At 43.2% G+C, this 144179-nt stretch overlaps 1 protein-coding gene and 1 pseudogene across 1 annotated transcript; one reads left to right on the top strand and one right to left on the bottom strand.

Annotated features, from left to right (window-relative positions):
• Window positions 1-20495: 20495 nt before the first annotated feature.
• On the top strand, window positions 20496-20675 carry LOC126417536 (U2 spliceosomal RNA; annotated as a pseudogene).
• A 35878-nt stretch (window positions 20676-56553) lies between these two features.
• LOC126416975 (uncharacterized) lies at window positions 56554-142778 on the bottom strand. Its single transcript, XM_050084857.1, has 3 exons — window positions 142539-142778; window positions 69838-69999; window positions 56554-56625 (listed from the first exon to the last, which is right to left on the bottom strand). The coding sequence occupies exons 1-3, from the start codon at window positions 142776-142778 to the stop codon at window positions 56554-56556; spliced, it is 474 nt and encodes a 157-aa protein (XP_049940814.1).
• Between the last annotated feature and the right edge of the window lie 1401 nt (window positions 142779-144179).

The following is a 144179-nucleotide window of genomic DNA, read 5'->3' as shown; positions in this document are numbered from 1 at the left end:
TGTTGGTGAACAAGGTGGGCTTTGTGTCTGCTACTCCTAGACTGGGGATGGGATGACGCAGATGTTGATGGTACCACCAAGCAACTGTTAGGCCGGTGGCAGTAGCATGACAGTGAAGTGTGAGATGCTGTAGACCTTGACAGTACTGTGTTGCTACTGATAGATGGAGGCGATACAGATGTAGATAGCATCACCCTACTACCACTGACAACCCTAACGAAATGATGCAGACGTCGACGGCACCGCCCTGCCGCTGCTAGGCTGAGGTGACGCAAGAGTCGATGCCCATATCAATGAAGGGTCTGGTAATGGTGTTGAAAGACCACTCTCTGAAGCTTCCGATACGCCTTCTGCAATCGAAAGAGAAGTGATATTGATAAGTATCACGTACAGACACAAGCAACAGATATGTACGTTCAAGAATAATGTTTAATATCTGATACTTACGTCGAGATTCATCGACGATAAGTTCTTTCAGTCACTCATCATCACCATTGTAACGATAGCTGAGTGGTCAGCATGACGGATTGCTGTCCTACGGGCCCGGGTTCGATTCCCGGCTGGGTCGGGGCTTTTCTCCGCTCAGGGACTGGGTGTTGTGCTGTCTTTATCATCATTTCATCCCCATCTGGCGCGCAAGTGGCCCAGTGTGGCGTCGAACGTAATAAGACTTGCACCAAGGCAGCCGGGCCTGCAGCATGAGGGGCCTAATGGCTAATGACCCCAACGCTCCTTTCCATTTTACCACTGTAATTCACAATATTAGGTGAGGTATATTCCAAATGTTTCGAGTTCGCTCAGTTCCCACTTCCCTTCCAATATCTTTATCAGTTGCATCTAGAAAGAAAAACGAAAATGAAAATATTTTATCCAAACATAAACAAGATTACGATTATTGTTAGAAGAAGAAGTAAAATTATCACTTATGTATCTGCCTCTCATCGTCATGTCATCCTGCATGCGCTTTGAATAGAAGAGAAACATGTCGATACTTATGGTAGTAGATATTTTTGTTACTACTAGTCCTTGGATAACAGAAGATAGACAAGAAAGGGGGAAAGAAATGCAGTAGGAGAAGAATGGGTAGCTTTGAGAGATGAAATAGTGAAGGCAGCACCGGATCAAGTAGGTAAATAGCCGAGGGCTAGTAGAAATCCATGGGTAACAGAAGAGATATTGAATTTAACTGATGAAAGGAGAAAATATAAAAATGCAGTAAATGAAACAGGCAAAAAGAAATACAAACCGAAAAAATGAGATCGACAGGAAGTGGAAAATGGCTAAGCAGGGTTGGCTAGAGGACAAATGTAAGGATGTTGAGGCTTATCTGACTAGGGGTAAGATAGATACTGCCTACAGGAAAATTAAAGAGACCTTTGGAAAAAGAGAACATCTTGTATGAACATTAAGAGCTCAGGTGGAAAACCAGTCCTAAGCAAAGAACGGAAGGCAGAAAGGTGGAAGGAGTATATAGAGGGTCTATACAAGGGCGATGTACTTGACGGCAATATTACGGAAATGGAGGAGGATGTAGATGAAATGGCAGATATGATACTGCATGAAGGATTTGACAGAGCACTGAAAGACCTAAGTCGAAATAAGGCCACAGGAGTAGACAAGATTTCATTAGAACTACTCATAGCCTTGGGAGAGCCAGCCTTGCCAAAACTCTACCATCTGGTGAGCAAGATGTGTGAGACAGGCGAAATACCCTCAGACTTCAAGAAGAATATAATAATTCCAATCCCAAAGAAAGCAAGTGTTGACAGGTGTGAAAATTATGGAACTATCAGTTTAATAAGACACGACTGCTAAAAACTAACAAGAATTCTTTACAGACGATTAGAAAAACTGGTAGAAGACTTCCTTGGGGAAGAAACAGATTCAGAAGGATGTATCTTGCAGTAGTTACTCAGAGATGAAGAAGCTTGCATAGGACAGCAGTAGCATGAAGAGCTGCATCAAACCAGTCTTGGACTGAAGACCAACAACAACAACTTTTTGCAGAAATGCTGGAACATGTGAGGCAATACTGACGCTACGACTTATCTTAGAAGACAGATTAAGGAAAGGCAAACCTACGTTTCTAGCACTTGTAGACTTAGAGAAAGCTTTTGACGATGCTGACTGAAATACTCTCTTTCAAATTCTGAAGGTGACAGGGGTCAAATACAGGGAGCAAAAGGCTATTTACAATTTGTACAGAAACCAGAGGGCAGTTATGAGTTGAGGGCAGGAAAGAGAAGCAGTGATTTAGAATGGAATGAGACAGGATTGTAGCCTATCTCCGATGTTATTCAATCTGTATATTAAGCAAGCACTAAAGGAAAAAAAGAAAAATTAGGAGTATAAATCAAGACTTTGAGGATTGCCGACGACATTGTAATTCTGTCAGAGACAGCAACGCCCCTGGAAGAGCAGTTGAACGAAATGGACAGTGTCTTGAAAGGAGGATATAACATGAACATAAACAAAAGCAAAACGAGGATAATGGAATGTAGTCGAATTAAATCCGGTGATGCTGAGGAAATTAGATTAAGAAATGAGACATTTCAAGTAGTAGATGAGTTGTTCTATTTAGGGAGCAAAATAACTGATTATGGTCGAAGTAGATACGATATAAAATGTAGACTGTCAATGGATCGGATAGCGTTTCTGAAGAAGAGAAATTTGTTAACATCGAGTATAGAGTTCTTTTCTGAAAGTATTTGTATGGTATGTAGCTATATATGGAAGTGAAGCATTGGTGGTTCGCACTCTGGACTCACATATGAGAGGAAAACGAGTCAAATCCATGTCCAGCCCTCCTGATTTAGGGTATTGTGTGATTTCCCTAAATAACATGAGGCAAATGGCAAGATGATTCCATTGGAAGCGTATCGATGATTTCCTTCAACATCCTTCCCCATTTCGAGCTTGCGCTCCATCTAATGACCTAGTTGTTGATGGGATTTTAAACCCTAACCTTCCTTCTTCCTGCATTGTCTCATCATCAGAAAGTGGTGACACTGTGCTTGGAACCATGTTGTCAGCGCCTGACAAATGATCGCGCTTACCCGTGCCTTCATCATCAGCTTGTGCAGAACGTTTCGTGGCTCATCAGAAGCAAATGAGTAGCGGTCTTTGTGTTGATTATCTGTACAACGTACAGCCGGTACAAGTGCATCTGTTTCTATTGGTGATTGAACACAGTGCACTAAATAACATTATATCAGTATTTATGTCATTTACAAACAATTGTAGCTACTGCAAGTCATATGCTTCTGGTTTGGTTAGTACCTCCAAGTACCACGTCTGGTGTTGAAGTATGGATGCGTGCAAGCAAAACAGTTGCTCTATACAAATAGGCATAGTCCACTTACTGGTGAAGTTATAACTGTGCAGAAAACATCAGGTTGTACAGTTTAAAGGAAGACTGTTCAATGCAAAGAAAAAAACACACTGGTATGTTACGTTGTAAGGTGTCATGTACAATTATATTGCACTTACACCCCTTACAACATGTATACAGGCAGCACGCACATCTGGGTGTGGGTAAACATGTACTGAGAGATGCAGACATCTGCATTTGTGTGAATCTGCACAGCGCTGATATTAATGCTTTTCACCACATATATAGAACTCGTCTCATGTACTATTATGTTCATGCTCTTCGTAAGAGTGGGAGTTAGCTGCAGTCACATACCTTTGTGTGTGACATGCAACACTGCCAATTGCTACTACAGGTGCACTTGCAGTGTGTAATGGTTCTTTATTCACGTGACCATTACGGTACTCCAACCCTAGTTCTCGATACCAGTAATATTGTACTACTGTTATGCGAAGTAACAGACATATTTTTGTGACAATATTAACATTTGGTTTTATTAATGTATAGATACTCCGATGTATCGATGTATTGCAGTGATATGGTTCTTGTGTGTATTCATTTCTGTGAGACTGTCACAATCTTTGACTTACTTGTAACCGTTTTGGCGCGAATGTGCACAGAGCAGTCTTTTTTTCACTTTGCAGAAGTTAAGTTGTTATTTCGCTTTGCAAAGGAGCAGTCAAGATTGATAAAAAACTGTTTTCTTGATGATGTGACAATTAAGAAGAAGTATATGTGAATTTACAAGAAGTTTAATAAAAATGTGGATCGTGAACAACAAGTCAAAAATTATTTCTACCATACCATTGTTCTGATCTAGGATTCTTTGATCATTAAGAATTTCCTGGAAAACGCATTTGTTAGGTCTTCAAATATTGTTAAAATACAGATCTGGACCTTCTAGCAGTCAAAGTGGAATGACCCTAGGATCAACAAGATGAGCCATAACAACTTCGACGAAATCTACGTGGGAATCCATTCAAGATAAGTTCCAAGATTAATGGCTTTTTTGCAGTGACTTCATTATTTCCATTCTGATGATACCATCCACAGTCAATAACTTTGTTGCTGCCTGATAAAGCGAACATTTGCTGCGTGAGCAACATTATTAATCTGATTTCTAACCTACTTTGCAAGTGGTGGTATTGTTAGAAGTGCTTGTAATCAAATGTGGCTGCTCATGTTACTATATGTGCATACATGGAACTGCAATAATGTTCCAGACTAGCATGATCTAACCAAGGCCGTACTGCCTGCCTGCTTCTGCTGCTGATTGTCAATACCTGCTGGCATGATGTCTCCCGCTTAACGCCAAGTTTGCATGCGGTGTGGCCCTAGTACTTCAGTCATTGTATTTTTCATGAGCAATGCAGTAGAAATCGTAAGTTGAGGTAGTCACCTGAAGCCTGTAAGTAATGAGACAGAAAACTGAAGTGAGTAAATAAATACAAAGTTCTTTAAAGAGAAACAATTTATTTATTGGTAAGCCAATTGAATAGTAGTTATGGATTTCCAGAAGCGTTCATAAACCCATGTTATCCGAATCTCTATCTTGAGGGATAGGTAATCTTTCTGCTTCCCGATTCTGCAAAGATGTAAATTTATAAATTTCTTGAATCTTCTCACAACCTTCTGGGCAACAATACCACTTCGAGAATGCGACAAACTTGCCGTAGTCATCCACCAGTTGTCACGTTACACACTGATGAGCCAAAGAAACTGGTACAACTGCGTAATATAGTATAGAGCCCCCACACGAGCACACAGCAGTGCCGCAACACGACGTGGCACGGACTTGACTAATGTCTGTAGTGGTGCTGAAGGGAATTAACACAATTTATCCTGCAGGGCTTCCCATAAATCCGTAGGAATATGAGGGAGTGGAGATCTCTTCTGGGCAGCAGGTTGCAAGGCATCCCAGATATGCTCAATAATGTTCATGTCGGGGAAGTTTGGTAGCCTGAAGAATGTTCCTGGAGCCACTCTGTGGCAATTCTGGATATGTGGGGTGTCGTATTGTACTACTGGAATTGCCCAAATCCATCGTAATGCACAATGGACATTAATGCATGGAGGTGATCAGACAAGATGCTGCCTGTCAGAGTCGTATGTAGACGTATCAAGGGTCCCATATTGCTCCAACTGCAAATTACAGAGCCTCCACCAACTTGAACAGTCCCCAACTGATATACAGGGTCCATGGACTTATGAGGTTGTCTCTGTATCTATACACGTCCATCCTTTCGATACAGTTTGAAACGACACTCCTCCGAACAGGTAACATGTTTCTAGTCATCAACTGTTCAATGTTGGTGTTGACAGGCCCAAGTGAGGAGTAAAGTTTTATGTCGTGCATTCATCAAGGGTAGACGAGGTGACCTACGGCTCTGAAAGCCCTTATCGATGATGTTTTGTTGAATGGTTCGTGCGCTGACACTTGTTGATTGTCCATATCGGCAGCAATTTTTGTAACGGTTGCATTTCTGTCACGTTGAACGACTCTCTTCAGTCATCGTTGGCCCCATTCTTGCAGGATCTTTTTCCAGCTGCAGCGATGTCGGAGAGCTGATGTTTTACCTGATTCCTGATATTCACGGTACACTCATGAAATGGTTGTACAGCGAACTCTCCACTTCATCGCTGCCTCGGTGATGACGTGTCCCACCGCTCGTGCGCCGACTATAACACCACGTTCAGACTCATGTAAATTTTGATAACCCGCCATTGTAGCAGCAGTAACCTATCTAACAACTGCGCCAGACACTTGTTGTCTCAAACAGGTTGCCTCATATAGGCGTCACCGAGAGCAGTGCCGTATTCCGACTGTTCACATATCTCCACATATGAATACGCATGCCTATACCAGTTTCTCTGGCGCTTTAGTGTACTCATTAGAATTATCATTCCATTCAGCATATCGTGTAATACATCCTCATTTTCACTCAGCATAGCAATATCATGAGCGAATCATATCACTAATATCCTTTCACCTTGAATTTTTATTCCAATCCTGAACCTTCTATTTCATTTCGATGGACGGATTGAACTGTAGGGGCGAAAGACTACATTCTTGTCATACATCCTTTATAATCCAAGCACTTTGTTCTTGATTGCCCACTCTTATTATTCCCTCTTGGCTCTTGTGCATATTGTATATTACCTGTCTCTCCTTATAGCTTACCCCTATTTTCCTCAGAATTTTGTACATCTTGCAGCATTTTATATTGTCGAACGCTTTTTCCAGGTCTTATTTCCACTATAAACCACAAGGTCAGAATTGCCTCTGTGGTGTCTTTACGTTTCCTAAAGCCAAACTGATCGTCATCTAACACATCCTCAATTTCCTTTTTCATTCGTCTGTATATTTTTCTTGTCAATATCTTGAATGCATTAGCTGTTAACTGATTCTGCGATAATTCTCGCAGATGTCAACTTTTGCAGTCTTCATAATTTTGTAGATGATATTTTTCCGAATGTCAGATGGTGTGTTGCCAGACTCATACATTCAACACACCAACGTGAATAGTCGTTTTGTTGCCATTTCTGCCAATGATTTTAGAAACTCTGATGGAATGTCATCAATTCCTTCTGCTGTATTTGTCCTTTGTAACACGCCTGGGAGTACAAATGGGGGTGGGGAACCCTTAAAACTGATTGTCGTTTCGACCGTTCCTTAACCGTGCGCCCTGTCCACACCACGTACCTTATAATCCTGCAGTGATCGTACTGTTCTATTCCACACTGCTGCTGGCTTGCCTGAAATTATCTATCGAAATATGCAAGCGAGTAAAGGGAGCAACTCAACATTAAGCACAACACTGTTCTACATCTGATATAAACATCTATATTCTGAGGCGATATGGAAATCACAGGTTGCACTTTTTACACTCTAAGTCGTAAATGTTTATCCCAAGTGACAGTCTTGATGATTATCTGTCCACAATATCACTTGGACGAGCGTACGCGTACCAAACACGGCGCGGATGATTGTTGATGATGCGAAAGCCAAATAATCAAACGAAAGTTCTTATGCTCGCCACACATACACAGATTTCTTTTGGTACCAGCCCTCCTTGACACTAGTAATGATGTAACACTGTCGGTAAAGTTAATTTTTCAGTTCTCACTTGTACGAGCGTGCGCGTAACCCTCGCGGCGCGGCTGATTGTTGATAATGCGGAAACACGATCATCGAACGCACGTCCTCACGCTCGCTACAAGACACTGGCACTTGTTTGCACTCTTTTATGGTAACTAATTTTTGCTGATTCACATCAGTTCATTCTGGGAGACCGAACATGGCGTGGATGATTGATACTGTACAGTACGACACGTAACGAGAGGATACACAAATACGTTATCACCAGCACTGCTCATTTTAAATTTCTTCTTGACACACTTTCCTCTCAATCATTTGCTTATTTTATCACTTTCCTTTAATAGCACTTGTAGCAATACTTCAACTTCCATACTAACAATGCCTCTCACATGCAGAGCTACACACTACACAACATAACATTTCCGTGTCCCGTGCTTGACTCTCCACAGATGCGGCTGCCCGCAAAGATATTCCACAACTACGCCAGTGATATGACAATACGCTTACATTTCCGCATGACAAAGTTTTCGAATAGTCGAAGAGAAGATCGAAATCTAGATAATTCCCTCCTGAAGGGGGTAAAAGAGATGGCATATACCATTGCCACACTGTAGACCAGACATTAGTTACACATAATCATGGAAACATAACGAACAGAAGGTAAACAGTTGTCAATAAGAAAGAAAAAAATATACATAATAATAGAACCCTACCTGCAGTGCAACCTGTATAGCGAAACACATTTACAATACAGTGGACAAACAAAGAGCTCACACAGTAAAACACAAGAATATTAAGTCCCTGAAATAGAAAGTTTACAATTACAAATGCTATAAGATTAGATATGATAGGCAGGTACCTGAAACAAGTAGATAAAAAATAGTAGAAAAACACACGCGTTCACTGCTACTCCAAGCAGACAATATCACTGGTGACACTATTAGGCAAAACACTAAAGAAACTTCATCAGCACTAGGCCGTCAAAATGCAGCAAAAAAAAATTATTTCACTAGTCACAACGTTGCGTGACAGGGGAGTGTTCTTTGCATTAAAAGGGGTGGGGAGTGACTGTAACATCGATGCTGCTCCGACGAGCAAATGTGCAGTATTGTCGTCAGTTCGCCACTCTCGCCTCGCAGTAATCAGTCCATTGACGTACATGAAACAGGTTAATGGGGCTCTCACTGCTGCCCTAGGAATGCCTATTCAACTTACTCATAGTCCGTTACTACTACAGTAAACATTACAACGTTCTATATGAATATAACATAGTAATAAAAAAACATAGGCTAACAAGAAGAAAAATATATGCCTGTCCACTAAGTTAAATTTAGTTACAAAGTGAAAGGTACAGAAAATAATAGCAATCATTAAGCAGGAGTAGTAAAGAACTTTTAAATTAAAACTTTTGGATAGCACAACCTATCTACACTAGACACTAGTAATCACTCAAACCATGTCACTGTGTGGGCAAGAAGAAATGTAATATATATAATCTAGATTAAACAGATAGAAAGTGATAGAAAAAAAATGATGTTGTATGTGATGGGATCACATCCTAGTTAAATCTCAGTCGATTAGAGTGTCCTCATAAAACCTCATCATAATCAAAAATTAATGTCTGTACTCAAGGACAATAGCAGCTGACATATATACAGATTCAGACACATCACAATATATCAGTCGCTCATTAATCTTGCTCACTATAGTATAGTTTAATGTTTTCCACCTGGTGTTTGCCCTCATGGCATGAGGTATGACGTTAATTACATCCTCAAAATATGCTGTATACTCTTTCCACTTGCTATATTTCCAGTTTCGCACCTGCTCATCCAATGCATCATGCCTTGAGTTCTGATACCCGTAACCGCCATGGTCGCCTCTGTGACCACCATGGCCACAGAGAACACCATAATGTCTCCTGTCATTATTATTATTCCTCTGTCATCCATTATGTCTATTATTATCGTTTGAATGGTCATCTTTACTGGGTTCAGTGCCCCCTAATACTCTCCTGTCATCTACTCCTTCTCCCATTACACGTAAGTCATACAACGTGTCTAATTATCCTGAGGCTGACTTCATTGCTTCTACGTCATCTCTAGGGATGACTAGCAACTTATCCTGAACTCCAGTTGGTTGTTTGCTTATAATCAGAGACACTATTGCTTATGTCGTCATCGGTTCATCTAAATACAAATTCCTCTCACAATAATCTTGAAAAAATGTCTTTAATTTCTGGTCATGGCCTCTATCAAACCTTCTACCTTGGCATAGATTGTTGCATACTTCATTTTGCTTCCGTCGTGACCAATATTGTTGCAAAAATTCCCTTTCAAATTCAGCAAATGTTGTACACTTATATCCTATTCTCATGCCCTAGGTACCAGCTTCACCTTCCAGTCTTGCTGCAACGAAGCGTGCCTTTCCTTGCTCGTCCCATAATTCAGGTAACACGCCCTTAAATTGATCTAAGAAATTTCTGGGATGCCATCTCCCATTTGGTTCGAAGTTCTTAAAATTCCCTATTCCAAGAAAGACCTTATCATTTTGTATACCAATTAAGCTACCTCTGGCAGTGCTTCCATCAGTTAAAAGTGATTTCACTTCGCTTTTCACCTGCTGACCGACCTGTTTCTTTGTCGTTCCTACCTCACTGTACACCTCTTCTACTGGCCATGCATAAGCATCCTGGTTTAGCGCAACAGCTGATATCCTGTGTTTACAGTGTTTCTCTTCCTCATCCACTTGTTCAAAATGCTCATCGTAAGCCTCAACCTTTTTCGTAGTTTCTTGCTTCACTTCTTTGACACCTGACTCTACCTTCTCAAAACGTTTAATATTGCCTGCAACATTCTCCTCAAACCGAACGGTAAGTTCATCTATCCTCTGGTGACTTGACTCAGCCAGTTTCTTTAGAGCCTCATTAGTCTCGTCGATCGTTTTACTGAGTTGTTCGTTTATATGCTCTACCGATCCCTTAACATCTTCCCTTAATTGTTTATCTTGCTCCACTGATCGCTTAATATCTTCCCTTAATTGCTTGTTTTCTTCCTTTAATTGTTTATTATTATGATCTACTGATCGCTTAATATCTTCCCTTAATTGTTTGTTATCTTGCATGGATGTGTGTGATGTCCTTACATTAGATGGGTTTAACTAGTTCTACGTTCTAGGGGACTGATGACCTAAGATGTTAAGTCCCATAGTGCTCAGAGCCATTGCTTGTCCTGCAATAACGTTTTGAGCATGTCAAAGACGGACAGGTCTCCATGATAGGTGACGACACTGTATTAGGACCTCCCATCTCTGTTGATAGACTACTGTCCCCTATACTGGAATCCAACACTTCACTACTCCTTCCTTCTGTTTTCGTCTCCACCTGATTACTTTCGCCCAAAAAGTCTGCATTCACCTCCCTGTCTACTGCAGTTGCACCAACCTCATTATTTGCCATATTGAATCACAGATAAGTCACTCAAGCGAGCAATAAATCAAGTCACAACACTCATAGCACAGAATGGATGGCAATAACCACAACCAAACAACAGCGCCGTACACATTCAACGCTGTAATTCGTGATCAGAAGCACACATAACATACGAGATCACATAAAAGAAAAAAAGAATTAAATATAAGCTAACATAAATATAGTTCAAAAATGGTTCAAATGGCTCTGAGCACTATGGGACTTAACATCTTAGGTCATCAGTCCCCTAGAACGTAGAACTAGTTAAGCCTAACTAACGTAAGGACACCACACACATCCATGCCCGAGGCAGGATTCGAACCTGCGACCATAGCAGTCCCGCGGCTCCGGACTCATCGCCTAGAACCGCACGGCCACCGCGGCTGGCGTAAATATAGTTCTGCAATTGTATTAACTTTACTAAAAATTAGACCACTAAGTAAGCATGGTCTGACAGTGACATTTACTTTAATGTACGATCGGCAAAGTAATTATGGCTCGTAATTTTGTGAAAAAAAGTACTTCAACTGTTACTGTTTGTAAGTAGATAATTATAGAACGTAATATGCACTGCCAGTAAATTACTTTCGCTGCTTCAGTTGCTTGAGGTAACATTGTGATGCGCGACTTACTTTGCATTGTCTTCTGGCTCCGTAGTCGCGGCTGTTGCGTAGCGCCGACTCAGTTGACGCCATCCGGCTGTCAGCACTCAACTGCAAAGCGTGATAATATTTGCTGCGTCGCTCCTAGGCGCCGCTCACGTCGTACACGATTATGGCTGCCAAAAAGTTTTCAATTTTGCCCATAGGTGCCACTAGTGTCGTCTTCCGAAATGGCTGACAGATAACTATTCCCTTTCGCACATAGATGCCGCTATCGTCGCCAAAAGCGCACCACCGTAGAGTATGTTTACTTCGTAGCACTAGGTCTTTGCATTGTCACGAACTGGACGAGTATATACATTGTGTCACAAGTTCTTTGACGTACACAACCAGAGCTCGCGTGACGTCACTCAACAATAGAAAGTAATAGTCACTGTTTACACATAAACAGTTCACACTCCAAGTTAATTATGCGGCACTTCTTAACCGAAATTGCAGGTGCTGAATACACGTCGCCATGTAACACGCCCGGGAGTACAAATGGGGGTGGGGGATCTTTAAAACTTGTTGTGGTTTCGACCGTTTCTTGACCGTGCGCCCTGTCCACACCACATACCTGATAACCCTGCGGCGGTCATACTGCTCTGCTCCACACTGCTGATGGCTTGCCTGAAATTATCTATCGAAATATGCAAGCGAGTAAAGGGAGCCTCTCAACGTTAAGCACAACACTGTTCTACATCTGGAATGAACATCTACATTCTGAGGCGATATGGAAATTACAGGTTGCACTGTTTACACTCTAAGTCGTAAATGTTTATCCCAATTGACAGTCTTGATGATTATCAGTCCACAATATCACTTGGACGAGCGTACGCGTACCGAACACGGCGTGGGTGATTGTTGATGATGCGAAAGCCGAATAATCGAACGAAAGTTCTTACGCTCGCCAAGCATACACAGATTTCTTTTGGTACCAGCCCTCCTTGACACTAGTAATGATGTAACACTGTCGGTAAAGTTAATTTTTCAGTTCTCACTTGTACGAGCGTGCGCGTAACCGTCGCGGCGCGGCTGATTGTTGATAATGCGGAAACACGATCATCGAACGCACGTCCTCACGCTCGCTACAAGACACTGGCACTTGTTTGCACTCTTTTATGGTAACTAATTTTTGTTGATTCACGTTAGTTCGTTCTGGGAGACCGAACACGGCGCGAATGATTGATACTGTACGGTACGACACCCACATTCTTCTGAATCATTTGCTTATTTTATTACTTTACTGTAATAGCACTTGTAGCAATACTTCAACTTCCATACTAACAATGCCTCTCTCATGCAGAGCTACACACTACACAACATAACATTTCCGTGTCCGGCGCTTGACTCTCTACAGACGCAGCTGCCCGCAAAGATACTCCACAACTAAGCCAGCGATATGACAATACGCTTACACCTTAAGTCCTCCAAAGCTCTCTTAAATTCTGATTCTAATCCTGGATCACCTATCTCCTCTAAATCGACTCCTGTTCCTTCTTTTATCCATCAGACAAATCTTGCCCCTCACAGAGACCGTCAATGTACTCCTTCCACCTATCCGGTCTCTCCTCTACATTTACCAGTGGAATTCCCGTTCACTCTTAATGTTAACATCCCTGCTTTTAATTTCACCGAAGGTTGTTTTGACTTTCCTGTACGCTAAGCCAGTCCTTACGACCCTGCACTTCCTACTTATAAAATTCCTCAGTGACTTGCATTTCTCTATTCCTGAATTCCCTGAACATTTTTGTACCTCCTTCTTTCATCAATCATGTAAAGTATTCCTTTTATTACCCATGCTTTCTTCGCAATTACCTTCTTTGTATGTATGTTTCTCTTTCCAACTTCTGTGATTGCCCTTTCTAGAGATTTCCATTCCTCTTCAACTATACTGTCTACTGAGCTATTCCTTATTGCTTTATCTATAGCTTTAGAGGACTTCAAGCATATCTCATCATTCCTTAGGACTTCGATATTCCGCTTCTTGCCTACTGATTCTAACTGACTAGCCTGTTAAACTTCAGCCTATGCTTCATCACTACTACATTGTGATCTGAGTCTATATCTGCTCCTGGGTACACCTTACAATCCAGTCTCAGATTTCGGAGTCTCTGTCTCCATGATGTAGCCTAACAAAAATCTTCCCATATTACCCGGCCTTTCCAAGTATACGTTCTCGTCTTGTTGTTCTTGAACAGTGCATTCGTTATTACTACCTGAAATTTACTACAGAACTCAATTAGCCTTTCTCCTCCCTCATTCCTTCTCCCAGGCCCACATTGTCCTATAACGTTTTCTTCAACTCCTTTCCCTACAACTACATTCCAGTCCCCCCCCCCCCCCCCCCAGATGGTATGCCGCCAGACTCATTTATTCCACACACCAATGTGAATAGTCGTTTTGTTTACGTACTGTAATACCCTTTCAATATCCTCAGGTACTTTTTCTATCTCTTCAGCTTGCGACTTTGGCAATTATACCTGAACTATCGTTGTCGATGTTAGTTTTCTGTCGATTCTGATAAGAACAACCCTATCTCTCAACTGTTTACAGTAATACTAATACACTTTCTGCCCCAACTTCCTATTCGTAACGAACCCTCCTCCTGTTAACCCATTTTGTGCTGCTGTTAATACTATTCTATACCCATCTGATCAGATATCCTTGTCTTCTCTCCATTTCACTTCACTCACTCTCTCTGTACCAAGACTGAGCCTTTCCATTTTCCTTCTCAGATTTTATAGCTTCCCTGCCACGTTCAAGCTTCTGACATTCCACACCCCGACTCGTAAACGTTGTTCTTTCGTTGATTATTCAATCTTTTTCTCATGGTCAGTTCGCACTTGGCAGTCGTCTCCCGGAGATCCGAATGGGGGACTCTTCCCGAATCTATTGGCAATGGTGAGATAATCATGACACTTTTTTAAAAAAATTACAGACCATATGGCCAAGAGTGGCCACGCGGTTTTGAGGCGCCTTGTCACGGATTGCGCGGCCCCTCCCACCGGAGGTTCGAGTCCTCTCTCGGGCATGGGTGTGTGTGTTGTTCTTAGCATAAGTTAGTTTAAGTAGTGTGTAAGTCGAGGGACTGATGACCGTAGCAGTTTGGTCCCTTAGGAACTCACACACATTTGAACATTTGAACCACATGGCCATATGTTCTGTGGAGGCACGTTATGTGTCTTTAATTCAGTGGATTCCATTGCCTTTTGCATCTTCATGCCGTTGATCATTGCTGATTCTTCCGCCTTTATGGGCACTTTCCCACCACAGGGACAACAGAGTGTCCTGAGCCTTAGTCCGCTCGTCCGCCGTCTTTGACAAGGCCGTTGGCCGACTGAGGGTGACTTCTTGTGCCGGAAGTCTTCGGTGGGGGGTATCGAACCCGGGACCAAACACGTTTTGATTCGTAATCAAAAATGCTACTCCTAGACCACGGTTCTAAGCGTATAGATGTATTAATAATATCACAATGTCACTAACTTTCACCACAATTCTACCCATTATTACCATGGACGAGTGATACGATGGTAAGATCGTCACATCTCCTCTTGCCCACTTCTGACCCCTTCGTTTGACACATCTACGATGGAGGTCAGAAATTAAATAACTTAGTTTTTTGTGTGTGGCCGAAGAAAGCATTTCAGCCACATCGCCACTCGAAGTCTACACGAAAAGGTCTCAGGGGATATCATAAAGGTCGTCATTGAAACCACACTTTTCCTTGCAGCGTTAATGCCCTCACATTTCGCTGTCGGAAAAGACAGTTCGCAGTTTGATGAGCAAGAGAATGTACTTCTTGACAACCTTTGTATCTGCTGACACATCTCGGAAGGTTCAACCCTTCCCTAAGGAAATCGTGGAGCTGCAACCACCCTGAACATCAGCTGAGCCCTGTGGAGTGTAGTCCAGCTGCAGTTTTTGCTCTAGTATACAAAGTGGAACCACTGAGGTGTTTATGCGTCTTCAGCTCTCCTGTTTCACAGGCTCCTGTGGCGTTTTCACGAGGGAGAATGTCATTGACACAAGTATGAATAAACGGGCACACGGTCCCTCTAGGACACACAATTCGGCACCAGTGTCGGTGTCAGCCTCGCACTTAGGCACTTTGGGCACTTTCAGGATGTGCCGGCACACATCGGCAACACCTACATAAGACAACAAGTGTCTAGCGCATTTGTTAGATCGGTTACAGCTGCTACATTGGCAGGTTGTCAAAAGTTAAGTGAGTTTGAACGTGGTGTTATAGTGGGCGCACGAGAAATGGGACACAGCATCTCCGCAGTAGCGATGATATAGGGATTTTCCCCTACGAAAATCTCACGAGTGTATCGTGAATATCAGGAAATGGTAAAACATCAAATCTCCAACATCATTGAGGCCGGAAAAAAATTCTTCAAGAACGGGACCAACGACGACTGAAGAAAATCGTTAAACCTGACAGAAGTGCAACCCTTCCGCAAATTGCTGCAGATTTCAATGCTGGGCGGACAACTAGTGTCAGCGGACGAACCATTTAACGAAACGTCATCGATATGGGCTTTCGGAGACGAAGTCACCTCGCGTACCTTTATGAATGCACGGCATTCAATGCCTCACCTGGGCTCGTCAACACCGACTTTGGACTGTTGATGACTGGAAACTTGTTGCCGGGTCGGACGAGTCTCGTTTCAAATTGTATCGAAGGGAGACAACCTCATGAATCCATGGACCCCAGATGTCAGCAGCCGATTGTTCAAGCTGGTGGAAGCTATGTAATGATGTGGGGCATGTGCCGTTAAAGTGATATGGGCCTCTTTATACGTCTAGATACGTCTCTGACAGATGACACGTACTTAATCATCCTGTCTGATCACCGGCGTCGATTCATTTCTATTGCGCATTGCGACGGTCTCTGGCAATTTCAGCAGAACAATGCGACACCCCACACGTCCATCAGGAACACTCTTCCGGATCTAAACATTTCTGCTGGCCACCAAACTCCCCAGAAATGGACATTATTGAGCATATTTGGGGTGCCTTGCAACGTGCTTTTCAGAAGAGATATCCACCCCCTCACACTCTTACGGATTTATGGACAGCTCCGAAGGATTCATGGTGTCAGTTCCCTCCAGCACCACTTCAGGCATTAGTCGAGTCCATGCCAAGCCGTGTTGCGGTACTTCTGCGAGGTCGCAGATGCCCTATACGGCAGGTGTAGCAGATTCTTTGGCTCTTCAGTGTGAATAGGTGCTTGTTTGATTGGCAAACATTTCGATATACGTCAGTTGGATGTCGCTAGGTCGCTGAACTATCGCTTGCTTGTCGGAAGAATTATCTAAGGGATGCCGGAAGGGATGCCCGTCATTCCGATGCCTAGGAGTCAGAAAATGGCAAGTCTCTGTACAGGCGTATTTTCAGAGCGTCCAAGGAAAGTGCAAACGAGACACTGTGGGTGTTGCTGTTTTATTCAAAGCACCTGTCAGTGTTCCATCCCACTTGTGATCACGCCACAATATGGCACGAAACAGGAGGGCTGAAAAAGCGTAAACACACTCCCATTTTTGGTTTAATGGTTTTGAAAAATCGCTAGAGGCTATAGCCTTTACAAAAGAGCAAAAATTGCAGTTACACTATGCTCCAAAGGGACCAGGCCACGTTCAGTGACCTTCCGCCCAACGACGTCCTTAGAGAAGGGTTGAATTGTCTGAGGGTTTCAGAAGTTGTCAAGATATCGTCCTGTTGCTCTTCGTACTGATAGCTGCCGTTTTCGACTGTTAAATGTGGGGAAATCAATGTCCAAAAGGAAAGGATTGTTTGACTGACGTCCTTTTGCCATCCACTGCGGCTTTTCCTCGGAGCTTCTGAGCGGCGGCGTATCTGAAATTTTTTATTCACCCATCAACGTGTGAGTTCAACGCTGGCGTCGTATTCTGATCTCCATCACACAAGCTTGAAGAGGAGGGACGAAATGCGGATAAGTAGGAGTGTGACGATCTTACCACCATACGACACGTCCACTGTGGTGTTGGGCAGAACTGTGATCGGATTTGGTACTAATGTCACATTACTAGCCTATCTTAGACTTCACATGAAGTTTTGAACTGTGACCTTCTTTTCGCAGTATCGACACCGTGCTGTATGAAGAATCGCCGGACCCGTGGACAACATCACAGGGTATCACGTAATTGTGCCGTTACCGGCATCTTTGAGCCGAATTTCAAATTTCTCTCCCGCAACAGGAGACAATTATGTGGATTTCGAGAAAGTATACCTATAATTCCTTTATGCAGCTTACCTGGTTTTTTCAGAAACACTTTTTTGTGTATTGGAAGGAGGCCTTTTCTATCGTCCTTACTTCGATCATCGTCAGTTATTACGCCTCCAGAATAATTGACGGGAATAAACCGCAACTCCAAGATGGAGTGGTATGGTATGAACTACAGTTTGTGGGCGTGTTTCCATATCTGAAAGATGTCTATTCCAATTTCGCTCAAATCGCGTAATAGTGGCGCTAGTAGCGACACTATGTGGATGCAAATCAGGTTTACTTTAAACACATGCCGTAACGGCCGTGAGCGTTAGTTATCTTTGAGACTGGACGTGGTCAGTCGATGTTAGTCCGGAATGCCTTTACGGCGACAAAGACGCCAGTACCAACGCCTATGAGGTCGCGTAATAGGGCAATGAGAAGCTAATGTTCTCTTGCGACATCGCAGAAAACTTGCAGGAATGTAGCTACTGTACATTACTGCTGGCAGTGGTGGTCGCGAGAATATACGGTCCCAAGGAGAATCGGTTCCAGACGGCCACGTGGCACTACCGAGAAGGAAGACCATCATGTTCGGCATATGCCTCTGGCGCAACATACTGTATCCTCCGCTGCAATCTGAGGAGCAGTTGGCACCAAAATGACACAGTCAAGTTACAAATTGGTTACTTCATGGACATCTCCGATCCAGATGCCCTGTAGCGTTCTTTCCACTGACTCAAACATCACAATTTGCGACTTCAGCGTTGTCAAGCGAGAGCTCTCTGCAGAAGAAGGTGGAGGTCTGATGTATCCTCTGATGAAAGCTGGTTCTGCCTGGTGGTAGTGATGGCTATGTGTTGGTTAGAAGTTTAGGGCCTGTGACCACCTGTCTGTGTGCTAGACACACTGAGCCTAGACCTGGAAGTACTAGGGCAAATCCGGTTTTGCGCCACTTCGTTAGTGTGTGTTGCATACATTCAGGGGCAAGCATACATTCAGGTGCAAACCAGTTGTTCTGTAATTGATTTACACTGCTGTAGGTTGGAGGTATTGTTTTGGAAAAATTTACGTAGGTTTGTCACCTTGATGAGTAGGGATCGACTGTGCTAGTACACAATTCCTCCACCAGAGGATATCCCACCCTTCCCCCACCCATTGCCTGCTCCCTCCTTACCCCTCCCAGAAAAAAATGGTAGGAAAAGAGTCAGTTTGCGATGGGGATGAAGGATCTCACAAATATGAAATCAATGTCAATAATATAGTGAGGCATATTCTTTATTTAATCAGTTTGGAGGAGACAAGGATAACCCACCTTGAGCAGAGCTCATGTCTACACCCCCCAACCGCACTTCCCATGACGTAATAACCGTAAGTATCAAGGACTGGAAAGAAGTGTAGTGTAGCAGCTGTCGTTTCGGGTCGTCCACACATGTGTCTGTCGTCCAGGTGTTGGCAAAGCGGTCAAGAACCGTCGAAAGTCCTGATTACCGATCATGATACCATCGACAAGGGGCCGGATGTTGACCTCCTTTGTTCTCGTAACCGCAAACAATGCATCAAGTGGCGATATTCTGTTGCTCGTGATTTTTCAGACTCACTTCCTGTCTCTCTCAAGTGGATACTTTCTGTTTGTGTGTGAACCAATTTCACCTGAACCACATATGGACGTTTTAATCTCTCCTCAGACTACTGTGTTCCTATTGGCTGATGCTTGGGACAAAGAGAGAGCTGACGCAATTTCGATATCAAGAATTGAGGGACATAGTCCATTTGCACTACAATATCAAATCAATTCCTTAAAAGTTTACAGGAGTCAAACGGATCATCACCTTACGATGAGTATGCTTCTCAATGAAACATATTTTCAACGTTAGAGAATCAGATACAAGCGTTTTGCAAACGAAGAAATTAAATTTCCGCCACAAGTACATCGTATCGCTAAATATATCCAAGCGTTTCTATGCACCAACGTTTGACAACACAATCACCCTCCTCCAGAACAATTTTTCCACTAAACACATGTGGTGAAAAAATCCTTCCGATCACACACACACTCGCGATCACGGAGAGCACACTGTCCGTTGACTGCCGGGCGCCGGGCCCGCGCCGCCCTCAGGCACACCATGTCGTCACATGCACGCCAGTCAGGAGAGACCCACACATACAGGCACTCCAGCAGCTGCACGCCTATCCCCCAGCAGCCACACACCAAATGCTCAGAGGTTGGAGAAACTGTCACCAAGCAGTCAACTGATCAGTTTACATGGGGAGAAAAACGGCCCAGCGCAAACGTCCATCATATTGAATCTTCTAACGAAACACCCATGTCCGCTTCTGTCACTGCTCAACCAGCATACTGGCTACTTCGCTAGTCAGTAATCCAGAAAGTGCTGCCGCCAGGACTTGTCCCAGCGGCTGCAGACAAGAGCCGAGAGGTTGGAGGATTTTTTGGAACTAACCACCAGTAAAGCCTATAAGCTAAGCTGCGACTTCCAGTTGACTGGAACCTCCTGCCAACTCATGCTGCCAGCCACGGCGCTCCCCGAGACAAGCAGGCGCACCCTGGACGTATGGCTCTATTTGAAATTCCCCGTAGACTCCCCCCAGTTTAAAAAACCGGCTTTACCGAATTCAAGACAGAGATGATGTTGACCGTATATCTCGAATATAGCATAGGCTATATTTCTTCTAAGTATTCTATGACCACCTAAAAAAATCTGTTCTAATCAGCTTAATATCTGTTATGTCCTGCATCACAGGACTACAGTAAGAAACTCATTTTTGGCTCATAACGGAGTGCTTAGAGCACACTCTACCTCTGTCACAGGATGCTTCCTCACTTTCGAATTCTCTTAATGTAACCAAGTGCTTCGTCGCATACGAAGTTCTTAACGTAACAGCACAGAAAAGTTGTAAGTATCAGGTTTATACTACGTGTCTTTTTATAAATTCGATGATACAGCTGATCAAATTGACAGGCTAATTAATTAAATTGATCTTGAGAGTCACTTTGCAAGGTGAGTCATTTTTTCCAGCACCCGGAATACACTCGTCAGGTGGCTCAAATGGGGATTCCTGAACGGAATACGATGTTCTTTTCGAGGAAAGCTATTGAGAAACGACATCTGAAGCTGACTGGAGAAGGATTCTACCCTGGCCAACATACTTTTCACTTAAAGACAACGAAGACAAGATACTAGAAATTAGCGCTCATAAGAAAGCATGTAGGCAGTCTTTTCCCTCGCTTTATTTGCAAGTGGAATAAGAACTGGAATAATTAGTAGTGGTACAGGTACCCTCCGCCACACACGTACTATGGCTTGCGAAGTAATCATATTCATGTAAATGTAAATTTCGTGTCTATTAATATGTCAATCCATCCATTTACGGGCACACAAAACTCACTGCATAATGTTGTCTTATTTATCGAGCAAAAAAGATGGAACTTTTGCTCATGATTGTCTGTCGGTAAAAATCTTCCTATTAGCTCCTAATTTTCTCATTGGAGACACTTCATGAGGCGTATATGAGAGGTTGTAATATATTTGCCCACAACACTTAGAAGAAGCGATATAGAGCTCACATATCAACTACCCTTTTGTCATAGTACCGACTTTTTTTATTTATTTCATTAACAGTACAGAGTAACCCACCGTCTTGAAATTTAAGTTTGGTGGGATGCTTCTGAATCCAATAGCAAAGACTTCTCATTGTTACTATCTTATTGGTGTACAGTTGTTAATGTTTTTCTTTAATAACATAAAGAACATAATGTGTAAAGATTTCTCTGAGGTTACAGCTAACTGAATGCTTAACAATTGTCAAAATGGTTCCATATAATTTTTTACTGTCTAGTTGATGAGAATATAATTTATATAATGCAAATGTCAAAGAAAAATAAAAGAAGAAAGAAAATGTAACACAATGAGCTTGACGAAAATAATTTGTAGTATAATGTGTAATACAGTCTAAGTAGCATGTTGGTTAATAATGGCCTATTTCTACCTATTTCAGATGAGAAGGTCTCGGTACAACCTCGAGGTATTCTCATCTCCTCAAGAATCTTCCCGTCTTCGATATATAACATTTGAATCTACATGCTTTCCATAAGTGAGACTTGTCCCTGTGCCAAGAGACAGGTCCCTGCTAATGCTCTCGAAATCCCGTCACGTTCTAGCAGCACTGTTCCATTAGTTAGGATACTGTCTAGTCCTCCACCCATCACTGACTGGGTAGAGAGCGTCACCAAATACGTTCAGTGGAATCACTGTGGTGGAGGAGGGTGCTTGTGCTGTTAAACGTTGGTGCATACAAGGTCTTGGATACATTTAGCACTACGATCTATTTGGGCAGAAATTTAATTCTGGATTTGCAAAACATTTGTGTGTGATTCTCAAACATCGAAAATATGTTTTATTATGAACAAGAATCATCGTAAGTTGCTGATGAGTGTTTTAATCGGTTTGACTCTGTATATTGTTAAACTCTTAATTTGATAGGGTAGTGCAGATGGACTATTTCCCTCTGTTTTTGATATCGAGATTGCATCAGCTCTCCCTTTGTCCCCAGCGTTAGGCAATAGGAACATAGTATTCTAAGAAGAGATGGAAACCTTTGTCTGTGTGTTTGGAGACGTTGTTCAAACACAAACAGGAAGTAGCCACTTGAAAGAGACAGAGACAGAAGGCAAGTCTGTAATTTCACTAACTTCGCCACTTCATACTTTGTTTGGGGCTGCGAGATCAAGGAGGCTGACATCTGATCCATGGTTAGTGGTATCTAGTATCGTGATCGGTAATTAACACACTGGGCGGATTTTGACATCCATGCCTGCTTCCAGATGACAGACACCCACTGGCGACCTCAAATAGTGGCTACTATACTACAGTTCATTTCATTCTTCTGAGATTGCAATTCAGTCGATCCGTAAATGACATGGTGAGGCAACACACGAAAATTTTCCAAGACAACACCTGCAATCTACAGCAGTAGAATTACCTACTTAGGACATGTAGCTGCTGTGTGTGTGATTTACTCACCAAATAAAGATATCCAACACCTGAAAATTTAATTTTATAAATAAACAGAATATCCTCTGCTACGTAGTTGTAGTTCAGTTTTGTATCATTAGATCCTTCCTCTCCAGCGCACACTAAGTCTTTTCCAGCAAATTTCGTGATGGGGTGGGGAGAGCGGAAGTGAGGAAGTGGAGGGGAAAGCTGGGAGATTTCTCAGAGAGGAGGGGAGAATTAATTGACCAATTTATTCAATTAATCAATTCACTTGTTTTCAAATTGGTCTTGTATCAGTAAGGGAGATGGGGAAGGGATTTGCAGATTCCCAGTGGGGTCAGAATGTGAATGGGAAAGGGGTGGTTTGAAGTACTTTCTCAGAAAAATCGTCATAAGAACAGGTTTGCACCTGAATGTATGTTAGCCCTTTAATGTATAACCCACACAAAAAAATGGCATTGAAGCCGCTTTGCCCCATTTCTCCTGGAGGTATGGTCTAGAGTTCGATTTCGTTTCGTAGCAGGAGCAGTCTCTTGGTTATCCCATGCACCCTGACTACAAATTAGTACGTCAGTCTGGTGATTCGACCTGCTGTGCTGCCAGTAATGAACACCATACCAGGATGTGTTTTCTAACAGAATAACCCTCAACATACCACTGTTTTATAGCCCAGCATTTCAAGAGAGTGTCGACATGTTGCCTTGGCCTCTCGATTATCAGATCCATCTCCAATCGAGCACATATGGGGCATCATCCCGTGACAACTCTAGTGTCATCCACATAGCTGGCATTCAACATTCTGGCAGTTACACTGATTATTAAGGCACAAACATTTCACACTTGCAACGGCGTACTTCGTGCTGACATTATCCTGTGATCTTGCAATGATAAGTCCTTAAATATATTACTTAGACAAATGCTTTCCTGAAATTTCATTACTCTGCATACTTAATTTCTGGTGTTGCCATTTTTTCCGTCAGTGCACGTATACTTTTCCATGAAGGGTCACCGGTTGATTGACTTACAAGAGATCATCGCTGAAATGCTGAAAAATCTATCTTAACAAACGCTTGAAAATACACGAGAACTATCTAGCGAAAGAGCACTTTCAATGTTGCACGAACCAATACTAAGTGAAGAATCTAGAGGTATATAGTCATTCTTACTGTGCTCCATACCCGACTGCAACGGGAGAAAATATTAATATATGTTACAATGCTAAGTATCGACTGTCATACATTTCACAGTGTTTCCCAGAGTATGCACGCAGATGTACACTATGTGACACCCCCAAAAACATACGTTTTCTATATTCGGTGCATTTTGCTGCCACCTACTGCCAGGTACTCCATATCAGCGACCTCAGTAGTCATTAGACATCGTGAGAAGCAGAATGGGGCGCTCCGTGGAACTCACGTGGTCAGGTGATTGAGTGTCACTAGTATTATACTTCTTTACGCGAGATATTCAAACTCCTAACCATCCCTAGGTCCACTGTTTCCGATGTGATGGTGAAGTGGAAACGTGAACGGACACATGCAACAGAAAAGGGAACAGGCCGACCTCGTATGTTGACCGAGACCGCCGACAGTTGAAGGGGATCGTAATGTGTAATAGACATACATCTATCCAGACCATCACACAGAAATTCCAAACTGCATCAGGATCCTCTGCAAGTACTATGACAGTTAGGCGGGAGGTGAGAAAACTTGCATTTCATGGTCGAGCATCTGCTCATAAGCCACACATCACATCTGTAAATTCTAAACGACGCCTCGCTTGGTGTAAGGAGCATAGACATTCGACGATTGAACATTGGGAAAACGTTGTGTGGAGTGACGAATCACGGTACACAATGTGGCGATCCGTAGGCAGGGAGTGGGTATGGCGAATGCCCGGGTCATCTTCCAGCGTGTGTAGCGCCAACAGTAGAATTCGAAGGCGGTAGTATTATGGTGTAGTCGTACTTTTCATGGAGGGGGCTTGCACCCCTTGTTGTTTTGCGTGGCACTATCACAGCACAGGCCTACATTGATGTTTTAAGCACCTTCTTGCTTTCCAATGTTGAAGAGCAATTCGGAGATGGTGATTGCATCTTTCAACACGATCGAGCACCTGTTCATAATGCGTGGCCAGTGGCACAGTGGTTACACGACAATAACATCCCTGTAATTGACTGCCCTGCACAGAGTCCTGACGTGAATCCTATAGTACACCTTTGGGATGTTTTGGAACGCCGACTTCGTGCCAGGCCCTCACCGACTGACATCGATACCTCTCATCAATGCAGCACTCCGTGAATAATTGGCTACCATTCCTCAAGAAACCTTGCAGCACCTGACTGAACGTGTGCATGCGAGAGTGGAAACTGTCATGAAGCCTAAGGGTAGGCCAACACCATACTGAATTCCATCATTACCTATGGAGGGCGCCACGAACTTTTAAGTCATTTTCAGCCAGGTGTCCGGATACTTTTGATCAAATGGTGTATATTTCCCAGTTTTTCTCTAATGAAGACCCGTGTGAGAGAAAATCAACAAAGCAAATCAACAATTTACTTGATACTATGACATGACTGTCGTTCATTTTGAACATCGGAAATTACGTAACAGTCATAGATAGCTCAGTTGAAAAGTACCCGTGATTAACAAAGTAATTTATGTTGTAGGCTGACGCAGTATGCACATTCGGTTATCATAAGAGGTAGTGTTGCTTAGTAACTGCAACTTCTTTTCACATTTTAAATTTCTGGTCAGCCCCGTAGAAATATTCGTAGCACATCATCTACTATCATTCGTGAATTTTACATTCATTTTGCAGTGATGCTGTATGTTCCGGTGAAATGAAGTCTGTGTCGCAAATTGATCATACATCCCCAACTTCTCATCCGAGAAGTTTCGAATGGTTCAAATGGCTCTGAGCACTATGGGGCTTAACATCTGAGGCCATCAGTCCCCTAGAATGTAGAACTACTTAAACCTAACAAGCCGAAGGACATCACACACACTGAAACGACTAGAACCGCTCGGCCACAGCGGCCAGCAGAAGTTTCGAGGTCGTATCCTTAATACCAGACTGGGTTGTCTTAACAAATCATTACGGTTTGGCAGTTAAATCACTCTAGATGTACCGTTCACTTTGTGGCAGTCACACGGCACTTGGAACTCCTTTGTTCTATCACTGTATTAAGGAAAGTTTCATGGTCAGCTGGTGTCAACATTCTCCAACACAGTTAATGGATTTTGGCGGTTCTATAAAGATCCTCCTTTAAGAAGTGAGTGACCAGGTGTGTTCATTCTATCTAGTAAGTCAATCAAAACTCGCTGCTCCGAACTGCATAGATAGTAAGTCGCTGGGTCACCAGGTGCTTCAACATTTGGAAGAAAATGTTTCTTAGTTTCCTTCAGCTAGATTTCTGTGATGCGGTATGAGTGAAAAAAAAAAATGTGCAGCATAGCACTGTTTGTATTTTCTGCTCTATGGGCTCCCAGGACATGTGAAAACATCTCAGTTGTAAGCTTGATGGGAATGGTACTAAAAAGTTTGACATATGTACATGACAGTGTTTACTTAGTATTTGGTTTCACAAGTTTATCACAGATTATTATTTCAAATGTGTCTAGTTTCCACCAGTAGAGTTGTGGAACTGCCATAGGCTACAGCAGACTATCATAAGTAAACGTAGACCATGGTAGTTTTCCTAGTAGATTTGATCAATTAAGATTGTAGCCGTGTTATCCTTACGTTGTGTGTGTTGCATACTTACCGGGATTTACCTCATTTCGATTTTGTCTGCGTATGTGATCGGTGTCTTACTACCATAGATTCCCCTAGAAACTCAAAGTGGACGTGTTTAGAAGCAGATTGAGTTTATACAGTGAGGTGACGAAACTTACTGGATACCTCCTAATATCGTGCACTCAACAAGTCGTTGGAAGTCCCCTGCAGAAATATTGAGCCATGCTCCTTATATAGCCGTACACAACTGCGGACGTGTTGCCGGTACAGGATTTTGTGCATGAACTGACCTCTCGATTTATTCCACGAATGTTTGATGGGACTTATGTCAGCTGATCTCGGTGGCCAAATCATTCGCTCTAATTGTCCAGAAAGTTCTTCAAACCAATCGAGTAAAATTATGGTCCAGTGACATGACACATCCATAGAAATGAAGTCTATGAATGTCTCTGCAAATGGTCTCCAAGTAACCGAACAAAACCATTTCCAGTCAATTATCCGTTCAGTCGGACCTGAGACCTCAATCCATTCCACGCAAAACACAGCCCGCACCTTAAACTAGCCACCACAAGCTTGCACAGCGTCTCGTTCACAACTCGAGTCCACTACTTCCTGCGATTTGCGCCACACTCGAACCTTACCATCAGCTCTTACCAACTATAATCGGAACTCATCTGACCAGGCCATGTGTTTCAAGTCATGTGGGGTCCAACTGACATGTTTAAGAGCCCAGGAGAGGTGCTGCAGGCGATGTCGTGCTGTTACCAAAGGCTCTCGCAGTGCTCGTCTGCTATCACTATCCTTTAACCCCAGATTTCGCCGCGCTGACCTGACGAATACGTCCTGCATTGATATCTGTGTTTATTTCACACTGTGTTACTTGTCTATTAGCACTGACAAATCTACCAAAACACCACTGCCCTCGGTCGTTAAGTGAAGGCCGTCGGCCACTGGTTGTCCGTGGTGAGAGGTAATGCCTCAAATCTGGTATTCTCGTGACGCTCTTGACACTGAGGATCTCGGAATAGGGAATCACGTAATAATTTCCGAAATGGAATGTTCCATGCGTCTGGTTCCAACTACCGTTCCGTGTTAAGAGTCTGTTAATTCGAGACGTCCGTCATAATCACGTCGGAAACCTTCTCACGTGAATCATCTGAGTACAAACCACAGCTCTAGCAATGCCCTGCGCTTTTATACCTTGCGAACGCTATACACCTGTATGTGTGCATATGGCTGTCCCACGACTTCCGTCACCTCAGTGCGTAAAAGGCCACGCAACCTACGGAAATCATTTCTTCTACGAGGTTATCTTCCTGTCTATTATTTAAAAATGAACAGTATTTATACCAAAATTGTAATTGTCAATGTTTAATTCAGGCTTTATCCGAAGATCGTTTATTTTTTTACTTGAAACAGAGGAATGTTATAATAAGAAATTAAAAAACACTTATTTATGATATAGTGCTTTAAAACACAATTTCCTCAGGAAAAGGTAAAACTAAAAAAAATCCGCAAAGCAATACTTTGTCGAGCTTATACAAAAAATTTTCGTTATTTATAAACAACTTTCGCACTTGTCGGTTACAACAGGAACCTTTTACCTTTGATCACGATGAAGAACGCAATATTCCGTTCAAAATAATAGTAGTAAATAGACTTTTTTTCGTCGTGCGTGTAAAACGTACTTGCATAAAAAGCAGTTGCTTTAGTCACATAAAAGCGTAGAACTTACGTTATTAACTAATTTTCATTACTTATAAAATGTAATTTATATTTTATAAGGATATGTAATACACTGTCGACTAACACTGAACACCGTGCGGTTCTTATTGTGTGCAAAGCAAACAAACAAACGAACCAAACACAAATGAAGTCATCGGCTCCCAATTTCTTTCACGCATTCATTTGTCTTTCTTTCCCTATCAATGATACCTCTAAGCCTACCATTTACCACGTCACGTATATAATTTTGGTGCAACGCTATCCTATTTACCAGTGATTCTATATTCGTTTTTTCACATAATAAAGCAATAGTTTTCGATGTGACCTTCCTATACCACTTACGAATTGCAAGTGATCATATACTCGGAAGGTTCAGTGTAAAATTACTGTAACGCTATCGCTAAATTCTGAGCGTTACTGAATTCAAGTAGCTCCACTGCAACATTGTGTGAGGAAAGCAGGCACCACAGGGTTGGCGATATGGGATATCACAAGCGACCCTGTTTGTACACCGCAAGGCGGCTGCATTAAGCAGCGCAATCACGGTGACATCGCAGAAAGGTCGCGCAACGATGGGCCGACCTGCAGTACCTTTTCACACCGATGGGACCCAGAGGTGTCGATCTATACGTGCCTGGAAGCAGTGTAATGGCATAACAATAATCCCACCAACCGCTGTAAATACCCTCTGTTTCTAGCACAGTTATGCGCAGACAGTTCCTCACTGAATCTTTCATGATTTGGATTTTCGTGTGAATCCAGATCACCGATTTTTTTCAAATCTGGCAGATACTTGTAGTTTTTGAAATAATATCCTTATTAAGAACTTGCAGTTTATCCTCAAAAGCCCCAATACGGTCTATCAGAACAGTATCTGTTTTGCATGGGCCTTGAAGCTGTACGTTCAGATCGTTGAAATGCTGGCAGATGTCCATAAGAAATATCAATTTTTTAAGCCACGTAACAACCGTTAACTGTGACTACTGCACAATTTTTGTTTCATCTTGTAAAAACAACAAGATTTCTTCTTAATAATGCAACATGTATTTTAAGTAAGTTGCCGCGGCTCATCTGGCAAACATTATTATACATCAGTGAGCCATTGTACACCGAGCTGACTTTATCTAACAACACTTCGAACTTCCTTGTATTAGAAGCTTTCGACGATGTAAGATTCACTATTTTTGTGACTGTGGCCATTATAATACTAAGGGAGGTGATACCACGTTCTGCTTCTTGATGTGTTATTCACAAATAGGATCTCCAACATGTGCTTGGAATAAACTAATAAAACCATATTTTCTTGCCCGCCGTATCGGGGCACCATTGGTCGTTATCGAAAAAATTTCACTTAAATCTATTTCATTTTCAGCAAGCGAATTTTTGACAGCCATACAAATACCTGTGCCTTTGTAGTTGATGGCAACGACATTATCGCAGTCAAATCTTCTTTGATGTCAATTACAAAACAATACCAAACAAACACAAATAAACGGGCAGATATAATAACATCTGTACGTTCGTCATGAGACACCAAAATATAAGGAGAGGACGTCATACCACTTTTTTATGTTCTTTTACACTTTCCGCCAGTTTTAGGATTCTATGTTTTACAGTGTTTCCAAATAAAGAAGTATCTTTGACGTTCTCGACTGTCTTACCTTTATTTTCAAAACTTTCAAAAAGTGATGGGACACCAGGCTCTATAAAAAATTCGCCGTCGCCAAAAGGTTTACCTTGTCGGGCAACGACATTTGCAGCTGAGAAACTTGTAAAGCTGGTACGACAATCCTTGTTAATTTACTTAAACACAGACGTCGACTGTCAGTTCCCGTCTTTAATAGTATATGCAATGAATTCCATTTGCTGTGGTTCTGTTTTTTGACAAGGACGTTTGTGATTTGTTTTCTCGTGCCGTTTTACAGACGATGTTTTTGGTACCGCTGTTCCGGAATTTAAAAAGCACATGCTGCTTTATTGCCTTTACTAACCACTAGCTGATAAACATGGTATTGTCCGGGTACTCATTTCACCAATTTTCTATTAGAAACGGAAACAAAAAAAATGAACTGTGTTTGTAATGTATCAACGGAAAAATTTCATTTCCATGTATTCATGTAAACACCTTGCCAGGTGTCAGAGATTTCCTTAAGCTGATTCGAATGTAGGAATGTCTTAATAGGAAAGAATAATTGCATTAAACCTTCATGCTTGATGCGACGTTTTTCTCATGCATCGCAGTGTTTACGAGACCATGTCTCCTGATCTATGTGTCACTGAATGATATAATTTTGTAGGTATATTCCGTGGCATGTTTGGGTACTGTCCGCAAATAAAATTAGTGGCAAAGAAGTAATGTTAGTAGCAAAAAAGTAATAAATTTAAACGTCATGCATGATGCCGTGGTTTTTCACGTATATCATTGTTTACGACGTCATATCTTCTGAACAGTGATAGGTAGAGGTTCCTACATCGGCAGAGATTGTTGACTGACAGTAAGGGATAAGTGCACCAAGGCTGGTTGAAATCGGGCCCGTGGTTTAGGAAGAGATGTGGAAAACACACACACACACACACACATATCCATTTTTACAATACATATGGATTCCGTATTTCTCAATTTATCAAGTTTAAAATTTCTGTTACAATTGTCTTTCACTTTTTGTTTCTTTGACAAACTAACCATGTTGAATGATACAAGTTTAACAGTGGTACTGGAGATATATAGTTGCAGCACACGGCTAAGTGCGGAACAAACACATGTGATCACTGCTTCGCAGATACAGTTTGGCAGTACAGAAATTGTCGGTAGAGATTGGAAGTCGTCATTGTTTGAACGGCTACCAACCTACGCGATCTAACCTCTGATCTAACAGTGGATGACGGTATAAATGCATCTGAGCATAACGTGATTCACACTTAGTGAGCATGAAAGAAGATCTTAAGTCCGCAACTTGTATGACGCCTCGGCACCGTTAGCCTGTCCATGATGAACGTTGATACTATGACTTTACATTCAGACGAACAAATGAATTATTTCGATTAGTTAGGCCTACCTAGTTTAATGCCGTCCCCAAATTATTGGCCGTGTGCCACTCATGCCACACGTGCCATTGGTTCGCCATCCCTTATCTAGACAGCGACGAATCTTCTGTGTACGAAAAATAAGTTAAATATTTTATTTATATTTTCCTAAGTTCTTGTTGATATTGTAACTTTTCAAAAGTTTCGAAGTAGCGGTGGACACAGAATTAAATTTTCTATTTGTACCAGACTATAATCTACCGTATTGTATACTACACCCCATACTGAACCCAACAGTACAGTATTTACGATGTAGTAAAAAGTAAGGTACATATGGCGTGGAATATAACAATCAGTTGATATCAATGTGGCTGAAGAATTGGAAAATCACTGTCCGATCCACAGCTTTTCCATGAACTAGAAATAGCATTTTCATTCTTCTACTACAGAATTGAGTATGTTGGTAAATTGTATGAACAAGCTGTCTTGCACACCAACGAGAACATGGAAATATAAATTAATTTTTAAGTGAAGCAGTAATTGCAGAACCTGAGAAGGATTCTGGTGGTATGCAAGTGAACAAGCGTAATAAAAGAAACTATAGAGAGAAAAAGGTATAGTAAATAAATTACTGCATGGCTGCTCAACGTACAATATGTGTGCGTCTGCTTAGCTGGGTGGTAACGTGCTTTCCTCCCATGCAAACGAGTCCGGGTTCGATCTCTGGCCGGATTGGAGATTTTCTCCGCTAGTGGACTGGGTGTTGTGTTGTCCTCATCATCAAAATGGCTCTGAGCACTATGGGACAACTTTTGAGGTCATCAGTCCCCTAGAACTTAGAACTACTTAAACCTAACTAACCTAAGGACATCACACCCATCCACGCCCGAGGCAGGATTCGAACCTGCGACCGTAGCGGTCGTGCGGTTCCAACTGTGGCGCCTAGAACCGCTCGGCCACCCCGGCCGGCTCCTCATCATCATTTCATCCTCATCACCGGCGTGCAAGTCTCCCAGTGTGGCGTCAAATGAAATAAGACTTGCACTTCGCGGCCCAACTCCCCCGAATGGGATCTCCTTGCCAACTATGCCATACGCTCATTTCGTAGTATAGTATATTATGTGTTAAGACAAGTAACACTGTAGAGAAAGATGACAGCGTCGACATCCAATGAAACTGTTTGCAGAAAGAAATTAATATTTACGTTAGAGGCAAGAAAACAGGGACCTGTTTGCTGTATATTTTGTTCAGAACATTTACTGAGCAACATCATACGACTGTCTATGAATATTTATCTTTGGTCTGCATCTTCAAACGAACTCATCTCCACTCATTTTCCAATATCTCGCATGTTTCATGGTTGTAAATAAAGTTATAACAGAATTCATAATATCATAACTCATTACTAATTGCATCTTACGCAGAAAAAAATCCAATTTTTTTTTCCTTTTCATGTCACAGACACCTTAGAAACGTGTCTGAACTAAGAAAAGTCATTTAATTTTGGATGTTGGTTCGCCCTTTCCGATTATTATGCATTTTCTTAAAAATCCTGAACTGCAGTTGCTTCTTGTATTTTATTGCTGGAATAGACTACAGTTGTATTTTCTAACAACTTATAGGAAGTTCTGAAGTGTACCAATATTTTGTTAGTTCAGCTACTCTCTATTCCTGCACTTCCATTATCTATAGAAAAATTTCAAAACTTTCGTCTGGTTTGTCTTATTACTTCAATACCAGGATGCCTGTTGCTGTAGATGTACATGAACTTCACATACAAAACCATGAACCAGCTGGAAAACTTTTTAATGGGGTTGTAATTATTGCATCGTGTCAAAATCCTTTCTCAAACTATGACATCGATTAAGGTAAATATAACTTCTCAATAAATTTGTTTGTATGCCCAACCTCCACGGCAGCTGTTATAATTAATTCTTAGTGATTTTTCAGTCTCACTGTTATTAAAGAGTATCTTACTCCAGATGCGTTTCGCTTTCATTTGCAAAGCATCATTCGTGATCATTCTGGAAATATTGAGACGTAATACGTCTGTACATTTTGTTCTTGATAGGTTAAAAGCAATATTTCTTTATAAAGTTGACGTGCTGTTTACTTGCGTGGTTACTGCGTCTTGTTTACATATCGTACAAACGACTGCTTTTCCTGACGTTGTTGCGAAGGTTGCGGTCGGAAGAAGCATTCACTCCAGGCAGGTTTTCACCATTGTTGAAACTACTTTTTCTTACTCTGGACTGGCGTCATCTCCACTAAATGTCACTTTGTTGAATTTTTCGACGAAATTAAACTGTATTTAAAAGTTGTTCCGCGCTCAGCACAGTGTTTTTCTTTATTCATCTGTTTACCATGCAGGTTATGAGCGCTGCCAATTTGTGAAGGCATCTTCTAATTTTTTTAAAAAATCGTGTATGTGTGTGTGTGTGTGTGTGTGTGTGTGTGTGTGTGTGTGTGTGTATGTGTGTGTGTGTGTGTGTGTAAAAGAGGAGGGAGAGAGGGGCGGAGGAAAGGAGGAGGGAGACAGAGACAGAGAGAGAGAGATGTGGGGGGGGGGGGGGGGGGAGGGAGGAATGGTAAGTGCACACCTTGATTTTATCGTGTAAACTATGATGTTGTCAAGTTTATTTTAATTATAATTCTTTCACAAACTGTACGACACATGTCAATTTCAATTTTACTTACGAATGTTTCTCTCATTACGTATTTCTCTGTAGTGCAGTTTTTTGCATGTTTTACTAAAGTAATGTTCTAGGCACCGACCTCAACACGTTATTATCATTATTATATTACAACATTTTACATAGTTTATTGTTATTATTATTAAAATCTTAGACAGATGCGGCATGTATTGCATCTGAGTGAAGACAGTATGTATTTGGAGGGGATTTTATATCGAACAGAGTGAAAATTTTCCGCCTCAGTATCATCAGCTGCTAGAATAAAATCTGCTGAGAAGATTGCGAAAGAGCGAAGACGACTCATGCCCACCATTCAGCTAACAACTACACTTTTAATGTTTTTCAGTGTTTTTGATGAGTCAATGTTTCCACGTATGACAAAATATTTTGAATTAATTCTCGACAAGAACTGAACAACAATGGTTTTGCTGTAGCACTTAAAGAATGGGCCAAAAATTCTCGCCATCACATTTTTATGTGGTTTCATTAGTAGAACAGACGTTTTCGTGTTCGCATCTGTTTTGCTTACCAAATGTGTGTAATGGAGCAAGGTGTTCACAGAAGCAAATTAACCTTTAGTGATACTGGTAAACAATTCGTTATTTGTAGCCAACGTATTAGTTCATCGTCACGAAGAGCAGTGCCCGCCCAGAAAGACACAAACATTTTTCTGCCACGTCCTGACATGTCAAATTTCAAAATTATACCTACGTGTATGGACGTTGCCATTGGCTTCCAATTTGTAGATCACCGACATGGGACAACGCCACAAAGATTATGTCCGTTAAGTGATATGTACTGAACATTCTAGCTACTAAAAGGTGTTTTCGCTAAAAGTAGTTATAACTCGTTTAAATGCTCTCTCTCTCTCTCTCTCTCTCTCTCTCTCTCTCTCTTGCTTTTCATCATAATCCGTTCGGGTACAAGTTTGAATTGTAAATACAAGACTCTTTTGTTGCAGTTTCATGATTCACATCTTTACATTCTACTTCAAATAATGATTGTTCCACTATCCTTTAGAATAGGCAGCGAGAAAGCAAATTTTAATGTACACAACTCACGCAGACAGCCTTTGATTGAAACTAGAGAGATTCAAAAACTAGGTTCGTCCAGTTGTAATTCAGCTAGTGCACGAAATCAATTACCTTTATTGCATCATAATATCCGAGGACTGCTAGGTAACGTTAATGAGTTGCTTACTCGTATTGGAGAATTAGAGTTGAGCAAACTAGTCGATATAATCTGCCTCTCTGAACATCGTGTGACCATTGATATAGATATGTTAAATGTTATAGGGTTCAAGAAGGCTTCGTAACTCTGTGGAGAAAATACAGAGAAAGGAGTGGCTACATTTGTAGAAACTGTTTTGATTTAAAGAATACTGAGATTAATAAATATTGCTCAGAGTAGCACCCATGAGCTTGTGCAACAGAAGTAGTATTTCATAATAAGCCCTTTATAACAGTAGGTGTATACAGAGCACCTTGAGAAAACCTTAACCTCTTTATAAAATCTGGAAGCTCTGTCATCCCATCTCAAAGCTAAAACAAAAATTTTAAAAGAACATGGAAACATCTGTTTCTGGTTGTTTTAATGTGGATTTATTGAAAAGCTTTGTCAGTGAACAATTATTGCAATAAGTAACACTGTCACTCAGTTTAATTTCCACTCCAAACTTTGCAACTAGGTTATGTAAATACCCTGAGGCTACTACTGGTAATATCTTTGTAGACAAACATACGTAAAAAAGTCATATAAAAAAATAGTAAATGGGCTATCTGACCATGACATGTAGCATCTTAGGATAAAATTTGAAACTTGTCAGAATAAAAAACTATTAAATCTAAGTACAGATGGGAATAAATCAGTCCGAAAGTGAGAATTTCAGGAGATTGCTCCAAGATATGAGATGGATAGATGTTTACAATACTTCTGACTAAAATGTAAAATACAAATCATTCATTAATAAAGTTACTTCCTCTTCTGAAAATTGTTTTCCCCTAAAGGTAGCTCAAATCACACAGTATTTAAAAAATGCGCTCTGGATTACACAAGGAATAAAGATATCATGTGTGACAAAAAGCAGACTGTATCTACTATCTAGGAACAACTGTGATGTTAACATTGCAATGCATTACGAAGAATACTGCAAAATAATGAAACAAGTAATCCAGGATTCAAAGCAGCATTATTAAGAAGAAATGCTAATTACATCAGGCAACAAAATAAGAACTGAATGAGATATGGTGAAGATAGGTGAGGCCAAAAAGAAAATTAATAAGACATTGGTAACTAGTGCATGTAGTATTGCAAACTCCTTAAACAAGTACTTTGTCTCTGTTACTGACAGCTTAGGGTTATCTGGTTTGGTGAACAGTGCAGTGGAGTTTCTGAGAACAGTCTTTACAAATAACTTCACTAAAATACAAATGACTCTCACGTCCCCCAAAGAAGTAGCATCCATCAAAAAATCCATAAAATCTAGGTATTCCAGTGTTTATGATACCATATCAATGAAGTTAATCAAAAAGTGTTGATGCAAGTTGAGTTTTATCTTAAGTTACTTGTGTAATCAATCTTCTAGCAGTGGAACATTTCCAGACTGGCTCAAATATTCTGAAGTTAAGCCTCTTTACAGGAAGGGGGATAAAGAGATACCAGAAAACTATCGACCAATTTCACTTTTTCCAGCTTTTTCAAAAATATTTCAGAAGGTTGTGTTCAAGTATCTCCTTAAGCATTTGATTGCAATTAATATATTATTGTAGTCATAATTTAGGTTTATTAAGGGTTCTGACAAAGGGAAACAGTGAGAGTGTACTTCTTTCATTAGACAGCAAACTAGAGACTACTCGCATTTTCTGTAACCTGTCAAAAGCCTTTGACTGTATGAATCACAGCAAGTAAAAATAGAATATTATGGTGTCACTGGCAATGCTGCGAAATGGTTTGAGTATTATCTAACAAACAGGAAACAAAGGATGTAGATGTGAAATACTTGTGCAGTGAGCAGTCAGTCTTCATCTGATTGGGAGTTAATTACATGATTCCATCATGGGTCTGTTGCTTTTTCTTGTGTACATTAACGACCTACCGTCTGTTACATTGCCAGATGCTATGTTTTTTTTGTTTGATACAATCATTGCAATAAACAGCAAGTCATGTGTAGATTTAGAAATGGCTGATAATCAAAATTGCACTGACTTTAGTAAATGGTTTAAAGTTAATTCACTGTCATTAAACTTTTAAAGAACCACTATATGCAGTTCGGAACCTGTAAGAGATTTCCTTCCAGCATGTGTATAACGTATGAAGACATGCAGATTGAAGACGTTGACAGTATTAAATTTTAGGGATTACAACTCAATAATAAATTCAGTTGGAAAGGGCACACCACATAACTGCTGAAACCCCAGAACAAGTCTGTATATGCAGTGAGAAATGTCTGATGTAAGAGACATAAATATAAAAAACCATGCATAATTTGCTGACTTTCATATTGTTACATCATACAGGATAATATTCTTGGGTAACTCAACAAACCGAGCAGAACCTTTTAGTACGCAAAAGTGTGTAATAAGAATCATTTGCGATGTAAATTCAAGAACATAATGTAGAAACCTGATCAAGGAACTTAATATTCTAACCAATGCTTCTCAATATATTTATTCTTTAATGAAATTTGTTGCAAGCTATACATCTCTATTTCTAATCGATATCTGAATACATACTATCATTACTATGAATAAGAACAATCTACATAAAGACCTAAAGTCACTTACTTTGGTACAAAAAGGGGTCCAGTATTCAGGAACATACATTTGCAATAAATTGCCAGCAACCATTAAAAACTTGCTTTCAGATAAGCAGAGTCTGATAGACATTTTGACAGGGAGCTCCTTGTGCTGTATAGATGAATGTCTTAACAGGGACTGTTAGACCAGCTTAAGTAAAAATGCCTTAGATTTCAGTTTTGACAGCACTCGGTCACAAGTGTGTTCACCTATTTTAACAATATACTGACAAATTACCAGGGCAGTGAGTATTATGCTCAGATGTTTTATGTTTTTGATGTTATACTTTCATGCAAATGATGTCATTTTTGGGTCTATGGGCCAAAAACTGAATCTAATGTAATCTAATCTAAACCAATTTCATCAACTTCAGAAAAATTTTAACTCACGGAAATTAAGTTTGCGTATATATCTTTTTCATAATAACTGTTAAATGCAATGACTGATTGAGTTTAGTGACGTATTTCCTGTTTTATGTCATTTACTTTCTAGAAATTTCTTGCAGAATTCGTATAATATTCGCTTTTCAATATATTAAACCGTACATTTTCCAATCCATTGCCAGTGCTTGTATGTGTTGTTCTTCTCTCTATATGTATATTGCAACATATCAACCGTCTGTAATATTTTCACGAAATATTAGTAGAGTACACATAGCATTTTGAGTCCACCATTAGGTGTGTTAGTTTCATCCAATCAGTAGATTTTTTTATATTTACTCCTTTACTAACGAATCTGGTGTCTTTGACATTATGAGAAGATTGCTGCCATTTTGTCCAATTTTGCCTCGTCTATAAAGACCATTTCAAGAAAAGTTACATGTATTCACAGTCATTTCCAGGTAGGTTTTTTATTATTTTGTTTCCCGTTTAATCATATGAAGTAGCATAGCAGATAGACCTGACAAAACTAGACAACACAAGCTAATGAATAATAAAGAAAGACATAAAACGGTTACAGCAAGAGCAATATGATCAGCAGCCTCTGTGAGAATATGCTGTTACAGTGTTGGATGTATAAAATAAGTAAGCAAAATAACTATCTCGCCTACAAAATTAGTTTAGCAGATAAAAATTAAAAGTTAAAATGTGGCAGTAAAGAAAGAAAGTTGTCGAATACAACCCTTGTTTTTTTTAACACTACGAAAATTATATTATAATTTTTTTTATTTACATTTAAAAAGAAAAAGAGCAATATTGTTGTATCATATTGCTGAATAGAACAAATGAAATTTATTCGAACTACTACAGTTCTCTGTAAGGTCAAAATGATATCTTCTTACAACTCAGTAATGTTGTAATCTCTTTCACGCTACTGTAAATAATATGAGTGCGGTTAAATTAATAAAATGACAAATGGCTCTAAAACATCTTTAGAAGATATATATTCCAGTAAAATTAAATTTATATAGCAGCTTACCTTTGTTGCTGTTATTGTTATCATTCGATGAATTTGTCCTTCTGTAGTACAGACTCCAAAAGACTGTTCGCTACAAAAGAGCAGATCAGTCTTTTTATACATCTGTTCTTTTATGATGTAACAAGTAATTCTGCCCATCTCTATGTCTCATGTAAGGTAACTGTAGGCTGTGCTATGTTGCCAAAATAGTTAATAGTTCCGAAAGATATATCTGCTTTATTTATCCACCATAATAATTATTCTGAGCGTGAGAATGTACATCAATATAATTTACTCCTCTCTAATATTTATTTATTATCATATTCTCCTAGATAGGCATGTTTCTGACTTAAAATTTCGCTTACAGTAGTTTCTTTTATTACTGACAGATTTAACTTCAAGTAGACGCTACAAGAAGTTTTGCCCTAGCACCTGGCACTTAAGTGTGGATAGAGAGAATTTCTCATCTGTGGCAATTCTCTCTTAGAGATTCTATTTTGTGTTGCTTTACCAAAAAAGAAACCCTGCGTCTCTCCAAATACAGAATACATGCTGTGGCATGCATTCATACCGTCAAACAATGTACTGTACACTACCATAACGGAAATTTCTGCTCTGTTCCCGTGCTTGCAGACAATAATAACGAACTAAAGATGTCCACCTATTTGCTAGAATGCAATTTTTTAAAATACTCAGACATTTTTCTCTGCATTAGTGGCTTCCTTAATAGGTTTTTCTTTTATTGTTAATGAAACATATACAAAAAATTTAATGTAGGTTAGGGGTATGTTACTTTAGATTTTGTTGGTTCTTAACTTACATTTTTTTTTACCTTTTTTCACATTGTGTGTGCCACAAATCTTTTAATAGACTATGTCGTCTGCAATACAATGATATTAGGGAAATGTCTGAATTTGATTTTTGGTTACAATACAACCCTTAAACTATGTATTCCTGCAAAATACTGGCATATGCCCCTTTTTTACGCTTACACTGCTGTAGTTCAGTTGTTCTGAGCTGTACTTGGTTTTTATTTGCCTTCTTTATATATCGTTCTTATAGCTAAAGTGACCTGTGAACGCAGGTAAAAATTTTGTCAGGCTCTGGTATGGATAACTATTTGGTGTAGTTTGTTATTCATAGATTGTGTTACGTTGTTCCTACTCGTTGGTGAATTCTGGATCTTATTATATTTTTAAGGGGGTTTTACACGGGCAGGGGTACGTACTCCAATTAACTTCAACGTGCACCAGTGACCGTTCCCAGCGCCGTGGAAAATTTTCAGTCCGAGCAAGTCCACTTCATCTTTTCAACATGGCGCCAACCGAATTAATAAATGCGGGCATTCGATCGTGGCTTTAACTGCAGTTCAGAAGTTACAAAAGACTTGAATAGGGAAAAAAGAAGACAGATGTTTGATTCGAAAGTGGACTGCGAGGAGAAATGAGTTGGGAGCGTCTAGAATGCCAATTTGGGAATTGGGAAACGAGAATGATGATTCCTTCGGAAACCATTTTCGAATGAACATATGTAGTTTGTAACATCAATTATTAAAAGTCGTAGGCACTTCTGTTCAGAGAAAATATTCTCTAATGCGGGATGCTGTTCCAGCTCGTCTACAGTTGCAAGTTACCTTAAGGTACCTTGGTAGAGACTTTTCATTTGCCTCACTGCAATATAGTTAACGCATTCCTAAGTCTAAAATTTCCAAGTTCATACCCGAAGTTCCGGATGCAACATGATAGACTTTAAAAGTACGTCTCAAGATAATTTATTCTTAACTTAGTTCTTCTCTATCACGTACTCATTTCGTGATTTTCGTATTTCGGCTTTTATTGTATTTTCATCAATATGCGGCACATTTTCCATCATTCCGTGTTCGGTGTCTCTTATTGCGTCTTCCTTCATATTTATGTCTTTATACGTACCAAGGTTAATGTCTCACAAACACGGATGCTCTTCGTAGAGGTTCAGAAATTGCACTGTATAACGGCCACTTTTTTGTCACTGTCATTGTATTTCAGACCTCGGAAACAAAAGTTGCACGACATTAACTCTCCAACGGACAGAGACAGACTACATGTCATTCGGCAAGAAGAGCCATCTCTTGAAGACGAAAGAAGTGTGGGGAAGCCAACGGGCGCAAATAAGTAGATCCAGTTTCAAGTTTTATTTCCACCTGCGCCAGTTGCGTCGACGAGCTATTTTGGGTGTTTATACGCAAACCTTTACAAGCGCCAACGATAAGTGCCTGTGTGATCCCCGCTCAGTGTTGCCAAGAACCACCTTTCACCGCCAAATTTACGTTCTATATACACTCTCGACAGTCGTTTGTTTCACTCTTTTGTTTTCGATTGGCTTCAGCGAAATTTGAATTTATTCCTGTGCGTTTTCCTTTTGTTTGTGTATGTATGTCTGTGTGTGTGTGTGTGTGTGTGTGTGTGTGTGTGTGTGTGTGTGTGTGTGTGCGTGTGTGTGTTCGCACGCGCGCGACAGAGAAAGAGAGCGTTTTATTGTCTGTTTTTTGACAGTTCACTTAGAGTAATGTTTTGAGGCAGAGTAGTACTGGTTCACCAGTAATGACATTTTTTACCCTTATGATAGGTTTTGCATTTCACTATTTTCTTCTATTGTTAACATGTGGTATATCTGGAAATCTTTTTCTGTTCCTCCAAGAAATATAAACACTGGCACAAATCACAGACGCCACTATTACAGAGCAGCACATCAGTAATGGCCGCAAAATAGAGAACACACAAAAGCACGTAAGATGACGAAACCATAAAAACAGGAAAACATGACACAAACTGACATTTACCGTAACGTAACATACAGAATAAGAAATATTGTGAGAAAACAAGGATTAAATGTGGCATACAGAAGAAGCATATATGTTACAGAAAAGACTGAAATCATCCTGCTTCACCACAGATAAATGCAGCAAGTCAGGTATATAGTAGATAACCTGGAAAGATTATGATTCAATATATGTTGGACAGACATGTAGAAATTTCAGAGTAAGACGCTCGAAACATTTAAGAGCACTGCAAAGCGAAAGCACACACTCAACATTTGCAGACACCCTCAGACCTCCAGATCTTAAAACACAATAATCATCTATACCACACATTAACAACAGGAGAAAACGCTATCACAGAAGACGAAAAAGTCTAACATTATTCTGCAGAAAGCATTATTCAACACTCTAAGCCAACTATCAAACAACACACAATAAAGCCCTTCTCTCCCCCCCCCTCCTTTCTCTCTCTCTCTCTCTCTCTCTCTCTTACACACACACACACACACACACACACACACAATGAAAACACACCGGAATAGGTTCGTACTTCGTGACAGGTAATCGAAAACAAGACAGTTAAGAGCGCATCTGAAAACGTAAATTGTGAAAGGGAACGTGTATAAGCCACAGAAACACGACAATACATCTGCATATTATGTATGTTCACCAATGATCTGAAAAAAAAACCTTAAGCAAACGTTATTAAAATAAGCGACTACACCAAATAGTTATCCGTACCAAAGTCTCACAAAGCCTTTACCAATGTCCGCAGGTCATTTTGCGTACAAACGTAACAACAAAAAGACACCTAGCAGGCACATAAAAATCAAGTATAGCTCATGACAAATGAAATAGAGCAACGGTAATTGTAAAAAAGAGGTATATGCCACTATTTCAGCAAAAAACATAGTATACAGGGTGTGTTCTAAACAAAAATTCAATACAGACGTTGCCCTAATGTCCCTGTGTAGTAGACGACATGGTGTTTTAATTTACACTTGTGGCTGACTTTTGTTGGTATCCACAGGCCACACATAGTGTACAAAAAGTAAAGTACTTGTCTAGTTTAAACAACGACAAAATTTGAAGTGGTATGTTCCTAACCTACATAAAATTTTTATGCATACGTTGCAGCAACGATAACAGCAAAAACCTATAGAGGATGCCAAAACTGTGGTGAAGCATTTTTTGAGCATTTAAAAACCAAAAAAAAAGTGTTCTGCAAAAATTCGGTTGTCTTTAATTCGTAACGTACTTTTTAGTATAGTGTTCCTCAACTGCCGTGTCGCGATTCTTTGGAGTGTCCCGAGATTTTTTAATCTCTTCTTATCTTCTGCAGATAAAATATCTAGAAGGTAAAAATTTTATCGTCTTATCGTTCTTGGAGCAGCCCAGTTTGCAAGAAATCGCTCATCATTATGCGTGATTACATGCACAATAATAAAAAAACAATCTTTGTACTTCAAGTGTTTACCTTTTTGTGTCTAGGAAAAAATCACCTGTAGGGATGTCTGAAAGTCTGAAATGTACTTTGGTGCACTGTAAAGGAAAAAGATTTCTGAAACATTGGTTTAGCGTAACTGTTCATTCTAATGACTGTCATCGTCGAGAAATGCATTACAACGTTCCATGCAGATGCATCTCTTGCTGGAAGCATCACTTACAAACCTTGCGTTTATCAGAAACCTGTTGTATAAGTAGAGTGAGACCGATTTATCAACGTTGCTAGGACTCTCTTTCTTCCCACAAACTAACCTTCATTTTTACGTATTTTATTTACTAGTTCAGAACGATTCGGGTACTTCCCAGCCCGGTAGACTTCCAGTTTCTATTACGCAAGCAGCCTATATTTTAACTCAGTACCTACCTCCGATGTTCATCTTGCACTCCAGTCTTAATAATTTTTACTATAAAAATGTAGACGTGCAGCGAAAACCTGTATCTTTCTCCATTTTTATTATTATGTCGTCCTGTTATGGACAAGCGACGCGGCAAAGTGTACGACTCATACATGCATAGTTCATAATATTGAAGCTGGCACATAATTATTCTTAGCACAATACGTTCAAACGGAACTGAGCGAAGGCTATAAAGTCCGGTGTTGTCCTGATCAAAGAAAAGTGTTGTCTGTCGTTTCTAGTCGTCCTTAAAGTTTCGAAGAATGGCGAAGTAAGAGTAAGACATATTCACAATCTGTAAAGAAAGAGAAAAAACAAGTATTTTTTATTAGATATCTATTCCTCAATTGCTCTAGGCTTCATATGTTGCAAAAGATGAAAATAACATCACGTAGATGATCTATAACGATAGAGCATATTTTATTCTCACTCTGCTACTAGCGTACCGAATACTGGATTGCCTTCAACTTAATATATTTCATTACTTTACACTTTCATAGGATTATCGGACATAGACATACTAGTGGTTATTTTTAATTATGATTAGAGAGTAAGTTTGTACAATTCGCTTGTCTTTTTTATAATTTATAGTTTGATCATTCCACACCTCTGTAAGTTCTCCTTCTATAAAACAGGATGATAGTACATATCACAAGACGTCAAGTAAAACCTTCGACGTTACTAGAGCGACCCACAGAGGTCAAAAGCTATCGGGGAAGACAGGGGCTGAAATATATGAATCGAATAACTGAGGGTGTTGGATGTAATTGCTACTCTGAGGTGAAGAGAGGCATCGGAGAAGAAATCGTGGCGAACTGCATCAGAAAAGCCGGAAGACGCAACGGTGAACAAACTGTATTGGACAGACAGGCGTTGGGTTGCAAATTACAGGCTAAGATTTTACATTAGTTGTTATAAGTTTTGTTTATTCCTTTACGTATCTGCAGTATAGTTTAGCCACTGACTGAAAATATGTTCTGCATTTCCGCTGCTGTTTAGGAGTAGCGGAAGAGTGCCAGAAGGTAGCTTCCGCTGGTCTGATTGTCGCTGACAGTAGAGGAATGTCGGGTTGGAGGTCAGCCAAGAGGCGTGCAGTAGCCTTGTACACTGCTGAGTGCAGGATCACCTTCAGCGGTTAACACAGCACGTGTACGTGGTCACGCGATCAGCCTGCCGAGGTGCCGGTGCGCGCCTACGGGTGACTGCTCTGTCGGTCTTCTGAATACCAACGTGCGAGCCTGTCTTTCACCGAGGATACCCTTGGACAACCAATCTCCTTTCTTCCCCAAACAGCATGTCTGTTGACGAGTGCTTTTCCCCACAGATGCCTATCATTACATCCTAAGTGATTCTAGGAACCTGTACGTGGTTTTTATTGAGGCTTGCGCAAGTCATTTCTTTTGAGTTTTCCTTCTTTATACGTTATGTACTTGCTGTAAGGATTTTTAATTCACTAGATCAGCCATTTTACAAATTCAGACTTGTTAAGGCTTTCGTGGCCACTTGTTGACAAATTATCCGTTGGCTTCTGTCTCAGGTTCTTCGACCGACGTTTGTCTGATGATTTTTCTTACGTTTCGCCAGCACGAGTGGCTGGAATTATCAAAGCTTCACCCTCAATTGCTGGTGGTGCACTGTGTAATGCCAATTCCTCGGACGAGAAATAAAAATCAAAAATTAGCTCCCAATACCCCCAAGATTTTCCCCCAAGTCCCAAATTCCCGCCGGCCATTGGTGGCCGAGCGGTTCCAGGCGCTTCAGTCTGGAACCGCTCGGGCTTGGATGTGTGTGATGTGCTTAGGTTAGTTACGTTTAAGTAGTTCTAAGTTCTAGGGGACTGATGACCTGAGATGTTAAGTCCCATAGTGCTCAGAGTCATTTGAACCATTTTGAACTCAAATTCCCAGAAAAGTGAATAAGCGAACGAAGTTCCATTTATCACTATTATTAGGACAATAACAAGTAATTGAATCGGGAATCTAAGAACTTGACAATTTAGCAATCTACGAAAGAAACATTAAATTTCAGTAAAATTAAAATCAAAATCATAATAAATCGCAAAATTAGCATAAATTAACATTCGCAAAGTAGAACCAACGATCCCAAAGAATACTCCGTGTGAGTACTCACACGGAGTATTCTTTGGGAATCGCGAGTAATGATTAAGTATAATTCAATGCATTGTCACTACGATACGAGAGTTAGCCGAAGCAGGTCATATTCTTGAATGCTCGTACATGTGGGCGCGCTTGGATTGTTTTTGAGATTGAATAATTGCGATCTATTATGACGCAGTAATACGATCTTCTGACTTCAAATATCACGGCATTAGAATTCGAACGGAGGACTTTTACCTACTAGGATAAAGTGATATACTTGGAAGGAGAGACAGCATTGGTCGTATTTTTTTGTTTTTTTTTTAACCGCAAAATCGATTTTCGGTCACTTAGTGACCATCTTCAGTGCTGTAATATACAATTTAAATTGGTAGGCACTGGTGTCAACAAGCTTAGAGCGATCACATAAACTCACATAGTTTATGTGATCGCTCTAAGCTTGTTGACACCCTTCGCAGAAGATGTCGGAGCACCAATAGTGCCGTCCACATTGACAAGTGATTTGTAAACCAGCATTCGCCGGCGACGACGAAAACAACGTTTATGTGATCGCTCTAAGCTTGTTGACACCAGTGCCTACCAATTTAAATTGTATATTACAGCACTGAAGATGGTCACTAAGTGACCGAAAATCGATTTTGCGGTTAAAAAAAAACAAAAAAATACGACCAATGCTGTCTCTCCTTCCAAGTATACCCATTATCTGGTCGTGGGGCACAGGGCACTCCATGGAGTCGCCAATCGATAGAATAAAGTGAACTTTTAACTAGATAATTTAACTAAACATTACTTAGACAGTGATTTAGGCAACGAACACTGATAGACAATTTTCATTCTTAATAGCCAGTGGTTTAAGGAATTTCAGTGATAGGTCCGAAGTATATAATTTAAATCCCCCCAACACCTGGAAAAGTTTTCTTCTCAAGGCTCGGTTAGGAAGTGACTGATATTGTGCAATAAAACACCCTCTCGTGCCAAGTCGTGCGTTTGTAATTTAAAATTCTACCAAATTATTGACATGAAACTCCCGAGTAATAATTACACGCAGCGATAATATTTGACTGTAGCGCTCGGAGCTTGTGTAGAATCTTTGACTCAAATAACAAGCCCACGATTACGATTTCTTAGTTACTTGAAATTACGACCAGGTTTTAGGGAATTTGTTGTGGATTTGACTGTATTGGTTTTATCATTAATATTTCATCATTAATCAGTTAAACATCGATTATGAACGATTAATTACGATTCTTGGTGAAGTAAATATCTCACGCACGTCGAGATTTCGGTTCAGCACTGTTATTTTGTGTAACGTCGTCTTCGTAACTTGATAAAGATCTCATCACTCTATCGACTGTCGCCGAGTTTTAGCCGAGGTCAAGTACAAATCAAACCAAATCATCAAGAAGAAGAGGCGTTGTAACTGGAGTGGAGACCGCCGTCGCAGATGACATGTACCTGGCGCTCCAACGTCCAAGGGCTTTTCCGTGGTCATTACCGCTGCGATTCTCCCCTTGCTTTCTGCACCGGTAGTTCACTGCAGCATAGGAATCCAGGAACCGTTCACCTTAAGGCTTTCTTCTTTTCTGTTGAAGCTATTGTCATATCCTTGTATTTCTATAGCTTTTCTTTACAAGAAGGGGCGACAGCTATTCTCTACGTCAATAACTTTCGTGTCGGCGAAATTTACTATGTGCTCCGCCACAGACGATAACTTCACCTGCCCCTACCTATAATGCCGCTTATGTTCGGTGGTCCTAGTGTTCACTGATCGTCTTTCCAACACAGACTTCTCCATAGGAACATGATATGCGGCATATTACTGACATTGCAAGTGGATTCCTTTTCTCCTCTGTCGATCTGAGAGACTCTTTGATCTTCTTTGTCGGTTTGTAAATAGTCTTTACGTCGTGTTTGCGCAATATACTACCTATTCTGTCCGTTACTCTGGGAATCTATGGCAGCAAGGACGTACCCAAAATTTCTTTTTCCGATGTATCGGTGTGCCGTATACTTGATTCTGTGATACTTCTTCTGTAACTGGCGGAATACCCATTGCTCCTCAGAACGCTCTACAGGTGTTGCATCTCGCGTTACGTGCGTTTTAAACATGCCTCCTTTCTCCATCGGGTAGTGATTTGTTTATGGAGGTATCGGTCCATGTATGCCGGTTTTCGATACACGATTTGTTCCAAGTTCTCACCATCCCACGTGACCAGCACATCCAGAAAGGGTAGTTGTTTGTACTTCTCTAACTGCATGGTAAATTTTATGTAGGCATGGAGACTGTTCAGGTGTCTCTGGAAGTCATCGAACTGTTCCCCGCCATGGCTTCACACAACGAATCTATTGTCGACGTATCTACACCGCACCTTAGGTTTACAAGGTGTCAAAACCAGCGTCTGTACTTCGAAGCGTTCCATGAAGAAGGTGGCCACAACTTGTCTAAGCTGACTACCCGTAACGACGCGTTCCAGATATCCGTAGTCCGTAGAAGCTACTATTCCACATGGAACAGCTCATGGTGAGACATGCGTGCAAGAGCTTAGTGATGCTTCACGGGAAAATGGAACCGATGTACTCCAGAAAATGATTGATTGGTGCTTTGGTAAACAAAGAAACAGCATCAAACCTGACCTGGATGTCGTTGGTCCAAGTTCTAGTTTCCTCAGCTTCTCAATGAAATATCCTGAGTCCTTTACGTACGTGTCAGTCTTTCCCATGTACTGCTGGAGCAGAGGCGCCAAGTGTTTCACCGGTTTATACGTCGCTGAGCCAAACGCGCTGACAATCGGTCTTAAAGGTCATTATTCTTATAGAGTTTTAGAAATCCATACAGCCGTGGTGGAAGGGCTGCTGTATGTCCGCCGAAAGAGAAGACGTCTTAATTAATAGATTCGTATTCCATGTGATGCGTTGCGTCGGATCTGCGATTAGTTTTCGTTACGTCGTCGGATCTAACAGGTCCAAGATCCCCTGCTCATACTTTTTGGTCTTCATTACGACTGTCTCATTTCTGTTATTGGCAGGCAGTACCCATATACTCTCGTTGGCGTTAAGACTTTGATACCTCGTAGCTGTTTCTTCTTAAGACTGCCAGCTGGTGGTTTTGTTCGGCGCAGTAACATGGCGTTTTTACTGCATATACCCTCGGGTCTTTCACAAGGAAGGGTCCAAATGGCCGCTTCGGTATTAACATAGATATAGTTCTCGGGATGATAGCGAAATTCCCTCCTGTTTGAAGAACAGACTGTTCCTCTTTCGCCTTGTCAATCTGCTTACCAAATTTTTTAGCAGCAAGGTCTAAACACTGCGTGCACACCAATAACGGGGATATCCTACCTACTAAACATAAACGAAATGCATGTCCGGCTCATCCAGTCTGCAAGCAAATATTGAGTAGGAAGCGGCATCCAATGAGCATTTGGGATGGTGTGCCTCGCCAAAAGTCATTTCTGTTAGAGACACGTAAAGCTGCACGTCTTCAACAGGAGCCTGTAAATACTTCTCGGACGCTCATGACATTTCCAGATAGCATGATGGATCATTTATCCAGCGTCCCTTACCGATAACGATATGGTAACACAGGTATCTGTTCAAACTGACATTCACAATTAAACATATAATGTTGAAAGATGAAAAATACTGTAACTGCGACCGTTCTGCTACTATTTCTGTTTTGCAAACAAAGTATCTAGAATTCACACTTTAGTTTATTTGGTAGGATAACCTGTTTCGGCTTTATAGCCAACAGCAACCACACAGAGGACGCTTAGTCTACGTTTGCTCTATATCGCTGAATTTTTAGGGAGTGATGTTGGCTAAGAAACCAAATTAAAATGTGACGAAGACTGAGAACTCTACAGTTCATTTAAATGTCAAGATCACCCGTACTAAGTAAAGGTCAAAGCTAATTCGCTTCACGACTTTCGGTTTATTTCGTTTGGTAACAACCGACTGGGATAGGGACTCAAAGGGAACACTGATTGGCAACGAACTGGTACTCGTCTGTCACGTGGCGGTAGTGGCAGTGAAGTGCTTTGATCTGCCAGTTCCTTTTATGTAATCGGGTCAGTAAGATGCGTTGACATTAAGGCAGGACAGTATGGCAGAATGGAGCTATCGTGCATGCAGATGCTCGTGACCACACCGTAGATGAAGTTGCGTATGTTTGCGTTATCAGCACACACTGTCTGACGTTCTACTATGAATGATGTACCACCAGCAATGACCGGAAACAAGTACCAGGCGTTGTCTATGATATCGATTTCAGACAAGATTTCAGACAGTCAATGCATGTCCGGCTCATCCAGTCTGCAAGCAAATATTGAGAAGGAAGCGGCATCCAATGAGCATTTGGGATGGTGTGCCTCGCCAAAAGTCATGTCTGTTAGAAGCACGTAAAGCTGCACGTCTTCAACAGGCCAAGCACCAAACAACATACAAACTGCATAGTAGCTGATTGGGGGGTGTGGTGGGGCCCGATGAGAAGTGATTGAAACTGTTTTAGAATGATGCAATCTGTCCAGGGGATCAACGGTACAACGAGGCTTTTAATCTGTAGTGTGTGGTTCCGTGAAGTATTGGGGGGATTTTTCATATTGCGAACTGGTTACCTTTAGCACGAACCTGGATGTTTATTTCAACATCCCCGTTACCAATTTTTGTCCTTCCTTCTGTATTTTCGTCGTGTGTACGCTGTGTAATTTCGCGTCTTCCAAGATGACCACAGCCGTGTCCACAGGACTGCAATATATTTCTGACTTGACGAACACACAACGACCCTTTCACACCTAGACTCTCTTCCTAAATCAGACGACATGGATCCTGTACCATATGTCAGTGGCTACTTTTTTTTCCTCTTTCAGTTTCGGTTGAAAAAATGTGGAATTTGTTGTATTCCCGCTTCAGCCCTTACAGTTTCGTGAAGTTCCGATAGGTGTCTGAGCTATACGAAGCCTTCAACACGGCATCTGTAACAGCGGTGTGGTGCAAGCAGAGAGCTGAAAGCTGTCACTGAATTCTTTTTGGCGGAAAACCAGAGCATCGAATATATACATTGACGCTTGCAGAACGTATACGGAGACCTGGCAATGAACAAAAGCGCGGTCAGTCATTGGACGAGGCGTCTGTGATAATCGCAACAAGGTCACGCAAACCCGTCCGATTTCTGACAATCAAAAATCCCGCCGCTCAATTGGACGTCTCTGTTGGTAGTGTTGGTGTTCTCTCTCCCGGGACAAAGATCAACTCTGAAGTGTATTGTGCTGCCCCCAGTAAATTGAACAAACAAACGTGTTCGTCGCCACAAAAATGCAAACGAACTACGCCTTGTCCATACAACGCAAGGTCTCACACGAGTCTGCGCACCCAAGGGGGGCTCACTGGACTGTTCTTCCCCATCCTCCCTACAGCCTATATCTTGCACCTTACGACTTCCTTCTCGTTGGCCCAATGAAGGATGCACTCTGCGGGAAGCAGTACGTGAATGATGCCGAGGTTATTGGTGCAGCATGACGTTGGCTCCGAGGTAGACCAGTAAACTGGTATGCGGGCATACAGGCCTTCCTGGTGAGGTGGCATAAGGCAGTCGTATTGAATGGAGATTATGTTGAAAAATAGGGTTTTGCAAGCAAAAGAGCAGGGAATAATATGGTCTATTCAAATCCTGAATGAAAACCAAACTGCTTTCAGAAAAAAATGCTTACAGTACTTTTCCCACCTTTGGGACGGTGGGTGCTATGTAGCAGTCAACATCCCCACAATTTATTACCTCTACGGGATATAGCTGCAGTACTTGTCCCACATTTGGGAAGGTGGGTGCTATGTAGCAGTCAGCATCGCCACAATTTATTACCTCTACGGGATATAGTTGTCAATAAACGGCCTCAGCTGAATGTGTCACTTCTGCAGAACCTTATGGATTCTCTTCTTCGCCTGTTCTCATGATAAAGGTGATATTACACGGTATTCGCATTACGTTTATTTTTTTTATTTTTTGTGTGTGTGTATGTGTTCATGACTTGACAAGGGCAAAGCGACTGCAAGGTTTGGGTACCTGGGAGTGCATAACATTAAGGAAATTGATGAAACAGAACAATGGAACAAGTTTCAAAAAGATAGATGGTGTTTAGTCCAGAGGTCTATCTCCAAAGGACACAAGGGGTGCCTATTTCCAGAGAGTGGAATGGGAAGGTACGTCTGAACGGGTCGAAAGCTGGCTGCCAGGAGAGCGCCAGGTCGGTCCGGCCCTATCTTGCCAGTCCATCTGCGGCTCCCAGGTGACCTTTCACAGCTCTCTCATTGGTTGGTAGCGCGTACGTTAGAAGCGTACACCCGTCGGTGACATTTCACTTAAGCGTCACCCCGTCAGGGGCACTGGCTGTGAGAATGGTAAGCATGTAAGCGAGGCGTGTGTTGGTGGCGATAACCAGTAACGAACTCTGCAGTGAAACATAGTCCTTCTGCACACAGGACGAAACTTGGAAAAATAAAAAAATTAGATAAAATTGATTGAAAATAAAGTTTTTCCCACTCAGTTTCCCAGTCACTCTCATGCATAGCAGAAACTGTGCTGCACTCAAAGTATATATCCTAAAAAAAAAAAAAAAGAAAAGAAAAGAAAGAGAGAAAGAAACGACGCAGCACGAAGGAATTATCCGAATTGGACGTGATGCACATGTACAGGCAAACAAATAATTTCAACTTCAGAAAAATTGGATGATTTATTCAAGAGAAAGACCTTCACAAATTGAGCAAGTCAACAACGCGTTGGTGTACCTCTGGCTTTTATGCAAGCAGTCGTTCGGCTTGGCGTTCGTTGATAGATTTGTTGGATGCCCTTTTGAGGGATATCGTACCAAATTCTGTCCAATTAGCACATTAGATCGTCAGAAATCCCGAGCTTGTTCGAGGGCCCTGTACGTAGTGTTCCTAACGTTCTCAGCTAGAGAGAGATCCAAGGACCTTGCTGGATAAGATAGTGTTTGGCTAGCATGAAAAAAAAAGCAGTGGAAACTCACACCGTGTGCGAGCGAGAATTATCTCGCTGAAATGTAAGTCCAGGATGACTTGCAGTGAAGAACAAAACGGAGTAGAACATAGCAGACGTACCGCAGTGCTTTAAGTGTACCGTGGATGACAACCAAAGAGGTCCTGCTGTGAAAAGAAATGGCGCCCCAGACCATCACTCCTGGTTGTCACCATCACTCCTGGTTGTCTGGCTGTATAAGTCAGTTTGCTATCCCACCGCAGCCCGTGGTATCTCCAGACAGGTCTTCGGTCGGGATTCTCATTAAATGGAGTGTAATTGTCTTCGGTGGTGGGACCTGCTTTGAATTGAGTTCCGATGAGCAACGAAGACATGTCTGGAGACGCCCCAAACGGTGGTGACTGTCGCCACCATAAGGCCCAACAACCAGTAGTGATGTCTGGTGTGGCATTTCATTTCATGGCAGGACCTCTCTGTTATCATCTGTGACATCTTTATAACACAGCAGTACGTCGACGATATTCTACGCCTTGTTTTATTGCTCTTCATGGCACGTCATTTGGCACTAACATTTTTGAAAGATAATGTCCGCTTGCACACTGCGAGAGCTTCTATTGTTTTACTTCGTGCTTTCCAAACATTAACTTGGCCAGAAAGGTCGCCGAATTCTCTCCATTTGAGAAGGTTTGGAGCATTATCAGAAGGGCCCCCAACCAGCCCGTTTGGATCGAATATGACACGATAGTCTTCAGGAGTATATCCAACAACTCTGTCAATCAATGCCAAACCGAATAACTGCTTGCATAAGGGCCAGAGGCGGACCAACACGTTATTGCCTTACTCAATTTGTGAAGCTTTTTATTATTAATAAATAACCCAGGTTTTCTATAACATTTACTGATTTCCGTCCCATTCGGGTAAGTCCCTTGAGACACATTTTTTTGATTGGGTATGGTGCACATGAACATCGAATATACAGTACTGATTGCTTCCACACGAGACTGCATTGTAGATTATGTATAAACGTTGTGTTATAGTACTGAGGCTGCACGCCGAATTTGAGACAGAAAACTGTTGTTCATGTACACTATGTGCAAACACCAGTTTACTCTACATGGAAGGAATTAAAGCCAAATTAAAACACTCTGATTGCGGATACACCCATTTACGGTAAAATGACGTGGAAGTAGCAATTCGTTGTATGAGTATCACATGAACAACTGCAATAATGTCACGACTGACTTTAATTTCCAGCAAAAAATATTCAATAACACATCACAAAGGATACATGGATATATGAATTGCGAAGAATATATTTACCTATTCTCAGTACAAGGATAATGACTGATTGGGACTGTGTTACGAGTTAAATATCAGTTTTATTACGTTTTCAAGTTTATAATGGCGTATACATTCCTGGTTAAATAGCATGTATGCCATGTGAATTTCTTGTAGTAGATATTTTTCCAGTTTGATGATGGTCCATGATCCAAACCGGGGGTGAATAAATTTATTGTAAGATAGCGCAGAGTGTAACATGTATTTCTCCAATTTTATAATTTGACTGTGAACTAAATCCAGTGTACTATATGAAAGTTTTGTTATGTTCTTACAGTATACATTCCAAACGTCACTCCTTGGCACAGATGACTTAATACACCAGTTCGTCTGTGTATCCACTGTTTCGGACAACCTCATTCCGACTCATCTTGTGGTACAGGCCTTTCCAAGAAGGATATCGTCAACATATTCACAGGAGCCACTCTTTCCAATTTCACATCAGGCATTGTAAGAACGTAATTAGTGGAATGCTTACATTACAAGATTCTAAAGACACACATTTATTAAAAAAAACGTAAATACTCCATTTCAGGATCGATGTATAATGGAAGACTGTAATATTCCTGTCGGCGACTAAGTCCAGTTACACAATGCAGTGTCTACCCTGTTGTTAAAACTGTAGAAGACAATTTGAGCTGTAGCGGCTACTGCTGTGGACAAACTCGACGACTCTCTCGCCGGATGACTCCGTCGAATACCCTGGTGAAAAACACAAGCTGCTAGCAAAGCCAGAGCGCAGAACTTCCGTAATAGCGTGGAGTGATACTGCAGCTCCTTCCTAACGGCTACACCAAACGAGTGACGATATATATACACTCCTGGAAATTGAAATAAGAACACCGTGAATTCATTGTCCCAGGAAGGGGAAACTTTATTGACACATTCCTGGGGTCAGATACATCACATGATCACACTGACAGAACCACAGGCACATAGACACAGGCAACAGAGCATGCACAATGTCGGCACTAGTACAGTGTATATCCACCTTTCGCAGCAATGAAGGCTGCTATTCTCCCATGCAGACGATCGTAGAGATGCTGGATGTAGTCCTGTGGAACTGCTTGCCATGCCATTTCCACCTGGCGCCTCAGTTGGACCAGCGTTCGTGCTGGACGTGCAGACCGCGTGAGACGACGCTTCATCCAGTCCCAAACATGCTCAATGGGGGACAGATCCGGAGATCTTGCTGGCCAGGGTAGTTGACTTACACCTTCTAGAGCACGTTGGGTGGCACGGGATACATGCGGACGTGCATTGTCCTGTTGGAACAGCAAGTTCCCTTGCCGGTCTAGGAATGGTAGAACGATGGGTTCGATGACGGTTTGGATGTACCGTGCACTATTCAGTGTCCCCTCGACGATCACCAGTGGTGTACGGCCAGTGTAGGAGATCCCTCCCCACACCATGATGCCGGGTGTTGGCCCTGTGTGCCTCGGTCGTATGCAGTCCTGATTGTGGCGCTCACCTGCATGGCGCCAAACACGCATACGACCATCATTGGCACCAAGGCAGAAGCGACTCTCATCGCTGAAGACGACACGTCTCCATTCGTCCCTCCATTCACGCCTGTCGCGACACCACTGGAGGCGGGCTGCACGATGTTGGGGCGTGAGCGGAAGACGGCCTCACGGTGTGCAGGACCGTAGCCCAGCTTCATGGAGACGGTTGCGAATGGTCCTCGCCGATACTCCAGGAGCAACAGTGTCCCTAATTTGCTGGGAAGTGGCGGTGCGGTCCCCTACGGCACTGCGTAGGATCCTACGGTCTTGGCGTGCATCCGTGCGTCGCTGCGGTCTGGTCCCAGGTCGACGGGCACGTGCACCTTCCGCCGACCACTGGCGACAACATCGATGTACTGTGGAGACCTCACGCCCCACGTGTTGAGCAATTCGGCGGTACGTCCACCCGGCCTCCCGCATGCCTACTATACGCCCTCGCTCAAAGTCCGTCAACTGCACATACGGTTCACGTCCACGCTGTCGCGGCATGCTACCAGTGTTAAAGACTGCGATGGAGCTCCGTATGCCACGGCAAACTGGCTGACACTGACGGCGGCGGTGCACAAATGCTGCGCAGCTAGCGCCATTCGACGGCCAACACCGCGGTTCCTGGTGTGTCCGTTGTGCCGTGCGTGTGATCATTGCTTGTACAGCCCTCTCGCAGTGTCCGGAGCAAGTATGGTGGGTCTGACACACCGGTGTCAATGTGTTATTTTTTCCATTTGCAGGAGTGTATTTCCTTGTCGACGGCGACCTTTGCTGAATACTGGGTACTACGCTCCTGGAAATGGAAAAAAGAACACATTGACACCGGTGTGTCAGACCCACCATACTTGCTCCGGACACTGCGAGAGGGCTGTACAAGCAATGATCACACGCACGGCACAGCGGACACACCAGGAACCGCGGTGTTGGCCGTCGAATGGCGCTAGCTGCGCAGCATTTGTGCACCGCCGCCGTCAGTGTCAGCCAGTTTGCCGTGGCATACGGAGCTCCATCGCAGTCTTTAACACTGGTAGCATGCCGCGACAGCGTGGACGTGAACCGTATGTGCAGTTGACGGACTTTGAGCGAGGGCGTATAGTGGGCATGCGGGAGGCCGGGTGGACGTACCGCCGAATTGCTCAACACGTGGGGCGTGAGGTCTCCACAGTACATCGATGTTGTCGCCAGTGGTCGGCGGAAGGCGCACGTGCCCGTCGACCTGGGACCGGACCGCAGCGACGCACGGATGCACGCCAAGACCGTAGGATCCTACGCAGTGCCGTAGGGGACCGCACCGCCACTTCCCAGCAAATTAGGGACACTGTTGCTCCTGGGGTATCGGCGAGGACCATTCGCAACCGTCTCCATGAAGCTGGGCTACGGTCCTGCACACCGTTAGGCCATCTTCCGCTCACGCCCCAACATCGTGCAGCCCGCCTCCAGTGGTGTCGCGACAGGCGTGAATGGAGGGACGAATGGAGACGTGTCGTCTTCAGCGATGAGAGTCGCTTCTGCCTTGGTGCCAATGATGGTCGTATGCGTGTTTGGCGCCGTGCAGGTGAGCGCCACAATCAGGACTGCATACGACCGAGGCACACAGGGCCAACACCCGGCATCATGGTGTGGGGAGCGATCTCCTACACTGGCCGTACACCACTGGTGATCGTCGAGGGGACACTGAATAGTGCACGGTACATCCAAACCGTCATCGAACCCATCGTTCTACCATTCCTAGACCGGCAAGGGAACTTGCTGTTCCAACAGGACAATGCACGTCCGCATGTATCCCGTGCCACCCAACGTGCTCTAGAAGGTGTAAGTCAACTACCCTGGCCAGCAAGATCTCCGGATCTGTCCACCATTGAGCATGTTTGGGACTGGATGAAGCGTCGTCTCACGCGGTCTGCACGTCCAGCACGAACGCTGGTCCAACTGAGGCGCTAGGTGGAAATGGCATGGCAAGCCGTTCCACAGGACTACATCCAGCATCTCTACGATCGTCTCCATGGGAGAATAGCAGCCTGCATTGCTGCGAAAGGTGGATATACACTGTACTAGTGCCGACATTGTGCATGCTCTGTTGCCTGTGTCTATGTGCCTGTGGTTCTGTCAGTGTGATTATGTGATGTATCTGACCCCAGGAATGTGTCAATAAAGTTTCCCCTTCCTGGGACAATGAATTCACGGTGTTCTTATTTCAATTTCCAGGAGTGTAGTTTCGTCTGGAGTATATGCAGTCCCGGTCACCTTACGTGTCTGTAAGGTAGTCTACGTGGCAGGTGTTACCACTATGGGGTCACAAGAATTTCAGCTCAACAAATAACTTCAAGGCCAAACACACGCCTTCAGTTTGAACACTGAAGGCGTCCGTCAAATACACTCAACCATATTTGCTAAGCTGACCTTTCTGCCAAGGATAGACGCTTCCAATTTTCTAAGAACAGACCAAAAGTTTTATATATTACACTGGAATTATTGCACAATCACATGAGAAAGACTCAATGGTTTGGAAATATACAGACCCGTCAGGAACTAGTCACCATTAAGAAATATGTATGCAACTGCACCATATTAGCCAGCGCGATTGTCGAATGCGCATGGGGTTCTGCTGCTCCATTCTAATGTGACATCGGGACAGTAACTTTTTCCTTCAAAGACTTCTCTTTACCGATGAAATTATCTTTAATAATCACGAAGAGCTGAATGTAAAAAATACCCATTATTTGTCCACTAAGAATCCGGACTGCTTGATGGGAGCTGAACATCAGAGGTAGTGGAGTGTGTACGTATGATGCGAAATTATTTGCGAGTACGTGACAGGTTGTTACTTCACTGAAGAAAGCTTAACGGGTAAAAGATACAATTTCTTATCGGAGCGTTATCTGTTCTCCTGCAATCTCAAAATACGTTGATGTCTACGGTCTCAGCAACATAGGTGCTGCCTCATTACTCTACGCGTTTCCCGCTCTTTCCTGATCAATCAATAGAAAGTGAAGGCGTTGTCAGTTGGCCTGTGTGTTTGCGTGACTGGAAGCCAGTAGACTTTTTCTCTAAAGTAAAACACTATCAACAAGTTCCGACGGCGCAAGAGAGTTCAAAACATCTCATCGTTGCAGGATGTTCAATTATATCGAAAGAATTTCTTCAGTCTATCCTGAAGTTGATGCACCGGCGGCTGCAGATGTGTATTGTGGTAAACAATGGGCATTTCGTATACTTGATGAGAGAAATGGAATTTTACGGAAGTGTTTCCTTTGTTATTGCTTTTATCTTGCTCTCATGATGTAATTTGTAATGTGTTTATTTTTATATTACACTCACGACACGGAATTATTATTTAACAATTTTTGTAGTTCAGTTACCTCCTTTATAAATACATCCAATTTTTGACGAGCACTTTTCTGTCAATGTTCTTTCAGAAACAGGTAGTTACTGGTGCCAGCCGGAATGGCCGAGCAGTCCTAGGCGCTACAGTCTGGAACCGCGCGACCGCTACGGTCGCAGGTTCGAATCCTGCCTCGGGCATCGATGTGTGTGATGTCCTTAGGTTAGTTAGGTTTAAGTAATTCTAAGTTCTAGGGGACTGATGACCTTAGAAGTTAAGTCCCATAGCGCTCAGAGCCATTTGAACCATTTTAGTTACTGGTTAATCATCGTTAGATGCAACATCTTTTGCCTTCCAGTTAGTGTGTCGGTCCGAACGTATCTAGCCAAGTGTGATTACTACCAGTTTTATATAAAGTTTTTCGCCACTATTCTGCTTTTGTAAGTAAACTCTCGTAACTGCTTAAAGATGGAGCAGGCAATTCCGTATAACAACACGATCTTTCGCATTAACCAGCAATCAGTTTTTTGTTCAAAACAGATAAATCCCACGTTCTAAATATTTTAAGTACTCCGAAACTAGCAACTGATTTTTTCAGATCAAAAGCCGTTGATTTCGTCTCTTTTCGAACGGTACCAACAGAAGAAATTACTATAATATAATTTGAAAAGGTAAGTTGAAGGAAGGAAAGAGGATTAGGGCTTAACGTCACGTTGACATCGAGGTCATTAGAGACGGAGCACAAGCTCAGAATGTTTCAGGGTCGGAGGTTCTGGGAAAAAATCGGCAGTGCCCTTTCAAAGGAAACGAAGTTGATACCGTTATCTCCGTTACTAATATAGGTTTGAAAAGAGGCTATAAGTCACTTAGTGAGGACTATTTCATAATTAATCTCGGTAAACACAAAATTGCGTTTCCTTAACGATTCAGTAATCTCTAAAGCTCAATCACCTAAAATTTAAGAGTACGAACTGCATGAAGATTATATTTTCTTTAACGTCTGTCTGCACTCGCTGTGAATAGACAATGTTCTTGGCGTGTTTGAGCTCATCCCGAGCACCTTTCCAGCTGTTGCATTGACAGACTGTCACTGAATCGTTCTGAGAGGAAAATAGAAAGTTTTATTTGATGCAATTCCTCTGCTTGTCTCTGAACATGGCTGTTATGATACTATGTATGAAGATTGTGTGTTCTATTTCACAAAAACTGTTCCTGAATTTGTGTTGGTTAGAGCAGAGCTCCCAAGCCCACACAAGACGAATACTGACGGAAGGAGAAAAAAACACTGTGTGAGAAAACAACTCACAATCCCCTGAACGTTCTCGATGGGGTACAGGGTGAAAATTATTGAAGTATATGAAATAAAATCGTCATAACTTCTGAACGGTTTGCGTTAGGACGTTCAAACTGCATGGTTGGCCGCGGGGCATGTTGGGAATTAGTATGCTCTCGATAGTTTAGTTTAGTGACGAAGCTGACTTTCATCTGAATGGGTTCGTCAATAAGCAAATTTGGCGCATTTGGGGGACCGAGAATCCGCATTTCGCGGAGTCTCTCCACCCTCAATGGGCGATTGTGTGGCGTGCAATGTCCGGTCACGGAATAATTGGTACGATATTCATTGATGGTACGGTAACTACCGAACGGTACGTGAATGTTTTGGAAGATAATTTCCTCCCCGTCATCCAAAGTGACCCTGATTTCGACAAGATGTAGTTCATGCAAGACGGAGCTCGACCCCTTCGAAGCAGAAGAGTGATGCCCTGGAGGAGAAATTTGGGTACCGCATTCTTCCTCTGGAGTACGAAGTCGCCACTGGCATTGGCCTCGATTGGCCGCCACAATCTCCGGATCTGGACACATGCGACTGCTTTTTGTGGGGCTATACTAAAGACAAGGTGTACAGCATTAACCCCAAAACCACTGTTGAGTTGAAAACAGCCATCCAGGAGGTCATCGACAACATCGATGTTCCGACACATCAGCGGATCATGCAGAATTCCGTCTGCCCCATATCATCGCCAATGATGGAAGACATATCGAACTTGTTATAACCTAAATCCTAATATCTGTATGACGTTTACATGTTGAATAAAGTGTGCGCACGCCGTAGTTTGTAAGCATTTTAAGTTTTCTTTTTCCCTATAGTTCAGTAATTGTCACCCTGTATGTCTTGCATTTGTTTCATTACTGACTTAGCCGTCTCTAAGATATGAACAATGGAACGGTATTATTTGATAATTCCTCAGTACTTCTACATTTGAGTAGAGCACTCTGAACTCAAGATGCGACATTTATGAGAACAGATACATTATGATCATCGCAGACACTGATGCTTTAGGGCAGACCCACTCACGGGGATCCTCTGACTTTCGTTCGTTTCGTGTAAGTATAATACCTTTTCGCTCCCATCAACACTGACAAGTTAAAGACGTTCATAATAGAACTACTAGACACAATTCCCGACTAATTTCAACGACCTGTTGTTCTTGCAAAAGGTCATATAAGTGTTTGTAATTAATGTACGGGTAGCTTCGTATGACGTATTAAATGACTTGTGAAGCAGTTGTCTGTTTCATGATAGAATTATTCCTTGTTATTATCTCAAAAATCCGCCTCAGTTGCGAACTGTTACAGGTCTTAAGCCAGATTTCAACTAGAGTAATCTCGCCTTCTTCAGAAGCATAAATACATGCCAGAATAAGGCACGGTCAAACATAAGAAGCTAAAGTATCGTGGTACCATGTCAAGCTACGTTACTTAGCTGAGGAACAGCCCCGGCCCCACTTTTGGAAAGCGGTAGGTTAGCCGCGGACGCTACGTTGGAAAATGTTCAAATGGCTCTGAGTACTATGGGACTTAACATATGAGGTCATCAGTCCCCTAGAACTTAGAACTATTTAAACTAACCTAAGGACATCACACACATCCATGCCCGAGGCAGGATTCGAACCTGCGACGGAGGCAGCAGCGCTGTTCCGGACTGAAGCGCCTAGAACCGCTCTTCCACAACGGCCTGCCGCTACTTTGGAACTCTGGGTAAAGGCCAGTAACATTTTCCAACTGTGGCGGATTTTTGACATAGTAATTTATCACAGTTGCTGACAGGGCTGCAACATGTTAAAAATTCTTAGATTCCTTGTCATCTTTTGTTGCTGAGATCGTGAATAAAACTATAAATTCTGTTGTAGACCAGGAAATTATATTGTACATAATATCCGTTTTCGATGAAAATACTCAAAACGTGGCCAGGTTAAATGAATCAGTGTGTATCTTCTCGCCATGGAGTCTAACATAATATCTTTGCCTTAGGAGGGCGTGGTTCGCGCGGAGATCGGAGGTGAGGACAGTGAGACCATGAAGGTGAAACATTTCATTTGAGGTGAGGTGGCCGAGATGGAACGTTGCGGCGAGGTGAGTAATGTGCCGGCAGTTGATGGCTAGTATGAGTTCAGCAGCTAAGTCACCAGTCCTGGACGTTAGCGATGTCAGAAAGCGACACTCAGGCGGGTTCCTGGGGTGTAACCTCGGCTGCCGCCGTCTGCAAACCTTTGGACGTGTGGGGCGTGTACCGAGGGAAGCAGCGTGTTTTGTGCTTCAGCGATCGACCTGACCTGCAGGCGGATGGCGGACCGCCGTGAAGTAATGTGGCAGCTCCACGCTGTGCTTCCTAGACCGTTGTACGGATACGTCTGGTGATCTTTCGATTTGGTTTATCGTATGCGAGTGAGCCAAGCATCGGCACTAGACATAACTACAACTGCCATTTCCTGCACCAGTACTGTGACCGTTCACTCCGGCGGTGTTCTAGTTGTGTGTTCGAGGCTCACGTCCGGTTCCATATCAGACTGCTGGTTATTGATCCCGCCTCTGTGTCTAGGCAGGAAAGTTGTGTGTTCTCCCTTATAAAACTGCTGTTTTTTTTGTTTAAAGCTCCGATTTGAGTGTTATTTGCCAAGTTCGGTCTCAACTTCCTAGCTGGCTACTGAAAGGGGTCGGATTTGTAGCGCCGTGCATTTATATACAGTATTAAGTGGGTACATATCATGATCCACGTCCTGCATGTACCATTACTGGAGCGCACAATTTCACCTATTTTCTTATTGAGTGTTTATAATACAGAAAATTTCCGCCACGGTAGCTGAGTGGCCAGCCGGGACGGTAGCTCAGCGTGTTCGGTCAGAGACCTGGCATGTCTCTGTAATGAAAAAACTGAGTAAAAAGATCAACAACGAAATTCAATGGATGTCATGTGAAGTCAGATTCGAGCAAATACAACGAAAAAAAATGAAAAAGAAAGAGGTCAGCTCGACAGACTGTCAATCCTAAGGGACCGGGTTCGAATCCCGGATGGGTCGGAGATTTTCTCCGCTCAGGGACTAGGTGTTGTGTTGTCCTAATCATCATCATTTCATCCCCATCGACGCTCAAGTCGCCGAAGTGGCGTCACATTGAAAGACTTGCACCAGGCGAATGGTCTACCCGACGGGAGATCCTAGTCACCTGACATTCAATTCACATTTTTTATTAGAAAAATGTAGTGTGCTGATTTTATTGTTTGCAAGGGCGGGTTTCTTAAACTTAATTATTTACTTACTCTCATATTGTTTACCCATCGTCCAAGTGGTGCGAGTTTGGAACATTTGTAGTTGGCAGTCGAAATTCCTGCTCGATAATTGTATTAGGAACAGTGTTTAGATTTTGACTGCCTTACAAGTTTCATTGGTTCCGCTTCGTCACCTCAATGAAAAATTATTTACTTGTTTCTCTTAGTAGTAGTCTGATCGTCGTGCGGCGTTCGGTCTAGAGTAGAGGTCTGCTTCAATTTCTGTACTAAATTCTGCATTTCTTTAACTAGGCAAGCATTTGTGTTCCTTTTGGTGGGACTTGAGTGTCTTAATGATTGCGTTCTTAATGCAGCTCTCCTTTTAAGTTTTTTAATTTGTAGCTCATGTAAACTGTTGAAGGTTTAGACGGCTATTTTACCGACTGAGTAATTACTAGATGTATTTACTAGACTGTTTATGCAGGTATGGCTCGCCCAATTGAACAGTTGTTAACCTTACTGCTTGCATACACTGTTGGTTTTGAACTGGCCAAACACTAGAAGACTTAAGATCTGTTAATTTCATGAAGGTTCTCACTGAATTTTTGTACCAATTGCGACGCAATATTTAACATCAGTTTTGTCTGGTTAATTCTCTTGCGATCTTTACGCACCTACGCTATCCGGCGTTATAGTAATTTTCTCATATGGTGCTTATTTCTGAAGCATACTTCTGTATTGGACTGTAACTTTTAAAGCCTCTTTTATTGCACTACTACAGCTTTTTTTATTTTATTTTATCTGTTTGCTATTAATGAATCTGGTACAGTTTTATGATTGTGAATTATTCTGTTTCTTAGTAGCCAGTACCACTCAAGGTGTTTTTCCAATACATGTGTAATGAACCAAACTTAGTGTGTTCGTTAAAATAAAGAGAAATTTCTCAACACGAATAATGTTCACCTCCCTTTTCCCAGTCCTTCCTATCATAAACATCATTCGCTGCTGTTCGACAGAAACCATCTACATCTATATCTACGTGATCATTCCACTTTTTATCGGCAATAGCACAACCCAACAATAGCTAAGCTCTTTTACTATACAGGGTGAAGCGAAATTCGCGCACTCAGGCTTCGCAGAGCGACTCCTCACATGCCAGCGATAAAAAAAATGTCTCTCACAAAATTTCATCCGGCAGAAAAAGGACGTTAAAGAGCGGCAATCTGGCAACACTCTAACCACATGTAAGGTAACTATCTCTGTCAGCAGATCTTCATTATGCTGTACAGTACGTGCAGTGGATAAAGTTTTAGGTTAGCATGCAGAAGCTCGAGGGTTGGATCCTGGGTGGAGGCATATCCAGGTGGTACGGTATACGGCATCTTAATCGTCAACAGCGATTGCAGCGGGTCCTCTAGAAAACATTTGCACATACATATTACAATTGTAGAAACGGAAAATTGGTCAACTTCTAAAGAAGCTCTTTCCACGTTGAGGGCGTGAATTTATTCACAGCACATCGTATACTAGATGCGAAACCCGTTTTCTTTGTATCCTCCTCCAATGGTCCCATAAATCAGTACCAACAATTATTCTTGCCTCGTTCAGTTCCATTACATTTCGTTAGGGCCTTACGTTACTAGTAGGACTAGCAACGTGCTTTGTGAATAATGTCCGAACTCGGTTACTATTTGTACGTGTTATCACCATCGTTTCACTAATAGTGTCTTTCAACACTGAGTCAGGTAACAGCATGCTGTTTAGCATGTATCTCAATGCATTATTATTATTACATAAGCTACAGGCCTTTTATCAGACCTCGCGAAACATTCATGACTACTTGTTCTTCCTGTTCTTCCGGTACTCCTTCATTCGTTCACTAAAGGCTCTCTTCCTTTTTTCAGTCCACTTTGGCCTTTGGGCTTTTGGTGCTGTTTTCTCCGAAATCACTTCGCACTTGCACACCTTGAGTCTATAGACGCCTTTGTCCATGACGTCCGCTGAATCTGAATTCTTTCCAGATCAGTTTTGACTTGTGCCAACCAGAGTATAGTGGTCTTGAGTTTCTGGATGTACCTGAGGATTCTGTTGGTGGGTCTGGTCTGTGGAGTCTGCTAATGTGTCCACAAAATTTTAGTCACCTCTTTCTAATGTCCCCTGCGATGTTGGAGAACTTCTCTGTGCTGTCCCTGGTGTGAAACTTATATCCTTCGTCAGCGAGATTTGGCCCAATAATTTTCCCAATAATTTTTCTTTCCTGTGTGAGAATTATTTTTATTTTTATTATTATTATTATTATTATTATTATTATTATTATTCTGTGTTTGGGACTGTAGAAAAATAATGTCTATTACCGTTAGGAAAACATTGTAATTCGAACCCGAACATTTCACAATTAGCGGTGTCGGGATGAATCATGGTGAACAATATATGTCAGAGGGGTAGTGTGCGTTAGGTGGATCAGTGCGAGGGCTGACAGCGTGTTTATACCGTACGCGCTGTGCACCAGACAGTGACTAACACCGAGCAGAGTAACGCGACCGTGATGGACTCCAATGTAAATTCGTACAAGTATCAAATTTTCTCATTGTAAACCTCTAAACCAGTGTGGCAGACGTATGGCACACGCAAACGATGAATATGTGGATATGCTTCTGGTTCATGGTGCATCTGATAACCGGGCTGGTGTTGCCGCTCGTGATTATGCTGCTAGATATCCTCGTCGACACCATCCAGATAAAAAGGTGTTTCGTCATCTGGAGCTGCCCCTTCGGGAGTCAGGTTCTCTCTTTCCACCATCACGTGACAGAGGTCGTCCACGGACTCGCCGTACTCCGGCTACTGAGGAATCTATTCTGGAGGTCATACACCAAGAACCTCAGCGAAGTACACGTAGTATAGTAAGGCAGCTGCGTGTCTCGCAACGCATGGTCGTTAACGTGCTGCACCCCTGTCATTACGCTTTCATGCAACACCTCCATCCTGCATACCGCCATCAGCGGATCCAATTCAGTGAATGGTTCCAACAACAACAGGAGGCCAACAGTGACTTCGTGACACCGTAATATGGTCAGATGAGGCATCATTCACTCGCGAGGGTGACTTCAATATACACAATGCCCACCATTGGTGTGAGGTTAACTCGCACGTCACCCGCGACCGTGCATATCAAGTTTGCTTTGGTATCAACATCTGCGCTGGGCGACAGGTGTTTGGGCCCCTACATGTTGCCCGACAAGTTGACTGCGCGAAGGTGTCATGCATTCCTCTCAAACTCAAATGGTTCAAATGGCTCTGAGCAGTATGGGACTTAACATCTGTGGTCATCAGTCCCCTCAACTTACAACTACTTAAACCTAACTAACCTAAGGACATCACACACATCCATGCCCGAGGCAGGATTCGAAACTGCGACCGTAGCGGTCATGCGGTTCCAGACTGAAGCGCCTAGAACCGCACGGCCACACCGGCCAGCTCCTCTCAAACTATCTGCCTGATGGACTGCAAGATGTTCCACTACATGCTCGGCAGAGGATATGGTTCCAACATGATGGTGCACCTCCACACTCTTTAATTAATGTGCGACAGTATTTGGACAAAACATATCCGTGGAAATGGCTCAGACTTGGAGGTCCATTTGTATGGCCACTGTGTACGCCTGACCTAAATCCCCTGGATTTCTTCCTGTGGGGACATCTGAAGGAGTACATATACTCTACTCCACCGCCGAATGTGGAAGGATTGGCAGTCCGTGTTCATGGTGCTCTTCTTACTACAGGGTCCAGAACTGTATTGCGGGTTGCGCAATGTTTGTACGTGCAGTGAGGTCGCTTTGACCATCTGTTGTTCTGAGGACAACGTATTCTGTTGTGAAGGTCATTCAGTCATGAATATGGACATTACTATTGTCACTGGTTGTTGATGTGTGCCATCTGAGTGCTCATATTACATGTAGCATAAATTACAAGATGTTGCGTTATTGTACTGCGCTATCATCTTCAGCATCTCGAAATTGATGTTTTCGTAGTTAATCTGTCCTATAACAGGTCATTTGTTTCAACTGTTTATTTCTTATTTGTCTAACTACGTATCTGTTATGTTCAGCGTTACAAAATTTTGTAAATTTAGGATGCATATGACCTAAGTAACCGTGTATATTACAGTATGAAATGTCAAAATGAAATTAGGAAATAAAAAAATTGCGTATCAACCCACGATCGAACCGTCGATCTCCTGCATGCTAACTGAAAACTCTATCCACTGCACCCATTGTACGGCATCATTAACACGTGCTGTCAGAGATAGTTAGCATACATGTGGTTACAATGTTGCCAGATTGCCACTCTTTAACCTCCGTTTACTGCCGGATGTACTCGCGGTCGAAATTTTGTGAGAGACATTTTTTTATCGCTAGGATCTGAGGAGTCGCGCTGTGAAGCCCAAGTGCCCGAATTTCGCGTATATACACTCCTGGAAATGGAAAAAGTAACACATTGACACCGGTGTGTCAGACCCACCATACTTGCTCCGGACACTGCGAGAGGGCTGTACAAGCAATGATCACACGCACGGCACAGCGGACACACCAGGAACCGCGGTGTTGGCCGTCGAATGGCGCTAGCTGCGCAGCATTTGTGCACCGCCGCCGTCAGTGTCAGCCAGTTTGCCGTGGCATACGGAGCTCCATCGCAGTCTTTAACAATGGTAGCATGCCGCGACAGCGTGGACGTGAACCGTATGTGCAGTTGACGGACTTTGAGCGAGGGCGTATAGTGGGCATGCGGGAGGCCGGGTGGACGTACCGCCGAATTGCTCAACACGTGGGGCGTGAGGTCTCCACAGTACATCGATGTTGTCGCCAGTGGTCGGCGGAAGGTGCACGTGCCCGTCGACCTGGGACCGGACCGCAGCGACGCACGGATGCACGCCAAGACCGTAGGATCCTACGCAGTGCCGTAGGGGACCTCACCGCCACTTCCCAGCAAATTAGGAACACTGTTGCTCCTGGGGTATCGGCGAGGACCATTCGCAACCGTCTCCATGAAGCTGGGCTACGGTCCCGCACACCGTTAGGCCGTCTTCCGCTCACGCCCCAACATCGTGCAGCCCGCCTCCAGTGGTGTCGCGACAGGCGTGAATGGAGGGACGAATGGAGACGTGTCGTCTTCAGCGATGAGAGTCGCTTCTGCCTTGGTGCCAATGATGGTCGTATGCGTGTTTGGCGCCGTGCAGGTGAGCGCCACAATCAGGACTGCATACGACCGAGGCACACAGGGCCAACACCCGGCATCATGGTGTGGGGAGCGATCTCCTACACTGGCCGTACACCACTGGTGATCGTCGAGGGGACACTGAATAGTGCACGGTACATCCAAACCGTCATCGAACCCATCGTTCTACCATTCCTAGACCGGCAAGGGAACTTGCTGTTCCAACAGGACAATGCACGTCCGCATGTATCCCGTGCCACCCAACGTGCTCTAGAAGGTGTAAGTCAACTACCCTGGCCAGCAAGATCTCCGGATCTGTCCCCCATTGAGCATGTTTGGGACTGGATGAAGCGTCGTCTCACGCGGTCTGCACGTCCAGCACGAACGCTGGTCCAACTGAGGAGCCAGGTGGAAATGGCATGGCAAGCCGTTCCACAGGACTACATCCAGCATCTCTACGATCGTCTCCATGGGAGAATAGCAGTCTGCATTGCTGCGAAAGGTGGATATACACTGTACTAGTGCCGACATTGTGCATGCTCTGTTGCCTGTGTCTATGTGCCTGTGGGTCTGTCAGTGTGATCATGTGATGTATCTGACCCCAGGAATGTGTCAATAAAGTTTCCCCTTCCTGGGACAATGAATTCACGGTGTTCTTATTTCAATTTCCAGGAGTGTATATTCTGTAAGCCTGATTTATTTTATGGTCCATTGCCTGCTAACAACCAGCAAACTGTTAAAAATGTTTTTAAAACAAGCCCAGCTAAAGTTTCATATGTGCAACAAGGGAAGGCAGTTTTCGCATGAGTGCTCCCTGTACTGAACCTATAACATAAAACGAACAATTTAATGTGACAGTAAAGCGACGTGCAGGGAAACGATTGTGAATACACGAACTGGCATGTGTACGTCAAGGAGAAACCTCACCGAGACGAAGGATTCCCTGCAGAAGGGAAACAGCCCACCGGCGGTGATGCGCAGGGGGAGCTGAGCACGGGTCATGACAATCAGCAGCGACTTCCGGACAGATGCGGGGAATCCTTGTAGTGACGTCACCGCTGAGTAGGCTGCCAGATTGACGTTCTCACTCTGCAAGAAGGTACAATCACATAAGAGCTACCGCTACCCAACAACAAGCGAAAAAAGCGATTGAGTATAAATTCTATTAGACAAGATATCCGTTGTCAATTAATCGATCGCAGGTATTGGGTGTTTATAATTAAACTGACGGCGTTCCAAGTGCTGCAGTTTGGGCTGTACACATCTCAAGATGCTGAGACATCGTACGTATGTTCATTAACGGTGAACTGTAGAGTATGCTGAAAAAATAATAGTTCAGATTTCTACAGTAGGTGAAAATATGGTGTTGTAAGAAGTCAGAATGTGGTGTGCGCGCAGGAAAAGGGGAGGAATGATCAATCATATGATAACGAGGTTCTGGCAACTTATTAGGACATGGTTACAAGTTATAACATCAGTTCAATACGGACTCCCAACACAGCAACATGCTGCATCTGTTACACAGAATGGTCGAACATATCCGGAGTAATCAGCGCGATATGTCGTCGTATGCTATCCCGATCACTAAGAGTCTGGCTACATCCCTGATAGACACGATCTTTCAGATATCCCCGCAACTAGAAGTCACATGGACTTAGATCGGAGGATCTGGAAGGCCGCACTTTTGGAAATTGCCTGGAGATGATGCAGTCTTCACCAAAAATTTCTCTAAGTAAATCCTTCACCTGGCAAGCGACATGTGGTGCCGCCCCATCTTTCCTGAAAATAGTGGTGTGGGTCCATTTGCGTTCTTGCATAGCTGGAATCACGTGTTGCACAAGGAGGTTCATATGACGTGCAGATGTCACTACACACCTAACAGACTCAGGGGGTGTCGTCTCTCCGAAAAAAAAGAAAAAAAAAACGAATCAAGAATGAATGAGCTTGTGAAAGCACACTACACAATCACATAAGCTGAGTGCAGTGTGTGTTCCTGCACAGCACGTGGCGATGTAGAACCCCATAAGCGACCGTTCTGCGCACTCACAGCACCACGTAAAGTAAAATGTGCCTAGTCCGTCCAAACAATACTCTCCGATCACATGTCATCCATTATGATGCTTGCTAACAAAGCAAAGGGCAAAATTACGGCGTTGTAGCCTATCTTGGGGCTTCATTTTGCGCACATTCCGAATCTTATAGGGACATCAGCGCAAAATGTGGTGCAAAATCTCTCGAACTGTTGGTCACGTGAGAGACAATCCCTGTGACATAGCTCGAGCACTGGTTGCAGATTTTGACACAATTGACTCAAGTGCAGCACGGTCGGCTGTAGCTACAGCAACTTCATCAACAACTGCTATGCGAATGGGCCACCTCCATCTCCCTTCTGCACCACCTAATTCACGTTTCTTCGATTTTCTTAACCACATTCTTTAGCCCATTTATTGACATGGGACCTCTTCGCAGGTGTTTCTGTCGCCGATATTTCTGCAATGCAGCGCCCTTATTGCTGCCGTTGTGATAAAAGCAACTTAACCAGCAGCGCATGGTATTCTTTCTCAATAGGCATTGCGTTTCGTATGGAAAAACCTCAACCTTCAACCTTCTTAATCCTTTACACCAGCAGTCATCTCACACACGAAATTAACATGCATCGCCATACTGACGTCAAAACAGGAAACATTTCACATTCTGGCTGCTTACAGTACCACAGTTTCACCTCTTTGCAGAGAGTGGAACTATTTCTTTTCAGCGTACTCCGCAAGCGCACCAGTCAATGAACGTACATAAGAAATTTCAGCATCCTACGACGTATACAGCCTGCACTGTACCACTCGAAACATCGCCAGTTTAATTGAAGCCACCTGCTACTTAAAACATGGCCAGACATTCAAAACATAAAGACTTTTTCCAAGTTTAAATTACAAAAAGCAACTTTCATATAACATCAACTCAGCAAAAATATACGAGGTTTGGAACTTAAATAGTGGCAACTATTTACTCACAACCGATACTAAAGAGTTACATGTTTGCACCTGTTACTGTCCTTCAAAGTAGTCACCAACGTTGTGTAGAACCCGTTGCCGGCGATGTGGAAGGCGTAGTGTACCGTTAGCAGAGCCTGTTCTGTTGATGGCGCGAGTTGAGCGGTCTAAAGTTATGGTGATTCTCGTGTACGACTGTGATGGTGTTATCCTAACGCATTACGTTCCTCTGCGGCAGACCGTCAGTTCACAGTATTACTGTTCGTTTTTGGACCAGCTTTGCGAAAGAAGCGGCGACACTTTCTTCGCAAACTACCCATCATTTTATGCGCAGGCTCATACAGTGCAACCTGTGGCTGCTCTGTTCGGTCAATGGGACTGGGAAGTATTGTATCATCCACTTTACTCACCAGACTTCTTGTGATTTTGATTTGATTCCGAAGATGAAGGAACCTCTTCGTGGCATTCGCTTCAGAACTGTTCCAGAGATTCTACAGGCAGAAGACCGCTCCATTCGGACCATCAACAGAACAGGTTCTGCTAACGGTATACTACGCCTTCCACATCGCTGGAAACGGTTTCTACACAACGCTGGTGACTTCTTTGAAGGACAGTAACAAGTGGAAGCATGTAACTCTTTTGTATCGGTTGTGAATAAATAGTTGCCACTATTTAAGTTCCAATACCCGTATTTAACCTTCTGGCAAGAACTCATGATCCATTATGCTGTTGTAATCTATGAACACAGAAAGCATAGTCCTCACATTTGACCACACAGCGTCCAGTCATACTTTGCACTGAGGCAGGGGCGCCCTTGTTGTTTCATGTCTGTAGGGGCAAAATATTTTCCCCATACTTGTGATTTAGAAATTCTGAGGACATTGTTATCTATTCCTTATTTCCTCTTCATTCTCGTACAATTATTGGAATTTTTAATAGAGATACTGAGTTTGACTCACCCTGTTGTTGTGCCATTTCATTGTATGTAGTATACTTTTCGATTGTCTCACTATTATTTTCGGTTTTCATTCGTTTATTGTACACGAAAAAACGTAAGAATATCGGTCATTTTTTTCACTCTGTTGACCATGCTTTTACATCTCACAATGCACAAAATTCTAAGTAAACCATAGTCATGCACCACTGCTCACGTACAGCTCTTGTTGTCTAAGTAAACATTGCGAGACAACATCATTCACTGCCCACTAGATTATCACGCCGTTCCGTTCAGATGGTTTTCGTAAAAGCACGTTATAGGGAAGTCGTAATAGCGCTGCAGTGAACATAGGACATGACTGTCACAGCTAAGGCAATTGTCCTTGTTATGGTCAATTTCACCCCATCCCCTCCCCTCCCCTCCCAAAATTTTGCTTTTGAGCAGTTTCGCTACATAAAAGCGTCAATTTCATCATGTGTTATCGCTCTCAGCCAACCTCATCATGCACTGTTGTTGAAATGAAATGTGTGTGAAATTTTATGGGACTTAACTGCTAAGGTCATCAGTCCCTAAGCTTACACACTACTTAACCAAAATTATCCTAAGGACAAACACACACACCAATGCCCGAGGGAGGACCCGAACCTCCGCCGGGACCAGCCGCACAGTCCATGACTGCAGCGCCTGAGACCGCTCGGCTAATCCCGCGCGGCGCACTGTTGTACACGGTCAACCTCCCACCTCCATCTTTGCTCTCGGCACTGTTGCTCTCAGCCAATAACTGCCGCACCCCACTGCTCTCGGGCAACCTGCTCACGACCATTATGCCATTTAGTGAAAGGATCGTAAATAACTTGACCATTTTCGTGGCGCCAAATACATAAATTGGTACCATAGGTCTAAAAATTCAATAATTGGCAGGAGAGACTGTAAAATTGGTTGGAAATTGTAGGATAGTCCATAATGTTGGTAAACTGCGAGGATAGTCAGTGCAATTGGCAGTAAATTGGAAGGTTACAGCGTAAAATTGGAGAATAGGTTGGAAAGCTGTAAAATTTGCTGGAAATTGGTAGGGCATGGCATAAAATAGGCAAATTGACAGGACGGGCCATAAAATTGGCAGGAAGATGGTAGAATAGGCAGTACGATACGCAAACCAAATAAAAGTAAATTGCACAACATCTCTCTACCCGAAACACATCTCATCTACTGAACAAATGCCCATAATTCTTGAGGTATACATTTTTGTCCCCATGTTTACTAGAAAAGTTTTGTTGTTTTGGTCCATGCTATCTCCTCCCAAAATATAGGAACAAAGAGCTTGCTGTAAAAGAGATTTGTTTCGTAGTATTGAAGAAGAAGTGCTCATAGCTCTTTACGTACGAATTTTAAAGCCCATGTTCACTACGCTTCCTTGCTTCGAATGACAGTTCCTGGCACATCCCTGAAAATCGAGTATTTCTCCTGGGAGAGTCTGTATATGACCGAAAGTATCTGGACATTAATATGAGATCTGCCTACTCGTCACCGTGTGTATAAATTAATGCCGTGATGGTATATTCTGCAAAATGGCGGTATATATAAATGTAAGGTACTTTGGCATTACAGTGTGTATAAATTAGTAACAGCTTGCAGTATGGCGCTTAATATCAGTAGAAGATATTTTGACATTACAGAGTGTGGTTGAATTACATATTCTGTGAAATGGTGGAAAATTTTGAAATATTTGTCCACCAACGTATAAGATTCCAACATATTCATCTCAAAGTGTAACATCGTTTTTAAATGTGGTTCTTTCGAGTTGTTACATGTCCTGCATTTCAGATTCTACAAAATGGCGGATAATGTTAATCCATCCACTCGTCTAGGCGAATTGTGGGTGACTGGGTGCTATCCTACTTCAAATAGTAGCTACCATTACAAAAATTAATGGTGACAAATTGGCACACGCAATTTCCACATCTTAGTTAACAGAATTAGCAGAAAAGTACTAGGCATTTTTCTGCAAGCATTCCATAAAAACCCGCTCTACGTGCGAAACATTACAAGAGTACAAAAAATAAACCGTTGCTGTGAGGCCCCTGAATTCTTCTTCACGGTTGTTACACAGTGCCTCCACCAATCCTTGTATCACGCTGGTATAGTTAGCCTGTTGTACACACGCAGCAGTTCCCTTCAAATGTGGGTAGAAATGGCACAGCGCGAATCTATAGACGAAACTGCCATATTCGTCTGCTCATGAAGTATACTGCGTCAGCAGTAAGTATACCGGAAAAAATTTAACGGTAGATACGCCCCTGATTATACCTTCTGCAAGAACTGTGACAAATCACATTCAACCTTCAGTGTTCACTGGTATTTTGGATGGCTGACGGGAGACTACTGCTATGTTCTTCCTACATTATTAGTGGGTTTGCGTGTGTGTGTGTGTGTGTGTGTGTGTGTGTGTGTGTGTGTGTGTGTGTGTGTGTGTGTGTGCATGTTTTGTGTGTGTGTGTTTGTGTGTGTGTGTGTGTGTGTGTGTTTGGGCAAAGGGGGGGGGGGGGGGAGTGACTGACGCTATAGTGTGTTAAAATGGATGTGCATTTTCCTGTCGACAGAGTTACTACAACTTCCTGGCAGATTAAAACTGTGTGCCCGACCGAGACTCGAACTCGGGACCTTTGCCTTTCGCGGGCAAGTGCTCTACCAACTGAGCTACCGAAGCACGACTCACGCCCGGTACTCACAGCTTTACTTCTGCCAGTACCTCGTCTCCTACCTTCCAAACTTTACAGAAGCTCTTCTGCGAACCTTGCAGAACAAGCACTCCTGAAAGAAAGGATATTGCGGAGACATGGCTTAGCCACAGCCTGGGGGATGTTTCCAGAATGAGATTTTCACTCTGCAGCGGAGTGTGCGCTGATATGAAACTTCCTGGCAGATTAAAACTGTGTGCCCGACCGAGACTCGAACTCGGGACCTTTGCCTTTCGCGGGCAAGTGCTCTACCAACTGAGCTACCGAAGCACGACTCACGCCCGGTACTCACAGCTTTACTTCTGCCAGTACCTCGTCTCCTACCTTATACCTACCTTATAGTTAGACCAGCTTTATTCTTCACATTTACAGTGACTGGCCTACCTTCCACAATACGTTTCAAAATGGCAGCAAAGGGACGCCATCGCAACCAGTCAAACTCCTCAAACAGAATAACATTATGTATGCGCGAATCATACCCGCCAAATCCGAATTCGGAACAATATGGCATATAAACGTGTTGCTTACGGGAAATAACTTTCTCCACTAACGTAGACTTGCCAATATTGGTATCGCCATACATCCTAGTCAGGATAAACCAAAATATAGGCTTGTTCACAAGTTAGAAACAGAGAAAAAGCGTTGGCAATGTACATGTACATACGAGTTTTGCTTGCATTATCGTTGGCAATTGTTGGCGAGGCTATATTATGTCCTCGATATTTCAGGATGGCGTACAACTTGCGTCCCGCTCTGGGATACAGAAGAGATGTGTATGAAGCTGCAACCAGTGGTCTACAATCAACCCAAACCGGCGAACATAACAGTAATTCTAGTGCAGAAGAGCTTCTGTAAAGTTTGGAAGGTAGGAGACGAGGTACTGGCAGAAGTAAAGCTGTGAGTACCGGGCGTGAGTCGTGCTTCGGTAGCTCAGTTGGTAGAGCACTTGCCCGCGAAAGGCAAAGGTCCCGAGTTCGAGTCTCGGTCGGGCACACAGTTTTAATCTGCCAGGAAGTTTCATATCAGCGCACACTCCGCTGCAGAGTGAAAATCTCATTCTAGAGTTACTACAATTTAATGATGAATGGCGTGTCTGTATGCACTACCAAGCGTGATCACGGCCCAGTATTCCAAAACACACGCAAATAAGAGACGCTTGAATGTTTAAAAAAGTTCCGCAATTAATTATTTAACAACAATTACATATCCATCCTACATTATCCACGGACTGTTAGTATTACGTCACTATAAGACTGCCCTACTATACTCGTAACCAATAAACGATGGAAAATCCGAATATGTTCTCCACAATACTTCATATTCATGTTATTTTGACGTATTTAATTTCTCTATATTATCCCAAAGACGCTTGCAAAAAACCGAGGCTGGACAAACAACACAGTGCAGTATTGCTATGAATAACTTACTGTTTATTACCAATGAGTGATATCAAAGTGTTTAAAGCCAAACCAATTTAGGAACTCCTTTCACCGCTTTTCACATTATTTTGCCCTACTTTTTACGCAGTAATCGAAAACTACCATTCTGTAAGAAATACGTGGTGACTGAACGCTGCATGGCTGCAGCTAGAGCAATGTCTTCAGTGCGTCACAGCTTTATCAGCAGTCGAGGAGCTACGTGCACACATGACGTCAGCAAGGCCTGCCTGTTTGAACTTGCGACCGCGTCAGAAATGATATATATATATATATATATATATATATATATATATATATATATATATGGAGTGTAGCCATGTATGGAAGTGAAACATGGACGATAAATAGTTTGGACAAGAAGAGAATAGAAGCTTTCGAAATGTGGTGCTACAGAAGAATGCTGAAGATTAGATGGGTAGATCACATAACTAATGAGGAAGTATTGAATAGGATTGGGGAGAAGAGAAGTTTGTGGCACAACTTGACCAGAAGAAGGGATCGGTTGGTAGGACATGTTCTGAGGCATCAAGGGATCACCAATTTAGTATTGGAGGGCAGCGTGGAGGGTAAAAATCGTAGAGGGAGACCAAGAGATGAATACACTAAGCAGATTCAGAAGGATGTAGGTTGCAGTAGGTACTGGGAGATGAAGAAGCTTGCACAGGATAGAGAGTAGCATGGAGAGCTGCATCAAACCAGTCTCAGGACTGAAGACCACAACAACAACATATATATATATATATACAGGGTGGTCCATTGATCGTGACCGGGCCAAATATCTTACGAAATAGCTTAAAACTACAAAGAACAAAACTTGCCTAGCTTGAAGGGGGAAACCAGATGGCGCAATGGTTGGCCCGCTAGATGGCGCTGCCATAGGTCTAACGGATATCACCAGCGGTTTTTTTTAAATAGGAACCCACATTTTTATTACATGTTCGTATAGTACGTAAATAAATACGAATGTTTTACTTGGACCACTTTTTTAGCTTTCTGGTAGATGGCGCTGTAATAGTCACAAACATAGGGCTCACAATTTTAGACGAACAGTTGGTAACAGGTAGGTTTTTTAAATTTGTGAACTTATCATTTCTGAGAATGCATGCTGTTATAGCGTGATTACCTGTAAATGCCACATTAATGCAATAAATGCCCAAAATGATGTCCGTCAACCTTAATGCATTTGGCAATACTGTTATAAAACTGTTTCCTGAAGGACTGATCCGAGCCAGACGCCCTCTAGCGCGTACTCCACTGACCCCAAACCGTCGCCATTTGCGACTTCAGTCGTGTCAAGCGAGAGCTCATTGGAGAGCAGGATCGAGAGCTGTTGTGTTTTGTGATGGAAACTGGTTCTACCTCGGTGCCAATAATGGTCTTGTGATGGTTAGAAGCAGGCCAGTTGAGGGCGTGCAACCAAACTGTGCGTGCTTGACGCATTGCACCTACACCAGGATTTATGGTCTGGGCTTCTATTTCTTATGACAGCAGGAACTCTTTGGTGGTTATTCCATGCACTCCAACTGCGAAATTGTATGTCATCTTTTGTTTTGCCATTCGTGAACAGCAATCCTGTAGATTCTTTCCAGAAAGCTAACGCTCGTCCACATACCGCTGCTGTAACCCAACATGTTCTACAGAGTATCGAAATGTTGTCTTTGCGTGCTGATCACCAGATCTGTCTCCAATAGCGAATATATGGGACATCATCCGACAACAGCTCCAGTGTCTCCACAACCAGCATTAACCGTCCCCGTATTGCCCGACCAAGTGCCACAGGCATGGGATTCCAACCCACAAATTGACATCTGGCACCTGTACAACATAAGGCAATCACTTTCGCATGCTTGCGTCCGATATTCTAGTGGTTACACTATTTATTAATGTACCAACATTTTACATTGCAGTAGCTTATTTCGCGCTTACATTAACCTGTCCTCTTGAACGTTGATCACTCAAATATGTTACCTAGACAAATGTAATCCATCAATTTCATTACTCTACATTAATTATATTTTGATGTTGCGATTTTTTCCTGTCAGAGTATATATCAATTACATCGTAGGTGCCTACACAAAGCTGTAGAGTGGGATGTTTTTCCAACAAGCGGCATATGTAGCTACATCTTAGCGAGTATTCCGTGGGGAGAACTGCCCGTCTGCTGTTGAGCACTATATTCAACAACGTTCTCTGAGTGATGTGCTTCGAAACACTGGTGCCTGCACCAGCACAGCGCTCTGTCGTCATGTCTGCCACAGATCGCCGCCTATGCTGGTTTACAGCCTGAGCAAGTCTCCAACTTCCACGTTCTGTGGTAAGGCGAGGAATTCCAATAACTTGTCGCCTACACTTGATTTCACTGTCCTTCCAAAGATGCTTACGACAAAATAACGCAAAAAAAACCGATCATCTTTGCCGTTTCCGAGATGCTCGTTCCCAGGCGCCTCGCTGTAACAAGCTTTTCCAAAGTTGCTTATGTTAGTGTCGCCACTAGCGGCCCCTGGCGTCGTAAGAACGATTCCCCACACCTCTGATCGACTTACACGCTCACCTTACCGCCTCACGTCCCCACAGCGATAGAGTTCAGCTCCATGTCAAGGCTCATCACTGTATTTTCCATTGCTCTATTTATCTTTTATTCTGTGAATTTTTCTAGTATTACGTCACACGATCTTCTTATTAGTATCCTATGACTAAGATTCTTTTTCAAGACAACACTGGTTTTTGACACTTACAATGCTGTTTCTGACAACAGTGAGTTGCTGGATGTTTTATGGCTCTCACCTCTGTGATTAGATCGTCCCCAAACCAGCAGTACATAAACAGCTCCACGAGAACCACGGTAAGGTAGCAGCTGAACTTCCCCGCCTGCACGAGACTCTGCGTGCTCTGAAAGACAGTGAACGACAATATTACTGCACCACATACTGTAATGACATTACCAAGAACCAAATTAGTCATTATATGAAAAGCCAATACCCCTTGAAATGTAAGTGGCAACCAAAACATCTCCAGACTATTGTGAGCAAAAAGTAATAAAACACAAACAATGCAGCTATCCATCTGACGCCAATTGTTGACAGTACATTGGATTCTAAAATTTTTTCTTTATCGAATGGCGTGTCGAATGGCGTGTTCGATCAGGAAACCTGCTGTTCGTCGTTCCATAGTTCCGAAAATTTAAGTGTGTACTTAGAGGCACACACACCAAATGTTCACACACAGGTCACACAATTTCTGGTATCAGTTGCACGTACAGGAAATGAATGTTGGTGAAAATGCGGGAACCTGGCATTATCTTCCTGGGCATCATCTTATTTTGCTTTCTTTCCTCCAAAGTGTTATGAATTGTCACGTGTAGTTCTGTGTAGCTCTGTATAGCTTGAATGAATATGATGAGTGCTTCTGCAGTGTAGTATTGTGTTTGTGTTGTTATGGGTAACGGGGATAAGAAGGTTAAGCCCAGTGGTGGAACTTTTCGTAATTCTCGCTCATTACACCAAGGGAACCCTATAGCTTATCGTCTCCATTGAACAGATCGATCACCATCAACAATATCATGCTAGTCACACGCTATGAGATGGCATGGAAAAGTTTTTAATTTATTCGATGATGTTGGTGTAGCGTACCACTCGTTTCCCCTTACCGGACAATATATGCTAGTGGTGAAAATTTCTTACATCACCAGACTTCCAAACCGCCTTACCTCCAAGTCGAGCATCATTGCACAAGCGTACATTATGGATGTCAGCTACAGAGATGGAATGGATGAATTCCATCCACTACAAAGAGATGTTTTACGAGCTAGAAACCAGCATTTGGTAACGTGAGATACATGATCCAAGCTAAATCGTAGACGATTGCAAAGGCAGGAACACGCCACCAATAGATGTCGGGCACCCTGCTGTTTGAGCTGTAGGGAAATATGTCAGACACCATCAGCTCCTGAGGACAGGGGGGTCTAGTAAGGGAGACGCCAGTGAGGTGTAGTTGCCCATCAACTCCCAGTAATAACTGTTCATCCTATTAATTTCGTAGGCTTCAAACAGAGGACCAGCGTGATTGTTTCTGCCAAAATTCGAAGCAGGAAAGTAAGAAATTTAACTGATATAGGCGGCCACAGAAGCAATGTGCGTCTAGTGAGTATTACCGCCATCCTGCTGCCATACGAGTTGTTGTGGAACTGAGATTATTAATCCAATGAGAATCTGTCCTGTCGAACTGATAGTTGATGGAAGGACTTACAATTTTGAAACGGAAACATTGACGAAGCATGGACAGCGTTTTGATGTCATTGTGGCGAATGATTTTGTGTATCATCTCCACGGTGTAGCGGACTATCGTCCCCAAAACTGACCAGTTTCTAGTTTTGGCAGCAGCTACATCTAAAGGTCGCGAGGAATGTTGGGGAAGTTGTCCATTCCCCGTGATTCCAATCAAGCGCATATCCTGATATTAAAACCCAATAACCCAATACCCCTCGAAATGTAAGTGGCAATACTGGAAAAATTCTCAGGGTGGCAACCAAAACAAATGATCCTCATAGAACCACATTTCTGGTTGACCTGCTCACGCAGAGTGAGAGTCTCAACCAGTTGTCCACAAAAAATGAGATCTATGCAAGGTTTAGGCGGTAGGTAGAAAAATATGACACAGTTCGGTTGAAAAATTATTCCACAAGAGATACGATTCCACGTGGGACTGTACGTGCCAGCATGCACAAAATAATTAATGACAAGTTGACTGTGATAGGAGTAAAGCATTGCCAGGAGAATAGGAAATGCAAGCCATTGCCTCTGAGAGAGATTTATACATATCGTGCCAAACATTATAAATCGCTTAGAGGAGAAGCGCTCACAAATGTCAGGAAGAAGTCAAGGCCTTTTACACTCAAACGCCAAAGAAACAGGTTAAGCATGCGTATTCATCTACAGAGATACGTAAACAGGCAGAATACGGCGCTACGGTCGGCAAAGCCTGTATAAGACAACAAGTGTCTGGTGCAGTGGTTAGATCGGTTACTGCTGCTACAAAGACAGGTTATAAAGATTTAAGTGAGTTTGGACGTGGTGCCATAGTCGACGCACGAGCGATGGGACACAGCGTCCCCGAGGTTGCGATGAAGTGGGGATTTTCCCGTACGACCATTTCACGAGTGTACCGTGAATATCAGGAATCCGATAAAACATCAAATCTAAGACATCGCTGCGGTTGGAAAAAGATACTTCAAGAACGGGACCAACAATAACTGAAGAGGATCATTCAACGTGATAAAAGGGCAACCCTTCCGCAAATTGCTGCAGATTTCAATGATGGGCCATCAACAAGTGTCAGCGTGCGAACCATTCAACGAAACGTCAATTGATATGGGCTTTCGGAGCCGACGGCCCACTCGTGTATCCTTGATGACTGCTCGACACAAAGCTTTACGCCTCACCTGGGCTCGTCAACACCGACATTGGACTGTTGATGACTGGAAACATGTTGCCCGGTCGGATGAGTCTCGTTTCAAATTGTATCGAGCGAATGGACGTGTGCGTATGGAGACAACCTGATGAATTCGTGAACCCTACATGTCAGCAGGAGACTGTTCGAGCTGGAGGAGTCTGTAACGGTGTGAGGCGTGTGCAGTTGGAATGGCATGGGACCCTTGATACGTCTAGATACGACTGTGACACGTGATACGTACGTTAGTATCTTGACCGATCACCTGCATCCGTTCATGTCCATAGTGCATTTCGACGTACTTCGCCAATTCCAGCAGGACACTGCGACACCTCACACGTCCAAAATTGCTATGGAGTGGCTCCAGGAACACTCTTTTGAGTTTAAACACTTCCTCTGGCAACCAAATTCCGCAGAGATGAACATTATTGAGCATATCAAGGATGCCTTGCAATATCCTGTTCAAAAGAGATCTCAACGCCCTCGTACTTATGGACAGCCCTGCAGGATTCTTGGTGTCAGTTCCCTCCAGCACTACCTCAAACGTTAGCCGAGACCACACCAAATCGTGTTGCGGCACTTCTGCGTGGTCGCCGGGGCCCTACACGATATTACACAGATATGTACCAGTTTCTTTGGCTCTTCAGTGTATATGCTGTACCAGAAGACACTGCGAGGTTGTTTGATGGAATGTACCACAAAAGTCCATCCACGAATACCAGATCTGTAGCAAGAAGAAACTGCAAGCATTTTGGCACGCTTGATATAAAATAATGCAACCCTTAGATTAATATTGCATCCGAAGATACCTTCTGGGCGAGGTGAGTCTTTGAGAATATCTTTTGGTTTAAGAAAAGCGCTCTACAGATTCAGCGATTTAAAGACTTGTTGTTAAAATGTTTTAAACCAACTATGTCCTGGTCCATTTAGATTATATTACTGTATTCTCCAGAGCAGTTTAAAACATGACAAATTTACAATGGGCACATTTGAGTTTAAAGTCAGAGAAATGCTCGTTTGCAGAGTCACAGCTTCTGAACCTACATAGACAGTTCTCCTGCATACATAGTAATGTGAAAGAATTACAGAGCCTCTTGGGGCTCATGTGTTATTAGTGTTGTTTTGTCAAGGATAATACAACAGTAACTAAACCATTAAGAAAATCGTTGAAAAAAAGGTGTAACTTTCGAATGGACTACAGAACCTGAAATTCAAATTCAATAGGTCAAAGTTATTTTTGTGGATTCTCCAAATAAATACGGGCCTTAACGTTTTATAAGCACACTCTTAAAAGGTGTATTGCATCTAGTTTCAGCTCTCCAATTAAGATTTTTCAACGATTCTACTACACTCTCTCACCAGCCAAACATACCTGTGACCGTTTGCGCCACCCTTCTCCTCTAGACAGCACTGCAAACTAGATAATCGTGCCTGACTCATTACAGAATGTAATTACTTTTTAAAAATAGTTTTTCTTCGAACAAAAACACTCAATTTTTTCAACAGGCATAGCTTTTGTTGGATACCTCAAGAGAGCTGGGAGTACATCAAGGTGACTCGACATTAGCTCACCAGCGTCCTGTACATATCTGTTTTATTTCATTTGTACCTTCGACAACGTTCATATTACTATTACATGAAATGGAAATATAAGCTAAATATCGTGAAAAAAACTCATTTAAAAACATAACTGCTCCGTTTTCAAGGTTTTTGTAACAGACAGTAGTAATGAAAACTTGTAAGTCTATATCATATACACTCCCTAAAAACAGGTATTTAGTTGCCAATTACTTTTGATAGAAAAATATTACTTTAACTCCCATCACCTACCCTTTCCCTAATAGGCCAATCATAACAGACATTCTAATGTTACCTTGGCTGAAAAACTTGCTCACATCTAGTCACTTTCGTTCTACATATTCAATTAACCGAAAATGTGGTAAAAATTCTCATATCTTTACGTCATAATCATTTCCAAAACAATCTTTCATTATTTTAACATAGCAAAAGGCTTCTCTTAATTGAGTGATTTTACTTTTTTTCCACTCGGGCAAATTGTCGCGTTCGTCCTAGCCTAGTTATGCCGCTGCTATTATCTTTGGACAGTTTTCAAAATATGTGCACTTACTTTTACCGCATAGCCTCTTAGAGGTTTTAACGTGGTAAAGTCTGAAAAGGGAAATGCTAAGCCTAGGTGTAGTGGCGGTTGGTGAATCGAAATGTAAAGAAGACAATGATTTCTGGTCTGATGAGTATAGGGTAATATCAACAGCAGCAGGAAATGCTATAACAGGAGTAGGGTTCGCTGTGTATAGGGAGTAGGAAAGAGAGTGAGTTATTGTGAACAGTTCAGAGATTGGGTTGTTCTCATCAGAACCGACAGCAACCAATACCGACAGCAATATTTCACATACATAACCCAACAGCACAAGCAGAAGATGAAGAGAAAAAGTATATGAGGACATTGAACGGGGAGTCCCATAAGTAAAGGGAGTTGAAAATCTAATAGTCATGGAGTACTGGAATGCGACTGTAGTGAAAGGAGCAGAAGCAAGAGTTACAGTGAATATCGGCAAGGTACTATGAATGAGAGTGGAAAAAGTCTAATTGAATACTGCAATATATTTCAGCTATTAATAGCGAATACTCTATGTAAGAATCGCAAGAGGAGCAGGTATACTTGGACGAGGTCTGGAGATACGAGATGATTTCAGTTACATTACCTCACGGTCAGAGATTCCGAAATTAGCTACGGGGTTGAAAGGCATACACAGGAGCAGATATAGACTCATAATTTAATACTGATGAAGAGTAGGCTGAGGTTTAAGAAATTAATCAGAAAGAATCAATGCACCAAAAAGTGTGATACAGAAGTACTAAGGAGTGAAGAGATATGCTTGAATCTCTGTGAAACTATACAGGGTGGTCCATTGATCGTGACCGGGCCAAATATCTCACGAAATAAGCATCAAACGAAAAAACTACAAAGAACGAAACTTGTCTAGCTTGAAGGGGGAACTAGATGGCGTTATGGTTGGCCCGCTACATGGCGCTGCCATGGTCAAACGGATATCAACTGCATTTTTTTTTAAATAGGAACCCCCATGTTTTGTTACATATTCGTGTAGTTCGTAAAGAAATATGAATGTTTTAGTTGGAACACTTTTTTCGCTTTGTGATAGATAGCGCTGTAATAGTCACAAACATATGGCTCACAATTGTAGACGAACAGTTGGTAACAGGTAGGTTTTTTAAATTAAAATACAGAACGTAGGTACGTTTGAAAATTTTATTTCGGTTGTTCCAAAGTGATACCTGTACCTTCGTAAACTTATCACTTCTGACCGCATGCTGTTACAGCGTGATTACCTGTAAATACCATATTAATGCAATAAATGATCAAAATTATGTCCGTCAGTCACAGTACATTTGGTAATACATGTAACGACATTCCTCTCAACAGCGAGTAATTCGCCTTCCGTAATGTCGCACATTCATTGACAATGCGCTGACGCATGTTGTCAGGCGTTGTTAGTGGATCTCGATAGCAAATATCCTTCAACTTTCCCCACAGCAAGAAATCCGTGGGCGTCAGATCCGGTGAACGTGCGGGCTACGGTATGGTGCTTCGACGACCAATCCACCTGTCATGAAGTATGCTATTGGCCGGACATCCATCATGTTGGAAGTACATCGCCATTATGTCATGCAGTGAAACATCTTGTAGTAATATCGGTAGAACATTACGTAGGAAATCAGCATACATTGCACCATTTAGATTCCCATCGATAAAATGGGGGCCAGTTGTCCTTTCTCCCATAATGCCGCACCATACATTAACCCGCCAAGGTCGCTGATGTTCCACTTGTCGCAGCTATCGTGAATTTTCCATTTCCCAGTAGTGCATATTATGCCGGTTTACGTTAGCACTGTTGGTGAATGACGCTTCGTCGCTAAATAGAACCCCGGCAAAAAATTTGTCATCGTCCCGTAATTTCTCTTGTGCCCAGTGGCAGAACTGTACACAACGATCAGAGTCGTCGCCATCCAATTTCTGGTGCATAGAAACATGGTATCGATGTTGATGTAGCATTCTCAACTCCGACGTTTCTGAGATTCCTGATTCTCGCGCAGTTTGTCTGCTACTGATGTGCGGATTAGCCGCGAGAGCAGCTAAAACACCTGCTTGGGCATCATCATTTGTTGCAGATCGTGGTTGACGTTTCACATGTGGTTGAACACTTCCTGTTTCCTTAAATAACGGCGAAAGGTCCGGACACTAGGATGATGTCGTCCAGGATACCGAGCAGCATACATAGCACATGCCCGTTGGGCATTTTGATCACAATAGCCATACATCAACACGATATCGACCTTTTCCGCAATTGGTAAACGGTCCATTTTAGAACAGGTAATGTGTCACGGATCAAATACCATCCACACTGGCGGAATGTTGCGTGATACCACGTAGTTATACGTTTGTGACTATTACAGCGCCATCTATCACAAAGCGAAAAAAGTGGTCCAACTAAAACATTCTTATTTCTTTACGTACTACACGAATATGTAATAAAAAATGTGGGTTCCTGTTTACAAAAAACGCAGTTGATATCCGTTTGACCTATGGCAGCGCTATCTAGTTTCCCCCTTTAAGCTAGACAAGTTTCCTTCTTTGTAGTTATATCGTTTGATGCTTATCTCGTGTGATATTTGGGCGGTCACTATCAATGAACCACCCCGTATATGCTGCTATAAGGAATAGCTCAGTAAGCACTTCAGTTGAAGAGGAATTGGCATCTCTAAAAAGAGCAGTCACACAAGTTGGAAAGAAAACACAGGTACAAACAAGGTAACTGTGAAGAAACCATGGGTAACAGCAGAAATACTTCAGCTGATCTATGAAAGAAGGAAGTACGAAAATATTCAAAGAAGCTCAGGAATACAGAAATGCGAGTCACTTAGGAATGAAATAAATGTCAAATGGAGGAAGCTGAAACGAAATGGCTTCATGAAAACTGTGAAGGGATCGAAGAAGATATGATTATTGGAAGGATTGAGTCAGTATACACAAAAATCAAAATAACATTCCGTTAAATTAAAAGCAAGCATTGTAACACTAAGCGTGCAATGGGAATTCCACTGTTAAATACAGAGGAGATAGGAGATAGGTGGTACAAGTACATTAAAGGCCTCTATGAGGGAGAAGATTTATCTGATAACGTGATAGAAGAAGATAAAGGAGTCGATGTAGAAGAGATTGGGGAGCCATTTTAGTATCAGAATTTAATACAGCTTTGGAAGACTAAAGATCGAATAAGACAGAAAGGATACATTACATTCCAACAGAATTTCTAAAATCATTGAGGCAAGTGGCAATAAAATGATTATTCACGTTGGTGTGTAGAATGTATCAGTCTGGTCATATACCATACGACTTTTGGAAAAATATTATCTGCACAGTTCCGAAGACTATAAGAGCTCACAAGTGCGAGAATTAACGCATAATCAGCTTAATAGTTCATGCATCTAAGTTTCTGACGAGAATAATATACAGAGGAATGGAAAAGAAAACTTAGGATGTGTAAAATGCCAATCAATTTCGCTTTAGGAAAGGTAAAGGCACCAGAGAGAAAATTCTGATGTTGCGGTTGACAATGGAAGGAAGATTAAAGAAAAATCAGGACATGTTCATAAGATTTGTCGACCTGTAAAAAGCTTGTTAGAGTAAACAACATACCGCGTAAACAACATACCGCGACGTGACGCAGTTCTCAACAATACAATGGTTTCTGCAGCAAGCCACACCCTTCCTTAGCATCATTTTGAGACGAGACGATCAGCGAGCAACATGAATGATCCGTTTCCAGACAGCAAAATTCTAAGGAAACCGTGAAATGCAGTAAAGACAAGGCGTAAAGATAACAGTCAGAAGTTAAGACATCCGGGTTACAACAAAACGTTATCATCCAAAACATAGGTGTCAACTCGATTCCATTTCTTTGCGGATGCGTAATTTAAGTTCTCACAAGTATATATATAATGAACGTGGAAATCTTCAACCTGCAGTTGTACTGAGAGTAAACTGATTTTGTAAACCAGTCCTACAAACTGTTCATGAAGGTTTGTCTGACGTCCTTTGTGTTGGAAAAGTATGAATTTTATGAATATTGTAATTACAGGAAATTCGTAATACCACAAATCACCCATGTTGCCATGAAGCTTTGTGACAAGTCGTCTGTGTATTCGCTTGTGTAGGCATTGTTCAAAGACTAGAGTGTGTCACCGTGGAGTCTTGAGATGTCTGTCTTGCACATATCGAAATAAAACGCTTTTATAACGATTAGAGTCGAATTTGATACATTAAGCTGTATTTTGGTCAGAAAATTTTTTGTGTTTTAAATCAATTATAAACCGAGTGAAATGCGATTAGAAACCGTTATTTCTGCTTACGTATAATTAAATAAAATGGGCCCGATTTTCTTGGTGTCAGTGCAGTTTGTTTCCATAGTAGCAGTACATTGCATCCACATTTTCATGTCTCATCGTCTGCCTAGAACTGAATCGGTAGACGTGACTGGAATTCGAATTGCCAGATGATTCTCCTAGCTCTCAACTTTGGCGGTCAGGTGATATTGTGTGAATAGGCTTAATACTATAGTCGTCATTTTTTAACGCTGTTTTTCATTTCGGTGATAAGTAATTTGTAGCAATATCATTCGTACAGGACCTCTTAGCCGCTGCGTAACCCCTGACCTGGCACAAGTATTGATCGTTCACTCTGAGAAGACTCTCGGAGCAGTGGCTGACGGGAACAGCTGTTTCGATAAAAAGCCGAAATACTGTGTATGGCTTGGGACTAATATTCGCTAGTTTTCCGTCGCTACCAATCTTAGCTTTCACTACTGTGTGCAAACAGGATCTTCACAGAATGTGTCAATAAATTTAAATGGTTTCTAATTCAGTAAGCTATAACATCGCTGTGATGCTTAACTCCGAGTGTTACCTGTGCTTTCGTCTATGAGTATGTAGACGTCAGCTTGCTAAAGTTGTCTAAATGATTGATATTCCTTATATCACGAAGATTTCGATAACCTTATTTCGTTTTTTTTTCATTGATTGGTCTTACAATTTTTTAAAATTTCATGTTTCCTTGTTTTCTTTTACATTCCTTTCTTTCGGATGTCAGGAGCTACTAATTCTCCGGGGGCCCTAGAACATCGCCTAGATTTCCCCAGCCTAGTTACGTCACTTGTTGGCACACACAAATTCCCAGTCGCCGAAATGCTTCCATAATGTCATTCATCTGAACTGATTTTACTTATTCATACAAGAAACACGCTTCAGTAAAGATTTAGCTAATCCATTTAATATATGGTGTACAGTACATGCAGCACAACATAAATTTTAATGGAATGTGTTTACCTGTTGTACTAACAATCATATTGTTTATTGTTATCAGAACTAACTTAAAATTATTTATTACTGGATAATGGGCACTTACCACTGCGACCTGGAACAGCTGAAAGGATACTGCGGCGCCAATTGACAAGCACTGTGCCAGTAATATGCCTCCTGTGCAGTTTTCCAACAGTTCAGTGTTCCTAGGACAAAACTTTGGTTTCAGTGTTACAGCAAAGATATTCCGTACCATTAGTATATGAAATCATTTACCACTAATGCTTTAAATAAATCACAGTTTGAACACATTTACCAAGTAAAATCCATGTACTGGAACCTAATCGAGTTTGTAGGCCACGCTTTGCTATCTTAACAATAACAGCACATCCGGGTGACGTAACCAAATTTGCGTACATGAAAAAGTCAGCTCCACTGAAGTGAAAAAAATACAATTTTTCGAAGTTACCTGGCCCTTTGAAAGAAAATGAGATGTAAATTCAAAAGGCACAATGTATTGTCTTCTCGACATTGTGTGTCGTGTTCCGTCTGTACGTAAAGGTTGTTTCAAAAAGAATTACCTGATTTCAGAACTCCATATTTATTATTAAAAACATACTACAAATATGGCATTAATTTCAAAATACTCACTAAATCTTATAGTTTTAGTTATTCTATTAAAAATGCTCTGCGTGCCCACCAGCGGCAGCACGAAAAACGCCTAAACGTTAGCTAACTTCATCATAAACTCTACACATTGCATCTGCTTTTACTGAAGTTATGCCGGATATTACTCTGCTCTTCACTTCTTCTATGTTACGAGTTAAAGGGGAGATGAACACGCTTTGCTTCACATAACCCACAAGAAAAAATCGCATGGGGTCATGTCCGGCTATCTTGGAAGTGTCTCGGGGTCCCGTCCGCCCTCTCCAGCGATGAGCCAGAGTGTCATTCAGAAACTGACGTACATTGTTGTGCCAGAGTGGTGGAGCTCCACCCTGTTGGAAAATGAAATTATCGGAGTCCTCCGGAAGTTGTAGAGAAAGCCAGTTCTGCAGAATTTGGAGATTGTTCAACGCTGGATAGGGCGCACGGGACCGCGAGACACTGTCCTACATTGTTATCCGTCAAAAGCCCCACACAAGGCCCGCTGCGACTTTTTCTTGTGGGAACATGTGAAGGAAAGAGTTTTCATCTCCCCTTTACCTCGCGACACGCATTTGTAATTTCTCAGCTAAAATTTTAAGATTTTGTGAGTATTTTTCAATCCATCCAATGTTTGTAGAACGATTTTATCAATAAATATGGACTCTAGAAATCAGATTATTCTTTTTCAAACACCACGTATTACTCAGTCAAATGAATATTTATGTTTTGAAATCTTAGGACAGAGCTTTACGTGATCTTTCCATTCTCAACCATGTGAAAAATTTACCATATACTATTCATGAATAACATCAATTATGAATTTTGCTTTGTCTATCAGTAATCTCTAGATTCCACATTTAGTATTGAGATAATGAAGTGATGTGTTAATGTATGAGCAAACCTTCATTTGAAGCTGACATTACCTTTATTCCATTGACGTCCAGTGGTGTCGACTGACGTGAATCGACCTTTTGTGACTTCTATGTCAATAGAAATGCAGGGTAGTGTGGTTGAGCTGGTCGAACGCAGCCTAAAATGTATGAGTCCACCAGTTGTCCTGCCTATAATAAGGGTGGAAAGGAGAGGAGGTAGGCTAATTTTCTTGGAAATTTAAAGTAACCGCCTGGGAATATACATACAGCCAAACATGTAGTATAAATCTGCAAATTCAAGATCTGGAGATGGGTGTACAGCCACCATCATGCCACAATCTAAGATGGCGATTCAAGAATGTGTATCTGAGAGTAAAAGCGCAATATGGGAGCGACTACGTCAATGTCATTTAAATTCAAGATGGTGTACCGTATCAAAGGCTGCAAATTTGACAGATTACTTCTGGTTTAACGTTACAACCCAATTTGGCTACTGGATTTTCCCTTGACGTCACATGTCACTTTTTCTAAGTTTAAGTCCAGTTGTTAAATTTATACAATTCCACCTCTCCTCTGACATCACAGTTTAAACAATTTTCTTAATCCCCCTCATCCCAAATTTAAAACTACTTGAGCTATGCTCATATTTAACGCTTAAACAATTACAGTTGCATATGTAATAGGAATGGCATTGGTATGTCACAGAGAGCACATAAATAGCTTGCAGTGCTAAAGTTTCAGATCACGAATAACCACAATTCTTAACCAGGATATTGCACAAATAAATTTATTAACCAAAATTAGCTTGACATTCACGAAAATAACAAAATTTTTCAACATGAAATTTGATAAAACAATGTCTCCCTTAAAAACAGATCTCAAAATTTACTAAATGTATAGAATAACATTCATTACTTCATTCGTTAGACAACATTTGTGGAATTAATAAGCAATGAAGGCCTTGGAATCACTCGTTCAATTATTTAAATAAGTCTTATTTTAGCATAGTGAAAGAAATATGATCCCATTAATACTCGAGTAAAACAGACTCCTCTCTGAAATAATTAGATCCAAAGGTATTGATTGATATAAGCATTAAACCAGGCAACATTGTACTGCATTGCCTCTTAACAACCCAACTGGAGCCTTCTTGGGAGGCTTCACATTAGTCAGTATAACAAAGAATGTAGAACCGTAACAGAGAAAGAAACAATTTAAACAAAACGTTTAAATTGTTAAGAAACTAGTTTAGAGAACTAGTAAGATTCGGCTACAAAAAAAGCATAAGATTTGCCATTTATATTTGGTTAAACAGCGCAAGGCGTAATATGCCAGATATACTCTGAGAATGCTTAAAAACTTGCAGTAGAATAAGAATACATGGTAGTTGCTTTTATACGCTGCCACAACTGCATTCATCTTTGGCACTCTGTGAATGATCACAATAACATAAGGGGAGAAAACAATAGTTATTAAAGGTCCCCAGCTAAGGTAATCAATTAAAAACGCTAAACACGCTGTGGCAAACAGAAAAGTAGACTTTCAGCAGCTGTTTTCTGATCAGATCCCAAGTAACGACAGCAACAAGCTCAACATAAAATTCTCACCAAGTAATTTTCCTCTGTGATCATCCTGGAGTAAAGGATTCATAGCCTTCGATGTCGTGTGTCACACTTAATCTACTTGGGCCTGTTTTCTTCTTGAGAGGCTTCACCATGCTAGCAGCCACACCTAGACTGCAGGAAACGCACCGGAAGTGGAAATGCACCATGAAGAATTTTCTCAGCAACAACATTCTGTAGAGTATTACGGAAATGTGTCACGCATATCCCATCAGTGGTGATAATTTTTACGAACAGAGCATGCTGGAGTAGCTTGGGACCCCAACTTGTCTAGTGGTGATAACGATGAAAAATTGCTGTAGGTCATGACTCACTCAGCGAGCTCAGCCGTTCGTCTTATGTCAGTGTTTTGCCTGCTGCTCCCTAAAGGGGAGAAATGTAAACATTTTCTCGCCAGTTAAGAAAAGATTCCCTGATACACACTATCAGTCCCCCACCAAGTCCTCTTTGGTGACGAATCGTAAGGGTGAGTGCCATCCTATCACCACCACCCCAGGCTGGTCTTCTCCAAGTTATCGTAGCAGGTGTCATGAGACATCTGCAGAGAAGGCTACACTTTGCACTAGGCCAAACTGACAGCCACCGCAGGTCACTGCCACTCATGCCAAGGAGGACTCCCCACCCTCACCCCCCACCCCCTCACTGCACTGATTGGATGCTGGATGCTCTACAGACCAGTGACCGACTGCACACTATGACACGGTGTTGTCTCGCTTCCAGCCATGGCTGAATGCTTTCACCTGCACTTGTCAGAGCTCGCAGAACACCTATGATGAGCCGCTGGTTGGGATGCTACGTCATCTACTATGGAATGTAGCTAGCTGCTGGCTGCAGTGCTAATAACACCCCATCAATACGTACTGTACCAAACTTCCACAGCTGAGTCTTGCCTCTTCTGTCACAGGTGGGATAGCAGTCTTGGCCCCTCATGATATCACATAGTGCCCATGTACCTCACATCTGCTTCTACCAGCACATGTCAGAGGTAGCAGTACGTTTGTATCACTGTAGTATGTCATCAGTTAGGAATGTAGGCAATTGTCAGCCATCTATTATTCAATAAGGGCTGTGAACCCTCACCTCAGCCACTATAGGATTTCACAGTCAACTCTGCCCTAATTTTAAGGATGAGAGTACTATTTTTTCCATGCATACACATTGCTATTTGCATTCAAAGTGCACCTTCCATTTCATCATGTACTGTGTGTCAAAATCCTGTTTTATGTTCGTTGAAGTTGGAGTAGAGAGAAAGGAAAGGAAAGGGAAGGAATTATGGATGTCAGCTAGATTGCAACTTTATGCAGAATCATCGATGATGAGTGAAAATATGTGCCAGACCAGTACTCCTGTTTACCAGGTAGTTGAGTTAACCACTGTGCCATCTGGGCACAGTCTTTGTGAAAACTATCTCGACATGCCCCCCTGCCAATCCACAATCCCATTGAGCGCCACCTACTCACAATCCCCAACCAGGTCCTCCATACTCGCTACTTTGAGGTTCCTGCACGAGGTCAAACGTAATTGTGGCATCTGTCCTGAAGGTGGAGGATTCATGGTCTGTCGAGGAGAGAATGCATAGTGTCTGATCTTTTCGGCATGTGTGAAAAAACAGACACAATCCACTCAAATAATCCTATTTTAACTACAGTTACAGCATTTTGTCGCAATAAATACATTACCAATTAACAGCTTTCACGTACAAAATATTTAACAGCACGATTTGCATTCATCATTTTGCCAATTCTGATAATGAATTGCTAAGTCCTCCGACAGTTGGAAGATGTATGATTGCTGTATCTTACTTTTTGACATTGCTGTATCTGAACTCAAGTTTCATCTCATGTAAAAATGTGCCAACATCACAATGACATATTGTGTTTCTGTAACATTTCAAATGCCTGAACTACTAAGACTCTCCCAAACAGATAAACTGTTAAACCTCATGGAACGTATGTGTTGTGGAATAAAACATATTTAAAGTGGTAGAACATTATTTATTTTTTACGTATATCTTCATACAATTTTTGTATGTTGTTAATATACAGTTCTTGCACTATCGTAAAGAAACTGTCACTTTTCTGTACATCAACCCTTTTCTTCACCCTACAATATCTTCCAAAATACAGTTTTTATATGATTTAAATTCAGCGTGGATTGCACACAAAGCAACTGGTGTGCTAACACACTTACATACACCACCTATAAACTCCTCTTGTACAGAATCTCAGTTTAAAGGACTAATACTTATACATTTGTCTCACTCCTTCCCCTCGTCGGGTACTTTTTGTTCCAGCACGTACTTGCCAACATCACTGAAGCGTTAACAATACATTTAATCGTTCCATGTTGATTCATATTGCAGCGTACAAGCTGCACAGGTTCACAATACATAGACACTTTAAATATATGTGCAGTGTTGGGTATCACCTCCAAACCTGTCGACGATGCATGCACTCTTACAGCTAAGGGTATAGATGTTTCGAGGAGATGGATTGCAACAGATCGTCATGCAATCCTCGACGTATTTCATCTTACCGCACAGTTGATCCCACTACATATCACAGAACTTTGTACTGTGCTAAGCATTCTCTGTTACTGCTGTAACTACGAGAGCTTATACGGGACTCTGTGCGATGATTAAACGACGGTATGTTTGTATAATTCCTCTGCGTGAAAGACTTCTTAAAAGCGAAATTTAAAGCTTTGGCTTCTACTGCCACAGGAACGAATGACGTCAAATCATAATCTATGTGAGATTCTAGCAACTGCTTATCTGCTCTTTCCAGCACAAACACTCTCCTAGCTCTTTTCACTTACTTATTAACTTATGTAACCATAGTCACTATGATGACACCATAGCACTAATTTACCTCTATCTACTGACGTCATTGATAAGGTCTGGCCTGTTTGTAGCTACACGGTTCGTAGCCTGCCCAACTAGCTGCTCAAGACAGTTGTCAGAAAACATGTTAAAAAGTACTTCACTAGATTGTCTGTACCTGCAGCAATGAATCCATTGATATCTCAGTATATACTCAGCAGGTTAAAGTCGCCTCCAACTAATGTTGCATGATTCGGGTATTTGCACACTACTTCACTGTAGACTTTCTTTGAATGGCTCTAGAACTGTCACAGCAGAATTGGGCGGCTAGAAAAAGTCAAACAATTAATTTGGTTTCACCCAGATCTGTTATAAGCAACGAAATAACTTCACTATAACACAATTTCCACGTCAACACAGACAACATTTTTGTCAACTACAGCGAACACTCACTCTCTTGTGGTGCCTAATCTGTCTTTCTGATATACGTTCCATGACTCGCTAAATATCTCAGAGATTTCTATTTCTGGTTTAAATCTGCTCTCAGCATGAGAACGTTCCTGGAGGGTAGTAAATTCAGGAACTTCGTTACGAATACTTCGACAATTTACTCATGAAATTTTGATAGTTGAGCTGTCTTTATTCAGAATGTGGTCTGATTTTCCTCTCTGCTTATCGACTGGTGAGAGTTCATCAGACTACCTCACACTACCGAATTGCTTAAAAATCCCCCAGTGCACTCCACAAACACTCTGCAACCAGAGTAGCTGTTTTCCTTCCGGAGTGCATCCCTGACCTATCAGGGGGTGTGGTACAATTCTCCACCAGAAAACGCAGGTCCAGAAATCTCCACCCAAGTCCATCACAGAGTCGATGAAGCCTTTGATTGAGCCCATCCACTCGGCTCCAAACCGAACGTCTCTGATCGGCTCTGTGAACTGTGCTGCAAATTGCAAACGCTATTAATAGCGTTCATATTATCACGACTGACATGTGAGTGATGCAGAGTTTCTACTACCCTCTCGTGCTCGAGTCTGTGGCCCACACTAGTGATCTCATGGAACTGTATTGCTTGCACGTATCCAGTGAATTCAGCTGCAAAAATAGACTATACTGGGTAATTTGTTACAGTTTTCATTGTATCCTGGGATGTTTTGTTACAATTTCACTGTACAGGTCTATTTTGTAAAAATTTAGCTGTAATATCGGGAAATTTGTTACAATTTTACTGTAACATGGAACAAATTCTTATAATTTTTTTACATAACATGAGGCAATTGTTACACTTTCACATTAATATGGGACATTTTCTTACACTTTTTTTGTAACATGGAAGATTTTGTTACAGTTTCAATGTAAAATGCAGAAATTTTACCGTTTTGGCTGCAGCTTGGATCAGTTTGTTCCAGTTTTTGCTCTAATAGGGAGTTACGTTACAATTTCGCTGAATATGTGGATGTATGAGGTGATGTGTTACATAGTCTCGTCCGATGAACACAAAAACTGCTCAATTTCCAAAAATATTTCTGCTTCATGTAAAATGTTTGAAATATGAACTTCATCCAAAATATTTCAGACGTCCCTTCATACAGATGGTTCAGATGGCTCTGAGCACAATGGGACTTAACTTCTGAGGTCATTAGTCTCCTAGAACTTAGAACTACTTAAACCTAACTAACCTAAGGACATCACACACACCCATGCCAGAGGCAGGATTCGAACCTGCGACCGTAGTGGTGGCGCGGTTCCAGACTGTTAGCGCCTAGAACCGCTCGGTCACTCCGACCAGCCCCTTCATACAATTAACTCTCTCCAGCACATGTAAATAACTCTAAGTTCGGTGACTTGGAAATATTTCACTATAGTTAAACATATTCCAGTTTCCCATAAACTAGCAGAGTTGCCCCAAGTCTGCACATCCAGTAATTTCACCACTCCTCTCCTAACACTTCCAACCTTGACAGGTAGAAAACTTCTCAGACAGGAGCATTTGATAAAAAAAAACATTTAGAAATCCTACAGAAATGTGTAAACTAGTAAACGGAAGTACCACTACCCAACTAATCGATTACAAGCATGAAAATGTTCCCCATATTGCTCACACCTTAAGGTTCCGCAATTGTCAGCACATAGAAATACATTGAAAATGTTAGATGTTTTATGCATAATGTAAAATACTTACAGTTTATGAGAGAAATCGCTTACAAATTTAAACTTTCCCTGAACATTACGTCACTTTCTGTTTGTAGGACAGATGTTTGAATTTGAATGTATCATCTGCATCGATATCAAATTGCCACCAGACCAAGGCTAGCTGCAATGAAAATTGTTAAAGAATAACACTGTCATCTATCAAAAAGTGTGTGGTCATTGAGTTACAGTTAGTTCAAATCTATGATATGGATTTACTGTAACTATTACTACTGCAGCTACAGCTAATTGGGAACATATTTGAATCTACTTCTATAAGCTTACCAAATTCGCCTTGGGACCCATTGTTTGAGTCTGTGAAATGAGTGTACAACAACCAGTAGTACTCTACCAACTAAACCACACCAATCTCACATCTTTATAAACTATTATAGCACATTTTCCTGCACAAGCAATCTTGGTAACTGAATGTAGTATAAGGTTCTTGAACGTAGTAGAAGGTTCGAACTGTACTATTGTAATTTGAGGAGCACTCACGTTGATATCTTAGCAATGAAATCCGTCTGACCTGAATGTGTTTTGGGTGCCATTGGGTGCCAACTCTGAACCCACAGTTTATAGGTGTTGTGTAAACATGTAATGTCAGATATCTCTGGAAATCTAGATGAATCTACTGTACCATGTTTGATCTGCCAGAAATCTTAAGGCGTTACGTGGAGTGCAGTGTCAGTTTTAACAGCAGACTACTGCTATCATGATCATCAGCAATCTTTATCAGAAAAAAACTTATCGCACAAACACTCTTGTAGAACGCACGCATTCATCAGACATGATTTTCAAATCCTGTGGGAGGATTCAGTCTGTATATCATGCTTATGTTGCAGACCAGTGCAACTATCCTTTGCAGACCGAGCACTTCTCTCTCATAGATTTTTATAAGAGCTGATTCTTACATTAAATTCGCTGATTTCGACACAGAATTGACTGTTATGCTGTGCGTAAGCACTATACTGTCTCCCTTTCTTACTCCACTCGCAAGTGGAGCCATGATAGAACGACTGTGTCTTTCCAAAAGTGCTCTGATTTTTCCTGCCTTCATGACCATTACATGAGATATACTTACATCGTGTGGCATCTCACGTCTTTTCAGATTTCAGTTCGAATGATTCGATTTTACTGATAATATTTCGACGATGGCGCTTTGCATTATAATCTAGAAAGAATTACGCCTTTGTAGTACTAAACAAGCTTAACATTGCTGTCAAAGTATTGTGGTACCCATAAAGCCCTCAACTTTTATACTGCAGAGTCTAGTCGAGTTATGCTACTTGCTCCCTGTCAAGCATCTCCGTCTATGTTGTGAGGAACACGTCCGATGTCTATATACTGCTTATAGGCGTGAGTCTACCAGACTTATGAAGTACTGCTTAGGTGATTTTTATTTTAAAATGTGTACCTAAAGACTACAGAATGGTCTTAAGTCACTGTCAAGTTCACACTGTAAGTTCTGACATGTGTTCAGTGTGGCTATCAACAACGAGGAAACACATTCCACAGATGAGCTGTTCTGCAAATTTTTGACATTGTCATGCATTCTATCCAATGATAGAGAATCGCATTTGCTAAGCTGTAGTGTAACGGAAAAACACCTGATGCCACAAACCACAGCTCTTATGTCACACAGAATGCAGTTAGGTGGGTCTTTGCTTGTGCTACCTATACTATCCAACTAACACCTTCCTCAAGTACGAGCACTGCAAAATTTCTTTCGCACCAAAACACTACATGCAACAAAAAGTTGGTGGACATGGGTACCATGTATCCTGAAGTGAATGGTCACTGCAATCCCTATGCGATTAGCGTACTAGAATTTTAGCCCTTTAAAGTTTGTGACCAAAGTTCATTGAGCTACATATAGAAAAACCTTCTGAGGTGATACTCTATCAGGCGCTGAAATGAATTACCTATATTGTAATGTATACGGCGATGCATTCCAGATGACAAATGACTTAAAATAGCTCTCACAAATGTTGCAGAGACTTCACTGGGAAATCACATCCATCTAGTACAAAAGGTAACACACTATTCTAAAACTAGAGCAGGGTTAAACATGAAATCGTGTATCTGGCAGTGTCCTTATTGGATAATAACCGACTGACAACTGCCCACAGTTCTAGTCGATGAGGTTGTTGTTGTTGTTGTTGTTGTGGTCTCCAGTCCTGAGACTGGTTTGATGCAGCTCTCCATGCTACTCTATCCTGCGCAAGCTTCTTCATCTCCCCGTACCTACTCCAACCTACATCCTTCTGAATCAGCTTAGTGTATTCATCTCTTGGTCTCCCTCTACGATTTTTACCCTCCACGCTGCCCTCCAATACTAATTTGGTGATCCCTTGATGCCTCAGAACATGCCCTACCAACGGATCCCATCTTCTGGTCAAGTTGTGCCACAAACTTCTCTTCTCCGCAATCCTATTCAATACCTCCTCATTAGTTATGTGATCTACTCATCTAATCTTCAGCATTTTTCTGTAGCACCAAATTTCGAAAGCTTCTATTCTCTTCTTGTCTAAATTAGTTATCGTCCATGTATCACTTCCATACATAGCTACACTCCATACAAATACTTTCAGAAAAGACTTCCTGACACTTAAATCTATACTCGATGTTAACAAATTTCTCTTCTTCAGAAGCGCTTTTCTTGCCATTGCCAGTCTACATTTTATATCCTCTCTACTTCGACCATCATCAGTTACTTTGCTCCCCAAATAGCAAAACTCCTTTACTACTTTAGGTGTCTCATTTCCTAATCTAATTCCCTCAGCATCACCCGACTTAATTCGACTACATTCCATTATCCTCGTTTTGCTTTTGTTGATGTTCATCTTATATACTCCTCTCAAGACACTGTCCATTCCATTCAACTGGTCTTCCAAGTCCTTTGCTGTATCTGACAGAATTACAATATCATCGGCGAACCTCAAAGTTTTTATTTCTTCTCCATGGATTTTAATACCTACTACGAATTTTTCTTTTGTTTTCTTTACTGCTTGCTCAATATACAGATTGAATAACATCGGGGAGAGGCTACAACCCTGTCTTACTCCCTTCCCAACCACTGCTTCCCTTTCATGTCCCTCGACTCTTATAACTGCCATCTGGTTTCTGTACAAATTGTAAATTTTCGCTCCCTATATTTTACCCCTGCCACCTTCAGAATTTGAAAGAGAGTATTCCAGTCAACATTGTCAAAAGCTTTCTCTAAGTCTAGAAATGCTAGAAACGTAGGTTTGCCTTTCCTTAATCTAGCTTCTAAGATAAGCCGTAGGGTCAGTATTGCCTCACGTGTTCCAATATTTCTACGGAATCTAAACTGACCTTCCCCAAGGTCGGCTTCTACCAGTTTTTCCATTCGTCTGTAAAGAATTCGCGTTAGTATTTTGCAGCTGTGACTTATTAAATTGATAGTTCGGTAATTTTCACATCTGTAACCACTGCTTTCTTTCGGATTGGAATTATTATATTCTTGTTGAAGTCTGAGGGTATTTCGCCTGTCTCATACATCCTGCTCACCAGATGGTAGAGTTTCGTCAGGATTGGCTCTCCAAAGCCGTCAGTAGTTCTAATGGAATGTTGTCTACTCCCGGGGCCTTGTTTCGACTCAGGTCTTTCAGTGCTCTGTCAAACTCTTCACGCAGTATCATATCTACCATTTCATCTTCATCTACATCCTCTTCCATTTCCATAATATTGTCCTCAAGTACATCGCCCTTGTATAGACCCTCTATATACTCCTTCCACCTTTCTGCTTTCCCTTCTTTGCTTAGGACTGGGTTTCCATCTGAGCTCTTGATATTCATACAAGTGGTTCTCTTTTCTCCAAAGGTCTCTTTAATTTTCCTGCAGACAGTATATATCATACCCCTAGTGAGATAAGCCTCTACATCCTTGCATTTATCCTCTAGCCATCGCTGCTTAGCCATTTTGCACTTCCTGTCGATCTCATTTTTGACACGTTTGTATTCCTTTTTGCCTGCTTCATTTACTGCGTTTTTATATTTTCTCCTTTCATCAATTAAATTCAATATTTTTTCTGTTACCCAAGGATTTCTACTAGCCCTCGTCTTTTTACCTACTTGATCCTCTGCTGCCTTCACCACTTCATCTCTCAAAGCTACCCATTCTTCTTCTACTGTATTTCTTTCCCCCACTGCTGCCATTTGTTCCCTTACGCTCTCCCTGAAACCCTGTACAACCTCTGGTTTAGTCAGTTTATCCAGATCCCATCTCCTTAAATTCCCACCTTTTTGCAGTTTCTTCAGTTTTAATCTATAGTTCATAACCAATAGATTGTGATCAGATTCCACATCTGTCCCTGGAAATGTCTTACAATTTAAAACCGAGTTCCTAAATCTCTGTCTTACCATTGTATAATCTATCTGAAACCTTCTAGTATCTCCAGAGTTCTTCCACGTATACAACCTTCTTTCATGATTCTTGAACCAAGTGTTAGCTATGATTAAGTTGTGCTCTGTGCAAAATTCTACCAGGTGGCTTCCTCTTTCGTTTCTTAGCCCCAATCCATATTCACCTACTACGTTTCCTTCTCTCCCTTTTCCTACTACCGAATTCCAGTCACCCATGACTATTAAATTTTCATCTCCCTTCACTATCTGAATAATTTCTTTTATTTCATCAAACATTTCTTCAATTTCTTCGTCATCTGCAGAGCTAGTTGGCATATAAACTTGTACTACTGTAGTAGGCTTGGGCTTCGTGTCTTTCTTGGCCACAATAATGCGTTCACTATGCTGTTTGTAGTAGCTTATCCACATTCCTATTTTTTTTATTCATTATTAAACCTACTCCTGCATTACCCCTATTTGACTTTGTATTTATTACCCTGTATTCACCTGACCAAAACATGATAAGGTATTATAGCAACATATATTGCTGGCTCCGATGAACGTGGATGGAAGGAGGATGGGAGGTATGTGGACACCACATCAAGTCATGTGGAGCACAGAATGCAGTAGCAGCTACAGCGTGTCATGGTAAAGGAATGTGCCAACTCAGGAGGTCCAGTGCACTGACTGTCAGTGGGGTGCAATTGGCACTGTGACCAGAATCATGATACATTCCATGCTGGATGACAAGACCGGCCAACATGTGGCTCATCACAGGTATTCTGAGGGCTGTGATGGGCAGAGGTGAAAGCATCCACCCACGAACAATGACAGGACCAAGCTTCATGTCAGGCATCTTTAGTGTGCAGTTCAAAACCCAGCCTTTGGAGTGTCCAGTCACCATTGCAGTGAGGTGTCGGGTCTTTAGCATGAGTGATGACAGACTGCAGTGACTATGGGCCTGTTATAGTGCAAAGTGTTGCTTGCTTCACAGATGTTTCATGACATATGGCATGGTTACTTGGCAGCTGATGTAATGGTGTAGTTGCGCTTCTCAGTTTGTGCAGAAGCCTAGCCCAGTGTGGCGCCATTAGCAAGGAGCTTGCACTTATGAATACATCATTGGGGAAGACTTGACATGTGGATCTATGAAGGCGCCCTCCTCAATTTTTTAAATAAATACATAATCATCCCTTTCCTACAACACATGCAGCAGAAATTGTTTGAACATTAAATATGAGCACAGCACAAGTGAACATAAACTTAGGGTAAGGTAGGTGCGGAATATTTTTAACCTGTGACGTCAGAAGGGTTGGGGAAATTGTTTAACCTTAAGACAGCTGGATTTAAACTTAACACAAGTAGTATGTGATGTCAGGAATATTCAGTAGCCATTTTCTAAATTGAGAACATGATACAGTATACATAAAGTCTATGATGAGGTCCACCATCGAGGATCCAAGCAACATTGTCATTGATGATCTCAAAATTGCGCTCGTATCCTTAGAACCACCATGCTGAATCACCATCTGTGATTCTGACATCATAAAGGCTATGATCTCTAGGTCAGCCACCTTCACTTCTCAGGCTTATACAACACTTTGGGCTGTGCCAGCCTCCCATGTCAGCCAACTTGCATTTACGTGATGCTAGTTAGACAATCTCAAAACTGTGCTGATATTCTCTTGTCTACCATCTTGGTTTCGTGGAATAACATGGTGTTTGGACTGCAACTATAGGCCCAGGCTTGCCATCTTGGATGTGGACTATTTTTAGATTTCCCTCCACTGTTTTGAATTTTCCACCAATTTATTGATAGGACATCTGGTACACCCACCTCCCCCTCCTCTTTGCTATGATGTCATCAGTGTTGTCATTACAGATAGTGTAACTGATGTACTTACATGTGCTCTCACTAGCTCAGTCACACTACTATGGAGCATTTAAGAGACTGAGATTTTACATGCACTGTAGAATTTTACTGTAGTCTCTTTAAAGCAATCACATTGTTATGAAAGGAAAAAACTCTCTGATCAGCCATAGTTTCATAACAACCTTATATATTTGACTGTTGCTAACACATTTCTTATGCAAGTAATATCATATGAAATTAAAGGTATGTATATAAAGAAATAACCATATTGTTTGGAAATTTATGATAAGCCTAAACAGCAAAAATGTGCCTTCTGCGACAACATGAAGTACAAGCTATATTTTACCTTTCAGAAGAGATTAAGGACAGAATGGAAGAGATGTAAATTTTGTTGATGAAGTTTGTTGTTGGCGTCTATTCCATTTTACCATGTTCTTTAAATTGGTGACCCAAATAATCCCTAAAACAACTTAATGACCTCAAACACTGCAGTTTAGTAACCCTATTTGACTTGATATTATGAAATTACTTGTGTTCTCACAATAACTTAAGTCTAATGAACACTTGCCAATGTCTTCAGACTTTATTGCTCAGCAGATCTGTTTAGCAAACATGGTTTACATATCATATTATTTTATAAAAAACTAGCTTTAGCTTAATATAATCGTCATAAATCTGAATAAGTTTTATATATGTTGATGAATGTTAGGAAATATTTTTGTATAATCATGATTCATAAGACACATTAAATATTTTTTGTAAGAAATATACACTGTTCTCAGAATATTCCATGATCAAAACCCTGAAACAAATAAATAGCTCATAGATTTGAGGAAACAACATAAATTTTTGATGTTTTTCTTATAGTTACAGTTCAAAACAGTTATGTTATTTTATTTCAGTTGTTCATTCAACACTGATCATAACAGCACTATTTGTCTGTTATATAAGTAAAGTTTCAAGAGTTAATAACGCAGTAAATAGATCTATGTGCTGTAATGTAAAGTTTGACCTTATTCTTACCTAATAATAACCTGATGATGAAGAACATTTTGTCTCAGGCGATGGTGAATGTTTGTGTGTTTCATATACTCATATGAAGTCATAGTTGTCATGAAATCCTCTTTGATGAACGGAGACCATGTGCTCTCAATATCTGTAGTGAGTGTTTTGAGATTTCCATTGAGTATAACAAGCTGGACACGCAGCTGTGCTATTAGGCTGACGTTGAAGGTGTCCGAGATAATGGTCATCATTGTGACATGCACTGTGATGAAAGCGCCAAATATCCAGGTGGGAATGAAGGTGTGCATGTACGATACGTCGTAAGGCAGGGCCATGATGAACGGTAGGCCCTCAGGCCCTACACCAAAGGCCGCCACAGGAAAGAGTGTCCAAACCATGCACAACACAACGCCAAACCATAGGTAGGAGAGGACAAAATGGCGGTGGGCTCGGCAGCGTGACTGTAGCAGAGGGAAGTCGCGCAGGCTCAAGAACTCTCTGAAGTCCCGTTCCATCTGTAAACAATTTCAGCAGTTGTGGCTTTTAGTATTTTGTCATCCTACTATATGGGCAAATTTACATATTAATTGCTACTGTCCTGAGAGAAATATAATGATACTGACACGTTTTTTCAGTATACATGTTTCTGTTCTGTCAAGCTCTCCAATTTTTGACCAGTCAGATAACAAAGTATCAGAAATTATTAGCTTATCGTTGACTTCCCAGCAAACTACGTCCTCTATACGCTGGCGTCAAAGTTATTCTTCTTGTGACGTTGTTTTCCCCGAAAAATCAACGAATGACTGTTTCGAACATAAAAATTTCTTGAATATTACTAATAACGCACGAAAGCCAACATAGCCAAATTAGGAAGACCAACTCTTGTCACAAGTAATGAAGTGATTTACCCTACTGTAGTTAAAACTTCCCCCCCTATGACATTACAGTAACAAAAAAATTAAAGCTCAGGAAATGTTGCCACACAATCTTCCTACTCTAGTAATAATTTGGAAATAGTGACATGGGAAGATATCATCATTCACATGGAATAAATAAAAGAACCAGCATCCCTCAACCATAAAAAAGCTCCTAACTCACTTTACATTCCACTTTTCTGTTTTTTTACCGTATGTTATATGGAAGAGGTTAGGGGAACAATCAGTAACAGTTCGACAAAATTTAAGAACTTTTGGCAACATGTTGGAACTTCAGTTTTTTGATTTCATGAGAATAAATAGTGTCTAAATAATAACCGTCATCTCGTCACAATTCCAGACCACATAAGGATGCGATTCGCGGAGCCAGTGTGTACTAACAAAAGGTAGCCATTACCAACAGCAACAGGAAAATTCAATAATTTATCAGTCCATCTGGCAGTGAATCAAGTGAACAAGACTCGTTAACATGCTTAGTACGTTACAAATAGTTCTCCTTGTCGGGCTGTACAAGTTCATTCCGTAAACTGAAGGAACTGCACAACAGTTACCAAATCAACAATATTTTTATTGCCTACACGACCGGTTTCAGAATACTAAAATTCCATCATCTGGTGTAAGATACAAGGATTAAAAGAATATGTTATAAAACTACAGAAAGCAAACCTTTAAAAATGTAAAAAACTGGTAACGAGTTACTATTCACGGTTTTCCCATTTGCGAGCTCGGTCAAGCAGGACGAGAACTGCTCAAGGAAGTTATGTAAGTGATTCTATGTAATGCGTTCGTTTTCCTTATTTTAGCTCGTGGTTCAGTTGACTTATTTTCTCGTTCTAATGTAATTTTGCTAATTGCCGAGGTTCCACCTTTTGTACTTCATATGCTGAATTTTTTTATTCCACGACAGCACGGGGTGCAATATGATATAAGTCGGTTAAGTTTTTTTTATGTGAGTAACGTCCCGTCTCGTATTTTGTTGATTCAGTTATAAGTTTTCGAGTTTGCATAGTTGCTTATCCGTTACATATTTCATTTTTTTCCGTACTGCTTGATCTGATCTTCTGACACATTCTTCAGATCCTTGCAGTTTACACCAGATAATGGAACTTGAGTGTACCGAAACCGGCCTTGTAAGCATTAGAAATATTGTTGATTAAGCAACTGTTGTGCGGTTCCTTCAATTTAAAAAACTGGTATTGTTACATGAAGTGACGGAAGATTCTTATAAATAACTGGTGTAGATTACAGATCCATCTACATCACAAAGCAATCATGACCTCTACTGCCATTTTCATACATACTTCCTCTGTGAACTCTACTCTCGAGAGCTGTGCCAGTTTTTAATTATAATGTCGGTAGAGTTAGTTGACTACTTCAAGAATTTTTACATCTGCAGCTTACCTCGTCATTGCTATTACTATGAAATATTGGCAGTAAATCTCGAATAAGTACACACTTGGACTGCCTAGATATCAGCTCACCGACTCACAGGCAATAGCTATATATATTCTTTTAACTCAATTGTTGTCCTCCATAGTGTCTTCCTTCGTGCATCTCTTCTTTTCACAACCATTTTATCCGGTGTCCTCTATAGTATATCTGGCATATCACTAGAAGCATAGAAACAACATCGACAATGAGTTAATAAGAACTGTCTTTCCTTGACGAGAAGCAAGAGTCGACTTGCTAATTGATCGTTAACAAACAACACTTTATCTCCATAGTAATGACCGACTCTGATAAATCAGATACTTGTTAACTACGTAGGCTTGCGCGTCAAGACTTGCCCTGAAGAAAGCCGCTGTAATACGGTCGTTGCTTTTAAGTTTATGATGAATATATACTGATGTTCAGAAGAAACAGAACACCTTGAACGAGTAGACATAGGACATTTATATTCATCGCTGATGTACATCAGTATGTTCTGCAGAAATGATTAACATTTGAACCATGTTGGCCCGCTGGTTCAAGGCCAACAACGATATCGCAGCGCAGCATCATCTGCCGGTAAAATGTGCCTGCGGCTCTCGTTATTGCTATATACGATGGCCTCGCAGACGTATGCGCGAACCGTACCGTCAAATCAGTGAGTTTGAAAGAGGACGCATTGTTGGCATGACAGAGTGCGGTGTGTCCGTCAGTGAAACTGTTCTCGTGTGGGACGATGCGTTTGGTAGTGCACCGGAATTATGCTGAATGGTTCACGGAAGGCCGTGGAACACAACGAGATGGATCAGGTCGCACCTCCAAGTCCACCCACCGAGAAGTTCGACATCTCATCCGAAAGGCATTACAGGGCAGATCTGTGTCCTCTTTAGCCCTGGCGCAACAGTGGAACAGTGCACACATCCTACACTATCAGCGGTGACAGTCTGTCTCATTTTATTACAGCATGGATTACGTGCACGTCGTCCACTTCTCCACCTACCTTTAATGACTGTGCAGAACGACAGAGTTTTCGGACGAATCCAGGTTCTGCTTGTTTCGAAACGATGGCCGCATTTTGGTTCACCGCAGACAGGGTGAGCGGCATCACAGTGACTGCATTCGTACAAGACATACAGCGCTACTTTAAGGCCTTACGGTGTGAGGTGCTATTCAATACGACAACAAATCACAGTTGGTGCATCTCCAGGGCACTGTGACCAGTGTGACTTGAGTGAATGACATCCTGAGGCGCGTAGCCATACCCTTTCTGTCAACACCCAGTCGCCATTTTTCAGCAAGGCAACGCACGACCACATGTTGCTGCACGAACACGTGCGTTCTGGGTGTCACAGGATGTCAGCCTTTTGCCCTGACCCGCCAGACCGCCAGACTTGTCGCCAATCTAAAATGTGTGGGATATGGTGGTACGACGGGTGCAGCACTGTGACCCAATGCCAAACACCAAAGATGAATTTTGGAACCAGGTGAATGCAGTATGAATTGCTATATTACAGGCCGCCATTCACGTCCCCATGTGTCAATGCTATCACGCATGCAGCAAGTTATCAGGGCCCATAGCTGACCTTGCGCCTAGTACGCAACAGGACACATGCTGAACTGAGGTGACTGAAACGCTAATCATTTCTGCAGAACATACCAATATACATGTCTTGTGAATATGAACGTCCTATCCCTAGTCGTTCAAGGTGTCCTGTGTTTTTACTGAACATAAGTGTATTTTATACTACACTCATGCTCATAAATTAAGGATAATGCTGATACATGGTGAAACAACGCTCTGGTGGGCGGTTTGCTGGTTTAAATCGCCTCAGGGTATGACCATGCGGACCATTTGATCTGCGGTCGTCGCACGGTGGCGCTGGCAGCAGTCCACATATGCAGAGGTGTGTTGGTGCATGTCAGAGTACGGTGCAGCGAGTAAGCGTGCAGACGTTTTCAGACGTGCTAATGGTGACTGTGTGTTGAAAATGGCTCAAAGAACATTTATTGATGCCGGTATGAGGGGTAGAATACTTGGGAGACTAGAGGCTGGTCAAACACAGCAGGTCGTAGCATTGGCTCTCTGTGTACACAAAGCGTGATCTCAAGATTATGGCAACGATTCCAGCAGACAGGAAACGTGTCCAGGCGCTACAGTACGGGACGTCCACAGTGTACAACACCACAAGGGGACCGATATCTCACTATCAGTGCCCGCAGATGGCCACGGAGTACTGTAGGTAGCCTTTCTCGGGACCTTACCGCAGCCACTGGAACAGTTTTCTCCACACACACAGTCTACAGACGACTGAACAGACATGTTTTATTCGCCCAGAGACCTGAAAGGTGCATTCCACTGACCCCAGGTCACAGGAGAGCCTGTAAAACCTGGTATCTAGAACACAGTACATGGTCATTGGAACAGTGGTCCCAGGTTACGTTCATGGACGAGTGCAGGTGTAGTCTGAACAGTGATTCTAGCCGGGTTTTCATCTGGCGTGAACCAGGAACCAGATACCAACCGCTTAATGTCCTCGAAAGGGAACTGTATGGAGACTGTGGTTTGATGGTGTCGGGTGGGATTATGATTGGTGCACATACACCCCTGCATGTTTTTGACAGAGGAACCATAACAGGTCAGGTGTATCGGGACGTCATTTTGCACCTATATGTCCGCCTTTTCATGGGGACAGTGGGTCCCAGCTTCCTCCTGATGGATGATAACACACGGCCCCACTGAGCTGCCATCGTGGAGGAGTACCTTGAAACAGAAGATATCAGGCGAATGGAGTGGCCTGCCTGTTCTCCGGACCTAAATCCCAATGAGCGCATCTGGGTTGCCCTCGGTCGACGTATCGCTGCACGTCTTCACACCCCAAGGTCACTTCAGGAAATCCGAGAGGCACTGGTGCAAGAATGGGAGGCTATACCCCAGCAGCTGCTCGACCACCTGATCCAGAGTATGCCAACCCGTTGTATGGCCTGTGTACATGTGCATGGTGATCATATCCCATATTGACGTCCGGGTACATGCGCAGGAAACACCGGCGTTTTGTAGCACATGTCTTTTGGGACGGTTTTCTCAGCTTATCATCAATACCGTGGACTTACAGATCTGTGTGATGTGTGTTCCCTATATGCCTATGCTATTAGCGCCAGTTTTGTGTAGTGTCACGTTGTGTGGCACCACATTCTGCAATTATCCTTACTTTATGAGCATGAGTGTATAATGAGTTACAACATCCAAAAGAATTTTTATTGTAACTCTTTATTTTATCGACCTGAAAAAGACGTTTCCTTCACTACGCAGCTCACTGCTTGATTTTCGTCTCCCTTCCATTAGAGGGACCGACCAGGGTTGTATCTGCCATCGCAACGTCATCTGATAAAAGTACAGGAAATGTATCAGGCAGCACAAACGCCTGCCTGAACAAAGTTAAAAGCGTGCAGTCCAACAAGATTTGGACTACCAAACAACCCGCAGCGATATAAAAGTGGGTCCTCGCGGCGCAATAGATAGCTGTGTGTCATAAAGGTGTGGCCAATGCGCAGCCAGCAGAGGGAAACAGAGTCCTTGCGAGAGACCCGCAAGGAAGAGTGCCATGCACTGGTAGCCTCCTTTATGGCTTGAATTTTGTTGGGTGAATGAAGGGTGCGCCATTCCTCACCTCAGGTGCGAAGTACCTTCTGCCACAAAACTGACCTGAGGTCACTCTCCGAAAGGCCAATCTCCAAGGCTGGTGCTCCGACAGCAGGTTTGGCCAGCATGTCAACATGCTCATTTCCCGGGATGCCAGCATGACCCAAGGTCACACAAGGACCACAGAGTGGCTGCAACGGGAAAGAGTATGGAGGGACTCCTGGATAGCCATCACCAGACGAGAATGAGGGAAACACTGGTCGATAGCTCATAAACCGCTCGGGGAGTCACTACAGATAACGAAGGACTCACCTGAGCAGGAGCAGATACACTCTAGGGCGCGAGAGATGGCGACCAGCTCGGCAGTGAAAACATTGCAGCCAGCCGGCAATGAGTGTTGTTCATAATGATCCCCTAGAGTAAGAGCATAACCGACACAACCAGCAACCATCGAACCGGCAGTACAGACAACGTCAGAGCCCTGAAATGTGGCAAGGATTGAAAGAAAGTGGCGGCAGAGGGCCTCAGGAGGGACTGAGTCCTTCAGGCCCTGTGCCAAATCAAGCTAAAGGCATGGGCGGGGCACACGCCATGGGGGTACATGCAGAGGGGCCCAGAAAAGAGGTGGAAGAGGGAAAACCTCAAGCCCAGAGAGAAGAGCTCTGACGCGAACAGCAGTCGTTCACCCTGACTGGGGCCGCCGTTCCGGAAGATGGACAACCGACTGAGGGAACAGGAGACGATAATTGGGATGCCTGGGCAAGCTACAAACGCCAGTAATCGTTGGCGCCGGAACCGCAATGGAGGGACACCTGCCTCCACAAGTATACTGTTGACAGGGCTTGTCCAGAAAGCTCCGGTGGCGAGTCAGATCCCGCTGTGTAGGATGGGGTCCAGCAATGACAATGCAGAAGGGGATGCCGAACCATAAGCCAGGCTCCCATAATCTATATGGGACTAAATTAACGCCTGGTAAAGCCATAGAATGGTAGACCAATTGGCACCCCAGCTGGTGTGACGCAAGCAACGAAGAGCGTTAATCCCAAAAACGATGTGTCTCCACCACAGCAAGAGGTTTGCCATCAAGATAAAGCTGTGGCTCAGGGTGAACAGTGTGTCACTGGCAGAAATGCATCATGCAGGTCTTGGCAGCCGAAACCGGAAGCCATGCGCTACAGCCCAAGACGGGCCTTGCGGATGGCACACTGCAGCTGCCGTTCAGCAGCTGCAATGCCAGTGGAGCTAAAGTATAGGCAGAAGTCGTCAGCATACAAGGGAGCTGAGACAGGCGTTCCCACCGCTGCAGCGATCCCATTAATTGCAATTAAAAAGAGGCAGACAATTAAGACACATCCTTGCAGTACCCCATTCTCCTGAACTCGAGAGGAACTATGGGAGGCGGCAATTTGCACGCAGAAGGAACGAAGCGACAGAAAATTTGGTATGAAAATCGAGAGTGGACCCCGAAGACCCGAACCATGAAACGTAGAGAGGATGTGATGTCGCCATGTCGTATAATATGCCTTCCACATGTCAAAAAAGACGGCAACCAGATGCTGACAGTGGGCAAAGGCCCTTTCGGATAGCAGGCTCCAGGCAGACCAGATTATCGGTGGCAGAGTGGCCCTTATGGAACCCACCCTGAGACGGAGCCAGAAGGCCCCGAGACTCAAGTAGCCAACTCAACGTCCAGCTCACCATGCGTTCGAGCAACTTGCGAAGAATGATAGTGAGGCTAATGGGGTGGTAGCTGTCCACCTCCAGTGGGTTCTTGCCAAGTTTCAACATAGGGATTACGATGCACTCGCGCCATTGCGGCAGGAACTCACCCTCGACCCAGATACGGTTGAAAGCGTCTAGGAAGCGTCGCTGCAGTCCACCTAGAGGTGTTTGAGCATCTGACAGTGGATGCAATCGGGCCTGGGAGCCGTATAAGAGCAAGCAGCTAGGGCACTTTGGAACTCCCACGCACTGAATGGAACATTGTACGATTCAGGATGGTGCATGTAAAATGAAAGGCTCCGACGTTCCAACCGCTCTTTCAGGGAGCAGAAGTCCAGTGGGTAATTTTCAGAAGCGGAACTCTGAGCAAACTGCTCCACTAAGTGGTTTTCGGTTGTGTCGGAGTCAGTACAGACTGCTCCATTCAGTTAAAGCGCAGGTACGCTGATGGGGATCCGATAGCCATAGAGTCGCCAATCTTGGCCCAAACCTACAATGGAGAGGTACGGAGACCAATGGTGGAGACATACCTTTCCCAGCACTCCTGCTTGCGTTGGCGAATGGGGCGGCGGGCGCGCGCACGGAGCCGTTTAAAGGCGGTGAGGTGTGCCAATGAGAGCTGCCGCTTGTGACACTGGACTGCCAGCCTATGATCTTAAATCGCCTCAGCAATCTTGGGCGACCACCAAGGCACAGTCCTCTGCTGATGGGATCGAGAAGTACAGGGACTGGCAGATTCTGCGGCAGTAACGATGCCGGTGGTGACCAAGTGAACCACCACATCAATGGCGTCATTAGGCTTAATAGGGGCAATGGAGGTGAACAAGTCCCAGTCAGCCTTATTCATACCCCATCTGCAGGGGCGCCCAGAAGAGCGACGACGTGGCAGACAGATCGGAAAGTGGTCACTACTGCACAAGTTGTCATGCACACTCCATTGGACATACGGTAATAGGCTAGGGCTGCAGATCGAAAGGTCGATGGCTGAGTACATGCCATGCACCACACTGAAATGTGTGGAGACACCATCATTTAAAAGAGAAAGGTTGAGCTGTGCCAATACTTGTTCAACGATGCTGCCTCAGCCTGTTGCCACTGATCCACCCCACAGAGGGTTATGGGCATTGCAGTCGCCCAGCAACAGAAAAGGTGGCGGCAATTGGGCTATCAGCACAGCCAAGACATGCTGTGGGACATCACCATCTGGTGGAAGATTGAGACCGCAGACAGTAACAGCCTGAGGCATCCACACCCAAACAGCAACAGACTCTAAAGGTGTTTGTAGAGGGACAGACTCGCTGTAAAGAGAGTGAAGGGCGTAGATGCAGATGCCAACAGATACCCTCTCATAGGCTGCCCCGTTCTTATAATAACCCCAATAGCCACGGAGGTCATTGGTTCACATCGCCGGAAAACCAAGTTTCCTGAAGAGCAATGCAGAGCAACGGGTGAAGGCTGAAAGGTTGTCAGAGCTCAGCAAGATGGTGGAAAAAAACAAAAACCGCTGCAGTTCCGCAGGAGGATGACATTGTCCATGGCTGAGAAATGTGGGAAGGGACTGAGGAGGCAGATTACGCCACTGAGTCACCTGCTGCCACCGATTGAGTACAGACGGGAGTGACATCCATCATGTCTGGGGGATCGATGAGATCTAGGTCCTAAGCGGACGCCAGAATGTCCACCGCATCCTCAGATGCAGAGCTTGTAGGAAGCGGTGGAGTGGGTGCCACCCCAATTTCCTTGGTCTTAGGGGTCTTCGATTTCGATTTCTCATGCTGTTCCTTTGGTTGCCCTTGCTGGGACGGCTTCTTTGATTCAGTCTAAAGGACCGAAGAGGACCACAAAGCCCTACAACCAGCTACCTGGGGCTTCCTCAGCCCCTGGCAGGTAGCTAGTTTACCACTGTTAGGAACCTGGGAAGGGAGTGACCCAAGGGATCCCTTCCTAGAGAAGCCAAAGAAGATTCATGCTTCTCCGACTTAGAAGTGGGGACTGGCGTCGCCGATAGGTGGTGCTACTCCCAAGGTAGGTGGTGCAGGACCAACAGGGAGAGAAGCGCCTCCCACCATCAAGAGGCAGGGGTGGTCCTTCAGCTCTGAGTGCTGACTGTATGTGGTTCAGCGGATGGAGCTGTAACAGGAGTGACAGTGGCGGCATAAGATGACGTCATGCACACAGGATGAAACAGTTCAAATTTCTGTTCAGCCTCAGTGTAGGTCAGTCAATGCAGGGACTTTTATTCCATTATTTTCCGATCCTTCTGTACAATCTTACAGTCCAGCAAGCAAGGGGCATGGTGCTCTCCACATTTGACACAAATGGGAGGTGGGGCACATGGAGTATCGGGATGCGATGGACGACCACAATCACGACATATGAGGCTGGAAGCACTGCAGAAGACATATAACCTAACTTCCTACACTTGAAGCACCGCATCAGGGGAAGGATATATGGCTTGACATATGGCTTGACATCACCTTCACCTTCTCAGGTCATGTGTCACCCTCGAAGGCCAAGAAGAAGGAACCAGTGGCAACCTGATCATCCCTTGGACCCCCATGGATGCGCCGAACGAAATGGACACCTTGTCGCTCTAAGTTGCCATGCCGCTCTTCATCGGACTGTAAAAGAAGGTCCCTGTGGAAGATAATGCCCTGGACAATATTTAAGCTTTTATAGGGTGTGATAGTAACAGAAACATCCCCCAGCTTCTTACAAGCGAGTAATGCCCGTGACTGGGTTAGAGGATGCTGTTTTTATCAAGACTGACCCAGACCGCATTTTTGACAAGCCCTCCACCTCCCTGAACTTGTCCTCTAAATGCTCTACAAAGAACTGAGGCTTCATGGACACTAAGGATTCCCCATCAGCTCTCGTACAGACTAGATACCAGGGCGAATACGTCTCGCTGTCATTCATAGCCTTTCGTTCCTCCCATGATGTGGCCAGGGAGAGGAACGATTTGGGGTCATACAAGTTTGCATTAAAGCGAGCCCTCGAACGCTTAAAGACTGCTGGTGGTTGGCCACCAGCAAGAGAAGATGTGCCACACTTCATTCTGTGTCATCCACCCTGATACCACCTACTCCGACCAAGGGCCCTCCCCACGGGCACCACCCACCCACAGCAAGGGCCACCCAGTAGGATGGCCATTTCCAGGAGTCCCAAAGCCTCAGGCATCTACTCCTTGGCATACGTGGGGAGTTAAGGGCGCAGGCATCGGTAGAGTGAGCCCTGTGTTGTCAGGGGGCTACAACCAACAGGGTACATAGCGGCCCCACCACAACAGACTGGCTACCATGCTGGGTATTAGGTGGCAAGTCATCCATAGTCGTCGTCAGCGCAGAAAGCGACACTGCAGAGTACATGGCGGAAATCGCACCCAGGAATGTATCCTCGCCCAAGAGATGGAGAGTGAGCGGGACTGCAATGCAACAACGAATAAGCTGGCTAAAGGTCTCAATGCACGATGGACACAATGCACCAAGTAAGGCGCCCTTCCCAAATTGGCTCTCTCTTCGGAATAATTTTGAAATATGGTGGTCCAACCCAAGAGAGGACCATTACATAAGGGCTGAAACGTTTGAGACTCCTTGTAGTCGCCTCTTACGACAGGCTGGAATACCACGGCCTATTCTTACCCCCAAACCCGCAAAGGGAGAATATGATATCCTTTAAAAAATTCGACGTGACTGAATACTGGCCATGAGGAGTTAATTGGATACTTGAATGGCTGAGAAAAATTACCCCACGTTAAATTTCTTCCTGAAATACGGTGTCTCTTGCAGCTTATGAAAAATTATTAATGCTGCCATAGGACGGAATAGAGAAGGAAAAAGTTGTAATTAGAGTGGAAACTGCAGTTGGAAAAAGGTCAGGAGTAACTGCAATTGCTGGCGACAGGAATCTCATTTGAGAGCCGCTTAGTGCTGTGATGTCAGCAAAGGCAAGCAATATAACGTTCATGAAAATCTGCAAAGCAATTATATCTGTCATCCAATAACATTTTAGACACTTAAAGAATGTTTTGTGTTTACTGATTATTGTGAAGAACAACACTACTATAGAGTAACGTGAAAATTTAACAAATAGGGAAAAAAGTCTTAAACATATACATGTTTAATTATTGATCAGCAAAGAACTAATTGTTACTACAGCTGGATGTCTATTGCCCTTAATCTTTCACCTCTCTGGACGCCAACTGCTTGTTTAATAAAATATTCTGTGTCAGGATTCTCTCGTAATAGCATCTGCAACGTGAGTTTGTGCAAATTATAGTGCGTTTTAGCAAAAGAAGCAAGATAAAAGCTGTCAACAAGAGAACTGTAGCCCTCGCTTATAAATGATGATGTTATTTCAAACGAAGAAGGGTTAACAATTCAGACAAAAATAAATCGCGAATTCGGTTTCAACTATGGTGGAATCCAATACCCATCATGCCAAATTACTCGAATCGAAACTTACCAATGGAATTTCTCCGTGTTATTCATGTAAGAAATACAAATACAGTTCGCAATAAAGAGTGTACCAAATATTTGTTCCTATCCCCCTTTCAGATTAAAGTAGTTGTTGGGTACATATTTCCGCGTAGTCAGCGCGTAGAGCGCGCCCCGCACAACAGCGCAGGCGCAGCGCTCGTCCGTCTCCGCTCTACGAGATGGCGCTGCCATAAAGACGGACCAAATTCTGCTTCCGCCGATCCGCGTATTAATATGTCAAGCAGCCAATGAGATTGCTGCTAACGTAGGACCTTTTCTCCTCGCGGATCACACTCGCGCAGTGATACCTGAACGCTCGAGGTATTATAACGAGTGTACAGACCTCCGATTAGTCAGTCTGCATTAGTCTGTACCAGTCTACATTAATCTGTACTAGTCTATAGTCAAGTTTCAGTCTGCGCCTAATAAGATTACCATATTCCTGTACATAACCATGAAGATAAATGAATAGATACTTTGTCAAGAATCAGAGATATGTGAGAATAAGATTAACGTACCAAGACCAAAGGAACTTCAGATTATCATTTGTAAACAGCACCCAGAATCAAGTTACGTAATGTCTATCCTTTTATTATTTGAATAAATGCCAAGGCCCAGCTGTTCATTATTAAAGATACATTGTGTTACAGGATTCCCATGGAATTGTAACAGTACTGACCATTAATTTTTATTTTACTTACACTACTTTTCTCCAGAGAAGTTTCACCAATATTGCGTATCGCATACGATACATTTTTCTATTTGCCATGTTAAATGTTGCATCCTTTGGTAAACTACAACAGAAATTGAAGAAACGGATTGATTATGGACGTAAACGGAAAGCTAGATTACTATCACGGTTCGCAGCGAGGATACAAATATTTTTTACCGAACTGTCTATCTAAAATTGGAAGAACAAGATTGAGCGGTAGTTCTTACCCACGCATCTGCCTTTCGCACATTAGTCCGATTGTGGATTTCCGGCACTGTTTGCGCGTCTCATACGAACACAATGGGTTCACGCCTTTGTTTTGATAGTCATCTCTGTGTTCAATTTATGTTGTGCTTCGGCAAAATAATAAAAATTTAACGTGGGATCTAGATAAATGTACCATATGTATTACTCAGAACTCGTCACTGATGATACTTCTCTGAAGAAAATAAGCGTCACAAATTGGATGAAAATTAATTGCCAATTCTGTTACAGTTCCAAGGAAATAGTGTAGCCCAGTATATCTTCAATAAGGAACAGCTGGGACTCGTACTGTTTTTTTTTTTTTTTTTTTTGTTTGGGTCATCAGTAGTCTCACTCGTTTGATGCGGCCCGCCACAAATCCCTGTGCCCCTCCTGAGCCAATCCCTTCACCTCAGAGTAGCACTTGCACCCCATGTCAATTATTTGCTGGATGTAATGCATTCTCTGCTACAGTTCTCGCCATATACACCTCCCGGTAGTACCATAGAGGTTTAACTCTTCAGGCTTTCCCGGCGATCTAATGACATCTTGGGTTGTCGGGTGTTCTGCCGGATATCAGCGTCGTACTTGCACGATATTTCGGTCACGTAGCTCGAGACCTTCATCAGGTGCGACCTGAGACTGCTCCTCGAGTGGACCTGGTCCAGTATTTACGCCTATGGCCTTCCCCCTCCACCAACGGCTGCAGGCGCTTCCTCTGTGGTCCGCGCCCATTCCCTGTGACCTGCTGGAGCGTTGCTGCTCCGTTTTCCGTCCGCTGCGGTTCTAGGTGTTCCCTCTGCGGTCCGCGCCCACCAAACCAGCTCCTGGGGGTTTCATCTACGGTCTGGGGTACCAGGCGTTCCCCCTGCGGCCCGCGCCCGCTCACCACGACCTGTTGGAGCGTTGCCGCTACGTTTTTTGTCTGCTGCGGCTCTGGATGTTCCCTCTGCGGTCCGCGCCCACCAGTCCCACTTCTGGGTGTTCCATCTTCGGTCTGGTGCTCCTGGCAGTCCGTCAGGGGCTCGTTTACCATCTCCATGTCTCTGGTTCTTCTGTTTGTGTGGTGTTGCAGCTGGCCCCGTTGCTCCTTTAACCATTCCAGAGCCGGATCCCAGGCTCTGCTTAGCTGGTACCCTGTGTCACGATTCATAAGATCGTCAGCCATTTTAATCTCAATCGATTCTCTTATAACACTGTCCCAAAATCTGGGTGTTTGTGCTAGAATCTTGGTATCCTCATACTTCATGGCATGATCTAGTTCTAGACAGTGTTCAGCAATGGCTGACTTAGTCACCTGTCTTAATCTAGTGTGCCTCTGATGTTCTGTGCACCTGATCTCCACAGTTCTTGTCGTCTGGCCAATGTAGGACATGCCACATTGACAAGGTATATTGTAAATCCCTGGTTTTCGTAACCCTAGGTCGTCTTTGACACTCCCCAGCAGTCCCCCGATCTTGTTGGATGGACAGAAAACACACTTGATATTGTGTTTACGCAGGATCCTACTCATTCTGTCAGAAATAGAGTCAGCATAGGGCAGATATGCCACCTTCCTTGCTTCATCTTGGTCTTCTTCAGGAACCTGTGGTATAGTGGCTGGTCGGAGTGCCCTCTCAATTTGTCTGTCCATGTATCCATTCTTGGAGAAAACTGTTTTGAGACGTTCTATCTCTATGGGTAGATTCTCTTGGTCTGATAGGGCACGTGCTCTGTGGACTAAAGTCTTCAGAACCCCATTCTTCTATGCAGGGTGGTGACAACTGCTGGCCTGCAGATATAAATCAGTGTGTGTAGGTTTTCGGTACACACTGTGGCCAATTGATCCATCTGCTTTCCTCTGGACTAGTACATCCAGAAATGACAGCTGGCCATTCTTCTCCAGTTCCATGGTGAACTTGATATTAGGGTGGCATGAGTTAAGATGTTCAAGAAACTCATTGAGCCTGTCCATCCCATGTGGCCAGATCACGAAGGTGTCATCCACATACCTAAAGAAGCACGTGGGTTTAAATGTGGCTGTCTCCAATGCCCTCTCCTCAAAACTCTCCATAAACATGTTGGCAACCACAGGGGACAGTGGGCTGCCCATAGCTACACCTTCAGTTTGCTCGTAATATTGGTTTCTGTACAGGAAATACGTGGATGTCAGTGTATGACTGAACAGGTCCAACAGAGCACCATCAAATTTCTCTGCAATCAGTTCTAGTGAGTCCTTCAGTGGGACCCTGGTGAACAGCGATACCACATCAAAACTAACCATCATGTCCGAATCTGTGATGTGCAGTTGCTTGAGGCTGCTGAGTTCTCTCAGTTTTTTGCTGAGGTGTCGAGATGGAGAAGTGGTACCAGTATTTGCCAGAATTAAACATCACACCAACTCCAGAGCGGCGAACAAGATAAAACGCAGAGCTAGCATTGCACTGGTGAGAGAGAGGATTCGAGATATGCGCCACAGGTTAGATGTTGTGGCCAGGGAGCTGTTACACATTCATCTGTACATGGCAGCCTCCTTAGCAAGAGAAGATTGGGATTGGGTAGACCGTGCCTCCTGGTCTTTAGCTGAGTGTGCTAGAAGGAATGCCTCATCTTGCCAATCTGCAAAGTTTGACCGCATGAGCAAGACAGCACAGCAGATGGAAGAGACACGCACGGTGACGAATCTAAGTGGCATACAGTTTGATGATACAACCTTAAAGGTACTCAGCAGGGGTCTCAACTTTGCTACGACCCCTAGAAACGTACCCATTTCAGGTTTCGTCAGTGCAGTAGAGCAAGTTGCAGCCACACTTCCACCTAATGTGGCAGAGGAAGTCCGCCGAGAGACCTGCTGGGCCCTCACCAAGGCCAGGCCGCCGAAATCGAACATCAAAACCGAGGAGAGGCTTGCACTCAAGAAACTACGGGAAGACAACAGCATTGTGGTACCGCCAGCAGACAAAGGGAACTCCACTGTCATCTTGCAGCGAGTGGATTATGATGAGAAAGTACGCCAACTTCTGGAGGACCCTGCATACAGAATTCTGGAGCGTGACCCCACGGACATGGTCGCCAAGAAGACTAGTGCTCTCTTGAAGGAAACAGGGATGCCCGATAAGATCATCAGACAACTACGGGAAAAAGCGCCAGTGCCACCTAGACTGTATGGTCTGCCTAAAATACACAAGGAGGGTGTGCCCCTACGTCCTATTGTCAGTAATATTGGGGCACCTACGTACACAACAGCCAAGTACCTGAAAGGTCTCCTTGCTCCATATGTGGGGAAATGTATTCACCACATCCGCAACTCAGAAGATTTCCTGCAACGCCTCAAGCAACTGCACATCACAGATTCGGACATCATGGTTAGTTTTGATGTGATATCGCTGTTCACCAGGGTCCCACTGAAGGACTCACTAGAACTGATTGCAGAGAAATTTGATGGTGCTCTGTTGGACCTGTTCATTCATACACTGACATCCACGTATTTCCTGTACAGAAACCAATATTATGAGCAAACTGAAGGTGTAGCTATGGGCAGCCCACTGTCCCCTGTGGTTGCCAACATGTTTATGGAGAGTTTTGAGGAGAGGGCATTGGAGACAGCCACATTTAAACCCACGTGCTTCTTTAGGTATGTGGATGACACCTTCGTGATCTGGCCACATGGGATGGACAGGCTCAATGAGTTTCTTGAACATCTTAACTCATGCCACCCTAATATCAAGTTCACCATGGAACTGGAGAAGAATGGCCAGCTGTCATTTCTGGATGTACTAGTCCAGAGGAAAGCAGATGGATCAATTGGCCACAGTGTGTACCGAAAACCTACACACACTGATTTATATCTGCAGGCCAGCAGTTGTCACCACCCTGCATAGAAGAATGGGGTTCTGAAGACTTTAGTCCACAGAGCACGTGCCCTATCAGACCAAGAGAATCTACCCATAGAGATAGAACGTCTCAAAACAGTTTTCTCCAAGAATGAATACATGGACAGACAAATTGAGAGGGCACTCCGACCAGCCACTATACCACAGGTTCCTGAAGAAGACCAAGATGAATCAAGGAAGGTGGCATATCTGCCCTATGCTGGCTCTATTTCTGCCAGAATCAGTAGGATCCTGCGTAAACACAATATCAAGTGTGTTTTCTGTCCATCCAACAAGATCGGGGGACTGCTGGGGAGTGTCAAAGACGACCTGGGGTTACGAAAACCAGGGATTTACAATATACCTTGTCAATGTGGCATGTCCTACATTGGCCAGACGACAAGAACTGTGGAGATCAGGTGCACAGAACATCAGAGGCACACTAGATTAAGACAGGTGACTAAGTCAGCCATTGCTGAACACTGTCTAGAACTAGATCATGCCATGAAGTATAAGGATACCAAGATTCTAGCACAAACACCCAGATTTTGGGACAGTGTTATAAGAGAATCGATTGAGATTAAAATGGCTGACGATCTTATGAATCGTGACACAGGGTACCAGCTAAGCAGAGCCTGGGATCCGGCTCTGGAATTGTTAAAGGAGCAACGGGGCCAGCTGCAACACCACACAAACAGAAGAACCAGAGACATGGAGATGGTAAACGAGCCCCTGACGGACTGCCAGGAGCACCAGACCGAAGATGGAACACCCAGAAGTGGGACTGGTGAGCGCGGACCGCAGAGGGAACATCCAGAGCCGCAGCAGACAAAAAACGGAGCGGCAACGCTCCAACAGGTCGTGGTGAGCGGGCGCGGGCCGCAGGGGGAACGCCTGGTACCCCAGACCGTAGATGAAACCCCCAGGAGCGGGTTTGGTGGGCGCGGACCGCAGAGGGAATACCTAGAACCGCAGCGGACGGAAAACGGAGCAGCAACGCTCCAGCAGGTCACAGGGAATGGGCGCGGACCACAGAGGAAGCGCCTGCAGCCGTTGGTGGAGGGGGAAGGCCATAGGCGTAAATACTGGACCAGGTCCACTCGAGGAGCAGTCTCAGGTCGCACCTGATGAAGGTCTCGAGCTACGTGACCGAAATATCGTGCAAGTACGACGCTGATATCCGGCAGAACACCCGACAACCCAAGATGTCACCATAGACGTTACTCCCCGATGTCTTGACAAATGTGCTATCATACTGACCCTTCTTCCTTTCACTGTTTTCCACATGTTCCTTTATTCAGCGATTCTGGGGAGAACCTCCTTATTACATATCTTATGACTCCAAGTAATTTCAAGATTCTTCTGTAGCACCACATTTCAAACACTTCGATTCTCTTCAGTTCCGATTTCCCCAATATCCATGATTCATTTCCATACAATTCAATGTACATTCTCAGAAATTTCTTCTTCGAATTAAGATCTATGTTTGATACTGATAGACTTCTTTTCGCCAGGAATGCAAATTTTTCCTGTACTAGTCTGTTTTTTATGTCCTCTTGCTTCGTCCATCAAACATCATTTCTCTTTCAAGGTAGCTGAATCTACGTCTACTTCTTGATCACCAATTCTCATGTTAAATTTCTCGCTACTCTCATTTCTGCTGCTTCTAATTATTTTGATCTTTTCCCTGTTTACTCTCCTCCATATTCCATACTCATTAGATAGCTCATTCCGTTCAACAGATGTTATCATTGATATCGTTTCACCCCGAATTTTAATCCCACCCTTGAATCTTTCTGCCGGCCGTTGTGGCCGACCGGTTCTAGGCGCTTCAGTCTGGAACCGCGCAACTGCTACGGTCGCAGGTTCGAATCCTGCCTCAGGCGTGGATGTGTGTGATGTCGTTAGATTAGTTAGGTTTAAGTAGCTCTAAGTCTAGAGTACTGATGACCTCAGATGTTAAGTCCCATAGTGCTCAGAGCCATTTGAACCATTTGAATCTTTATTTCCATCATAGCTTCTTCGATGTGTAGACTAAACAGTAGGGACGAAACGCAGCATCCCTGTCTTACACTCTTCTCAATCCGACCACTTCGTTGTTGGTCATCCAGTCTCATTGTTCCTTCTTGGTTACTGTACATACTACACTCCTGGAAATGGAAAAAAGAACACATTGACACCGGTGTGTCAGACCCACCATACTTGCTCCGGACACTGCGAGAGGGCTGTACAAGCAATGATCACACGCACGGCACAGCGGACACACCAGGAACCGCGGTGTTGGCCGTCGAATGGCGCTAGCTGCGCAGCATTTGTGCACCGCCGCCGTCAGTGTCAGCCAGTTTGCCGTGGCATACGGAGCTCCATCGCAGTCTTTAACACTGGTAGCATGCCGCGACAGCGTGGACGTGAACCGTATGTGCAGTTGACGGACTTTGAGCGAGGGCGTATAGTGGGCATGCGGGAGGCCGGGTGGACGTACCGCCGAATTGCTCAACACGTGGGGCGTGAGGTCTCCACAGTACATCGATGTTGTCGCCAGTGGTCGGCGGAAGGTGCACGTGCCCGTCGACCTGGGACCGGACCACAGCGACGCACGGATGCACGCCAAGACCGTAGGATCCTACGCAGTGCCGTAGGGGACCGCACCGCCACTTCCCAGCAAATTAGGGACACTGTTGCTCCTGGGGTATCGGCGAGGACCATTCGCAACCGTCTCCATGAAGCTGGGCTACGGTCCCGCACACCGTTAGGCCGTCTTCCGCTCACGCCCCAACATCGTGCAGCCCGCCTCCAGTGGTGTCGCGACAGGCGTGAATGGAGGGACGAATGGAGACGTGTCGTCTTCAGCGATGAGAGTCGCTTCTGCCTTGGTGCCAATGATGGTCGTATGCGTGTTTGGCGCCGTGCAGGTGAGCGCCACAATCAGGACTGCATACGACCGAGGCACACAGGGCCAACACCCGGCATCATGGTGTGGGGAGCGATCTCCTACACTGGCCGTATACCACTGGTGATCGTCGAGGGGACACTGAATAGTGCACGGTACATCCAAACCGTCATCGAACCCATCGTTCTACTATTCCTAGACCGGCAAGGGAACTTGCTGTTCCAACAGGACAATGCACGTCCGCATGTATCCCGTGCCACCCAACGTGCTCTAGAAGGTGTAAGTCAACTACCCTGGCCAGCAAGATCTCCGGATCTGTCCCCCATTGAGCATGTTTGGGACTGGATGAAGCGTCGTCTCACGCGGTCTGCACGTCCAGCATGAACGCTGGTCCAACTGAGGCGCCAGGTGGAAATGGCATGGCAAGCCGTTCCACAGGACTACATCCAGCATCTCTACGATCGTCTCCATGGGAGAATAGCAGCCTGCATTGCTGCGAAAGGTGGATATACACTGTACTAGTGCCGACATTGTGCATGCTCTGTTGCCTGTGTCTATGTGCCTGTGGTTCTGTCAGTGTGATCATGTGATGTATCTGACCCCTGGAATGTGTCAATAAAGTTTCCCCTTCCTGGGACAATGAATTCACGGTGTTCTTATTTCAATTTCCAGGAGTGTATATATCACTCGTCTTTTTCTATAGCTTACTCTTATTTCGCTCAGAATTTCGAACATCTTGCCCCATTTTATATTGTCGAACGCTTTTTCTAGGTCGTCGAATCATGTGAACGTGTCGATTTCTCTTGTCTTGCTTCCATTATCAAACGCAACGTCAGAACCGCCTCTCAGGTGCCTCTACCTTCCGTACAGGCTAACTAATCTTCAACTAACAGATCTTCAATCTGCTTTTCATTCTTCTGCTATCAGTACTTTGGATTCAGTACCTATTAAGCTGGTTTTACCACAATGCAATCCTCGCACGTCTCGGCCCTCGCAGCGTTCGGAATTGCGTGGACGATGTTTTTCCGAAAGTCTCATGGTATTTCGTGTGTATATTCTACACACTAATTGGAATGTTATCTATCGGGAACGTTACCTGTCCGTTCTGCCTTATTTGATCTCAAGTCATCGAATTCTCTTTCAAATTCTGACTCCAATACTGGATCCCCTATACCTGTCATATCGACTCCACTTTCTTCTTCTGCCTCGTCCATATCGACTCCACTTTCTTCTTCTATCTCGTCGTCAGACAAGTCGTATGCCGCATAGAGGCCATCACTGTGCTCTTTTCGCCTATTGCTCCCTTGTCTTCATTCAACAGTGGAATTCCCATTGCAATCTATTTGTATCTTGCTTTTCAGTTAACTGCAAAAGTTGTTAAACTTTTCTGTATGTTGAATCAGTGCTTCCGACGGTCATTTATTTTTCGAGTTCGTCACATTTTTCTACAGCCATTTCGCCCTGGCTTCCGTGCACTTCCTGTTTATTTCATTCCTAAGTGATTTATGTTGCTGAATTCTTGTACTTCCCTGAGCATTTTTGTACCTCTTTCTTTCATCGATCAGTTGCAGAACTTCTTCCATTAACGAAAAGCTTCTTCGGAATCACCTTCCTTCTACGTATGATCGTATTTCCAATATCTGTCATTTTCGTTTTGGCAATGTCCACACCTCTTCAATTGGTCTACTGTGGTATTTCTTATCGCACTATCCACATGTTTAACGTCTTTCAGACGCGTTTAGTCATTCCTCAGTACTCTAGTACCTCTCTTCTTTCCACACTAGTTCTTCCGGTTCAAATGGCTCTGAGCACTATGGGACTCAACTGCTGAGGTCATTAGTCCCCTAGAACTTAGAACTAGTTAAACCTAACTAACCTAAGGACATCACAAACATCCATGCCCGAGGCAGGATTCGAACCTGCGACCGTAGCGGTCTTGCGGTTCCAGACTGCAGCGCCTTTAACCGCACGGCCACTTCGGCCGGCTATTTCTTCCGGATAATTCTCTTAAACTTCAGGTTACTCTTCATCTTGTGATCTCAGCCTATATCTGCTCCTGCTTACGCCTTACAATTCAATATCTGATTTCACAATCTCTGTCTGACCACGATGAAATCCAACTCGAATCTTCCAGTATCTCCGGGACTTTTGCGTGTATACCTCCACTTGTGATTCTTGAACAAAGTATTACCATCTCCCAAATGTATGGCAGAATTCAATTAGCCTTTATACTATCTCATTCCGACTGCAAAGCCCATATTCACTCATAACCCTTTCTTCTATTCCCTCCCCTACAACCACATTCTGATTCTCCATTATTATTAGTTTTCATCTCCCACTAAACGCTGAATTGCCCCTGTGAGGCAAATTGAAGAGCTATTTGATTGAGAAGTAGCGGCTTCGGCCTCGTAATGCAGAGTGGTGTGCGGACCACATGCTCCTCCATATCCGCTTCCAGTGATAGCTGTGGGCTGAGGATGAAACGGCAGCCAGTCGGTAACGTTAGGTCTTCATGGCCTGTTCGGACGACGTTTTTTATTGTATGTTGAATTACCCGTTCAATATCTTCGAATATTTCCTCTATTTCTTCATCTTCTGCTTGTGACGTCGGCATATATACGTGAACTATGGTTCATATTGTTCATTAGTTGTCTAATCTGAGAACAATCCTATCACCGAAATGTTCGCAGTACTTCATCCTTTCGTTAGTTATTCCATCTTTTTCCCATAGTCACCTCCTCCTTGACAGTCCACTCCCAGAGATCCAAGTTTGGCGGGTGGATGTACACTTAGAAGCTATTTTAGTGAGATAAACACAATAGGTAGGGACGGAGGAAGTGCTCTGCTGGTTTCCTCAGGTCCAAAATGCTCAGGTGTTTGCCATTTCCAGCACTAGATGGGTCTATCGTTTCTATGCAGCAGCCCAAGCGTCTCATCTGGCCTACTTATTACAACTCTTGTCCACGGCTATTTCATATAGCACATTTTTTTTTTTTTTTTGTGTTTCATCTGCACACTTAAGTTTTAATAGTGGTCATCATAGCACAGTTTTAAAAATGACAGAATTTGTCGTTTCTGCCTTTCCAGGGCTAATACGAGAGAGGATCGGAAAGGAACGCACAGTAAGTGCAACGGAGAAATCATGAGAGTTTACAACTACAGGACACGTGTCCTGTGGTTACATGTTGTGTGTCCTTAATGCAGTGGTTTCTATTGCCTTCTGCATCTTCATGCCATTGATCATTGCTGATTCTTCCGCCTTTTAGGGGCAGTTTCCCACAGCGCTCTCTTTGACGAGGCCGTTGGCGGAACAAGGGTGATTCCTTGTGCCGGAATTCTTCGGCCGCCATTGGTAAAAATTTTTATTCAAAATGTAAGCAGTGGCTGGGTCAAACCCAAGACCGAGAACTTTTTTCATTACTAATCAATGACGCTACCCCTGCGCCACGGGCGGCTAACTTCAGTAATCCTTGATATATGAAAAAAGACAGCAAACAGCATAACATCTTTCCGTTCCTATCTGTGAAGACAGTGATGAGGGTATCTTGCTACTACAACTGTTCACAAGTTCACAACGGTTCTGCAAGACAGTGTATGCACAGCTTCAGGGTTACAAAAGAGTTTTATTGGATAGGTTCCACTCTGCAACAAAAATGCAGCATTGTTCTATTTGAAATAACAAATTTGATGCCTGTTTATCTGTGGATAAAAAGGTTAGGGAAACACGATCGACATTACTTAATGAACCGCTTGACACTTCTCATTAAGGTTAAAATAGATTACAAATAAATACAATCTGTCTTTAACACTTCAAAAGATAATTAAAGTGAAGAAGCTCACCACTTCTTTCTGAATGGGGATGGGAACAAGAATATGGTTCACTATTTTTGCTGCAAAGTGCATTCATATTTCTTAGATGAAGAAGAAGGAGAACTTCTGTGGTAAGTTTCCACTCGAGTCATCCAGTACTAAAAATACTATGGGTTATGCGATCCCACCAAAATCGCAACAGAACTGGCGATTTGCTTTTGTTCGAATTGTTCACTTTTTCTCATTTATCACCTCATCTCTCATTTATGAATAACTGCACTTTTCTATTGCTGACAGCTTTAATTTTGCTTCTTTTGCCAAAACACAGTACAATTTGCACAGACTCACCTTGCAGTAGATATTACGACAGAATCCTGAAGCGGAGTGTTTTATTAAACAATCAGGTGGCAACCAGAGAGGTCAATGGCTTATGGAAAAGCTCTTTGTGTCAGTTTGGAGTAATATAAGACCATAAGCCAATTCTGTTTTCATTAGCTGTCGATGATTCTTAATAAATCACAGTACTGGATTGGAAAAAATAAATAAAACAAAAAAAATAAAGAACAACTATAGCTTTTGGTATATCAGGGTAGATAAGAAAGTTCTATATGTTAATCATTTGGCAATATACATTCTTCTTTGTGTGTCCTCATTTACTGGAATCTCGTTTCGATATCTCGACCAGTTTATTAGATATGAGGAATGTGATGAATACTTCATTCTTTAGCATTTGCGATCGGAAGAAAATCCAGTATGATAGCTAAATTCCTTATCCAGAAACATATGGTGTAATATGTACCAGACGAATAATCACAGCGACTCCTTTTATTATTGCAAACTTCTCGAATTTTGCGCAATGTCTTACTGAAAAACAAATATCACGATCAGTATGACCCTTATCGAGATGTTGGTAACTTCACCAAGAAGCTGACACGTAGGTCTTCGTGTCAAAAAACTTCGACGTCGACAGGTCTCTGTAATATAAATGTATCCCCCTTTCCCTTGAGTTGCGCCTATTATTAAGTTCATGTTCAATAGTTTACATATTATGTTCAATAGTTTACATATTATGTTCTCTGCCAAACCAATGCTTCTGTTCTTCGACGCACAGATATGCCAAGAAAGACTAAAATCATCGTTTGTATATCACCCATAACTCCTTCAATTAGCGTTATCATTTATCACCATTACCTTTCAGCTTGACAGTCGCAGAAGCAATTAATGGCGTGTAGCAAAGTTTTAACAAGAAACAAATGTGTGATGCATGATGTAGCACCTGTCACCGAAATTGAGGAAGACTATTAAATAAAAGGCGATACCTACTTCAGAGCTGTATAATGGTTTCTGTAACCAGACAGCCGTGCTGAAATCTCATAACTTTTGCTATTGCAAATAATGGTGCTGAAATTTAACTTACGAAGAATAGCATTAGGCAGAGATTAAATACAAGGGAAGATCAGGAAGTAGCGCACAATAATTTTACTACCAAAAAGGTTAATAGGTACCAAAATCACAGATGAACTTACATGTTTTACCTACTTTTCCACATAGTTACCAACGTTCTCAACACATTTCTCCCATTATGTTCCATATTATACCCTGTTTGTAGAAGTCCGTGTGGTTGGAGTATAGCCATTTGCAGACTGGGTGATTTCACTTTCGCATCTGTCGCAAAGTATTGGCCAGCCAAGACGTTCTTCATGGGGTCACACAGGTGAAAGTCCAACTTTACGAGGTCCGGACTGTAAGGTGGACGCTGGAGCACCTCCCACCCAAATTTGGTGATTTTCTCATGAAAAGGAGCATTGTAACGAAGAAGTTTGACTTCATGAGCGATAATGTTGTGACGTTTCTGACAAACGTCACGAAGGACATAACGCAACTTAACCAAAGGCTGCAGCACTCACAGTGTCCCATGTTCACCAAAGCCCACCAAAAACAAAACATGCACATCCCGGAACACTGTGAAAAGCACTTTCATAGCAGACTGAGTCACTTTCAATTTTTGTCATACTGAGGAACCAGCATGTTTCCACTTCACAGAGGCCTGCTTGGTTTCGAGAGTGTATTGATACCCCCACGACTCATCACCAGTGACGATTCCTTTCAGAATATCATATCCTTTTGCGGTGTAACATGTTAAGTGATCCAAGCTTTCATCATACTTTGGCCCTTGTGATTGTCTGTCGTTTCCTTAGGCACCCCGTGGACACAAACTTTGTGAATTTAAACATGTCACGATCAGTGTCATACACCACACCATAGGAAATGTTGAACTGTAGCGATAAAGTTCGCAGGTGGACACGCCGGTCGTTCAAAATTGCTGCCTCAATGGCTCCGACATTCTGCATCTTTGCAGCTGGTACCAGCCGCGTGGAGCGTGGGCTGTCATTAAGATTCACACGACCCTCTTGGAAGAATACACACTTCTGGGGACATCGCTACCACCCACACAGCTGTCCCCATACGTCCCTGTGAATTTCATTCATTTTACGCCCTTTTACTTACAAGTATCGAGCTACACTTTGCTGCTCTTCACAAGCTGACGAAAGTAACATGGGTGCCATGTTTGTTCTGTAGTTCACGCTTCTCTCGCTAGAGCTGCAAAGGAAACAAAATACCCTCTTTAGCGCAAAGTTCAAACTAAATCGTCGTGAAATTTCAACATTCCAGCTACAATAACAGGGGATGAAAAAAATTATTGTGCGTACTTTCCGATCCTCCCTGGAATTAGCCCTGAAAAGCCAGAAAATAAAAATTCTGTAGTTATTTTAACTGGGTTCTAATGAGCAGGATTAAAACTTAATTGGGCAAATGAAGCCAAAAATAAAGATCTGCTATAAGAAATAGCCGTGGATAAAAGATGCAGCAGATCGGCCAGATAAGATGCTTAGCCTGCTGCTTAGACACGATAGCCCCATCTAGCACCGGAACTGGCAAACACCTGAGCAGTTTGGAGCTGAGGAAAGCCACAGGGCGCTTCCCTCCCCACACCATGTATTGTATGTCCGAAGTGATAACGGACTGGTAGTCGACCCAAACCCATATTGGCAGTGCTGTGTCCTCCAGATCATATGGGACACACCCTACATACAAAAGCGCTGAGCCGACTGCGACCCAGGAGTAACATGGTTAAATTCGCAAGCAAGAGAAGGCACACACAGAGCAATTATGTTACGCTTCCACCTTACCTCACACTTCCACTCAGTTGGTACTTCAAGGATATGCAGTTGCATAGGGCCAGGTTTCAGTGAATGTCTTATGACTAATCTACAGTCGCCGCCAAGAAGAGCTAATCGGGAATATGTATAAGTAACGGTAGTCGTCATTCACGGCTTTTCTTTTTGAGTCATCATTCTTTTGACTCGTTTGATGCAGCCCGCCACTACCTCCTCTCCTGTGCCAACCTCGACATCTCACAGTAGCACTAACAACATACGTCGTCAATTATTTACTGGATGCTTCCCAATCTCTGTCTTCCTCTACAATTTTTACCCTCTACAGCTCTCTCTAGTACCATGGAAGTTATTTATTGATGTCTTAACAGATGTCATATCATCCTGTCCCTTCTTTTCAGTGTTTTCCACGTATCTCTTTCCTCTACGATTCTTCGCAGAACCCCTTCATTTTTTTCCTTATCAGTCCACCTAATTTTCAACATTCTTCTGTAGCATCATATCTCAAATGCTTCTATTCTCTTCCGTTTTTCCCACAGTCCGTGTCTCACTCCCATAAAATGCTGTCCTGCAGACGTGCATTCTCAGAAATTTCTTCCTAATAGACTTCGCTTGGCCGGGGATGCACTTTTTGCAGGTGCTAGTCTGCTTTTTATGTCCTCTTTTCTCTGTCCATCATGGGTTCTTTTGCTGTCTAGGAAGCAGAATTCCTTAACTTCATCTACTTCGTGATCACCAGTTATGATGCTAAGTTTCTCGCTGTTCTCATTTCTGCTACTTCTCATTTCTTTTGTCTTTCTTCGATTTTTAAAAAAATGGCTCTAAGCACTATGGGACTTAACATCTGAGGTCATCAGTCCCCTAGACTTAGAACTACTTAACCTAACTAACCTAAGGACAACACACACATCCATGCCCGAGGCAGAATTCGAACCTGCGACCGTAGCAGCCGCGTGGTTCGGGACTGAAGCGCCTAGAACCGCTCGGCCGCAGCGGCCGCCTCTTCGATTTACTTTCAGTTCATATTCTATACGCCTTAGACTGTTCATTCCAGTCTATAAGACTTTACCGGCGTCAAAGACAGATCAGTGCTAATGGACATCGGTCTATATTGCCACACACAATCTTCACACTTAAGTTCAATACTGTAAATTTTATCTTAATAAATCATTGTAAAATGTTGCTGATCTGTGTTACCACTAATTTTTGTCATAGCTGTTGCTAACCATGTTTGACGAAGTTATACTGTATATGGGTTCACTTCCTGCTACATTTATATACTTGACACAAAGTGCATTTCGTGAATACAATAGCCAAGCTGGAGTGAAAGCAAACCTTCGCAGATGTAAGGGAGCTTTTCAAGGCAGGGATGATAAACGGACACATCCACTAGACTCAGAACGGTAAGCCAACACTTAATGGAAGACACATAACTCGCCAAGCTAGGTATGCTTTATAGGAATCTCTGTGTTGGCAGTTGTGCGTGGTCTTTCATCCATGGGAATTCTGGGCGGAACAAAAAAGTTAAGGAAGGTGTTGAAAAATAATTTCATTGGTCAGAAGAAGTACATGAGCTGACCAAACGTGTTCATGGCCATGCCCAGAGAGAGAGAGAGAGAGAGAGAGACGGAAGAGAGAAAGAGAAGAAGCACTGAAGAACACTAGGTGAGAGATCGTCCTAACGTGGGGAACTGGGCAAAGGAGACACTTGCTGGCGAAATTTGATGGAGTATGTTTCAGCTGGAGACGCAAGAGCAGTATCATAGATGATGCCCTTGATGAGACTAGGCTACTGAGCGTCAGATATAAGACTCTCCATTATACATATCATTGTACCATTTCGTAATTACCATTTATCTTTAACACTCTCACAGAGCTCTGTTTACTCTAGTACATGAAGAAAGAGCTAAGGTCCACCGCGAATTACGATGTCTGTGCCTAAAGGCGTTTACACTCCTGGAAATGGAAAAAAGAACACATTGACACCGGTGTGTCAGACCCACCATACTTGCTCCGGACACTGCGAGAGGGCTGTACAAGAAATGATCACACGCACGGCACAGCGGACACACCAGGAACCGCGGTGTTGGCCGTCGGATGGCGCTAGCTGCGCAGCATTTGTGCACCGCCGCCGTCAGTGTCAGCCAGTTTCCCGTGGCATACGGAGCTCCATCGCAGTCTTTAACACTGGTAGCATGCCGCGACAGCGTGGACGTGAACCGTATGTGCAGTTGACGGACTTTGAGCGAGGGCGTATAGTGGGCAAGCCGGAGGCCGGGTGGACGTACCGCCGAATTGCTCAACACGTGGGGCGTGAGGTCTCCACAGTACATCGATGTTGTCGCCAGTGGTCGGCGGAAGGTGCACGTGCCCATCGACCTGGGACCGGACCGCAGCGACGCACGGATGCACGCCAAGACCGTAGGATCCTACGCAGTGCCGTAGGGGACCGCACCGCCACTTCCCAGCAAATTAGGGACACTGTTGCTCCTGGGGTATCGGCGAGGACCATTCGCAACCGTCTCCATGAAGCTGGGCTACGGTCCCGCACACCGTTAGGCCGTCTTCCGCTCACGCCCCAACATCGTGCAGCCCGCCTCCAGTGGTGTCGCGACAGGCGTGAATGGAGGGACGAATGGAGACGTGTCGTCTTCAGCGATGAGAGTCGCTTCTACCTTGGTGCCAATGATGGTCGAATGATGGTCGAATGCGTGTTTGGCGCCGTGCAGGTGAGCGCCACAATCAGGACTGCATACGACCGAGGCACACAGGGCCAACACCCGGCATCATGGTGTGGGGAGCGATCTCCTACACTGGCCGTACACCACTGGTGATCGTCGAGGGGACACTGAATAGTGCACGGTACATCCAAACCGTCATCGAACCCATCGTTCTACCATTCCTAGACCGGCAAGGGAACTTGCTGTTCCAACAGGACAATGCACGTCCGCATGTATCCCGTGCCACCCAATGTGCTCTAGAAGGTGTAAGTCAACTACCCTGGCCAGCAAGATCTCCGGATCTGTCCCCCATTGAGCATGTTTGGGACTGGATGAAGCGTCGTTTCACGCGGTCTGCACGTCCAGCATGAACGCTGGTCCAACTGAGGCGCCAGGTGGAAATGGCATGGCAAGCCGTTCCACAGGACTACATCCAGCATCTCTACGATCGTCTCCATGGGAGAATAGCAGTCTGCATTGCTGCGAAAGGTGGATATACACTGTACTAGTGCCGACATTGTGCATGCTCTGTTGCCTGTGTCTATGTGCCTGTGGTTCTGTCAGTGTGATCATGTGATGTATCTGAACCCAGGAATGTGTCAATAAAGTTTCCCCTCCCTGGGACAATGAATTCATGATGTTCTTATTTCAATTTCCAGGAGTGTATAATTTTAAGAACTTCATAATGAGATCGCGTCGTCCCGAATCATGCTGTGTTAGATAAATGACACATTTCCACAACTGGGTCATCGTAATCTTCGTACTGTTTGACAAAGTTGCACTACGGCTTCACTGTAAATAACCTATGATAAACTAATAGCTTTGGTGGGAATCCAGCTCATAAAGCAATCCTGCTTGGTTGGGAGAAATGAGCTTTTGTTTCAGAGTGTGTGAAAGGCAGGTCACGAAGATGCGTTCCGAAGTCGCTCAGTCAACTGAAGTCTACAATAAATACGTTCACAAAAGAGCAGCTGATCTTCAAATACATCTGTCAACAACGCATAAACACATTTAAAAAAGATTTGAAAATGTTTTAGACCGATTTTTACAAATGAAGTATCTGAGAAGAATATGAAAAAGCAAGTTGCAGCCTGCCGTGCTTTGTTGGCACAATTTCCAAATATCGTGTCTCGCTTTAAGAGTGTTATTTTCTGACAAATATTTCATGAAACGCAACATCATTTATATGATACGATAAATTGGTTTCGGTTCTTTGTCATTTTAAAATGTTTCAGCGATAGTCGTAATTTCACACTGGCCCCTGTGTGAGAGTACCCAAATACTCATCTGTCATTTGAATACACACTGCCTGAAAAAATGTGAATCGCCCAGGAGGGGAGGAGGAAACGAAATGGAACTTCACGGTTTGAGAGCGTGTGTGACGTTGCTGCATGGGTTACAAAGTCGAGTCGAAATCGCAAAGAGCGTGACAGTATGAAAATGGTTCATATGGCTTTGAGCACTACGGGACTTAACATCTGAGGTCATCAGTCGCCTAGAACTTGGAACTACTTAAACCTAACTAACCTAAGGACATCACACACATCCATGCCCGAGGCAGGATTCGAACCTGCGACCGTAGCGGTCGCGCGGCTCCAGACTGAAGCGCCTAAAACCGCTCGGCCACAGCGGCCGGCTGACAGTATGAGCTCTCTTGTAAGTACGACGTTGCACCCGCTCTGGCCTAGATGCATGCGCTAATTCACTTGGAAAGCGTATCATCAAGCTCTTGTATCTTCTCCTGTAACAGGTCCCTGATATCCTGTATACTGGCACTGGAAAGCAGAAGACGTCCGCGCGGGTCCCACATAGTTCTTTCAGGGATGGATCTGTGGATCTCTCTTGCCAAGCGACTACCTAAACATCACGCAGACAGCTCACAAAGACACGTTCCAGGTATGGATGAGCATTGTCCTGTTGAAAAATGACACTTTGATGCTGTCGCGTGAGAGGTAATACTCTAGGACGCAGGATATGTGTCTGACGTACCGTTGTGTTGTCAGACGTCCCTCAGAACACTACCAGCTCTGACCTGAACGCATACCCGATGCCTCCTCTCCCTCCCCCCACACCACTTCCAACGTAACACCAGGAATAATACCGCTGTCTCTCCTAAACATTACAAGAGCGTGACCTCTCCCTAGGTTGCATCATATTCACCAATGATGGTCATCTGGGGTAAAAAGAAGGACGATTCATCGCTGAACGCAGTGGGACACCATTCAACAGAAATCTATGGCATCACTCCAAACGCAACATTTTGTTTTGCGGTGTCTGTGGGAGGTTACGCAAGGAATGACAATTTTCTGTCAGTTGCGACTCTCCAACCAGTGGTGCGGCATGTCTCAGACGGTTGCAGGGAGACCATTGTTTGTTCTGGAATGGCAAAGCCCACCATGAAGGAGTTAGAATGTGTTTCGTGCAGTATATGGTGGTGTGTAGGCGTGGTCGACCGGAACCTTAAAGAGTATACCTGCTCTCACATTCTCATGCAGTTCAACATCGGGCCATTGTCGCATCGGAATGCCCCACAAAACTGTATACGGCACGATTCGACCAGCCGGCCAAATGCGGATCCACAGTGAGGTCTCTTTCACACACTGTCAGGTGCTGATAACGATGTGTCTCACGAGTATGCGGCATCTCTGTGTCCTTCGCAGTAATCACTCAACATCTATCAATGTTCGCAAAACTTACTCATACTCTCTACCAGGCATGATGGCAACACAAAAGAAAATGGTTTAAATGGCTCTAAGCATTATGGGACTTATCTCGTGGACTGTGCGGCGCCGGCCGGAGTGGCCGTGCCGTTCTGGCAGCTACAGTCTGGAGCCGAGCGACCGCTACGGTCGCAGGTTCGAATCCTGCCTCGGGCATGGATGTGTGTGATGTCCTTAAGTTAATTAGGTTTAATTAGTTCTAAGTTCTAGGCGACTGATGACCTCAGAAATTAAGTCACATAGTGCTCAGAGCCATTTGAGTCATTTTTTGACTGTGCGGCTGGTCGTGGCGGAGGTTCGAGTCCTCCCTCGGGCATGGGTGTGTGTGTTTGTCCTTAGGACAATTTAGGTTAAGTATTGTGTAAGCTTAGGGACTGATGACCTTAGCGGTTAAGTCCCATAAGATTTTTTTGAACTTAACATCTGAGGTCATCAGTCCCCTAGACTTAGAACTACTTAAACCTGACGAACCTAAGCACATCACACACACCCATGCCCGAGGCAGGATTCCAACCTGCGACCGTAGCAGCAGTGCGGTTCCGGACTGAAGCGGTTAGAACCGCTCGGCCACAACGGCCGGCAACACAAATCATGACAAACACTAATGCACTTCGCTGCTCGTTTCATTGTCACAAGAACTGCATCTGTAATTCATTTAGATGCCCGCCGACGGTGTGTAATCGTACGAAGTTAGACTGATCTCCGACCACGCCTTCCGGGTGCTTCACTGGTTTTGTCAGGCAGTGTATATCCGCAGTCGTAATGAACTCGAATGAAAACAACGTTCCTTAGTCGTCAACTATTTAAAATAACATTATGGCCAAAGTTTGCTGATCCTGTGATATAAATGACAATGACTGTATAACAGTCAACGTGTGATAATGAATTTCTCTTTTATAAAATGGTGACTGTGGCATTCGATGTGAAAAAAGCTTATCAACATAACACACATTCACACAAGAGGAATGTGGTTTTCCGTTCGAAGGAAATTCACCATTATGTTTTAATGTCATGATACCTATTCGGACTAATTTTTCTGAGCATGTAAGTGGAAATTCTTATTTGGACAAATGTGGTCAGTACAGCAGGACAAGGGAATCATGGCTCATGTGCGTTTACAGCAGGATGGAGCTCTAGCACATTATTTAAGTGCATCAGTTCCTTGACGAATAACTGCGAGCCCGCTGCAGCCTCACTGAAATGCCCACCACGCTAGTCAACTCATTATGGGGAATAATCAACCACCATGCAGACTCGTGATGAATTGCGGAAAAAATACTGAGAAAGATTTTTGAAGCGTAACTCCTGATATGCTCCGCAAGATGTGTGCATGGTACGATTATGCACTTGCAGAGTCACTGGATACATATTTTCATGTACAAATACTCTCATATTCAATACACAATTTTCACCAAGGGATACGGGGAAATCTCGGACACAATGGACAATGACTTGGGGAGTCTTGCTTGGGGAATCATTGTCCGACGAGGAGCTTGCGTCCCTCTATCTCCACCTGACATCACAAAATCGTATCACATTATGTTGAGTAAATCAGTGATAAAAAGATCAGTACAAGATAGGCAGAGACGGTGGACAGTGTGACAAAAAAATGGAAAAAAACCTTCCGAACAGGCTTTGAAGGCCCAGCGATACCATCCGACCGCCGTGTCATCTTCAACCCTTATGCGCCATCGGATGCGGGTACGGAACACGACGAAATAGTGTAGCAGAGCAAGATGGTGCCTGATCCAGAATTGTGTGATCGTGTCAGGAATAGAGGTCTGCGTGGATGCGGGTATTGACGGATTTACAGCAAATCAGTAATAACTGCTCTGCGGACAAACCAATGCCCTAATGGCACTGATCACTGGTGTATATGTGGATATGCACTATCATAATTAATTTGTGGTGAAAAGATAATGGACAGTATGAGTATAACGCTTTTAGATTTCCTGCGTTACATGCAAGCAACAAGAATAAATACTGTTATTTAGATGCACTATTACGAGGAGCGTTCAATAAATGTAAGACTTTTTTTTCTTGGTCAGTTTCGGTTGAAAACTACTGAATTTGTTGTGGAATATCGTGGAATATTCCCGGCTCAGCCTCTATCGTTTCATGAAGTTCCGATATGTGATGGCGCTATACGTGGCCTTGGAAATGGCGTACGTAGTGGAGGTGCGTTCCTTCTTATGGTGGAAAACCAGGCGCTTGCAGAATGCTTGAGAAGACTTTGCAGTGAATAAAAGTACGCTGAGTCGGTGAGAGTGGCGTCTATCATCACAGCACCGGGATCCGGTAACGCTATCTGATCTCCCACGTTCTGGCTGGCCGCACACATCTGTGACTCGTGCAATGTTGAAAATATTTTCATTTGAAGGATTGGAATGCCGCTCAGATCAAAAAAGAATTGAAGTTCACGCGATCTGTGAACTACTATTGAACGCCATTTACTTTTGAATTAATGAATTCAAACATGATCGGACGGGCACCGAACACCAAGAGCGCTCGAACCATCCAGTTGAGGTCACTACAAAGGAAACGGTTGACAAAATGCGTGATCTGGTAATGCAAGACCGCTGAATAAAAATTCGTGAGTCTGTTGAGACTGTAGGCATCTCAACTAAGGGAGTTCATACTATCCTGCACGGAGAACTGGCTATGAAGAAGCTGTGTGCGAGACGGGCGTCGCGATTGCTCACAGTCGACCAAAAGCGCATTCGGCACAACATTACAATACACAACGTCAGGCGATGGTTAATCGCAGTCTATAAGACTTTTTGCGCCGATTTGTGACTGTTAATCAAACCACCCATCACTACCCAACAGAGTCAAAATGACAGTCAAAACTATGGGCAAATGCTAGAGAAAGTGCATCCGAGAAGCCAAAGAACACTTTTGTAAGCTTGTGAGGTGATGGAATGGCCACTGTTTTTTTTTTTTTATTCCCAAGGAATTATCTTCATAGAATACTATTAAAAGGGCAAAATCATAAGTGGATCTTATTATGCTTCACTGTTTGAATCTTGCATTGGCTGAAAAAAGGAGAAGGTTGGCACGAATAAAAGTACTCTTTCACCAAGATAATGGACCATCTAACACAGCAGTGGTAACCATAGAGAAAGTGCATGAAACGGGTTTTGAATTGGTTCCTCATCCTCACTATTCAGCACACTTAACCACCAGTGACTTCTTCCTGTTCGCTAACTTGAAACTTTGGCTTGCTGGGAAGAAATTTTCATCAGGTGAGGAAGTTATAGTTGCAGTCAATGAGTATTTTTCAGAGTTTGTGCAGACTACTTTTCTGATGAGATGAAAAAGCTGAAGGATCACTGGAACAAGTGTATAACCCTCAAAGGAAGGAGACTAAGTTCAGAAGTAAGGTAAGTTGTTTACGAAACAAACACTTTTTCTTGCTTTTTTAGCAGACTTATCAAACCACCATCCTACCTTGCGCAGAGGCTCTGGAGAATACTGAGGGAATAATAGCATGTGATTGCCCTCCTAGTTGGCCGTGCTGTCTAACGCACGGCTTTCTGGGCGGGAAGGAACGCCAGTCCCTGGCACGAATGCGCCCGGCGGATTTGTGTCGAGGTCCAGTGAGCCGGCTAGTCTGTGGATGGTTTTTAGGTGGTTTTCCATCTGCCTTGGCAAATGCGGGCTGGTTCCCCTTATTCCGCCTCAGCTACACTATGTCAGCGATTGCTGCACAAACAAGTTCTCCACGTACGCGTGCACCACCATTATTCTACCAAACAAACATAGGGGTTAAACTCGTCTGGTGTGAGATGTTCCCTGGGGGGTCCACCGGGGCCCGAACCACACAATAACCCTGGGTTCGGTGTGGGGCACTGTAGGGGTGGACTGCGGTAGTCGACATGGGGTTGTGGACCACTGCGGCTGGGACGGAGCCTCTCTGTCGTTTCTAAGTCCCCGGTTAACATAATGAAGTGTACATAGTTCCGCGTAGTCAGTGCACACACAACTTTCCCGCTAGAGCGCGCCCCGCTAAGCACAACAGCGCAGGCGCAGCGCTCGTCCGTCTCCTCACTACGAGATGGCGCTGCCTTAGAGACAGACCAAATTCTGCTTCCGCCGATCCAGGCATTAAAATGTAACGCAGCCAATGAGATTGCTGCTTACGTAGAACCTTTTCTAGTCATGGATCACACTCGCGCAGTGATACATGAATGCGCGAGGTATTATAACGAGTGTACAGACCTCTGATTAGTCAGTCTGCATTTGTCTGTACCAGTCTGTACCAGTCTGCATTAGTCTGTACCAGTCTGTACGAGTTCTACATTTGTCTGTACCAGTCTATAGTCAAGTTTCAGTCTGCGCCTAATAAGATTACCATATTCCTGTGCATAGCCACGAAGATAAATGTATAGACACTTTGTCAAATATCAGAGATATGTGAGAATAAGATTAACGTACCAAGACCAAAGGAACTTCAGATTGTCAATTGTAAACAGCATCCAGAATCAAGTTACGTAATGTCTATCCTTTTTATTGTTTTAATAAATGTGTGTGAAAATTAATCAAGTTCTGTTTAAAGTTGGTCACTGTCAATCTGCTACTCTAAGTGTTCAAGTGGCATTTCTATCGTCTGACCTAACGGCAGAAGATAAACACGCCACGACAAGACCACGAGACATATTGCTGACACTCGCCTACTTCATTTGAGCGACAAGTCAAATAATCTGATGGTGTGTGTACCGAAGGTCTTACAGTACGCACGCCACACATAACATAACATAACATGTGATGGATTCAGACATTCTGTGTCGCTGGATATACAGGGTGGCCTGATAAAGGGTAAACAACTCTGCAGTAAGAATCGAGCTCTGGCGAAAAGGCAGTGTTTAAAAATCTCTTCACTGTCAACTTGCGGGTAAGGCACGTGCAGATGCGGACACTCTTGTCATATGTGCATTGTCTTCCCAGTGAAACTGGATACATACTTGGAGAGAGAGGTAGTGGAATTGGTGCTCGTGGACGGCTATGTGGCCGAGACGGAAGAGCCACGTGGCGATGGTGTTGAAGGTGGAGAGCATGAGCGTGAAGCGGTCCAGGTCGCTCGTGCCCTCCCTCCAGATGGCGACCCCCTGCGAGCAGAGAAAGAGCACGATGGCCGCAGACGCTGCCGCGTTCAGCAGGTAGAAGGAGCGACCCGCCCAGGGACCGGCCCGCGGGTGCCGCATCGTGCCGGACCAGTGCAGCAGCCACTGGAGCAGCTCCAGCTCGCTGCTGCTGCTGCTGCTGCTGCCCGCCTCTGTAAGGCCGGCGGTCGCCTCCATCCTGGCGTGGCAGCAGGCACCTCATCAGATGCGGCACCCAGCATGTCGACACTGACTAAATACTTACGAAACAACGCACCAAAGCACAGGTAAGCAAACTTTAGATCAAGGCATTCTAACCAGGAAAGTACTTGGGCTCGAACAAACACAAATACACCAAAATCGAGTGAGAAATAATGCAAATGTCTCTTATTGCACCAGTGATACTCCCACATCTGCAAAATTCTGCAGTCGTCCGTTAGAGGCGTCTGCGTATGCCATGCCGCATTGCACGCTGAACTGCCGGTACGCCAGTCGAGACCAGTAGGGACGGTGCAGTGTGCTTCTGAAGTTGCGTTTTGTGATATTATTTGTGTATTGAAGCGTCAGATGGCTCGGCGATTGCTAATCAATCCTGCTAATGTATTGCGATTGGTTGAGATGAAGTTACGAAGAACCCTTCTTTATGAAGATGGTATTGGTGTAGAAGACGAATCATTCGCGTGTTTTCTGGTATCTATTATAGTGCAGAAATATGAGCGTAAGTTAGAAACAGATACTGTTGTAACGCTAACACATAATGATGATGATAGGGATGATAATGACGAACAACTCACTGCAAACGGTAGTGCTACGGCAAGTGCGGCAAGAAGTGATGGAAGCAGTGACAGTGAATACCAACCGTCTCCCAAAAAGGAACGTTAAACTTGCAAGTATCATCACGGCGTTTGATGACAACACACTGGAGAACAGGTACGATGATTATTACGTAAGAGGTTTCGTCACATACGACAAGCTTCTGAAAAGATACCCTAAACTGAAGTCTAAAAGCAATATTAAAAACATACTGGATTACGTGGCAAAGAAAAGAGAAGGAAATACAGTTTTCAGAGGAAATCGTACACTGCTGTTCAAGACCATCAAGGAGCGTGTAATGGCGGAATTCGATGAAGCGCGAGAATGTGGTTCCACCGTTCATTATTGGTATTTACAACATTGGGCATTGGACTTAGCCAGAAATCTCGGATGTACAAACCTTACAGCTTCACTAGGATTACTAATTTGAAAAAGGGGTTTAGGATAACATCGCGCCCTATCACTATGCTCCAAGACCTATAAGATAAGGATGACGAAGAAGAGCTGATTGAAAGAGCTCAAACGTTTGTTGCTGACGTCAATGAGCATAACACGAGAGTTCACTGAGGCTTTTTGCGGATGATGCTGTGGTACATCGAGAGGCTGTAATAATGGAAAATTGTGCTGAAATGCAGGAGGATCTGCAGCGAATTGACGCATGGCGCAGGGAATGGCCATTGAATCTCAATG

Source organism: Schistocerca serialis, chromosome 8 (assembly GCF_023864345.2).
Source record: "Schistocerca serialis cubense isolate TAMUIC-IGC-003099 chromosome 8, iqSchSeri2.2, whole genome shotgun sequence".
NCBI lineage: Eukaryota > Metazoa > Arthropoda > Insecta > Orthoptera > Acrididae > Schistocerca > Schistocerca serialis.
This window is presented reverse-complemented; position numbering and strand designations above follow the sequence as displayed.

Excerpts from the sequence above, each read along its gene's own strand:
- LOC126416975 (XM_050084857.1), bottom strand. The coding sequence starts at position 142,778 with ATGCGGCACCCGCGGGCCGGTCCCTGGGCGGGTCGCTCCTTCTACCTG. Across the intron at positions 70,000-142,538 it reads TCCACTACCTCTCTCTCCAA|AGTGAGAACGTCAATCTGGC; the intron begins GTATGTATCCAG and ends ACCTTCTTGCAG. Across the intron at positions 56,626-69,837 it reads GCAGGGAATCCTTCGTCTCG|GAGCGTAGTACCCAGTATTC; the intron begins GTGAGGTTTCTC and ends TTCCATTTCCAG.